Below are 119,201 nucleotides of genomic sequence, written 5' to 3' on the forward strand. Positions count from 1 at the left end.
TGAGGGGACCCGGAGCGCTCGGCAGAGATGGGATCAGGAAACCCTTCGTTAGCAGACTGGGGGCAGCTGCTGCCAGCTCAGCCAGGCCCTGGCCACCCCTTCCCCAGCAGACTCAGCCTGACCCCGTTCCCACATGGGACATGTCCTCCCACTGCCTGATTATTTACCTAATTATCAATAACTGGTAATTTCCCCAGCCAAAGTTATTTGCTGCCAGCACAGGCGGGTGGTGGCAGCTCCAGCTGCGGGGCCCCCAGCTCTGCAGGGCCAGGGGCCATGTCCCCCCCAGAGCAGCGTGCAAGGGGCCATGGGGAAGGGCTGAGCCATGCTGGGGCGGGGGGGGTCAGCGATGGGGTCCCAGGGCAGCTGCAACTGCCAGAGCTGCAGCAGGCACCAGGACCTCCATGATGGGCTGCAGGGCTGGGGGCTGCAGGGCTGGGGGGCTGCAGGGCCGGGGGCTGCAGGGCCAGCCCCACCCCATGCTGGCCGTGACAGCACCTTGCGGGCTCTGCTGTGCTCAAATTAAAACCACCTCTCGGAAAAGAACACGTTTAAATCTGACCTCAAGGCAAACCCTGGCAGCAGCCCGGGCACCGCAGCGAACCTCTGCTCCTTCTGCGAGAGGAACGGGGAGGTGGGTGGTGAATAGAGTCTTTTTATTGACTACTTCGGAGTAGAACAAACTAAATACATCTGTAACAGTTTGGGTTCCTTTATACAGTACATTAAATAAGTTATGCACAGGAATGAAGTAACAAATTTCTATTACAGACTTAAATGTCAGAAAAAAAAAAAAATAAAAACCTCAACCCAACACGTCTTTCCCGTCCGAATTTCACATTTATCATTCCATGTTTAAAAAAAACCAAACCAAAAAGAAGCAATTGCTCTAATCATGACTGTTAGTAGTTCATTCATTTACACCGGGGTTAATTTTAGTACACGGCCATCAAAGTTGCATGAGAATTATGGAAGACAAACCTATTTACAAGCAATTCCTTCCAGCCCTGCCCTTCTCCCCGCACCCGCCCTCGCAGCACCGCTGACCCCGGCACACGGCCCGGGCCGCAGTCAGGGCCGGCACCTCGGACCAGGCGTTATTGACCTGCGGCAGCTCCGAACTGGCACGTGTCCCGTCGGGGCAGGAAAGCCCTTACAGCCCCTGGGCGAGGAGTGGGGTGCAAGGGCAGCCTTTGCTGCTCCTCCCCGCTCGACACAGCCTCCTCCTCCTCCACGCCACAGACCTGGGCACAGCAAAAATTTTTAAGCTTTGCAGCAGTGGAGCCGCTTCCCAGGGCCTTGGCGATGGGCACAGCTGTAGTTTGGGGCTGACCCCACCTCCTCCATCTCTCCTGGGTGGCCCCTTCCCCGGGCCACTGCTGCGGGTCAGGGTGGCTCAAGTGCCACCCCAGCCCAGCAGCACGGCGTGTCCTGCTCGGCTCCCAGCAGCCCTGGCCGCGCAGAGGGCTCTGCCGCAGCCCCGAGCCCTGGCACAGCGCCGGGGGGACGCTCCCACCCACCCCTCAGAGCTGTCTTGAACACCAGGTGACATTGTGGCTTTTTTTGGAAAACAAAACCTTGCAGACGTGGGAATCACCCGCTCCATCCCACGCCAGCCGCTTCCCTAAGGGACAAAGCTGGTGCAGCACGTCGCTCGTTGGGCCCGGGCAGGCAGCAGCCAGCTCCACCCCTGCCCCTCACTGCCGATTCACTACATCCCTATTCTTTGCCTCCAATTGAAAAAGCGATCAAAAATAATTTGGGAATTACTCGCCCCATTGGGCTCCAGCCGAGCAATCGTACACACACAGTCACGGAAACGCGGCTTCGCTGAACAGACGGTTTTCTGGAGCCCGTTCGTGGGCAGCGTGGGGGGTCAGTGCGGCTCCCCCAGGGGCACGTGCCCATCCCTCCCTGGGCTGCGCCTCTGACCACCTCCACGAAGCATCTGAGATGAGCCCCACTGTGCCCTGGGTCAGTGACCATCGTGGCGTTTGCATGGCTGGCTCCCTCCTTCCACGCCAGGGCAGGGCCAAGGGCTCGCCCCAGGCTGCCCACGGCATCCCCGCCGGACCTGCGCCTTCAGGACGGTTTCCGAAGGCTGGACGAGGCGGTGGGGGCTGCGCTTCCCTGGAGCAGCACCACAGGAGCCCCCCGGGGCCGGGGGGTAAGAACCGACGCAGGACACCCAGTCCTGCCTATTTTAACAGTTTGACCGACGCATGTGGAGAGAACAGACTATAAACAACCCATCACCAATGCGTGAGGATCTCTAGGGTTAAAAACAGTGACTCCCAAACCAACTTCCATGCAGTGAAAAAACCCACACTTCCTGCATAGCAAAACAATGGTACCACGTGGAAAGGGCAACAACCGCCTGCAACGATCCAGATTTGCTCTGCGCTTTCCCCCAGCAAAGGTCCCACCCAGGGCAACGTGCAACTGTCTTGTCCCGTCACAGAATGGGATTAAAACCATCCCAAGTGCCCAGCCATACTTCCCTGGTACTGACGTTTGGTTCAGAGCAGACGAATCCTCTCCTCCCCCTCCGCATCCATCAGCTGCCAGCGTGCAGGCAGGAGAAGAGACGAGGGCTCGGCTTTTGCCGTTGCGCTCGAGGATGAGATGCTCCTGGCTGGGAAATGGGCTCCGTCTGTTCACAGCAACAACCGGCCACCGCGGCCGTCTGAGACACCGCTGCCTGCGGGCGAGGCGAAACCGGAGGTGTATTCTGGAAGCAGGGGAGCTGCAGGGGGAGGTGGCTCAGACACCTCAGGAGAGGAGCCTGCGCAGGTTTGACCCATGAGGACAGGGCTCAGCGTCTCCTGCGTGCGCCAGCAGCGCTCGCCCCCGAGTCCAGGTGCCCCCGAGCGAGTGCCCGGCCTCTCCCAGGTCCCAGATGATGCTCCGGTGCCCTCCTGCAGAGAGACGGGCACGGAGGCACCCGGGCAAGGCCGGCCCCAGTTCTTCATGAGCCACGAGAACGAGATGGCAGAGCCCGAAGGTCGGCGCTCGAGGAGGTGCTGCGGGTGTGTCCAACGTGTCAAGTGATGCAAGTTGTTGTGGGGGTTTTTTTTCAGCTTTAAAAAAAAAACCAGGGAAACGAATCAAATGGGCTGAACCAAAACTTCCCCTTTAGAGTCCATTCGTGTCGATTGCTGTCACGGATGCTGGGGTGGAGGAGCGGGAGGTGGTCGCCGAAGTCTTCTCGAGGGCTGGGCTGGGCACGCCGTCGAGGCTCTTGGCGGCTGCCGCTCGGCCCGTGGGCAGAGCCAGCGGCTTGCTCTGGCCGTGCAGGCCTTGGCCGCAGATCCGGTGGTGCCTCTCCCAGTCCTTGTGCTGGCAGAAGGAGCCGCAGTACCGGGCGATGTTGCAGCCGCTGCACGTCTCGCTGGCTTTGCGACCGCAGTTCCAGCAACTCTGCAAGACCAAAGACGCCACACGCTTGAGAACGGGTTTGGTTTCCAAGAGCTGCAGGATGGTGCTGACTCGGCAGCTCTGGAGAGGACTGTTCATCCCCCTCTGGCCCAGATTTAGTAATATTAAAACGAACGATCCATTAATTCCTGCTATTTCACGGCGCTTTGCCAAGGGTACTAACCCCTGCTCCTCTGCTCTGCCCAAACCCGCCTGCCAGACTGCACCAGTCACGTCCTCTCCCCTAGATCCACCCAAATGCAGAGAGGAAACAACAGGCGAGGACTAACAAACACGCTGCAGATGCTGCTATTCAGTCTTTTTATTTCCCATTTTAAGCAGCCCTATTTTGGTATCGCTCCCAGCCAAGTGCTCTCCGCGGGGATTACAGCGTGCTGCGCGGGCACCGTTCGCTCTGCACCCTGCCTGGCTGCACAAGAGGTCGGAGCAGGCTAATTTGGAAAAGAAAAAGCTCATTTGAAAGCTTCCCAGGCAGGTGGAAGCACTGCCAGAGCCCGAGCTTCAATCTGGAAGCAGAGCACAGCCCCTCCGGCCGCCGGGAGAGGTGTCAGCTGGTGGCTTTACGGCTGCCACCGCTTCCTTGGGAGCGGGGGGCAAGGGGCCAGCGCCGGGAGCTGCGGCTGCAGCTGCTCCGGGAGGGGAGAGGGCGGATTCGCTTTCCTGCAGCTGGACCCGGGTGTTAGCGGCTGCGTACTGGGGAGGGCAAGTTCAGCTGCGGAAAAGCAGCCCCTGCCAGTGCCCCCCTCTAATCCTGCCCCACCGGGCAGCCCTCTGCAGCCACAGGCAAAGAGCTGTCGGAGCTGGAAGGGGGGTGGTGGGAGATGCCGGCCTGTGTGGGACAGCCTGTGGTGAGGAAGGGCAGCGGGATTCCCCGCTCCCGGGGTCTGCACCGGAGCCACCAGCTCCTGGCGATGATTTAGGGGCTGGCAGCAAAGGGCCAAGGCGAGCTGGTCGGGAGCGAGCTGCTCCAGAGCCAGCGTGTCCCCGAGGCTCCTCGGTCTGCCAGGACCCGCGCCCAAAACAAACCCCTTACCGAAGCCTGCGGTAACTCTTGGAAAACTGGGTCACCCCTTTACAGCTGTTTACACTTCAAGCGGTGTTTTTAAACCGCATTTCAAGGTTACACCCGTGCCCGAGTACGTGACAGCTTTTCAGAGTGGCCTTGAGAGCAGGGCTCTGGGGCCTGCACGGGAGTGTGATGGTGGGGTGACGCTCAGTCACCCCCGGGGGCCTGCACGGCTCCTCGGGAGGGCCGGAGCAGGAGGACACCTATGGAGACAGGCTGAGAGAGCTGGGGCTGTTCAGCCTGGGGAAGAGAAGGCTCCGGGGAGACCTTCCAGCACCTTCCAGTACCTGAAGGGGCTACAGGAAAGCTGGAGAGGGGCTTTTTACAAGGGCATGGAGTGACAGGACGAGGGGGAACGGTTTTAAACTGAAAGAGGGGAGATTGACATTAGATATTAGGAAGAAATTCTTTCCTATGAGGGTGGTGAGACCCTGGCCCAGGTTGCCCAGAGAAGCTGTGGCTGCCCCCTCCCTGGCAATGTTCAAGGCCAGGTTGGATGGGGCTTGGAGCAACGTGGTCTGGTGGAAGGTGTCCCTGCCTGTGGCAGGGGGTTGGAACTAGATGGGCTTTAAGGTCCCTTCCAACCCAAACCAGTCTGTGATTCTACGACACTCCTCTGATATTCCCCTACAGAGCAGTCATTGCAGTTTCATTTCTTCCATGGCTTCCTGAGCAGTTCCACCCACTCCCATCATGTGTTTACTGACTGGTGCATTCAACCTTCAGTGATTTCACTGGGAAATATCAGAGTACAGACACACTGCTCTGTAATAACACCTCGTGTTTACATGGGTCCTACCGTGCGTGGGCACCCTGTCACCAGGGCTTTCCACGCCCCGGTCAGCGGGTGAATGGCATCGGACTTGCTGCCTGCACAGTCCCTGCGGACATCCCAACTCCACGTTCCCATCAGATTTTTGCTTGGCAGAAACAGAGGCAAAGCCTCTGCTCTTGCACTTGTGCAGAGAAAATAAAACAAGCAGCAAACCGCCCGTGGCTGGGCTGTGGTGGTGCAGGAATTAACCGTGCAGTTCTCCTTGCCCAGCCCAGCTCAGCTCTCCAAAGGTTAACGAAGTGACCTTCCAGTTAAGGAACAGTGAAGGGAATTAATGATTGAGGAGTAGAAAGAAATTCTCTACGAGACACCCATTGAACCGGTGTCACTGGCTATGACAAACTGAGTCATCTCTTCTTTCCAACGTGCAAATGTTCCATCAGGTGTTAACGAGGCTTTGTGACTTACTTAGGCTGATTCCCCTGCCAGCAAAAGCAGAAGGGTTTTTTTTCAGGGTATCAATTTATCCCTTCAGTTATTGATTGAAGAGAGATTTTTAGAAGGGAAAAGGGACAGGGGACCTGCAGGCTGCGAGTCACTGCCAGGCAGGACCTGGAGACTTTGTGAGTCTTTGGAAGTCCCTTCCCAGGATGTCCCCTGGCACCTCAGAATCACAGAACCGTTTTGGTTGGAAAGGACCTATAAGATGATCGAGTCCAGCCGTTCACCCAGCACTGCCAAGCCCACCACTAACCCATGTCCCTCAGCACCACATCTACTCATTTTTTAAACCCCTCCAGGGATGGTGACTCCACCACTGCCCTGGGCAGCCTGTTCCAATGCCTGATCACCCTTTCAGTGAACCTTACCTCCGTAGACTCCTCCTGTTCGTTTATCACCAAGAAAGCATCCTCGGTGGCCTGACGCTTGGCGTCCGCGATGGTCTGCTCCATCCGAGCCCTCTCGGAGGCGATCATCTCAAACGCCTTCTGCTCAGCCTCCGCCACTGCTTTCTGCACCTCCGACATGGCCTGGCGCTTCACCTCGTTCACGGCTTCTTCTGGAAGAAAAGAGCAGCTTCACCCACCTGCCTGAGGAGCGGGGCGAGCCTCTGAGAGGGGACAGAGACGTCGGGACGTGGCTGCGTGCTGCCTGCGGCTGGGACACCCACGGGCGGGGGGTTGAGGTGACACAGTCAGCACCAGCACCACGACCGCTCCTGGGAGCGGTGGGGCCGGGCTCAGCCCCACGGGATCCCCACAGTGGCATCGTACAGCAGGAGCAGAGCCCTGCGGAGAACCCAGGCCAGGGGCACTGGTGCCACCTGCAGCATCTGTTCACCTCAACCGCGCTGGCAGCGTCCCTCGCCGAGGTCACCACCAAACACTTACCAGCTTTTTTCCATATCTCTTCGGTGACGTAGCCCGTTCCCGACCTGCTGCCGAACTCCCGCAACGAGTCTGTTGGAATAAGGGACACAGGACAGGTTGGCAAAGCCTCGGCTCACCTGACTGCTGCACAAGTGCCCTGTGGTACCTGGGTACATCATGGGGCAGGGCAGAGTTCACCAGCTGAAACTCAAAGCAGAGGATTCCTACAGTTAAAGCCATTCATCAAACACTCAGATGATACATTATAACATTTAATTAGTGCCTTGCATAATTTATGACACTGTATAACCCATTTCCACCTCCTGGTACTCTATAACAACAGGCAATGCTTATAAACACACGCCATCACACATCTGCACTGCCCAGCGACTTTGAGCATCCATCTATATGACCCAAAGTTTACATTAGAGGCAGCACTTCCCACTCCTGGGGGCAATTCCAAGGCTTGAACTGATGGACAAACTGTCCTGCAAGACCTCTTACGGCGAGAGGAGTAGACGTTCCCCCACAGGCCTGCGAAGAGCCTACATGACAGCTGGGAACCTGAACACAGGCTGCAGCCACACAGGGAGGCTGGGCAGAAGCCTCGTCCTCTGTTCTAGCTGCATTCCCTTTTTTAGAAAGCTTCAGAGTAACTTTTGAAGGGTCAGAACAAAAATTGATTCGTGTCAAAGGCTGGTGGGGGAAAAAAGCGCTCCAGGAAGGCGGTGGGGTTATTTAAGCCTGCGGTGCACCCGGGGATGCTTCTTGATGTTCATCTGCACCTTCTCGCAACAGCAATGGAGCTTGAAAAATTCGCCCTAGGTCCCAGGAGGGGAGAAAGCATCAACAACATTCCCAATTTATATACCAAAAAAATGAAATCACCTTTAACAAGACGGGGCTGTAAGTGCATTAGTCGTGATGTGCCTAAACAGAGCAGGGCTAAGAGCTGGCTGTGCTCGCCAGGCCGTCCCGCGCGCCCAGCCGCCCCCACGCTGCTCCGCGGTTACGGCTGGGGCCGCGGGCGCTGGGCTCCTCGCAGGAGGATTCACCCTTTGTTTTGTACACAGACAAGCTGAATATATATCAAATTGAGATGTTTAGTTTGACATTTATTCTTGTTGTTAGACAACAACCATTTTTATTATCAAATGGTAAAGGTTTTTTTTTTTTCTCCAGCATTTGATTTGCAGCATATTTGTTTGGATGGAAATTAGAATTACACCCAAATGAATAACATCAGCATTTTAGACTTGTTTTTTGTATCGGGTCAAACCCCCGCGTACTGGAGGGGAAAAACCAGTCAGCTTTAATAAAGTTAAGTTGACTCACGATACAAAAATAGAATTAATAACTCAGGTAGTAGCTCTCACACTTACAGCAGTCTTTGGTATTTTTAGGATTAGCAGACCTTGACATTTAAAATCCTTTAGGCAAAACAGACTGGAAGGGGAAGAGGGGTGGAACCAACCACCTCTCCTGCCTTTTTACCCCCCGGGTTCTCAGCTGTGGATGAGCTTGGCTCGGTTTGGTCAGCAAATGCAGCTCGGTGACAAGGCAGACGCCCTTCTCCTGGCGCCAGCAGAAGCTGCTGGTGCCCGAAGGTGCCTTCAGAAGCAAATGCTGCTTCCAGGAGCTCACCCAGGAGCTTCCACGTGTCCGATGAGTCGTCTCTCTTCAAAGCTTTGAGAACAGTTATGCGCTGCTTAAATACTTAATTTATACTAGAATTTGAATATATTACCATCCCTTTGTGCCCAATATAGCTCTGTCATAATGAGACACCTACTCGAGGGCCTGGCCCGGGACGCGCAGGCCTCGCTTACCGCTGCCGATGGAGTCGGCGCTGCCGGGGCTGTGCTGCCGGGAGAGGAGCTCGCCGCCCGCCTTCCGCGGCTCCGCCGGCTCGCTGCAGCGCCGCTTCCAGTAGTTGAGCTCCTCCCGGTCGGCCTCCTGGCAGCGCCGCAGCACGGCCATCGAGCGCCGCGTCTTCTCCACCATCTCCATGATGCAGTTCAGCGCCTGCAGGGAGGAACGTGGCTTCAGTCTCGCTCATGAGGTCGCCTCCCGAATTTCTCATCGGAGGGACCACCCCAGGAAGGTGAAACATGAGGTCATCTCACAGGAACAGGCTCTCAGCACAGTAGTTTGGATGATGCAGTATCCAAACAGGCAGGGATGCAGCAGCAGGTGGGAAGGAGGTGGTGACACCTGCACCGTAAGGCTTTGGTCACCACAGGAGGTGGCTAAACACCTTCAGGCCACGCTCCTAAAGGTGGAGGGGGAAAAACCCCACCGCTTTCCTATGGGAATAGGGTGCCCATGCAAGGGTTGGCTGTGATCCTGGTGCCAGCTCTCCATAGCCACATCCCAACTCGCAAATATTCACCTATGAGGCCTCTACTCCACCCCTCACACCCTTCCCCTCAAAAAAACCCATCAGCTTTAGAGCACAAGCAAGCACAAGGCCTCTGCATTTATCATCAAAGCTGAATTTCAGTCCCATCCCTTTGGGGAAAACTCTGCAGCGAACTGCTTGGCTGGGCAGCCTTGCTCAGAGAGAAAAAGCCAACTGCAGCAAGCCTGCCACAAGGACCAGGTCCTGCGGCGGTGCGTAGCTGGGGCCCATAACAGGCTGGACCTCAGGGGAAAAAAGGCTTTGAAATAAATAATAATGGGTTTAGTTATTTCATAAGCTCCATACCCTTACTGCACATAGCACATCTGCATGCTTGTCGGTCCAGTGCTGGCCAGGGCCGTGGCAGAAAAGACCCATGTGGGGACAAGGTTGGGCTTGGTTGCTCAGCCAGCCAGGGCAGCACATGGCCATGCTCTGCAGGAGAAGCTCCCCAGCTCCAGACACTTTGTCCAGAGTGATTTTGGCTTCCACTGACCATGGGCAGAGAAAACCTGCCAGGAAAGTGCTACTGCTCCTGTCTGCCCTCCCCACCACCCACCTTCTTGTGGTGGCTTGGTCCTCCACCAGTCACTAGGAAAGCCTGGATATGGTATCAACAACAAGAAAATCACAAATTGGAGCCGGTGGAACACTGGGTTGCTGCGTCCCACAGAGCTTCCCAGCCCTCCTGCCGTTCCTTACGTGATCGAGATGCTTCCACTCGTCAGCCCACTCTCTCTCCGTCAAGCGGTGGTCCACCAGCTCGTCCTGGTACCCTCCATTCAAACCTGCAACAAACCACAGCCAGAAGAGGGATTAGATGGACCGAGTGCTTTCAGTGCTGGAGTGGGAAGGTGGCCCCAAAGTGATAATAGAGAGCTGTATTTCCAGTTACATATAGCTGGGATTTTAAAAGACATCTCAAGGAGGTGGCTCTACAGGGGCAATTCCAACAACCTTGTCTATGTCACTGTTTTGGAAGTGCTACAATCCACTCACGGGTCAGGACTGGACCTGCTCGGGGAGCTGGCTCCCTTAGTATAAACCCACAGGAGCTCAGGGGCTGTGAGTCAGGCTGCCCTGCTGGAACCGCAGCGTGCACCTCCCACACACCCCTGGGGAGAAACGGGGCGGGGGGCCGGGCTCTGCTCTCCTGCTTTAGTGATCTCAGAAAAGTTACTTTCTATTTCCCTGCCCTCCATTCTCGTCTGCTGGGTTGGCTACACTCAACTCACACACCAGGCCCTTCCTCCTCATCCTCAGTGGCTCCAGCCCTCACACATATACAGGGAAATCTCTCTCTCTGTTGGAGCGAGTCCAGAGGAGGCCACGGAGATGCTCAGAGGGCTGGAGCACCTCTGCTCTGGAGACAGGCTGAAAGAGCTGGAGCTGTTCAGCCTGGAGAAGAGAAGGCTCCGGGGACACCTTCTAGCACCTTCCAGTGCCTGAAGGGGCTACAGGAAAGCGGGAGAGGGGCTTTTGACAGGGGCACATAGTGATAGGACAAGGGGGATGGTTTTAAACTGAAAGAGGGGAGATTGACATTAGATATTAGGAAGAAATTCTTCCCTGTGAGGGTGGTGAGACTCTGGCCCAGGTTGCCCCCTGTAGCTGCCCCCTCCCTGGCAGTGTTCAAGGCCAGGCTGGATTGGGCTTGGAGCAACCTGGTCTGGTGGAAGGTGTCCCTACCTGTGGCAGGGGGGGTGGAACTAGATGGTCTTTAAGGTTCCTTCCAACCCAAACCAGTCTGTGGTTCTATGAAATACAAACTCTCAGTCCTCTCATTTTTAACCTCCCATGGTCAGCTGTTTTCTCCGAATTCCCTGCTGAGGACATGCCCAGCATTACACAGCTCTGGGTGCCAGTGGCCAAGCAGGGACCAACGCCGAAGCTCAACCACTGGACCTCACAGCTCCTACAACTAAAGCCCTCTGGGCTTTCTCACCAAGACCGCCGTGCCTGTCCCGAATCTCTCTGTGCTCCAACATCTTGCCGGGGTCCCTGTAGAGGTGGGAAGTCGCGATATCTTCCAAGGTGTAGTGCTGGAGGGGCGGTGGGGTGGGGTGGAACTGCCCCCCCGGGTTCATGAGGGCGATGGTCAGGGCAGGGCTGTGCCGGGGCGCGGGGCTGATGGTGCACACCCTCTTGGCCGGAGGCTCCGTCGGCAGCAGCTCCCTCTCGAAGCTGCTGTCTTCCCTTCTGCAACCACACCAGCAGAGAGAGGTATTCGTTAGCGCCGCATAAATGCACTCGGAAAGGGGAAGATGCAGATTTCGAAGCAGCAGAGTTTGGGCAGGGATGATTTTACTGGGGGGTAAAGGCAAGGAGCTAAACCAAACATGGCAACTTGTGAACTAATCCATGAAATGACCCTGTCACAGAAACAGCTCAAGATGCCCGAGTGTCGTGATTCATCTTTCTGAGCATGACCAATTAAAATTTCACACTTTTTATAAATTTGAAGCATGCTCCACATAATTACATAACAACCTTTAACTTGGAATAAAAAGTGGTGAAAATGAACCGCATCCTTCCCAGGCCTGACCGTGCCTCCGCTTGCTGCCCGGGGAGGTGGAGAAGCGCTCAGCTCTCCAGCTCAGGCTTTTCAGTGCTACCCAGCAAGTCCCTCTGGGACAGAACCTGCCTGGAAGAGGATCCCAACCTGAATTCGCAGTGCAGGAGGAGCAAACATCGGTCTTATTAACAGCCAGAATAGCTGTTGGGAGTGATAAGATGCTACGGTTTAGCCCTGGATGCTGCTTGAAGCTTTGACAGCAGCACAGTTAAACCAAAAGTCACGACTTCGAGAACCTGGCAGAGCGACGAAAGCTGTTTGTACCTGTCTGGACTGTGCCTCTTCCCATTGCCGTTCACCTCGATGAGCAGCTCGGAGGAGTCGGCGGGGGACGCGGTGTTGGTGTTCAGCAGGATGTGCTCGTGCTGCGCCAGGTACTGGGAGGGCGTCTGCTTGGCAGCGCGGGCGCAGTGCAGCAGCTCTCTCTGCAGCAGCGGGAGGTTGGCCTGGAAAACAAGCGCAGGTCTGGCTCACGCAGGCTGCGGGCAGCCGTTTCCAGAAGGTTGGCTCTACGTGTAACCCCTCAGAGCAGTAACACCGAGCGCCTGCGGCCCCCACTCAGGCTCCCCCAGCTCCTGGTGTCTGCACTGCCAGATTTATCCGTATTTTCTCGAGGGCTGAGGATGACCTGACATCGGTGCACGCGAAAACCAAGTGTCGCGGGAAGCGCTCTGTGCTTCCAGCACCTCACCACCCCGACACGCTCCGTGTGCCAGCGCTCCAAATATTCTAGAACTGAACGTTTGCAAACAAGGCTATAGGATCAGAAGGTGCTGAGCGGGGCTTGGTTTGTCTCCTTTACCCTAACACACAAGCAGACATATGTGGCACTCGCTCTAACGTTAGCATTCCACACGCCAGCCCCACATGGCCACCGCTACGGTCTGTGCAGTCTGTCTTGGCCGTCACCAGAGCTGCCGTGGTGCTTGGAGCGACAGCTTTCGCAGCAGTGACACGCTGCCAAGCGGCACAGACCGGTGCACGGCGCGTCGGCAAGCCCCACCAGCTCCCTGTCACCTTCAGAAAGGGGATGACAAACGGCCGGAGGGGGAAGTTCGTCGCCTCTTGCAGCTTGCAGTGAAATTCCTCGATTGTCACCGTTGAGTTCTGGGAAGAGAAATTAAGAAATGAAATGACAACTTGCTCTTATTTTTAGACACGTGGGAAACAGCTCCAAATGAACAGAACTGGAACGGAGACTGCATCTGCCACTACAGGCCCGACAGTGTTTGCATCGGATCCTGCCTAACGCAGCCAAAAAGACTCGGGCCAACAGAGCAGAAATGCTGCACTAGGCGAGGGGTGAACGCTGAGCACAGCCAGGCACTGCCTGGCCCAGCAGCCTCCCAGCTCTGGGGCTGGGAGGCAGGGACGGGCTCCAGGAGGCAGCAGGACGCAGCTGGCATCTCCTGCACCCTGGCCAAGGGGCCTAGGGCAGGCTGGGGGGAGCCAGACAGGGATTCCAGCTGCTCAGAGCTGCACGTCTTCCTCTCCTCCTTCCTTCCTTTCAGCTCATCTCACCTCAAAAGGACCTGGGGGTGTTGGTCGATGGCTGGCTGAAAATGAGCCAGGAGTGTGCCCAGGTGGCCAACAAGGCCAACAGCATCCTGGCTTGTATCAGCACTAGTGTGGCCAGCAGGACTAGGGCAGGGATCGTCCCCCTGTACTTGGCACTGGTGAGGCCGCACCTCAAATCCTGTGTTCAGTTTTGGGCCCCTCACTACAAGAAAGACGTTGAGGTGCTGGAGCGAGTCCAGAGAAGGGCAACGAAGGTGGTGAAGGGGCTGGAGCACAAGTGTGATGAGGAGCGGCTGAGGGACCTGGGGGGGTTTAGTGTGGAGAAGAGGAGGCTGAGGGGAGACCTGATCGCTCTCTACAACTGCCTGAAAGGAGGGTGTAGTGAGGGGGGTGTTGGTCTCTTCTCCCAGGTAACAAGTGATAGGATGAGAGAAAATAGCCTCAAGTTGCACCAGGGGAGGTTTAGATTGGAGATCAGGGAAAATTTCTTCACTGAAAGGGTTGTCAAGCATTGGAACAGGCTGCCCAGGGCAGTGGTGGAGTCCCCATCCCTGGAGGGATTTAAAAGCTGTGTAGATGTGGTGCTGAGGGACATGGTCTAGTGGTGGACTTGTCAGTGCTGGGTTACTGGTTGGACTTGATGATCTTAAAGGTCCTTTCCAACCAAAACGATTCTATGATTCTATGATCTAATCCATCCACCATCCACGAAGTCGCCACCCGCCCACTGCTCACCCCACTAGCACAGCCCTCCCCTGGCCCAACCTTGCATTCCCCCGTGGCCGTTTCGGCTGGGAGCTCCCCGGGACAAGCAGCACTTGATAACCTGCACATACAAAGTTCATCCCTGCAGCAATTACCGCAATCAGTGGTGAGAGCGACAGTCAGAGGAACCTGGACAGCTTATCCTTTCCCTTCCAAAAGGGTAAGCTAAGACACTACCCTACACCCATGGAAATCCATCCGCCTGCCTTTTGAAGGGTGTTTTCAGCTCTCAATGGCTGCAAAAGGGCACGAGGACACACAGGCGCTGTTTATGCATACAGGCACCACCACCAAGCCCAGCTCTCGCAAATCCAAGGGTGGGAGCGCAGAAGGGCAGAAGGTGCATACAAGTTATTTACCAAGCCCCTTTCCTGTAGCTGCACCTTCAAACAAAGACTCGACGCCTCTGGTAATGTGGGCAAATACGCATTCACACAAAGCAGCAGCACACCAGAAGCCCAGACCTCCTCTTTTACAACAGCAGCCTTCCCACCCTCTGCAGACCTTGGCAAGCGTCAGCCGTGCTGTGCTAGTGGGCTTGTTTAAGACATGCAGGAGCAGCCCATAAAGAGGAAAAAACCCTTTAAATACATCTCGTGTTCACTGCTGCGCATCATAAATGAAACCTCTGAAGCCCCATGGTATTGTCTGCACGCGTGAGAGCAGAGAAGCCCTAACAGCTTTCCAGAGCGAGTCCCTGCTGTCGCCAGGACCCAGTTCCCAACTGGCACCCCTGCTTTTTCCATCACCCCTGGCTGCCTCGCCGAGCAAAGCAGCATTGAGTTTGAGCACACCAAAGCCAGGACAGCACTACCGAAGCAGTGGCTGGAACTGGCATTTCTCTGCTTGGAAGCAGATCAGAGGTAAACTGATCCACGGTCAGGGTCACGAGCAAGAAAACACTTCCCCACTACAAACTACAGGCTCTGAATTGTGGGAGCAGCTTCATTTACAAGGAGATGGAGAAGCCCAGCACAGCCCGTGGCTTCCAGCGAGCCCATGGAACCAGACCTGTGGCCTTTATAGAAAAGCTTAGTCCAAATCCTTCCAGGCTTTCCTAAGTTCAGCTGCACCCAAGCTCACGCCAAAGCCACAAACAGCTTTTTGAAACCCACTGAAGACAAGAAAAAAAATATAAAGTCAGCAACTTTAGCAGAAAGCATAAACATGAGTCTTGCTCAGTCAACAGCTCTGCTTCTAACGACGCAACACAAAATACTGTGTAACGTGGGCAGGCGCTGGCTGCCGGGCCCCCCTCGCCAGAGCGGGCTGGCACACGCCAAGTGGCCCAGCGCGGCGTGCAGGGCTTACCACCAAGGCCAGGACGAGGGTCCGGACCTTCTCCCCGATCTCTGGCGAAATGTCGTTGCCAAACTGCTGCAGGGTGGTGAGGAAACGCTTCAGCTTGCTGAGCTGCCGGGCACCACACGTGGCTGGGAGCTGCTGGTTGGTCAGCGAGGAGGAGGAGGAGGAGGAAGGCCCGTTGCTAAACCGCTGGGGTGGGGATGGTGCCCCGTTCAGCGTCGGGGGGGAATGGTTTATTCCGTTGGGCACTGCAAATGGGAGACAGAAATGTTACTGAGCATTGGATGGGCACGTCCCCGCGGTCTGGTGGTTAAGAGGATCCATCTTCCACCCAAGAGCCCGCTGCTGGTGATTAACTGCTGCCAGCAAACAGAGCCAGGACAGGGGCTACGGCCAGAGCAGGGCCCATACGCCATGCCGGAGGGCACCCAGCCACGGAGCCAGTCACCAGCAACGTGCATGCCTTCTCCTCGACCTTCCCCTGAGCCCCTGGGGATGCTCCGCAGCCCCTGGCACACGGGAACCACCCACCCACAGGGGTTTTCCTTATGGGATGGCTCAGGGGTGATTTACACCACAATCAGTGACTTCCCTGGCATTTCTCTCCTCTGCCAGCCTCTGCCCAGCGAGCTCCATGTCCAGGGCCGTCACACACCGCAGGGTGAGGGCTCACACCCCCATCCGCATTCGAGGCAGCCCGGGAGGACACGGGGTCAGGCTGCGGCAGGGCGAGCTGTGCTGTACGCTCAGCCGGAGGAATTAACTGTGCTCTAGCTCGAAGTTTACAGCCCTCGGCACGAATTACCCATCGGCGTTTTCTGGTCTGCGTCAGGCCAAAAATTTACACCGGGTGATCCAACGATCCTTCCCAGCCCCGTCGTTTACAGTAACTCATCAGTGCTCATTACAGCCGGGTCCTGCAGCAGACACGGCAGCTCAGGTGCCTCCAGCTCGCCCCGAGGAGGGCTGCCAGCACCCTGCCCCGCAGCACCCACCCGCACCCCGTACCTCCCCGGGGACTGACAGGGAGTTTCACAAACACGGCTGGTTTTTTTCCAATCTGGTCCCTCCTGTAAGCGGTGAGTGTCGAAACAGACCGAAGGGCTGGAAGTTTGGGAACTTGGCAAGTGATTAGAATGAATTGTTGACATCCCCGCGCCACCGTTGTGCAATGTAAAGCCCTGTCTGAAGAGCAGCTGCGCGCTTGGGGCCCCAGCTCAGCATAAACCCAGAATTTTAGAGGTGAAAAGTACAGCAACGTAAATATAGTTTTAGCTGATCCACCGGGTTATCCTTAAAAGTCCAGCCCTGAATCCCTTATGGATGCAAGCGCTGAAGAGAAGGCCACAAGCTATAGAAACCATTTCAAATGACGGCGTTCGGAGGAGAAGCACTGAAGCCACCCGGCAGAGCCGCCCTTCGCACGCAGGGCAGGGGAAGGTGCGCGCGGTGATGGAGCAGCAACTTGCAAAAAAAAGATGCCAAAGTTTCTGCTGCAGCTTCGTGAGGATCATACCAAAGCCTCATGACCCCAGTGAGGGTTTTTCGGAGAAGGCAGGAGGTACTTGAACAGTTAAACCACTCTGGGGCACGCCAGGGTCGGAGGCTGGAAAGGCTCCACACACCTGGACCTGCTGTGGTGAGCATGGGAGTGAAGCCGAGAAGATTAACCAGAGTCAGTTACGATGCAAGGGAAAGATAAGGCTAAAGAGACCATCAAAGGTGGTTCCTGCTAAGCAAGGGGTGACAGGCTCTTTGGGGGCATAACAAAGATGTATCCTTTCGCAGACAGGGAGATGATGAAATGAAGGTGAAGGCCAGGATTGAGAGGATTATCCTGGGCTGCATCCCCAGCAGCGTGGCCAGCAGGGCGAGGGAGGGGACTCTGCCCCTCTGCTCCGCTCTCATGAGACCCCCCCCTGCAGTGCTGCGTCCAGCTCTGGGGCTCCCAACAGAAGAAGGACACGGAGCTGTTGGAGCGAGTCCAGAGGAGGCCACGAAGATGCTCAGAGGGCTGGAGCCCCTCTGCTATGGAGACAGGCTGAGAGAGGTGGGGCTGTTCAGCCTGGAGAAGAGAAGGCTCCGGGGAGACCTTCTAGCACCTTCCAGTCCCTGAAGGGGCTACAGGAAAGCTGGAGAGGGGCTTTTTACAAGGGCACATAGTGATAGGACAAGGGGGAACGGTTTTAAACTGAAAGAGGGGAGATTGAGATGAGATATGAGGAAGAAATTCTTTGCTGTGAGGGTGGTGAGACACTGGCCCAGGTTGCCCAGAGAAGCTGTGGCTGCCCCCTCCCTGGCAGTGTTCAAGGGCAGGTTGGATGGGGCTTGGAGCAACCTGGTCTGGTGGAAGGTGTCCCTGCCCGTGGCAGGGGGTTGGAACTAGATGGTCTTTAAGGTTCCTTCCAACCCAAACCAGTCTATGATTCTACGATGAAATGAAGGTGAAGGCCAGGATTGAGAGGATGGAGGAGCTCATGCCTTTTGGTATGGAGCAATGCAGCCTGAAAAACTCCTGTCCACATCGGCTTCCCCAAAGCAGCAAAGGAACAGAGACGTCCTGCAGAGATGGCACGTACCTGCAGGGTTAGCTACCAGCTATCCTGGGTCAGCTACTCAGCAAATGCAGAGCTATGTGAAATCCAAGGCTTCTGGCAATTACTCATAACAAGTATTTAATTCGCAACAAAAGTGTCTAAACAGGGGGGAAAGCCACCCAGAGCAGCTCCTCTCGAACAGCAGAGGACCGTGCAGCTCCGCACTCTCCAGTGGCTGTGACCGAGGCGCTTTACCCCCTTCTCTATTTCGCTTCCTCTTATCCTTTCAAATGAAAGACTGGGGAGAGCAACAGGCTCTATTTATACCCCGGGAGAAGTGGGGCTGTGCGACCCGCCCGGCGGCCAGGGACTGCGGGGGACCCTCGGGGGAGGCTGCCGAGGGTGGGAGCGGCAGACGTTGGTGGGCTCAGGGGATGCCACGGAAGCGGAGCGGGCTGGGTCGGGGCTGCCGTTAGGCGCAGCCCCCGTAACCGCTCTCTGGGTTTTCAGGCTCACCCTGCCTGACCCTCCTGCACCCGGCGCTACCGCAGGGCGCCGGCAGTTAATCTGATCCCGCGCGTCGCCGGGATCTGCTCCGCCACAGACCCCGGGGCCGGGCTGGCACCTCTATTTCCTGGTGAGGGGACAGCGCTGAAGCAAGTGGGGTGGCATACTGAGACTGGGGGATGACTGGTTTGGGGAGAGGAGGATGCTAAATTACTGGGAACACAAAAGTCATCGTCTGGGGATACTCTGTTAAATTCTGCCTTAGGTCCTCAACAGTCAAAGGCTTTCGCTGTTTCTCCAACCCTTTTGTTAGCAATCCACAGGCAGGCATACTTCTCCTTCAGCATACTCCTCCTCACCTGCCCAAGCCATGGGCTTTTACAGGGCAGGACACACACCCACTGACTCTGACCAAGACCCTTTGGTGCAACTGAGAAGTAAAAAAGCAAGAATGAACTTCACCACAGGTTGCATCTCTCATCTCTCCTGGAAAGAGGCAATTAAGTAAGTCATCTGCAATCAGCAGATTCAGGCTCCTTGGCCCTTAACAGCACGCCGAGCAACCTCATTGGAAAAATTAATTTCTGTCACTTTGCTAATGGTCTTTTTCTGCCTGAGCAAAAGGAGAGCCATTAAAAACCCCTCAGCGCATAAAGACGGGGACAACGTGTCTGGCGGGATAACCCGGCGGTTAGTGCTCTTGCCAGCATCATGCAATACATTAGTGTGTGTGTCCTGGGAGAGGCTGGATTGTAAATCTCCGAAATCCACTGCCAGTGTGAAACTGTGAGATATCCCAGACACCATCACAGACAGCAAAGCAATGCAGAACCAGTCAGGGAGATGCTCAGTGCCAGGGAAAAGAGGTGAGGACAGCCTGGAAAATACATATGTGCCACGTGCGGGGGTCAGATAACTCCATGCCCAACAAAGTAAAGCGGCTTTGCTCTGGAACTATGCTTTTTAAAAGACACTAAATGGCTTAAATGTTGTCTAAGGGAGAAAAAAAAACCCCACAAAACTCTTTCTAGGCTATAAGAAAAGGCTGTATGTCCATTCTGTCCATGGAGTCACCTCTGAGCAAAACCCTGCTAGAAGAAGTGGGTGTGAGGCTGCGCTATGGCTGGGCAGGACCAGGATCGACTGGGGCTTAATGGGAAAGATACAAAGAGAAGGTGGAGAAAAGAGAATCTGGATGGACAGCAAGGAATTTCCAAGGCTGGGAAATTAAAAAAAAAGGAAAAATTTCTAATCTCAGCTGTGGAAATGCTGTCTGCAAAGCGAGATACAGCAGAGCAGGAATTAACTCCTCCAAAAGATACGGTGAGAAGCCTGGCTCTTGGCTTGTTTGAAGCTGACCTGATAAAAGACTTCAATTTCTTAAGGAGTTTACGGCGGAAAGCAAGGCTGCACCTGCAAAGGGAAGGACTCAAGGCAGCACCGGGGGAGCAAGGTAGGAGCAGGCAGGGGTGTAGGGGGGATTACAGACCCTGTTACACGTCCTGCATACGTAGCAGGACAGCAGGAAAGCCCCAGTCCCCCCTTCCCAACAGCCGAGCCGCGTGGCTAATGCTTGCCATGCCGGCGGGCAGCCCTGGCCGATGGCCGAGACATCCCTGGTGACTTCTACAAGCAGAGCCTTTCCTCCCGGCTAAAGCTGGTCCCCGGGATGAGCAGCGTTACTGGGGTCTTACGTGCAGTCGGGGTGAAGGAGACCGGCCGGGGGCCACCGGGGTTCACGGGGGGCAGCGGCGGCATGTTGGGAGGAGAGGACCTGGACTGTATCTTCACTTCCACGGGCGATCCGGGCATCACTGGCACCCTCTTCTCACCAGCAACTGTACGAAGAGAAGGTGGTAAAGCTTAGTGACAGTCACGGACAAGCACCTCCCCGCCCAGCACACGAAGTACAGTTGCAAGGGTGAAGATGGGAGGCGAGGGGGGAAGTCACGCAAGGCTCCCACGCTGCAGCGGGTGTCCCGAGATGCTGCCAGGCAGGCTCAGGATGATACCTGTGTTCACCATCCCAGTCTCTCGACCACATCTTCTCACCCCTCCTGCCTCAAGATGCTTCCTCAAAGTATTCCTGCCTGTTTGCTTTGCTTTTCCCCCATGTAAGATCCCCCGCGATACTCCCCAGGCGTGCCCTCACTAGCACGGGGTGCTGAGGTGTCACCTCCAGCCCTGCTCCCCAACCAGCAAAACCACACTCCGAAGCAACCCCTTTGGCAAACAGCCCTCTGACCGGTTTTATACGTTTCCTTTTTTTAAAAACACAGCAAAAAACTCAAAATGAAACGATCCTGCACCTCCTCACACCGGGGTTGTCCTCGCTGCCCAGCGCAGCCTCACATGCACCCTGCGTCCACACTGCCTGGCCCCGAGATGGCCTCTCTGGAGGAATCACCACCTCTCTCAGAGCCATGAGACAGGTAACCTGGTTTTTGGGTGGGTGCTGGCCCGGCGTGCAGGGAGCTGTGCCAGCGAGCGACTGAAACGGTCACAGGGCTGTAAAGATGAGCTGACATCAGCTATTCACGCCCTCTCTCCTGCACGCAGTGTCTAACACAACCTCAGCTCATGCTGCAGCTTCTTCTTCAGCCTCTGAGGGTCCCTCCTGTGGACCCAGGCTCTGGTGGGACGTCCCAGCTCAGCTGAACCCTGGCCACACTCCTGGTCCCAGTGGCTAAAATCAGCCTCAAAAGGCATCCTTGGGGGGAAACGAGAGAAGAAGAGGGAATATGTGCTTATGCCAGCCTTGGGGGTTTGGGGGATTCTGGGGAGGGCTGGTTTTGGTTTTCCGTTTTTTTAAATCCAGACAGCTCAGCAGCCAAAGCCTGAGCATCTCCAAAGCACAGCTCCCATGGGAGCCACCACCACCCCAGGGGTTCTGCACATGGCTGCAGAGCTTGTGACCCTGGACAATGCGATGGTCACTGCTCCCTGCTCCTCAAGCTGCCGCTCGCCCCGTTCAATTAGCTCGCTAATGAGCTGGGACCGTGCTCCAGCATGGCCCTGCACAGGAACATCAACGGGTTCCCAGCGCGCCCATCTCCACCCAAAATACAGCACGTGCACAGGGACTCTGTGCCGCCCAGGACGGGTCCTGATGCCTCTTTTAGCCACTGAGGAAAGGTATTAAAGCTCATGCTCTGATCTCATCGAATTACAGTACAATCTGATTTTTAATCCACAGTTTTTACAAGTATCTACCAGCTGTAAGAAATTCAGCTTTCAAGTTCTGGCAAAGCCATTAAACGCTGGATTCCCGTAAAACGGAGAAGCACTGAATGGATGGCAAAGCTTTGCACTGACACACAACCACAAAACCTCTTACTTCGCAATTCCTGACAACAAAAACGCTGCTTTCGAGAGCTGAGAAGACACGAACTGGCATCTCAGCCCTTCGTGCCGCTGGCCTGGAACCTGCTCCGGGAGCACCAGCACCTGCGCTGCCACACGCACCAGGCACGAGCTGGCTCGTTTATTTTCCTTATGGCAAGTCATCGTTAACACCAGCAAGGTAACAAATGAAGTTCGTTATTCCTAGTGGGGTTATTTTTTGCTGTTTGCAGGGGGAGCAGAGTGAATACACGCTGAACATCCATGTTTTCCTGCCCTTTCAGTGCAGCTGGAACAACTGGGGTGGTGGGGCTGGAATCACTATAAAACCTGCGCCCACAATACTTCCATGGCAGCAACTTTGTGTCTTTATTTATTTAAGCCTGCTGTAAAAAAGGAAAATTTCTCAGCTTTCCTTCCTGAACAAAGAGGGGAGATACCGAAGTCATGGGAAACTTCTATGAATTTTAACGTATAATAACCATATTAATAGAATATTGCAAACTACTACTCACATACTTTTGGTCCAGCTTTCATACGATGTAACACTGATGTACAGACTCTCCCTGTCATATCCATGCACGAATATGATGTTCAATTGACGAACTATACATTGATGTAGGAAGAGGACATCATTCATGCATGTAGGTCCCTATTCCAGCAGGTGAGTTTATTGGCAAGAGCAGGAGGAGACAAACCCCTGCCTTTCCTCCCCCTTGAAATAAACGCAGAGAGCAGGTTTTGTGCATTAAGTTAGGGGTGTTCCTACCACAAAACTCTGAGTTCACTCACCCGGGCAGGGAAGGGAGATGTTGCTACATGACCCAATTTTTTTCAATCCAAACAGCACTAATTGTGCCTACCCAGCACTCGGTGCCAGCTGCCTGATGGCCGTCAGGGGACGGAAACCTGTTTGCTCAGAATATGGGAATAACTGCAAAACCGTGAGCTCGCACACAAGAACCACGACCTGTTTGCACATTGTGCAGGGACAGGAACACGAGGTGTGGCTCATGCTCCTCTCTGCAAGCTCCCTGCTCGCCTCTGCGCCTGCCCAGCTCCAGGCGCGTCACGGAGAGCATCGCATCGCTCCGCCTGCAGCAAGCCCTTTCCTATCACACACCCCAAATATCAACGTGTTGCCACCCGCCTGCCCCATTTGACCTTCTTCACCCCCTTCCTATGAAACCCTCTTCTCCAGGCGTACATGGACAGCCTGATATTGTCATGCTCTGGAGAGACACAGAGCGTGAAACTAATTCTTAAGGTTTTTCCTCTTTCCTCCTAAAATGCTCCTAGGGAATATAAAAAAAGCAGAATTAATTTGGTTAATTTACAAGTGGGGGGAAAAAAAAGTCACACGGAATGTACAACCCCCAAATAAAACCAGCTACTGCTGGGCTACTGCACGAGACACCAAACCAAAGCCCATGAGAAGCCACCACCACCTTCTTTACTGAGCTCCCTCCGACAGACAAGAAGCTAACAGGATCGTTAAATCTACAAGCTTCCTGTTAATGACCTGGGGCATCTATAAATGCAGATAAAAAACACCTTTCTAAAACTCCTCATTTTTAGTCTAAACACATCAATTTAATGAGAGTCATGTGAGCAAAGCAGACTGCCAACAAGGACTTGAGTCAGCCTCGAGTTGACCTGGGTCTAAAAATGAGCCTGTGAAATAGTCCCTGGAGAAACGCTGCCCTCCTCCTCTCTTTCTTCCACATTTCACTGTTCACAAATATTTACCTGCTCACCAATGGCAACATTTCAGCGCCGCCTCCAGATACACAGAGAGGACGCTGAGATGCTCCTCAAAACACCTGGAAGTCACTCCACCGTATCAGTCATCTGAAATCATGCCAGAGTCAAATGCCATAACAGATTTTGGGATGATGCTCCAGGAAGAATAACTTTTGTCAATGACTGAATACTCCAAGCGTCAGAGCAGGACACCTACCTCAACTGGAAACACTGGGTTGTTTTCCTTCAAAAACTCTCCTTCCAAACCCTACCTGGACTTAGAAACATTTACAAATGTTATGTCGTTATTTTTCAAGCGGTGCCTGCAGGACACAGATTGAACGTGTTTATGGCACAACACTTTTGCTGTCAAGCTGCCAAACATCAAGGCTTTGCAGCGACACGTGCTCAACTTCGCACCCAGGACCTGCAAAGGTTACCCAGGGAAAGAGGCAGCAGCGACGCAGCCACCCGGCCGGGTGGGAAAGCTGCCTTGAACGCGCTGGAGTTTCACATGGGAAGACGATTCACTCGGAGCAAAACGAAACCCAGTCACGGAGATGCTGTTTTAGTCTTGGCTGGATGCAAGAATTTCATCTTCTCCAAAAGCCGACGAAGCCTGAAGAGCAGATTTCACAGCGATTTCAGACGCTGCAGAGCTGCCGCCTGGGTAAGGACAGCTGCAGGCACGGATCAGGTCGTGCTGCGTGCCCTATATACGTGTGTCCCATTTAAGGAGCCCAGGTGTGCAAGAGACCAGCGAGCCCCAGCGCTTTGAATACACCTGAACCCCTTCATCCCTCTGCTCTCCAGCGACACGCCGAAAGGCCCCGGTTTTATCTGACTCGCCGCACTGTCGGTACATACCCTGTTTCTTTTGCTGCTCCAGTTCTCATCCTAGCGTAACAAATTAAAAAGGAGCATATGTTAAGATTAAGTGCAGCTGACGACTTTCCTTTCTGGAGAGGAGAAAGAGCTAAGTGAGATAACAGGACACCACACCAACCTGGTCTAGTGGAAGGTGTCCCTGCCCGTGGCAGGGGGGTTGGAACTAGCTGGTCTTTAAGGTCCCTTCCAACCCAAACCAGCCTGTGATTCTGTGATTCTAAGTAGGAGAAAACCTGGGGTTCTCAACTGGTCCTTGGAGAAGTCCCACCCCTGCGCTCCCGGGGGACAGAGGCTCCAGCTCTCCAACGCAGCAGCACATTTTAGAGGGGGCAGTTTCAACACCCACTCAATTTCATCATATTTGTTTTCTTTAAAGAACTCTTCCATCTATGGTGTTTAGTACAACGAGAGTGTTGCTGTGACAGGTAACCTCTGAAGAATGGCTAGCATTTACTCACGTTGTAAACTGTATAAAGGAGCTGCTTTATTCATCTCTTCGTGCCTGTGGGTTTGTGAAACGGGAAAAGGCACAAGAAAAAGAAATAGTGACAAATTAGGGCGTATCTGAAGCACACTGGAATTTAAATTAATCCTTAAATGTCTTTGGCAATTAGAGAATAAACTAAGCAATGGAAAAGAAAGAAAAACACCATGTGAAGAAAACTGGATGTTACCTTCCCCCAAAAAGCAAGATAAGGAACCAGGGAAGAGAGCCACGAATAACAGACATGAACGGTCTCCTCCCCATCCACTTCCCAAAGTTCAAAACATAGTACCAACAGACGGCAGAATAATACCAGGATGGGAGATGTTTATTTATTAACAGAAAGCAGACCATGAACCTGTCTCACATCCTTGCTGGGGCCACGACTCCTGGGTTGCATCTCCCACAGGCACAGCGGCGTTTTGAAGAGGTGATGGGCAGTTACGAAGCGCCCGAGGCTGTTGGTGCCCCGCTCTGCAGAGTGATGCTCAAGAGAAGGCCTTGATCCAGCTCTGACAGCGGAGCCGTGGGCTCGCCGAGAGCAAGGGAAGAGAGAAAGAGCCACGGCTATGGTGCAGAAAACATGGATGCTTCATACAGATTTACACCGTAGCATCTGCGTGGCCATAATTTAATACCATCCAGCAACCCCTACGAGGGAACACACGGAGTACGTGCAGGCTCTTGCACCCTGCTTTCAGCTCAAGACCTTTCCTCCTCCCTCATGGGAAATGGATTTAAGTGTGTGGCTGGGTGTTTGGAGGGCATGTACACCACGAACATTGATATCTTCAAGCCATTATTGACACAGTGTAGGATTTCCCTTGGTTCACTGTCACCAGAGTTAAGAAGGAAGGAGGAACCTGCCTGGCCTGGAAGTGACTTTGTAGATCTCCTTTATAAAGAAGCTGCACGGAGTCTGAACTGCTTCTCACCCACCTGTTTGCCAGACTCGAGCACTCCAGCTTAACATGCTTCAGCTTTTTGTAGAAGTCAAAACACAAAACTTGTTGGAAGAAATAAGAGAAAAGCACATTAAACATGAGACAGCACCGCATGACTGGCAGTTACACACAGGCAGGGGTTTGCTTTTCCCCTTTTGGAGTTTGCAGGATGGAGAGAGCAGCCTCAAAAACTAGACCTTGCCAACAAGGCTCTGACCACTAAGTGGTTAGATTGAAAGTCTATAAATCAACAAATTTTGGGTTTAGTTGATGTCTTTTGAACAAAAGACTGTACAAGGGCTTGCCTTGTGGTTCAGAGTCTGAGGAGTGAAAGCACGTAACGGTTTCATACGGAAAGAAGAGGTTTAATCAGAGCAGATGTTTCCGACTTTCATCTAGAACAGGCAGAATATGCTCATAACCTAAAAAGTTCCTCCTCACCTCAAAAATTAGGAGACCACAATTCATACTTTCCTCTTGAGAGCAAGGGACTGGAGAATTGTCCCAGTAAGAGCATCCAAGGTTAAGGCTGGCAGGAGAAATCCTTTGGTCTCCCAGGTGCCAGGTCTGAGCTCACTACGCAGGCTCGTCCTGGAGCCAACGGACAGACGGACACCTCCAAAGGCGATTCAGCCCATCCCAAAACATTCACCAAAGCAAGGGAGCTAAGCCACACTCCAGAGGCACCTCTCTTTCCACTGGCCCTACCACCTCAGATGACCACTCAGTCTAGAGGCACGAATTATACATCGCCTACAAGTCAGCAAGAAGAACCCTTGCTACAAACAGTCCTTTGAGCCAGAGGCTCGTTTCCCCACCGTTTACACGGTTAAGAGTCTCCAGCTTAAGACAAAGCAATGCAAAGCACGTCTAAACAGATAAAGAGACCATTTGAAAGAGGAAAGTAAAGGAAGGCCACATGTCAGTGCCCTCTCTGGTGGCTGGCAGGTCCCTGCCCATGGTCTAGGAGAGCTGTTTGAAGATAACAAGCTCAATCTATCGTCCTGGAGGCACAGCCAGAGAAATGGCCCAAACCCATCCAATTCCAGCCCAAACCCATCTACGACGGAAAGGACACGCTGCAGTTGGCTGGCGTCGCAGGGTTCCCTGTTGATAGTCTGAATGCAAACGAGAGGCAGCATCAGCGTAACCTGACCTGATAATGTAAATAGGGTGAAATGAAATATGGTTCGCCACCTCCCCAGCTTTGGCAAATGTTTATTTTGAATAACATGCTTATCTGCTCCAACTGCTCACCATCTGTTTTCAGTCTCCACCAAGCTAATATTTTTCACATTTAGGAACTGAGAAATGGGAAGAATTACATTTAAATTTTATTAACATCTTTCCTCCACTCTAAGGTTGCCTTTCCCTCCCCTTGACAGCTCTAAGCCATCTGTAGAGCACCTTTTCTGTTCTGCAAGGCACGCAGATTAGAGGTTATCTACATGCAAAGCAAGAGTATCATTACTCAGACTTCCAGAAAACACCATTTACTGCTACTCCACCGCAATCCCTCCATCACCTGCTCCCAGACAGCTTCCCCCAAGCTCAAACTGACATCACATCGTTGAGGAAAGAACCAATATTTTATCTTTTTTTAGCATCACTGCATCAAAAAGCAATGGAAGGGTAAGACTGAAGATAAGCATCGGAAACAAGGCAGTCGACAGAGCAGCCTTAGGAAAAAAAGGATGATTGGGTTAGTCCCAACTTGGTGGAGAGAGACGTTAAGAGGTTTTGCAGTCAAGATTGCATTTCTATACAAATATTGACATTTATTTGCATGTAGGGTGGCTTCCAGAGTTCTCCCTTTGCTCGAGTCAATAAATGATAATTTACAACCAGAACTGGGAGACAAGAGCGTGTCACCTAAACAGTTGAGAGGCAAACAGTGGTCAACTGAGGTCCTTCTCCATCCTGCTCCCTCCATGCCAACGCACGAATTGGCTAAGATGATACTATAGCATCTGTTGCAGTGGGTAACTTCTGTTACTGTACAGATACTTCCTCCACGAAATGCGACCAGCCTATGTTTAGCTTGGTTTTATAGCACATCTCGGCTCCTGAGCTGTAAGATCCTGTGGGAGTGGAGAGGACTCGGCACCTCGCAGGAGAGCCCCGCATCACACAGGAGGGAGCTGCTGAGCCTGGGATAAGCATTTTATAAATCAAAAATAAACGTGTGTATCTCCATTGCCATCTATTCCTCTCCCACACACAGCTGTTTCACTTTAAATCTCAATTCAATGTGAAACTCAGATAGAAGAACTTGAAAGAGCAAAGTATGTTATCGCTCGCAACCAGCCCAGAAAGCAGTTAATAAGGGAAATAAGATTAATAATTTATTCCTGAGGCAGACTGCAGATCTTTATCAGTCCTGCCCTTCAGTGATTTTTATAAAACCCTATTAATGTGCCTGACTCTACAAACTCATCGGTAGCACAGGTTGGACTTCACAGCAGGTCTCTTCTGCTGTGCTCCCACCCAAGGCCAGCTCTGCCCTTGCCTCAGCCCCATCAGCACAAACCCACCCGCACGGCATCGCTGCTTCCTTAGCTCTGGTTTCCTCTTGGTCCACAAACTCACCTCAGGGCCAGCGGTGCAAACCCATGGCTGCAGGATCCATCCCATAACCTATCGCATCCAACAGCCCCCAGTGCGGGGTATACGTCAGGGCCCTCAAATTCTGGTTCTCTTGCTTCTACAAGGACACAAACCACTTTGGTGTGGTACCCCCCACTCTCCTGTTCTCTTTGCCACGAAGGAGCGAGGGAGTAGCTACTAAAGACTGTGAAAGCTGCCCTAAAAACCATTTACACACGGCGCAGCAGCCACCTGGGAGCTGTTGCTGCTCTTACCAACATGCCATAGCAATTCCCTTCCCACGCAAATAAGTTTTGGGGGCCCAAGTTCATCTCTTGACGTCCCTGCCAACAGCTTTTGCTCATCGACTGTCTCAAACGGGAGCCCGCGATGCCCCGGGGTGGGGAACCCTCCAGTCCTTGCCAGCCCCCATCAGAGACAGCCACCCCGAAGGGAGGGATACATTCCTGGAATATATCCCAGCAGAACATATTCCTGGAAAACAAAGTCTACAGAGCAGCCAGCGCTTCAGTTTTAGGATGGGAAGCGCTTTGGGTACCGGGGGGAGTGCTCCTCCCTCCCCAAAACCACCCCTCTGGTTGCTCAGACCTCCCTGGCTGGGGTTATAACCTGGGACATGGGCAGGGCAGCTGTGTTCAAGCAAAGCCAGAGATGCTCACTAATTCATTTGATCAGTTACTGCTAAAGTATTTTGGTAATTTTTCATTAGTTCATTGTTCCATTTAAAGTTACAGAATCGACTTTTTTTTTTTTAAAAAAAAATCATCTGCTCTTATTACGATATTAAGAAATATTTACTCCTCTGCACTATTTAGTTATTAGGCTAAAGCACTCTGAATGAAAAATGAAAGCAGTTACAGATATCAAACAGACAATTATCACAATCATGGAAAAATTATTTCTTAAAAGTCTCAGTCTGCTGCACTGCTCTCCAAATCCTCCGACTCCGAGCGAAACGACGGTGGCGGGAGCAAACTTTCCAGATGGGAACATCTGTGTCTCATTTGCCGCAGGGAAGCAAACACCAGGAAGATTAACGGCTCCCGAGTCCGGTAGAGCCCAGACACAACATGTACAACAGGGATAATACCATTTAGAAAGGGACTCAGAGCTACAGCTCGGTATCAAAGATTTCTTTTTTTTTTTTTTAATGATTATTTTGTGGGGCTTCTACATACAGAGAAACGTTATCCCAGGGGAAAAAAAGAGCTTGAGTTGAAGTCATAGTAAATGCTGTGTACAGCAAACGCAAGAACTGAGTTAACCACGCTTACATGAATGACATACAGCACTTTTACCATCTCAGCTGCTTCTTAGAATCACAGACTGGTTTGGGCTGGAAGGGACCTTAAAGACCATCTAGTTCCAACCCCCTGCCATGGGCAGGGACACCTTCCACCAGACCAGGTTGCTCCAAGCCCCATCCAGCCTGGCCTTGAACACTGCCAGGGAGGGGGCAGCCACAGCTTCCCTGGGCAACTTCTCTGCCTTTTTCTTAGCCACAAAAAGGCATTTAAAAAGTTGGCTTTAAAGGTTTACCCCAAAAAGGGCTGAAATTGCTCCCTGCCCAGAGCAGCAAGGCCATGGACGGGGCGATCTGCTCCTCTGGGTTCCTGAGAGTAAACACCAAGTTTACTCCAGAGAGTAAAACGTGGCCCAACATACGAGAACCTCGCAGCTGAAGGACACACTAACCCAGCCTCCCCCGTCAACGCTAGCATCGAAAGTCCATTCCTCTTTTAGTATCCTTTACCCTCCGCCGCCGTTTAGGCCCACGCTTAGGAAGGCAGGCAGGCGTTTCCCCTCCAGCCACCCGTGCGCACGCGATGCTGCCCACATCGAAGCGTCCCACAGCAACGCTCCCTTCTGCCACGCTCCAGCAGCACAGCGAGCGTCCGAGCCGTGCAAGCCATCCTCTGCACGTCCAACGCCAAAGCCACCGGCTCCGCCACCGCTCCACACCCAGCATCGGCACATCACAGCCTTCCTCCCCATCTGCTACGTTCCTCAGCAGCACTTTTGGATTGTGGACGTTACAGCAAGTCAAACTCTTCTGATTTCTAATTAGCAGTTAGTTCTTGATGTCTATTCAATACCCACCGGTTTCAGGTGGCATAAGCCCTCCCCGGCAGAGCACCACCCTCTTGTACAGGGTAACAACTGCATTAAATGCAGCTAATTCTGCAAACAGAAGCCAAGTGTTGAAAAGAATAAACTTCAGAACAAATACAACTGCCTTTAAAACCTTATGCTTTCACAAGCACTGGTTTTAAACCAAAGTTGTGATAAACTCTGCTGAGGTATAAAGAAAATAATTTGTCACCAAAACTCCCATAGGTTAGAGAGAAGAACAACTGAGCACTGTAATTTTGGGAGTGGAAATCTTGATCTTCCGAGGTCCCTTCCAATCCCTAACACTCTGTGACTAGGCTAAATGCCGTAAATAAAGCTGCAACTTTTGTACCTATGAAATCTTGTGTGACCCAAAAGGGGGAAAACAGTGAAACAAGCTCTAACTTTTGAAAGCATTTTCCACCTTAAAAAAGGCTTTGGGACAGCCTTTAGGATATGATTTTATCTAGCACTCATAAATCCTTTTAAAACTTGCACTGCTGGCCATTTAACAAGCAGCTCCACCCTTCTCCCGCTCTCCAGATGAAACACATACATGCTAAGCTCCATTTTGTTACCTTCCTCTCCAACCCAAGCGGTGGTAGAGCCCAGGGAGTAGTGTTTAATTGGCATCCTCTTATTACTAATTAGCTTCGAGGGGCTCTCCACAGCTTGTAATGGTCCATAGAAATGCAGCCACTGATTTAAACGGCCTTGGGAGCAGCAGAGATGCTGGAGCAGACTCCTAGGAACGACCCCACTAGGAACCCAGCCCACCACCACAGCTCCCCACAGAGCAGCCAGCGCGGGGCCACCGCCGCTGCAGCCCTCGCTGGGCTTCTCCGGTCGCAGGTGTGGGTTTGGAGGAGCCTCAGGGAGGCTGTAGGGTTGTCTCACCCAGGTGAAGCGTTCCCGGAGGGTTCTGGCTGCTGTGCAGCTTCTCTGCAGCATGGCTGGTACAAAGAGCCTCTCGCACGGACGCTGCAATTAGAGGTGTCCGAGCAGACACAACATCAGCAGCGCTTGTTGCTTAAAATCCATCAGCAACACCTTGACAGAAGAGATTTAAGAATCACAGAATAATAGAATGGTTTGGGTTGGAAAGGACCTTAAAGACCATCTAGTTCCACCAACCCCCTGCCATGGGCAGGGACACTTTCCACCAGACCAGGTTGCTCCAAGCCCCATCCAACCTGACCTTGAACACTGCCAGGGAGGGGGCAGCCACAGCTGCTCTGGGCAACCTGGGCCAGTGTCTCACCACCCTCACAGAAAAGAATTTCTTCCTAATATCCAATCTCAATCTCCCCTCTTTCAGTTTAAAACCGTTCCCCCTTGTCCTGTCACTCCACGCCTTGTCAAAAGTCCCTCTCCAGCTTTCCTGTAGCCCCTTCAGGTACTGGAAGGTGCTAGAAGGTCTCCTTGGAGCCTTCTCTTCTCCAGGCTGAATAGCCCCACCTCTCTCAGCCTGTCTCCAGAGCAGAGGGGCTCCAGCCCTCTGAGCATCTCTGTGGCCTCCTCTGGACTCGCTCCAACAGCTCCGTGTCCTTCTTCTGTTGGGGGCCCCAGAGCTGGACGCAGCACTGCAGGGGGGGTCAAGCCACAAATTCATCTCACCACCGCTCAACAAACTCCATTTGAAAGCCTGGGACCCCACGCCTCCTCGGCTGCCCCACTTTAATCTTTAACAAACCTGTTCAGAAAAGGGGAATCTGCAGGAGGCACCTCAGCAGCAGCCGCGCTGCGGTTTTTCAGGGCCCTTCTGTTCCCCACCAGCCGGGCCGAAGAGCCGCCGGCGCCGCGCACGCAGCAAGGCCGCAGCCACGGCCCTGCAGCAGCGCTCCCGGGGACGCACAAGGCCTAGGCAGGTCCAGCATCCCCACGGCTTCCCCCAGGGGAGCCGCGTTTCCAACCCAAGCCCCTTCCCGGGGGATTTTTGCTGGGTCCTGCAGCTTCCATGCTGTGAGTCTGGTTTATTCCTGGAAGCTGGGGAATAAAAAAAAGTGATGGTCTATTCTAAGATACCAGGGTAGCGACCCTTCTTTCTCACCGCCTGGTGTTTTATATCGCAGCTCTTAGTTGCAGGAGGAAAAATAAAGTTGTGGAAGAGGAGGTAATTTTCTAGCCAATTCTGTAAGAAACGTAGCAGATGTCGAGAAAGATGCCGTTTCTGGGTCAGTGCAGTGAGCCCCTTTGCTTAAAGGCTTCCCACCGCAGCCCCTCTCTGCTCACCGCAGGATGAATCCTTGTCTGTTCGGGAGCAATCACTTAGGGAGTTTCCTTTGAGAAAAGCACCACATCGAGCCGGGGCCATTTCACTTCCCGGTGCATTTTGAACCCCTCGCTCCAAGCAGCCAAGTGATGGTGCGAAGCCCCACGCCATGGCGCCAGGGGAGCTCAGATCCCAACGCCGCGGCTCCGGGGGCTTCGAGTCCTGCCCACCGCTGCGCCTCTGCTCCCTGTTACCTGCTGGGAACCACTTTGGTCACACACAGCACCAGTTCCTACTGGGATGTGTACAGGTTGTTTCCTTTGTACAGAAGCTCCCACAGATCATTAAGAGGATCTTTCAGACCAATAGGTCTCAGGTAAAAAAAAAAAAATCTCTGTGCCCCAGACCTGAGGCTCCTGGCTGCAGATTGTCAGTTCAACACCCATGTGCTCTCCAGCACGCCGTGGGGAAACTCCCAAGTAGCTCATAACCATGAAGCTTTGGGGATCAAAAATGCAGGTTTTGATCCCCACGTGAACCAGGAGGTGCATCAAGAAACACCACGAGCAGCTCCGGCAGCGGACAGAGCTGGTGTGGGCTCTGCTGCCTGGGCAGCCCCAGCAGCACCCTGCGGGGCCACGAGAAGAGCACCCACACGTGATGAGCGATGGCATGGCCTGGGTTGGCAAAAAGCTGCTGACAGCAAGGTTTACTGGAGCTTTGTGTCATCAGAGAACCCAGAAATGCTTCAACCACAGCAGCAAGAGGAAAACACAAACCTCCTTCGGGAGAGACAGCTCCTGTCTCTACAGGATTGTCCTTTTACCTGAGCATCCCTGATTGCACCTTCAGAGCGATCCTGCCTCGCTGAGTACAACAAACATGGGCATCGTCCACGACTTGGACAAGTTCTCAGTCCCGCACTACTCAACCTGACCAGAGAGGCATGTAAACACACATCGCAGAAACATACAGTCCACGTAGGGCAGAGCCACCTCGGAAGTTCATATGACACAAGGTAAAAGGGGAACAGCCTGAAAATTATTAGAGGAGGAAATAGTCTCATTTAAAATAAGAGGATGGATTCAAAACCACCACAAATTCCCCTTAAAATCATCGAGTAATTGAAGATTCAAGAACTTTAAACCTGGTTACGAATGATGTACAGGAAGAAGTTTAAGTCAGACGCTTTAAAGCGTCAATTTAAGAATACATCCCTCTCTCAGTCCTCCACCTTCCAGTCCCTGCTGCTTGATGATTTGGTTTCCACCACTATAAATCAACCTAAAAAACCACCACTGACCTCCAAAAATACCCAATACTGAGCAAATCTGGATTTCTTATAGCATCATGAACACCACTGAGCATGTGGGGATCTGAAGATAACGAGAACTGGTCCAGCAGATCTGGTGTCTAAGGGGTGAGGATATCCAGTGAGAAGAAAATACTGTGTAATACAGGAACTGAGATAAAAAAGTCTATGCATACAAGACAGACCCAAAGTACCTGTGCCAGCAGCCCAAGCACCACTACCAACAACTGGTAAATAATGTCACTTAAAAAAAACAAAGCCATTTCTTTAAGAAGGGAGAAGATCTCAAGGCAGAACACCACATTTAACCCATAACAACGTATCAGACCAAAGAGAGGCACAAATAAGACCAAAGACTCCCAAAGCTATTACCAAAAGCCTAAATTAAACTAGAAAAACCAACTTATTTGTAAAGCACAGAACAGGTACAAGTCCTGGCCACCCAGAGAATGCAGCAGTCCAGAAGCTCATAGTCAGAAGGGCAAGTTTAAGTGAAACAATCGTTATTTTTCCAAAAATAAAACAAAATAAACCCAACCCAAAGCAAACCACCATCCAAGTTCTACCACAAACCCAAAATGAAGCAATCAAGGAAGGACACAGGAAAAACAATCCCCCTTGGATCCCTGAAGTCACACCCTTTGCCCTCTTTTCCAAATATAAAGCAGAGTCCAACAGGGAGTCTCCCTTCTCTGGATGGAGGCTGAAGAGCAGGAGCTCATCCACCACCAGCCAGCTCCAGGGCTGAAGTTCCACCAAACTTTATCCAAAACTGGGCAAGTTGTCCATGAAATCAAGCAAGAACTTGGAAAAGACTTGGGGAGTCTTTTTCATCCCCATTATTTACAACTTCCTACAAGTGCCAAAGTCCGAACTGAGGATCACAAATGTCCCTCACCCCACAGCCTGCTGTGGCTTTACTACTGCAGCCCTTGTACTGATGCTGGCAGTGCTGCACACACTAAGACCTGTCTTGCTAGCCATCAATGTACCTAAGGTAGCCAAGACTTGCTAACCACGCCAAAACTCAGGCTGGCTCTCTTTAGAGAGCATGTCTCATTCACTTGGGTGCTAAGTACATGAGCTGCTGCCCAGCTAATATTCACTCCCGATCAATGACACACGTTGGAGCCCTGCCAAGATGACAATTGTGCCTCTTAAGAACACTCCTCACGTCACTAAACAAATCGCTCTTCCCCTTCACCCCAAACCCGATCAGCATGTGGAAAGTTTTAGAATCACAGAATCGTTTTGGTTGGAAAGGACCTTTAAGATTATCGAGTCCAACCGTTAACCCAGCACTGACAAGTCCACCACTAACCCATGTCCCTCAGCATCACATCTAATCATCTTTTAAATCCCTCCAGGGATGGTGACTCCACCACTGCCCTGGGCAGCCTGTTCCAATGCCTGATCACCCTTTCGGTGAAGAAATGTTTCCTGATATCCAATCTAAACCTCCCCTGGCACAACTTGAGGCCATTTCCTCTTGTCCTATCACTTGTTACCTGGGAGAAGAGACGAACACCTGTCTTGCTACAACCTCCTTTCAGGTAGTTGTAGACTTTCCACCATCCCATGGAGATGGAAGCACAGAAGCAACACATTTAGGGATGGGTTTTAGAGGTATTTAGGAACCTGATGATGTAGGTGGGCACCCAAACACCTTTAGGAGCGAGGCCACTGGTGTGGTGCTGGAGCACCAAGAGCCAGCATCTCCTGCAGAGCTCAGGCATGGAGAGATGGGGGTGGACAGGAGAGCCATTAAAGCTCACTACTTCTTGGCCTCTTCAGGGAACGACCCCAGCAGAGATGGATGCACAGCAGTAACTGCCTCTGCTGTGCCTCCTTCCTCTCTCTCTCATGGGCAGAGGTGGAGATTTTCCATGGATACCCTCTGGAGATTCAGTGGTGCACAGGGACCAGAGTGAAGGTGTGGACTCAGCTGCTGATGCACTTGCTTTCAAAGCATCATGCTGTAACACAGCACAGAAAAGACTTTCCAACTCGTCATTCTTAGGGTTGTCCTGAACTAGTTACTAGTAACCTGCATAGCCTGCTCACCATCAACTGGAGCACAAGACAAAGACTACATTAACCAAGAAGCACAACCACCAAAATTGCAAGACCAGGAAATACAGAGCCCACCCTGACAACAAAAAAAACAGCAAACCCTCCAGTTTATTTTAAACTGCTATTTTTCTGCCACAGTCCCAGCAAAGCCGGTAACACAGAGCCTATAAATTTCCTCCACTGACGCAGCAGCGAGGCAGAGCCCCATCTGTGCTTGGGCACAGGTGAGACTTTTCCCTATCGTGTAAGTACAGGCTGCCTTTCAATTACACTCACCAGCCCATTAGGCAAATTACATTTGCATACGAGAGGATAACTAGAAAGTCAAGAAATAGGCCCTGAAGTAAAATACATTTTATAACCTACACATCCCTGGGAAGATGTGGACTGTTCAAGCCAGGGCTGTGTTCGATGTTTATGTTCTCCAGGTTTCTGCTCTTAGTGCTGGTGTATTTTTGAGGAGAGGGTCTCCACCACGCAGAACTGAAGCCAGACAAAGACATCTGCGTACTCTGCATCCCCATCTCGCTAAAAATACTCCCATTTCTGTGGGGCTTTGCATCATTTGCAGCTTCTGCCTCGCAGTATTCTTGATAGTAGATTAAAATATGATTGGCCCCAGAGAATTTAAATTGATCCCACCTGGGTTTCGATAAATATACCACTAAACTACAGAATTATTTCCGGCACCCTAAGAAGGTGCACTGGCACATGCTGCCCAGTGATATGGGATTACACTGGTGTCCTGTGTCACCGAGGACATTCATGTGGACTGAACAGTTCTGCTCAGGTGGTCCTGAAGAATTAATCTGCCTGCACGAACATTTTTTTTTCCTGGTGAGTGTATGCAAAACAGAGACAACCTAGCTCATCTCCCCGAGTCCAGATGGCACTTGCAAACCTTGTCTGTGTATCAAATGTTGTTTTTTAGATCAAGTGTCCCTGGTTGACAACACAGAACTTCACGATGCTATCTTTAGAGAGGCTTCTCTGCAAAGAAACACCCTTTGAGTATACGTTACCAGGAATATGCTAATATGGTTTTCAGCGGACGCAGACATATCTGGTTCTGGGAGCTCAGATACCCCAGAACAAGCTGAGCCTGGCTGAAGACGAAGGGTCACCCAGCTCCCTTTCAGAAAAGATGCGTCAACAAGTTATGATTGCAGAGCAAGGTTAACGTACACCACTGGAGAGATGCAGGATGAGCTCACGGCAAAGTCCACTCACACTCAAGAATTATGCTCACCAAAAAACCCCTACTACGTGAGTTAGAGTAGCTGAAAACAGACAGCAAAATACTAAACTTTTCATTCCTTCATTTTTCCTACAGGTTTAGAGATTCTTACCCTACTTTCCTGTTCATCTAATGCAAGGGTCTGATAATAAACCAAAGGTTTTCTTCCTCAAAGTCTTCATTTCCTCCTCCAGATTTCATGTAAAGATAAAAGCAGCACATTCAAAGTAACTACTTTCTTTTTTTTAACAGCCCATTAATAAAGAAAAAAACTCTACGAAACTTTCAGTTTCACACATTCCTGAGATAGTAACGTTACCCTCAAGAAAAAAAATTAATGGTATCTGTTAAAAATAACACCACCCCCAAAAAACCCACAACCCCAAGTTGTTTTCTATGCTCCTCAGCTCCAAGAACAAGAATCATTACCTGCGTGTGAAAAAGCATGAAAGACCCCTGACCTGTGCACACTCCCACTACGGAGCAAAATGGCATTCCCAAAGCCGGGAGAAGACAAAGGCGGCGGCAGAAACAGCAAAGGTCATGATCCAGCTCATCCCCAGGACCAGAAGGTGACACCAACAGCAGCGAGGTGGCTGAAACAACCCCTCGCGCCCGCTGCTGAAAAGAACGTTTCAGAACAGCGACATCAGGTAAAGCAGCAGCTTTTGAAAAAAAGAAAGTGATGCAGGAGGTAGCTCCTTCCATATCGCAGGCGCTCACAGTAAACACCATATGGCCTGTTAATTTAATTAGGGAGAAGAAACCCCCTAAGTTTGAGATTTGACTTTGAAGGGTTTAAAACAAGTATGAGGAAAAGCGCTCAAGCTCCTCTCGTAGGTTATTGTGCTAGCTCCATCCGTCCTTCTGCCCCCATGTAGCTGGTGGCTCTCCCCATGCTGCACAGCACCTCTAAGGGGCTGGGGTTTTGGGTTTTTTTTTTTTATAAGTCCACTACCAGATGTGCACAACCTACACCGTTGCACCTGCACGGCTGCTTCCCAGGAAGATCTGGGTGGTCCACGCCAGGCAGCCAAGCCAGGGAGGGTCTGTGTCAGGTACATGCAGTAAATAACCAAAGTACTTCAGCTAAACCCGTCTTCTCAGATACCAACCAGAATTTTTATTTTAAATCCTTCACACAAACTACATTGGCAAGTCCCACCTGTGAAGGCAGGCTGGACCTCAAGGTGGAAGTCAAGCTGCCAAATGCCAAAGAACCAATGCTGAGACACAAAGTCTCAGGACAAGTCCATTCCCCATCCATAAGTAAGTTTGAGTTTGTAATCTTGAGGTCAACCAACGAAGCCACAGCCGCCCCCAAAGACTTCTGGATCTGAGCAAAGACTCACTGCAGCATCTACTTCCAGATTAGTGAGAGGGACTCTCTGCCCAAAGGGGCTGTGTTATCTGAATAAAAAGTCATTCTCCCATTTTGAACACATCTTCCGTGTCTTACTCTGAGGAGAGAGGAGCACATCTAGGATCTTCTCTAGCTAGAGGTTTGCACACACATATCTGGACCACAATGGGAGACTGCAGCACCACTGTCACTCCGGAGCACCCTGCCAGGTCTTGGCATGAGCTGCCCAGGGCTGCCCAGCGCATCACCAGCAGCCAACAAGACTCCCATGGGAGTGGCTGCTGGGGCACCACCAAAAACGCAAAGATACAAAACCTACTATCTATGAAACAGCCGTAGAAGCCACAATGGCTGAGCCTTACAGGGCTTTGATGGGCTTTTGCCTTCAAGCAGCCTGCTCAGACCCAGGCAGTAGCATGCAACGCCTCGGCCATGGTGCTTTGAGGACCATCATCCTCCAGCAAGCTGCCCTGCCAGGAGCCACCAGCACAAACCTCGTCAGCTGCAACACTGTAGCACAACCAAACGCCAACCAACCAACCTCCAGGCTTGGACAGGGCTGTCAAGTCATTCGGATAGAAGCACAGAGGAAAGCTATGTGTGATGCCTCCACTGCAGAGGCAAGCTGCCACTCTCCTCCATTCCTGCCCAGCACTAAGTAGGTCAGGGCTGCGTGGGCTGGAGCCCTTGTCACGGGACATGACCCACTTGTACTCCTTGCTGGTGATGCTCCGTGCCTCTGCAGGAACAGGTTCATTTTCAAGTCCCAGGTAGGGCAGCAAGAGCTGCTCCCCCTCCCTCTCTCCTGTTCCTAACTGCAGCACATCTTGCCTCGAGGCAAACCCAGGCTGCTCCATGTCACTCTGCCAGCGGAAAACCCAGCGGAGATTTCACGAGTTTGGGGTTTCATGCAACCTGCTGTCCTGGGGGTGAATCATACCAGGAAAAAAAAAAAAAAAAAAAAAATCACAGTGTTCCTAGAATTCTGTAACGTCTGTTGGTGGGTAGTTTCTTTGGCTCCTCTCAACAGTTGACTACGCTCAAAAATTAACAACCAACTTGTTCAATTATTTTTTTCTTTTCTCTCCAGACTTAGGTTGTGATCTGCAAGTCTGTTTAATTGGTGTGCCGCAGCAACAGTCCAGAGACCAGAATTTCCCATTTTCTAGTTAAAAAACCCCCACATAACCAAACATCTAAAGCCCAGCAGACTTCTTCCTGCTAGCAAGAAAACCTCCTCTCGGGACACCGCAAAGATTTAATTTACTACCAATTGCCCTCTGGTTATTTTACATTTATGGGGTGGGGGACTGAAGAAAGGAAGAAAGCAGGGAGAGGGTGTAATTAGCTTTGCTCGTAAAATGTTCATCCCAGTTGTAACAGCGACTGGAGCCTATCGGGGGCTTAATAGATTTCAGGGTTTTGTTCTTTGCGAGTGCTGAAGTGTCTGTGTTGGGTGGGGGGAACAAAAAAAAGGGAAAAAATAGAAAAAAAAAAAATCAATAAGTGGATCCTACTTCTTGCCACAACCCCATATGGAAGTAATCAAGCACAAGGGTGGCAGCTGGGGCCAATAACAGTCACCTGCAGTTGAGGGACATGGGGGTTTCGGATGGGTTTTTAATGCTAATTTCCTGGAGGAACAATGCGGGAGCGGGCGCGGAGCGGCAGCCGAGGGCGGATGAATAGGGACCAGCCGGAACAATGGCTGCACCTGGTGCCGGAGCAGCGGCACCGAGCCGGCACGCGGCGACAGCGCCCGGCACATCTGTTCCCCGCACAATAACCCGCTCCCCGCGATGCTCCGCAGCATCCTAAGTAATACCGGGTCTTTAAACATTCACAGCTTGCCACGGAGCAACAGGTTTGTACTGTTTCGGGGCTGCAGCGTGCTCCTCCTCCTCCTCCCCTTGTTTGGGGTGAGCTCAGCGAGTTATCAATACTTTTGGGGTTTTCTTGGGGTTTTTTGGTGAAGGAGATGCCTCTGAAAGGGATGGCTACGCAGCACCCCACCGGCAGGCTGTGGTGTCCTGTTGCTGGAAGAACTGACTCTTGGCTTTGTAGTTTCCATTGGACCAGAAAGTAACTGAGCAGCAGATCTGCAACAGTCCTGGTTCTTCTAAGGGGTCTTCTGGCCACCTGCGACTGTCCTCCTGCAACAGCACGGAGTCGAAGGACAGGAGTCCTGCAGCCGGGAGCGCGCCAAGGAAATTCAATACACGTTATTCTAAAACCTTAAGCTTGGCTTATAAAAATGCCACTGTCCAGCCCAATAAAAGGCATCATAGTTACACTTTAAAATGCTTTGAAACCTCTGAAATCGCTATTGTCCTTTTGGACACAAGCCGCCGACACACAAAGCGGCGCGAAGGTCAAGGTCTTGCCTCAGAAAATTGCTCGCAGACCAGGAACTGAACACAAGCCTCTCCGTGCTGCACTTCAACTGCGGGATCATCGCTCACCAGCTCTTCCCAGCTTCTGCTCTTCCTCTAAACAAAGGTTTTTCCAGCCGTTCCCTGAACACTGCATGAATTAAGACTGTCTCCATCATAAAAATAAAAGTTGAACGGGCTCCCAGAGACCTGCAGTGATGCTGCCCCCAGGGACTGCTCCGGAGTGTCTGTCGAAACACATTTCATACCTAGCTTCTAACAAGCAATCAGATATGGAAATAATCACTGGATGCTGGGGTAAAGGCAAGCTTCCAATCCAGCCCAAGAACAAGTATAGATAAGCCAGCTCTTATCATGGGGAAAAAATGCAACGGGCAACAGATTACAACCATCTCCTGGTCAAAGAACTAGCCAGCGTTGCCTTAAATCTGCTACATGGGCCCAAGTCCTCAAATGACTTTATTCAGCTATCCAGCTATACTATAAACACCGCACATACACATCAAACAAATCTTGGGTTTTCTCCAAACCCGAGAAAAAACAGAGCTGGAAAAAACAAGAGGCCTCCTGGTTCGTCCATCCCAGCGCATAACCATGGGAGAGCGCTGCCTCCTGCAAGATGCTGCTGATGGTTACTGTGTTTATGGGTTGATTTGGGGACTGAATAGCTGGTTGCCTTGAAAACTCAGCTCCTGAAGTCAAACCACGCTCTTTCCCTCTTGCCTACTGTCCCCCAGTGATAATCTCTAAAAGCCAAAATCCACCGTGAGCGACGCGTGACAAAGCCCTGTACAGCAGCAGTTACATAATTCAGGACTCACGTTTGATCCGACGGACAAGGCAGCGTTAAGAAGTGAAACCCTGCTCTCTCGGGGATGCTGGTCCTGTAAGACTAAGGAATAAAAGAAAAACCAACCCCAAGAGCCTGACCCACAGTTCATGGGAGAAAAGCTCCCTTCGCTTTTGGCTTCAGCGGGTTCAAAGAAGCCTCTGCAAAAACCAGCAGATGCGACTTGCAAAAATAGCAGCATCTTGGAAGTAAGCAGGGGCCGTGGCTCCAGTCCCCGGGCAGAGCAGAACCTGACTTGGCAGCACTGTTTTGGCCTTTTCACTATTAAATGGAGTTTCTGCTCTTTTCCTCGGGGCATTCCCTGTGTCATAGATTTCTCTGATTAACGATTTATTCTCCTTGCCTTTAGCAATTCTGCTCCTTCCTCAGACCCTTCAAATCCTTCCCTTGGCTTCCCGCACTTTCCTGTTGGCAATATTTGCTCAAACTGCCTTTGCTTTACCCCTTTCACCTTGTTTCTTACACTGGGGTCTCTCAGTTTTGCATTACTTGCAGGTTTCTCTAACCGGTGGGTGTGCTGGGATAGGGGTACCTGGCTGGGGAGGACCCACAGTCATTTAGGTGAAGCCTACGTAGTCCCAAAAAAATCAGACTAAACATCTTCTCCATATTCACAGTGAAAATCATGTAACCCAGCAGACAATTCTGGAAAAAAAAAGCCTTCACTTAGCTGTGCTACCCCATTTCTATAAAATTGTTACGACTGGCCACCGAGTTTCAAGCCACCCTCTTCCCCAAAATACAACCACCTCTCTCACCTCAGCAATCAGCTCGTCAGACACCCCAAACCCTTTCCAAAAACAGAGGAACCGGAGAAGGAGAAAAAAGTTTCCCCGCAGGGCTTGAGCAAGACACCGGCAAATTAGTTGTTTAATGGCCAAATCATGCCGCCCTGACGCCGGCAAAACTTCCGTTTGCTTAATCAAAGCCCGACCCGCAACGAGACCGCAGGAGCAGATGCTCCACGCGCTGCACTGCGCTCACAAATTCGGGCAGGCTGCGGGAGAGCCGCAGCAGAAGAGCACGGCTCTCTGCTTTTGGGTATCGCCACGCTCTGTATGGCTTTGCTGGAGGTTTTTTTGGTTTTCATTCCTCCTTTGTGCCGGTGCGCTTTGAGAGGGTGAAGTCGCAGAGCATTAGGCTGCACACCCTCCTCTGCCTCCTCTCTGGGGACACAGGAGGTGTTTGGTGTGTCTGTAGAAGCAGACTTAAAATATATATTTTTTTAAAAGCCTCTATCCAAATGCTCGCATGCTGCAAGGGAAGGCAAACCTTAAGGTGGCACATGCAGCAGCCGAAGCGGACGGGCGCGGAGCCGCAGCCCACGCAGCAGCCCAGCACCCTGCCAGGGAGCCCGGCCAGGCTGCGCCGCGCTCTCCCCGGGGAAACCCTGTCATTTGGCACGCTTAAAACTAACCCGGACAAAGCAACAGCAAAGCGTCCCGAAGGGAATCATCCTGCACCAGACAACCTCGCAAATATTCCTCTCTCTTTTTTCCAGCTCGGTAGCAAGCGATCCTCAGCCACATTCATCTCCCTAAACTTTGAGTGCTGGTTTTGGTGCATCTCCCGCGGCTGGGCAGGATTTTGCCAGCACACAAAACCGACTGCGAGTACGGTCACGCAGGAGCCAAGTGCTGCAGGAGGGAGGGGAGAAAAAGCCGGTAATATTTTGCAGAACGCACACCCGAGGCAGCAGCTCAGCAAACGTGCAACAGAGGGATCTTTATAACAAGCTACTCCGGAGGGCTGGAGGAGCAATTTCAATTGCTGAACCTTCCCAAAAAACAGGGACGGGGAGGGGAAAGTGCAGGTTTAAATTACACATGCAGGATCAGGAGATTACAATGGAATAAAAGAAAATGCAGCAGTCTGCAGCCCGACAGAAAAAATACGTAGGGTAGGGAGGTCTGTTCCGGTATGACAAAATTGATCCGACAGATTTAGATGCTGGTAGCATCAGCTGCTGCTCAAGAAGCGCAAAGACAAAAAGGCAGCAGCCTCTGCCACAATGAAGAGCAGCACTGAAAACACAGAGAAAATTAAGGAAATTTGGGAGCTCATGGAAGAAATGTGCCTCTGCAGATTTACCCCCCACTCCCCTGGCTTCAATATCAGCATGCAGCGACGAGAGGAAGGCTAGGCACCGCGGAAAAAGAGTCTGCTAAAACACACAAAACCCTCCCTGCTTTTCCATTTCCCCTGAAAATGCTGAATCCCAGCCTTCTGCTTATGGCGGGGGGGGAATAAAAATAAGGAAAAAAAAATATAAACCATTCCATAGCAACACAGAGAGAGCTCTAACACAGCTCTCCTTCGAGAGTTTAGTATTTTCTCAGCTGCAGCATCCACGCACGCAGCCGGCTCCTCTGTGGAAGTTTTCCCCCAGCAGAGCCGCTGCAGGCGGCCGGAGGCAGGCTGGGTGGCGAAGCGCTGCGGTCCGCGCTGCTCCCACCCTCTCCCTCTCTACCTGTGCTCAAGGTTGAGGCTCTCCCCAGACCGCTGGCGAAACCCACGTCGCTCTCCAAACCTACTTGGCGGCACAGCGGCTAAGCATCCCCCCCAAACATCCCCCACCGCCCCCAATACGCTGCGTCCTGCCCAGTCCTGTTTAAAAACAGACCCATCTATTGCTTACCCTAAAGAGCAAGGTTGCAACGATCCAGCTGCTGTTGAATACACCTTGTTTCTTTGAAATATAAATAAAAGCCCTCTTCCTCCTCCTCCTCCGCTCGTGATCTTCGAGCGCAGCCGGAGCCCAGCCTGCCTTCTCCTTTCATTAGCTGGACATGTGTCAGGTCCCGCACATCTGCGATTTCTCACTGCCTGGAGCCGCCTGTCCGATTCCAGGGAAACACAGATGGATCCCAGATGGGAAGGTCCTGCCAAACAGACCAGCTTCTCCACCTTGCCAGAATCCCCAGCTCAGAGGCGCACACACACACACACCCCCCCGCCTCGGCTCGCCGCCTGCTCCCTGCCTGCGCCGCGCTGCTGCCAGGCTGCTCGCCAGCTGATGTCACCCAGCACGCACCTACCAGCGCCTCGCAGCCCGGCTCACATTAACTTGTTAAATACACGTAATTTGTTTATGGCCGGCAATAACAGCGAGACGGCGGCGGGGCGACGAGGGGAAGGGAAGGCTTCGCCGACGCAGGCGCTGCGGGTCGCTTCCACCGGAGCGACTCTCCCGACATCGGCTCTGCCTTATGCAGCGCCGGGTGTAGATCAGCCTCCCTCTCAGCCCTCAATTTTGAAATCTGGATAAGCTGTTGGGTAAACCAGCAAATTAATTTTTTGAAGGTTTCCCCACGCACATAAATCTTCGCTGTAAACTCCCCTCCAAGCCCCAGCGCCGGAGTCTGCAGCCCTGGAAAGCCGGCATGTGTTAGCAATTAGAAGCAACAACAAGATAACAAGATACTGATGTTGCAAGGGTACCAAACCAGGACTGGAAAATTCAAAGGAAGAGCAATTAAATGTGTAACATATTACTGGGATTGAAGAGGAAGTGTTAAAGGAAAATGTAAATCCTAAATGTTTTATACAGGGAGTAAACTCCACCAGGGATCTTGGAGCAGCAACGGAGGCTCGTAACAGAAACCCACCGGACACAACTACCTTTGACCATCTTTCCCCCCCTTAATACACCGACGTGGCAGCTCTGCCACCTACAAACCGCCTGGTAATTTTGAATAGTCGCTCCCCGACGTGCGGCACAAACAACAGACATTAACTAGAGGCCCCTGACTAATCCCATCAGCCCAGCACCATTCGCCGCAAGCCGGGTGCTGGGGAAACACGGACTGATACAGCAGCGCTCCTGGCCACGCAGGCAGGCAGCCCTGCTGCCCGCGGTACTGCCCCGGAGGAGAGGCAACCACCCCCCAGGTACTGCCCACACCACCCTCCTCCGTGCCATCCTCCTCCCAGCTCCCGTAAAACCACCCGAGGAGCAGAAGCGACCTTTGCATTTCGCTTGCAGACACGTTTTAAGATCTCGGGAGGGATTCACCGCTCCAGTCCATATTCCTCTGAGCTGAGCAGATTCAGGTCTCCATATAATCCTTTCCACATCTTTGCAGGCAACACCACTTCTCCCTCCAGAGAGGGCCAGAGACCCACGTACCTTGCCAGGACAGCAACTAAAAGCCTGCCATTGCCCAAGCCGAGGGATGCTGCTTTTTCCAAAGCCCAGAAATCACACAAGCTGAATTCTCCACAGTTGCTGTAAGCGTGACAGAATATTTACTCACTCACAGAGAGCAAAATGCTGCTTTTTATGACATTTCCCATGCTTTGGTAGGCTACTGCTAACTGCCCAGCCACGTCCATAAACCTTCTAGCAGTGCAGCCCCACGGCATCCCACCTAACCCTCCACCCTGGCTGCTCTGCCTCTTACTCCTAATTAGTTTAAGGTACCTCTGCTTCCCTTTGGGAGGGGAAAAGGCTCTAAAGGGGGAAAAAAAAGTGCTTTAAAGGAAGTATTAAAAAGCATTCTGCGAGCAGGCATGGCACACGTTCATGAAGACACGGGCCATGTTTTCCTCCCGTGGAGGATGGCCCCCCAGCACAGGCAGGGGGCTGGATGGTACCTGGGGGGAGGCATTTGGGCAGGAGACTTTCAGCTGTTGTAGGAGCCCCTGAAGCTGCTGCAGCCCTGGCTGGGCGAGCACATCGCTCCGAGTAAGGGCAGCCTGGCTGCAGGCAGAGGGGGCACAGATTCACAGCTACCCTCCCACCTCCAAACCTCAGCTAAGAGCAGCAATTTCACATGCTTCAGCTAAAAAAAAAGTGAATCATGACCAAGTATGAGCACACAGATACCTGGTGTACCCTGTAAAGTGATGCTCGGGCAGCAGAGCGGGTTGGGAACGGGCAAGTGCTGCAGGCAGATCCACCAGCACCTCCTGGCACGCACTTCTTTCTGCATCCCAGTCCCCACTGGCAGGGCTGCTGGCAAGGCACGTCAGTAAAACATTTAATTTCAGAAAGTTTAGCTCACTGGGGCTTCCGACACTTTTGATGGAGGTTGCGCAAAATACGAAAGCTCTCAATATTTCATAAGCCAAAATGGAAAAATCATCTCTAAATTACACAGACAATGAAAGGAGACAAAACCCAAGCAGCTCCACGAGCACCAGAATTACTAAAGTTATTTTCCTATGGACTCGTGTCTCATGATTTGCTCCCCGGCGCCTCGCACTGTGAGGTCCCCAACAGGAGCCCTGCCCGGCCGGGGTCACCCCGACAGCGGTGGCTCTCATGTGGATTCTCTGATGTCTTATAGGGAGGGAGCTCATGTTGCAGCTTTGCCCCCGGTAGAGATGGTACCAGGCAGATGGATGCAGCCCTCTGCTCAAGGCATGAAGCATCAGACATCACTGTTCCCTGCCCAGCCCTGTCCCAACATCTCCAAACCAGTCTGAAACCAGCCAGTGAACTCAAAAGCTGAGCTCAGTCTGAGCACAAGAGGGGAGGGGGATGCTGTATGACAAACAGAAGATGCTCAAGAGATGCAGCCTGGGAGCTGCCAGGTCTCTAGGTCACAGTCACCAGAGAAAGCCCTCTCACACGGTATACCTGGGGTTTGGGGGGTTTATTTGAAATAGGTAACTAGCACTAGCTGTTCCCTCACCTTCTTTTTTAATCATATTTTAACTTAAGGACCTCAACAGCTTGTAAATGTTTCACTTTACATAAACAAAAGCTGTCCCCAACTATGATGACCGGGTTGTAAGTACCATTTGTCATCCGATGGCCAAATAAATCTTTTCCCTATTTTTACAACCTAAAGTAGTTTGAAATGTCAAAAACTCAGGCCACTCCAGGGATTTTAAGTATAGTTACAATGACTTGACTTTATAAACCTTTATGAGTATGTACGTACTCTTTACCATGGTGTCCACAGGCCAACTTCTACCAAAAACCCAACATCCTCAGCTAAGACACCCCCGCTTCTGGCTACAGGGGCAGGACTATCCCAGAACTCACAGCTTGGCCTCGGAGTAAGGAAGCTGCACGTGTAGTTTTGGGCTCTCAAGGTATAAAAACTAAAGGTGAGGACACTTGAGCGCCCCGAGTAGAAGCCATTGCAAAGCCTCCTTTGAAAGGCTCATGGGTTGTATCTTAAACGCAACCCATCGCCAAGCTCACCCCAACAGCGACCCATCCCTCGGCTCGCTGCCGGCAGGGGCAGGTCCATGGAGCCGCCGGCAAACACGCCGCTGCCAGCCGGCCTCTCCAGCAGTGCCAACGCGGCAGCTCCCAGCACTGCCAAGCGAGCCAGGAGAAAGCATCTCGCACGCCAAAGCATCCCGCAGCCGTGCCCTGCTCAGCCACCGCCTCTGCGAACGGAGCAGGGGGAAGCAGAGGCAACGCACTAACAGAAGACACTGAGATGCATCACCTACCACCCTTGAGCAGAACCTCTATGTAACCAAGAGGTTACGTAGAGGTAACCTGCTCCCCAATTATGCATTAAAATAAGATTTTGTAACGCAGACATCGCCACTCCAGCGGAAGGAAGGAGGGCTGCAGGCAGCACCGGGCAGACGGCTTTCCCCGGCTCGCCGCGTTAATCTGCTTCTGCTTTCTTCTCATGGGAATGTTCCATGGAAAGAACGATGCAAACAAAGTTTGAACACTGGGAGCTATTGATACCTGCTGCTAAGTGTGGTTTCTGAGGAAAGCGAGGAAATCTGAAGAATTTTTCCAGTTTCCAGTGGAATTTTTATGCCTATCGCAGCCCCTTGCCACAGCAAGCACAAGAGACCTGAACTACTTCTGATTTCTCTTTCATTCCACCCATATTTCATGACGTGACGTGGCTTTATTTTTTTGCCTGCTACGTTCTTACCTCGGAAAGAAGCTTCACTCGTACTCACGGCAACCTTGGAAAGCCTTTGCCTTTTTAAGCTGACCACTTTCCACCGCACAGAAAAAACAAACCCAAACGCACCAAGGCAGCCAAAGCCATTTATCAGGCTAAGTGGAAACCGTAAATTCATGCTAACTGGAATCTGATGGAAACCAATTGGGATGCTCCTCCTCCTCCAGGCTCAGGTTTGGCAGGAAAGTCAAACATTTTATTGCCTTCTTTCTGCCTTACTTATGAGTCAGCGGAGCCAAGAGGGGACTGCTCCCTTTGAAGCGATGCTGATGGGGTTGCAGGGGAGGCTCGCTGACTTGAGTTCAAGCTCAGCAGACACAGGCATGCACCCACCCCAAAACGGAGATTAGACCTCTCCATTCCTAGTAAATTTATCACATTTAACAAACATCCTCTTTTCAATACCTCCATTATTTAAATTAGCACATGGGAGATTACGTTAACAAGCTTAATTTGTCAAGTAAATCTAATCATATTGCCTCCTTCAGGAGTGAAGGTGAGCAGCGTATGGCTCTTCTGCCATTTCCATACTGCCCAGAGAGGGGCAAAACCATATTAAAAGTTGGCCTTAACTGAGCTGGCAGAATTTATACCCAGAACAACTATGATCAGACATTGCGAAAAAACAGTGGGATTAAGAAAAAAAACAGAGAAATTAAGCACAACCTAAAGAAGTTATCGAAACTTTACTTCTGGCTACTGATTTAGAGCTGGAGGTGGGGGGGCACCTAAGCAAAATCTACCTTATTCCTGCTATATGACCACATATGTGAAGAAAACACACCCAGGAACTGATGTCCTATCCAAAAAATCCCCCCCAAACCAACACACCAATTCTTAAATTTAACACCCTTGCCCTGATTAGAAATCCAAGCCTCTGTAGCTGTCACGGGTATTTAAACCAAACACAGAAATAGGGAAAAAATGAGTAATCCTATTTGGAGAGAGTAATACCCAGCCTGCAGAAGATTAAGTCAAGTTCAACAGCTCCGCAGCTTGACAATATTTTCCAGATCAACAGCAGCTCCCTTCGATTACAAAGATTTGTTAAAATACATATGTCTTCTCCCCTCCAATTGTAATTTTGGTGACCCTCATCTTTCACTGCCCAGGTGGGGGCTGCAGCTGACTCCGGCACCACCCTGCTCCTCCAGAAAACCCAGTTACCTGCCTAGATCTGACATTTTCACCCGAGTCCATGGAAAGTCAGCCCCTTTAGCGCGTGTTTACGGTGCAGACAAGCTTTGGAAGCAGAAATCCTCCCTTCTGCAGGTGAGACGATATGCTTTGACAGCTGTGTCAGACACCCCACTCTGCAGGCTGGGCTCCTGGTGCTCTCCACCACCTCCCCTGTAGAAGATCCTTAACAATTAAGAAAGCACATGTTAAAGCTTATCAAAGCAGGACTTCTTATCAGAACTCGTGGTTTTGGCCTCATCCCAGAAAGGGCAGCATTTACCATCAAAAATATGAGCAATAAATGCATGTGATGGATCCCAAGCCCCTTCCCTACAGCACAGTCATCAGGTCCTAGCTCCCTTCCTGCACCTCCCTCCACCCGTGACTTCCCTCCCGCGGGCTGCGGCTTTTCCTCTGATAACGGCTTTTCCTGTAACGGATTTAGATGAGATATTAGGAAGAAATTCTTTGCTGTGAGGGTGGTGAGACCCTGGCCCAGGTTGCCCAGAGAAGCTGTGGCTGCCCCCTCCCTGGCAATGTTCAAGGCCAGGTTGGATGGGGCTTGGAGCAACCTGGTCTGGTGGAAGGTGTCCCTGCCCGTGGCAGGGGGTTGGAACGAGATGGTCTTTAAGGTCCCTTCCAACCCAAACCAGTCTGTGATTCTGTGATTCAGAGAAGGCGGCAACTCCTGTCTCATTGCCTAGTCATGTCCCGACATCAGACAGGCACCAAAGGAGGTTTATTTTCTCGGTAACAAGTTGTCATTAACCTGGCAACCTTGATTTAAAAAAAAAAATTATCTAAATTTCTCACCCAAACCACAGCCTGCCTTTAAGACACTTAAAAAAATAATCCTCCTTTGTTTTGTTCATTTTACCAAGTAAAAGCACCAGCTGAGGATTTTAAGCAGGGCTTTCCAGTAGCATCCCAGTTTGTTGGCTTTGCAGGTTTAGCACTGAACAGGGCTCTCTCTCTTTCCACCTCAAACAACAAAAAGTTATGTTTTAAACAGGGGGGTTTTAATTTTTATTTTTGGGGTTTTAGTTTTATTTTTTTAAACTTTTTTTTTTTTTTTTGCAAAGTCCATCCTTGCCAGCTCCCTCTCCTGCTGTCAGCTGGCCCTTTAGACCTAACAAATGGTGGATTTGGGGAAAGAAAAAAAAAACCCAAAAAAGAAACAACCCAGCGCAGCCCTTTGCGCCTGCCCCGGCATTCCAACTCTCCGCTCCCGGCTCCACCAAGTCTGATTTAGTAGCACTGCTGGGAGCTATTAGTTTACGAAAGACCCAGCACGCCCACCCAAGCGCAGCCGACTGCGAGAGGCTCCTCTTACACCGCTGCCATGTGCCTTCCATTCTGCCCGGAGAATCGGAAAGGTTGTGGTTTCGCTTAGGGCGAGAAGCCAAGGAGAAACCATCACGGTGGCGAGCGAGGAGAGCGCGGAGGTCAGGCTGAGGAGGGCTGGATTTCATCCACACCCCGGTGCTGCCGCATGAGAAAGTATTAATTAATAGGATGCTTATTAAGAGAGTTCAGCCTCCATCCAGATCTTCCTTTTATCCTGCCTGTTGCTCCTCGTTTCCATGTCCTGTAACCACTCCTCCTTCCTTTCTATATCCTTTTTCCCCTTTCTATATCCTTTTTCCCCTTTCTCCTATGATGCTTTTCATCTCTTTTTCTCCTTATTTCTGCTTCCTTTCTCCATACTCTGCTTCCACCACCTCCCAGCCCCTCGCCTGCCTCCATCCCTTCCCTGACAGCCAAAGCAGCCCTCAGCATCCCCAACAGACCATCCTGAAGATCAGCATGGTCATGCCCAACCATTACAAGCCCACGTCACCTGGTGAGCTCAACCTCTTTCGTGGGCATCTGCTACCTGCCTCTGCTACCCACCCAGAAATAAAGCATGCATCAGCCTCTGAAAGAGACTGTGTCCCACCAGATCTCCTCTTGGAGGCAGAAATAACAGCAAGATTAAGTGACATGGGTGGTAACATGCAAAGTCTTCTAATAGCTGCCAGAATTTGGCCAGCTCATTATCCAGAAATGCCTGTTTTGGATGTAGGATAGAGTTAACTCCCCAAAACTGAACATCAGCTCTGTGGTGGGAGAGGCAGGGAGAAACGAAAGGAGAAAACAAGCGATGAAGCATTATTTTAGAGTCATTAGGGTTTTGAGATCCTCCAACCCAATCTTTTAGGATTGTATCCGTGTTTGGGTGCCTACAGAAAAGGGGAAAAAATAAAGGGAAAGACTCATTTCCAGAGGTGCAGAGCAACCCACAGGTTCCCTCCCATGCCTCTGCGCTTCCACCGTCCCTGGGGTGCTTGGACGCAGCTCGAGGAGGACCAGGCGCAGTGAACGAGGACCTGAAATTTTATTACCTTCATCTTCTGTCGGAAGCAGAGCCTCTGTGCAGATTTACAGCTCGTGTCAACAGGAAGCTCATGCTTACAAGTTTCCAGGAAAAAAAAGCCAGCATTCCTGTCCCACGCGATAGCTCGGTGGGGACGCTGCCTCACGTGGGAGTTCTCAGATTGGTATGCTGAACAGGAACGAGTTTTAGCCATGTAAAACATCCCGACAAAAAGATAAAGCTATGAAAAAAACTGAAGGCCAGAAGGAAAACAATAATTCAGCAATTTGGTGGAAAATACACAGCAAGACAGCATAGCCATGTCTGGAAAAATACTTTTTTAGCATCTGGGATTCACAGTTCAAAGAAACAGAAGAATTTTAAGAGGATGGAAAACTATATTCAGGCACTAACATGAATTTTTTCTCCTCCGGTCCAAATTCCTTGTCATTCCCATTACACTGCTCCTCCAAGGGTCAGCAGCCAAGCTCAGCCCACAGTCACACCGGGGTGGCCCCTTCCCTCCCCACAAGCACATGCACGGGACCATAATGGTGTCTGGTGGTGCTGCTGGATCCACCAGGATCTACCAGGATCCATAAGGATCCATCCCTCTCCCCGCCAAGCTCAACCCCAGATCAAGCCCCCTCCTCTCCACATCCACCAGCGACCAGAGAGGTTTGAGTGAGGGTGAAACCACAGCCCATAACCAGAAAGTGTGGACAGTGGCAGCTCGCTTTAACCCCGAAGCAGGGCCATGCCCTGAAACCTGGACTTCAAATCTTCCCCTTCCATATCGTTATTTAAAAAACCCAAAACCAAACAAAAAACCCAACCCGCTTTCAAAAATGACACAAAGCAAGGAGACATCACAACAGCCAAAGGTCAAGCAGCCAGAACTCTACCAGGATGCCAAAACAACATATTCAAACCAGCAAATATTTATTTAGGCCATGTTGTACAGTTTAGTAAATACAATTACAGAGCGCCTAGGGTGGTTTCTGAGCTCCTGAGCATGTACTGGTCCCAGAGAAAGTTTCTGTCTTGACAAATGGACATTTTCCAACAAGAACGATTCAATCAGAAGATTCTTCTGGAAAAAGTCACTCAACGAAAACACAACAGGTACAGAAAATCAAGTCTCAAAAAAATACAGCTAGCTTCTCCCAAGAGAAACAGCTGAAGAAAACTAGGCTGACAAAGCACACAACCCACCCACCCTTAAAAACTGTCAGGATTTAACACGCCAAAGCTAAAGAGGAGGCCCACAACTGCTGAAGGCATCAGCTCCCTCCAACACCACCATGTCTGCACCCAACACAGCCATAGCTGCCCACAGCACTGATTTAGGGTGACCCACCTCACCCAGAGGTGCACATCTCCACTCACCACCTGAGCTCTTTCCACATCAACCCAGCAGCACTAACAACAAAATTCCCAACGGAGTCAGAGAGATGGGGAGGAGAGAGTCATGTAAAGGTCCCAAAACTCATTTTTCCATCCTAAGTGCTTAGAAGGAAACACACCATTACCAAGGAGCTGCCTGCCTTGGATCCAAGTATTTTACATCCAGGTGACACCATCCCTACACGAAGGGACAGGAGCCATCAGATCCCTTATCATTTCTATGCAGGAGAAAGGGGAACCCACTCGTGCTTTGTGCTCCTCCTGGCAAGCTCCCTGCGGCAGCCAAGCAAGCAGAGCGAGCACCCAGCACCCCCTGCCTCTGCCTCTCCCACTAACCTGGGAGGGAATGCGCTGACAAACACCTGAGATGGTACAAAGAGGAGATTTTTCAATAGACTGAAAGGAGCATTGGGTGAGAGCATCACATCAAAGAAGTCAGAGGTCTTCCACCCCACCCATCGGACGTACGTGTTCAGACAACTGGCAAGAGCTGGAAGTAGTGAAATGTCTGACTGTTGAAGTCAATTAACACACAGATAAGGGAAAGAGGAAGAGGGCAAAAATTACCCTCAATCCAAAACTCAGATTTACTAAACTTGAACTTCAACAGCTGTCAAAATCTTGATTTTCTACACCATGAGTTATAAAAAAAAAAAAAAAAAAGATTTTAGGGGAAAGAACAAGAAACACCTTAATTTAAAAAACAATAATAAAAACCTGGAGTAGGAGATGAAAGAGAGACGTCCATCAGCAAAGCTCCTCTGAACTGAGGCTGGATTTGATGGCACAGGCAGTTAAAAGGCAGCATTCTGGAAACAGCTGATTTGATTTGGCTGTGTTACTACTGAGAAAAGAAAAAGAACCCCAGACCGAGCATACATCTACTTCCTCTTCATGTCATTAATCCTACCCAGAGCCCTCACTGAGGTGAAGCCACGTTTATCACCGGCGACTCCGTTTCTCTGCCCAGGTGAAATAGCACGTTGTGGGGCTGCTCTTAACTTTTCCCAGCTGTGTTTTGCTGACAAGTCCTGAACGTCTCCACCTGCTTCTGCAGCCGGAGCAGCTGCAGTTACAGGCAGACACCTGGCCTGCCGCTGCCCTGCCCCGCGGTGCAGGGGGAGATGACTTGACGCAGCTCCTGCCCTACTTAAAGCCCTGTCGGTATTTGCATTATAAATGCTGAGTTTGTGGTTAATAACCTGGCTGCTTGGAGCCCAAGTAACCTGAATTTACATACATAACCTCATTTACATACAGCTAATGGACCATGGCCAGCTTTCCACTGCAAAAAAAAAAAACCATGTAAGGTGTAGAAGAGATGCACCACCGGTGCTACTCAAGGCTGTAGACTACCATTGAACGCCCCAACAATCGGACACTTACAACCAGTTGCACACCTTGCACAACAACTTTGGGTTGCACCAACCCAAGCAGGGCTGCTGGTGGGACTCAGCCCAGCCCCAGGTGGCCCGCAGCAGCTTCTCCAGCATGGCTGCAGCTCAGCCCAGCCACCACGACGTGTTCCTGGCAGCGAGGCTCGTGGGATGCTCTGCTCAGCGCAGGGGAAGGCAGACCACGCGTGCTGTTAGCTGCTCATAGAATCACTGGATCCCAGCCTGTCGCGGGTTGGAAGAGACCTCTGGAGATCACCCAGTCCAACCCCCTGCCAAAGCAGGGTCACCCAGAGCACGTTGCACAGGGTCGTGTCCAGGCGGGTTTGAATATCTCCAGAGAAGGAGACTCCCCACCCTCCCTGGGCAGCCTGTGCCAGGGCTCTGGCACCCTCACAGTAAAGGAGTTTTTCCTCATTTTCAGATGGAACTTGCCGTGTTTCAGTTTGTGCCCGTTGCCCCTTGTCCTGTCACTGGGCACCACTGAGAAGAGTCTGGCCCCATCCCCTTGACACCCCCCCTGAGGTATCTGTAAGCATTGATAAGATCCCCCCTCAGTCTGCTCTTCTCCAGCTGAACAGCCCCAGCTCCCTCAGCCTCTCCTCGTAGCAGAGATGCTCCAGCCCTCTGACCATCTCCGTACCCCTCCACTGGACTCTCTCCAGTAGTTCCTTGTCCAGAACTGGACACAGTTACTCCAGGTGTCGCCTCACCAGGGCAGTGTAGAGGGGGAGGAGAACCTCCCTCGACCTGTTGGCCACACACTTCCTCATGCACCCCAGGACACCATTGGCCTTCCTGGCCCCAAGGGCACATTGTTGGCTCATGGGGAAGTTGTTGTCCCCCAGAGCTCCCAGGTCCTTCTCCGCAGAGCTGCTTTCCAGCAGGTCAGCCCCCAGCCTGTACTGGTGCATGGGGTTATTCCTCCCCAGGTGCAGGACCCTACACTTGCCTTTGTTGAACTTCATGAGGCCCCTCTCCGTCCAGCTCTCCAGACTGTCCAGGTCTCGCTGAATGGCAGCACGGCCTGCTGGGGTATCGGCCACTCCTCCCAGTTTTGTGTCATCAGCAAACTTGCTGAGGGTACACTCTGTCCCTCATGTTTGACCTGACGCTCCAAGCTATAGTGTGAGCACTTTGAATTTTACTTCTCTGCAGATCTAGAGAAACAGATGACAAATACATGTCCTCTAGGGAACGTCATTACGAGCAGAGCAAGAGAAGGACTAAAACCGTTTTCTGAGGGATTTTTACAGCAGTCATTTCAAATAACACCTCTCTTCAAGTTAATACTGCAGTCTGAGCAGGCTCCTAGTCCAAGAGTTCATTCTTCTTCTTGGAGACTTCTTACGACTAAACGGCAGTGTAATACATCTACCTGACTAGCAGTGCTGCTTCAGCATTTCTTTTCACCATTTTCCTGCAAGTCCTTGTTCAGTGATGACAATATTTACATTAGGAACACATCTTGCAAAGACAAACCGACAGGAATTAGTTCAAGAAAGCTTGCAGGATCAACTTGTATTGACTATAGGAGATCCTTTTGCAAATTAAAAGGTTTCCCTGCCTCCTTGGTTTGGCGTATGGAAAAGCTCCAAATTCACCCTGTAAGGTTCGCACCAACGACAGAGGCTGTTTAACGCCAGGAGGAGTCTCAGAGACGGGACGTTCGAACGATAAGAAGTAGGGCTGGAGGTGCAGCCCGCTAAAATTCTTCCATGTGTTCAAGAGTCAAGTCCAATCAAGCCGACATTTGTAAAAGCTCCTCTTGCATCCCGTTTCCAAAGACCTGCATCCCCATGTCTCCTGGGTACTCAGCCTCCCACTTGCCTTGGGTGTTTCACAGCACATCTCTGCAGGCAGAAGTTTACTATGAAAACGGAGTAGGGCTGTCTTCTTGACCCATGCAGAACAGCTAATCCCAGAGGGATAATCCTGCTTTAATGAGGAAACAATAGGACCTTTGATAAAGCATATAAATTTTATAGAAGCCCTACTAAAACATTCCTTAGTCTCTGGGACTGGACGACAGAGCTCTCAAATTAATTTTGTATGCACCCGTCTCAAGCCACGTAACATAACAGGAGCCAGGGAGCGCAGACTGCTCGCTCTTCTTTGCAAGACACCATAAAATCTGTAACAGCGCTGGAGACAAATTTCCCATGCCAACTGACATCTGCATGCTACCCCTTCAACAAAATACCTCATCCTCTGCCTGCCGGAGGAGCCAGAGGACACCACAGTCTCCAACTCATGGCACACCTCCTGGCACCTCCATGGCACACCGAAAATGGGACCAACCATGGTATAGCCAACCTGACCCCCAAGAAAGTGGACCAAAACCACGAGCTGATTTCATACAGACCAACAAACAGCTGTGAGATGGCAGGAACTTCGTCAAAGCCAACCTGGGCTGCAGCTGAGCTGGTGACCTCCAAGCTGAACCTCCAAGCCTCTGCAAAACCAAGCAGCAGTGCCAGGTTTTGCATTTAAAAAAATATTAGATTTGAAAACAGTTCCTCCTTACAACTCAGGTGTAGAAATCCACTTTATGCTCATTGGACAAAAAGCCTCAGACACTTGTTTTCTGACCTCGTAAGACCTTGCTCCAGCACCAGAGAAGAACCCAAAGAATTGACATTTCAACACTTTCTTTTACCCCCAAGTATAAACACGCAACTGCTGAGAAAAAACAGTGATGCTCGGACCTGACACAACCAGTTGTGTTGAGGGATAATTCCTGCACTTTATCGGTGACTGGAATTACCAGAGCTTTGCCAACAGCTTAATGAGATGGAAACTCACGCTCCCACTGCCAGAATTTGTTTGTCAGGGTATAAACTATTTGGATGCCCCAAATATTTTGCTTCTGTGTTATAAAACAGGTGTGAAGAGGTGCGTGTCCATCCACGGAGCCGCCGCTCGGAGAAGCACAGCCATTTGGACAGTACTGTTGGTGACGGATTTACACTCCTGGCGTGCTGTGTGGACGCAGGCAGATCTGTCCGTTGGCTCATCCTCACCCTGGTTGCTCCTGCTGATCTACAGACTCACCCCATGTTGGAGAAGCATCATCAGAAGAGAGAGGGCTACTGCACATGGCCACCTACACATGCTACCACTTCTTATCCCACCTGGGTTTTTTTGCTTTTCTTTGGGGCTGTCTGGAGAACTGGCATCGCCCTGGCCTTCAGACTGGGAGGACCAGCAATGGCTGTAGAAATCTTGCACAAAGGAATGCAAAAACCAACTTGCTGCAAAATTCTACTGAGGGAGGCTTTGTGGAGGGCAGAGCGGGGTGGTTGGTGCGTTTGGGGAGGCACCGAGGTCTCACTGCAGCCCAGCAGCACAGCACAGGGAGGTGCCCCGCCGGTGGCTGTTCCGAACTGGGCTCACTCACAGGTCACTGCGCATAGGAAATGTTCCTGAAATAACACTGAGCTTTCACCAAATGGGGATCTCAGAGCCCGGAGGGTGGATGGGTCTCGTCTGCACAAAGTCCACCTGAAGCAGGACCAGCTCCATGCAGTGCTGCCAGGTTTATAGGGCTTCCTGGGCCACCTTAGAGCACCGTCAGGACAGTAAAAGTGCAGTGCTGGTGGGAGCTGAGGCAATCCTTACCGACACATGTAAAAGGGAAAGCAGAGATCCTGTGCCAACCCAACTATCTTGCATGGTATCTGTGAGACCGAAGGCAAGAATTTCTGCACGGACTGGATCCTGGTCTCTGATGTCCGTACACCATCACAAAAGTCATCAGCACTGATGGAGGATCAAGGAGATGTGGTAAACAAGGTTCAGGAGTAGTGACTGACTCTACAAATGTTATTTTTGCAAGCATATTTTACCACAAAAATATAAGAAATTTCATCCCATTAACTTTATATCAAACTTAGCTTTCTTAATTAGAGGTACAGGGCTCGAGGGAAACTGCTGTAATTATTAAGTAGGAAATAAACTGATGAACACAGTAGCCGCAGTGCCTGAAGACTTACCATTTAAATAAAACTGGTAGCAGGCAAATCAAGAAATACCTAAAAATTACCTGCCCAACAGTTTCTGTGCTCTGATAGTTGTTTATCCATTCACACGCATAAAGAGGTTTTATTTTTCCTCTTGCTAAAATCAATACTACACAGGGGGAAAAAAAAAAAGGTTTGTTCAATGAGACAAGTATATTCAAGAAGAACAAGGACAGACAAATGCCTGTGAACATTTCTGGAGTACCACAGTGCAAAACCAGCGCCAGGCCAAGCAGGTGCTGTTAGATATGGACGGCAGGGATGGCAATGCTAAGATCAACGCGGGCACAGGTCGTCTCTGCCGCTCTCTTTGCAAGGTCCTCATCCATAAGCTTTCCAAAAGAGACAGGACAGTCTTTTCCAAAAGAACAGTCTGCTGCTGTCCAAGATTCTTCCTAAGAAGATTCCATCAAATTAACTTCTAGGTTCTCAGGGGGCAGACCACACTTTCACAGAAAAGATCATCCCCTGGGGGGAAAAAAAGCCCCAACCAGTGTATTCTGAAATGGGGAGACTCAGGTGGACTAAGGGCAGTAATCTGGAGCCAGGTATTTTGCAGGAGAGAAGTAAATGGATGCAGGCGATCCACCAAAAATCCAATTTTGTGTGACGCTGATTTGCAATCCCCCATATCCCGCAGTCAGATTTACAAGCTCTATGAACGTGCCACTGCCTGTGTCTCTAAATTCTCACCTCTCCTGTCTGTGTACAACCTCATAGGTGAGGGGTGGCTTGGCTGGAGACATGGATGCACAGATGACAGCAGAGACCAGGTTATGGATCTGTTCCTGCCTCTGTGCTTCTCCATCCCACAGCCCTGAACCATTTCAACTCTGCAAAGGTCCTGGGGATGCTCTCCAAGATCTGCTAAACTAGTCTGCTTCATGGTTGCCACAAATTTGCCGTATTTTTTTTCTGGAAAGCATCCTCAGGATTGGTGCCTCTTCTCTCAATCTCTAAGCAGGTCTCCTGGCAAAAAAAAATCAGTCCTGGGAAGCAGATGGCTTCGCGATGAGGGTATCAAGTTTAATACAAATTCCATCTATGAAGAGGGAGGAGAAGGGAGTGGGGAACGCACAGAAAGCTGGAAACCTGGTGCATCAGGTTGTACACGCACCCAACTGTGGCACAAGCACGGATACACACTCACGTATGTGCCCAGGCTCGAACAGGAGGCAGGTGTTTAGGCTGACACAAGTGATCTCAAGCTAGGCTTGAAGGTTTTCCAGGGCATCCCGACCTGCGATGGTTTAGGCGTGGGAATGCATCCCTGAAAGAACGTTCCTGAAGATGACAGAGTTTCTCAGCGCAACATAAAGTACCGCGTGTATCGTTACTCACCATGGGAAGGTGATCGTCAGCATCTGTAGTGCGAAGAGGGAAGCAAACAGCAGAAGGAAAGCAAAGTGCTAGAAAGAATTTCTGGCTAGAATTTCTGCTTTAAATCTTCGCGTGAACGCGGGCTGTGTGCCGCAGAATGCCACGCTCGCACCGCGAAAGCAAAATGGGCACAAGGCTTCCATCCAACTCAGATTTAATGGCAGGGAAGATAGATCCGCTCTCTGAGAAAAATCCCAATTGTTGATTTCTATTTTGTCTGGCGATGGAGCGCAGTATTCCTCCGTCCTTCCTGCCAAAAGTGGTGGAAGTAGGATGTACTTTAAAGTAATTACAGCAGCTCAGCCCAGAAATGGCTGCATTTCAAACTAGGCAGGAGATACAAAAGTGGGGAGTGGCTCCCTGATGAATGTTTAACCTGCCTTCAGACCTCGGGATGAGAAACAAACCATCCAGAACAAACCATCGCTGTTCGCTTCTGATACCTGTCCAGTTTGTCTCCCTACCTCTCTCCTGCTAGCACCTCCACGCCACGGCTGGCAAATCCAGGGCAGCACGGCCCCGGCACAGCGGCCACAGGCAGGAGCTGCCTTCCTACGAAGATGCTCAGCTTGATCCAGGCTTTTTTCTTGTTGAACCGATGTCTCTCTGACTCCTCAGAAAAAGTGGCCAACATTTGGCCGTGCCAACCCTGTGCCCCTCTAAATACACAGCCTGGGTTCTGCAGTACGCTTGGAAGTGTTCAGTATTCTGATTATCGGTAGAACAGCCACAATTATCCAAATAAAACTATTACTATATTGGGCCTTAGATCATAAATAGAACTTAATGGATTTTATTACATCCCAGGAAGCAAGAGCTACAGAAGGAAAAGTATTGTGAAGAGTGCATTGCTACTACCTATCAATTTCTCCTAAATACTCAGCACTTAAGAAATATCCAAAGAAACACACTGCTCCCACAGCATAGCTATTTCCAATTCCCCTCTGAGCTCTTCCCTTTTAGCCAACTCGTACAGTACGTTTTAGCAGCTGAAAATTAAAGGGTCACAATATTGAGCCTTCAGGTATCCAGTTCACAATGGAAATGGCAGCTGACACACAACGAGCACCGTTGAGCACGGTGGTAATAATTCTGTTGCCTCGGAGCTAGAAGCAGCTCCCTAACATGAAGTTTGTTATTTAACTCAGCAAGAAATGAACGAAAATGCCACAGCCATGGATTTATTCCTTACACAGCCTCTTGCAAATCATACTCCAAAACCAGAGCCACGCTAGCAGTAAGAGTCTTTAACTCAGGCTGCAGCATCCTCTTTAATCCAAATAACTCCCTCTCAAGTGCCAGTGAACGCAGTGATGGTGATGGCCTAAGTGAGGGCTGCTTCTCCTTCAAGCCCATGCAAGCTCTTCTGGTGGAGCCCGACTTCCAGAAAACTTCATGGGAGCCAAATGCAACTAGATGCCTGGGATCCATCAGCAAGCAACGACAAATCCGGGATGTCTGACAGCCACCAGCCCAGGCAACCTCATGGAGAAGGGCAGGAACAAGCAGGGCTTCTGCAGGGCCATGGGAAGCCAGCCAGATATCATGGAATCACAGACTGGTTTGGGTTGGAAGGGACCTTAAAGTCCATCTAGTTCCAACCCTCCTGCCACAGGCAGGGACACCTTCCACCAGACCAGGTTGCTCCAAGCCCCATCCAACCTGGCCTTGAACACTGCCAGGGAGGGGGCAGCCACAGCTTCTCTGGGCAACCTGGGCCAGGGTCTCACCACCCTCACAGCAAAGAATTTCTTCCTAATATTTCACCTCAATCTCCCCTCTTTCAGTTTAAAACTGTTCCCCCTCATCCTATCACTCCATGCCCTTGTAAAAAGTCCCTCTCCAGCTTTCCTGTAGCCCCTCCAGGTACTGGAAGGGGGCCTACTTAGATCATAAATAGAACCTAACGGATATGTGCCTGCTTCCCATTTGCCCCTCCTCACATCGTCCAGGAAGAGCCATCTTGCCACCCCGGGGACTCCCCCCCTGGCCCTGCTCCGCAGTGACAGCCCAGGCCTGCTGTTCTCTCCCAAACAGATGCATTCATTCTCTTGAGAGCCTCCCACGTCTTATCTAGCTGGCAGTTTCCAAACGTCGATCGCCAAGTCCAGCTAAAACCACTTTAAGCTCTTTTAGGCAACTCTTCCTGAAAGCGTTTTCGGCTGGGGAGCGAGGAAGGCAGGAGGGCAGGGTCTCCCCCCTCGCCATCCTGCTGGGACGGGGATGGAAAGCACCTCCCGCACCCCGCTCCGGTGCCGCTGTAAACAGGACCTGGCACAGGAATGGATGTACAGTTTACAGAGATCTCTTGCTTCAAGCAAATTTGCCTCTCAACACATGGCCAAACTCTCACGCAATAAATTAACTATTTGGCAGCCATTGAACTAGTGCTGGAGCCAAACCAATTAGGGTTTAATGTGATCCCAATTTCCTATTTCTGAGATGGGGGTCGGGGAGGGGGGGGAGAGAAGGGGGAAGAGGAGGGAGAGAGAGCGAAGTAAATCCCCTCCTGGTTTATAAATCCTTGCCAATCATCCCAGATAAACCTGTCACCCACAGCTCTAAATCTGTATTTGCACTCGCGTGCTCCAAGGGACGCTCTGGGAAAAGGCGCATTGGATGCAGCCAGCCTGACTCCCAACATGTGTTTTCCATACTTGGGAAATTCAATCATTTAAAAAATATTTACCAAGCTTTGTCTTTAATTAGAAAAACATGACGACGGATAAGGCAAGTTATTGTTTCTAAGCTAGAAATGTCAGAGATCCTAATGATGTCAGCAGATAAACCCCATTACCGACCCACGGACACGCTGCCAGGGCGGCAAATGTTTCGAAGGTTTTTTTCAATCCCCCCTCCAAGTTCAGCCCTTTACAGTCACAATTCATCAGTGGCTTCTCGGCCCCCACCAAACCTAATCAGGGAGGAGGAGGAGGGAAGGCTCCTGCCTGCAGATCTGCTAGACGGGGTGTTTTAATGCAAAAGAGCTTGCACATCGGGGAGGAACATGGGAGCCATCTGACTTCTTTGTGTTCTAACATCCTGCCTACAGAACCTCCCCTGCACATGCCATTACCTGCCATCACCTAAGATAAGCAAATTAATCTCATCCCCACCTGGAAATGCCACAGGCTGAGATATCCCCATCCTTTAAATAAAGTGTTATGTTAAGTTTCTGCTTACCCAAGACCTACCAAAATGTTTGCTCCTGAGAATACAGCCATAAAATATTGTATCCCACAATACTCACATCAGAAAAGAAAGCTGACCGTGCTGAGTGTCTGCCTGCCCAGGACCACGTGCGACCACACGGATGTACCCCCCACTGCAGCCCCCTTCCATCTCCGTTTGTTCAAGCACCTCCAGCCAGACGCAAAGACACTCCGCAGGCAGGACAGCACAACAACGTAGAATTATAAAGCAAATATGTGTTGGCTAACAGACACACAGGAGTTGTTAGGCTAAGCACTTGTGCGCTCACCACTCCTGATAAGGCGTATGAAGAGCCTTTGCCGGCCCAGCAGGCATCAGGGAGGGTCCCTGGATCGGCTCCCCAGTGCTGCCCAGCTGCTGTCTGCCACCAGCCCAGTCCCACCAGTGCCAGTGGCTGCTTGACCCACCCATCCTCTCCAGTCCCTGGCCAGACCAGCCTACTGCCATGTACACCAACCACATACAGCCTCCCTGTTCTCTTTCCTTTAGGATTTTATACCTCCTGCTCCTCCTCCTGTTGCCTCCTGTCAGGTATGGCGTGATAAAATGCACACGAAAGCCAGGTGGGAGAGTCCCAGGTGATCTGTTTGGAGGAACTTGCTGCTACAGCAACTATGTGCACTATTAGGAAATGACAGACCAACTCCCAAGAGATCATGAGGATGAAAAAATATGGATGTATTTAGTTCAGGGAGAAGCTGGTATTGATGCTAACAAACTGGGGTGTCTATTGAGTCCACTCAGAGAAAAGCAGCAGTGATTCTGCAAGCATTCCCTAAGTATTCACCCGATTATTTTATGACATCCACAGGAAAAAAAAAAGCTAATGCTACACTTTGCAATCAAAACCATACTTCTAATGAGAGAATTCTGTAATATTTCAAAAAGCTTCAAAGTGTCATCTATGGACCCAAAGTCAAGACTACAGCATGCCATTTATCTTCTGAAAATATCCTTGCAACCCAAGGTTGAGGGCTATTATCAACTACCATCTTAAATATCAACGTAAATCCACACTGCAGAAAATCTCTGCCTGAATAGTCTGACCCTTTAAATTATACAAAGACTGCAAAGCACATCTTCAAGGAAAACATATGTGCAGGTTTTGACCTCAAAGTCCAATTGCCAGGTAAGTTACTACCTGTAGAAATTAGTGCTTCTGCCTCCAGAAGAACATGAAATGGAGTGAAGAATGATTTAGCTGGGCTCTAAGGTCAGGGTTGATGAACCTGGAGCGCACAAATACAGCCAAAATGATGGCCAGTGACACCCACGCAGGTGAATCAAACATGGGTGTGCACCAACGTGGGGTGCAGCAGGGAGGGATGGGAAGGTGAAGGGGACACAGGAGAAGTTTTCTGCCCCAGACACTGGCTGGACAACAAGTGCCTTCAGGAAGGTGGGTCTCAGTCTAGAAGAGTTCCAGGTAAGTTGCCTGTCTGGGTGGAAGCACCGCCTCCCTCCGGGGCTTTCTACATCAGAGGGAGAGAGACAGATTCACTTCTCACCTTCCTGAGCTTTGCAGCCAACTCCTTCTTCTGAAGTCAAAGAGTTTACCTCTGATTCTTGCCAGCAAAAGGGAAACCCGAGCAGTCCTTCTCCCCTCTCCAGTGGTTTACGGCAACATCTCGAGGTAGCTGCAAAGCCTTGGCTGCAAATCGTGCTCAGCTCACTATTCCACTCCAGTCCTGCTTTTAAGAGAGTCAACTCCATGAACTCTACCTGAAGTACAGGCTCTTTTCTATCCTCAGAGAAGCTGCGAACCAAAACCCCTTTTCTTTTCCCTGCCTGCTTTAAAAAATCAGTTTATTTCACTCTCCCAAACAAGGGAAGAGTAACACCGTAAGCCTTTTATTCTACAGCAAATGAAAATCAAGACTAAGTCCCAGAAAGATCCATTTTATTTTCTGCCCATTGGAAATATCCCTGTAAGAAAGGCATGTTCATGAGTCAGTATGTGCCTTAACCTAATACGGAACATCCCAAAGTTTCAAAGCAGTCCCACATTTCTTCTTTCTTTCCAAATCATTAGTTACACACTGAGCACTGAACCACTTCTCTGTAATACATACCCAAAGAAATCAAGCAACCTCCTGACATTGCCAGCAACTGTATTTATAATACAGCAGAAATCACTGGGCTGATACCCAAGGCAACGTATGTAATTTGTGCTTATAAAAATTATGAGCCTACAGCTGATCAGTCACTTTGTTGAGCCCAAGGATAAAATCCAACAGTGTTCTTGGGCTGACGCTAGGCCCAGGAGCTAAGTGATGTCTCGTGCCAGCGTTCAGCCTGTTCAATCACTGGCACTAACAGGGCATTGTTACCTGCTTTTTCTCTGAAGCTGCGAAGGCCATAACACATATTTATGTGCTTATCCTTATAAAACAGCTGTATGGCTCACCAGGGTTGTCATTAGCACTTCACCAATGGATGCTGAGCCACAGGCCTATGCAGGCTGCGTAAGAAAAAATGCTTTAGCTGCCGCTGAGTCATCCCAGGTGCTTGTCACCCTCTCTTGCCAGGGGCTACGGCCCTGCTGTACCTGCTGGCATAAGGCCAGTGCAATCGCTTCCTGGCCTGGTTCTGTCAACGAGGCCCAGATGAAAAGCCCTGCTCTCAGACATGGTTTAATACCGCAAAACTGAGCATCTACATATACATCTATACATTCCTCCCACGATCCAGAAAAGCATTCAAACAACTTGCCCAAGGTTGCAGAAAGTGCCACAGCTGAGACGGGAGCTGGTTTCACGTATTCACCCTGAAGGCTTTAGGCACAAGATCGCTGTCTCCCTTAGCATCAACTATTTTTAAGCAGGATTTCAAAGGCGTGTCTCTCCTCCCAGTACTCAGGCTGAGAGAAACAGGGAATCTGACCAGTCTCTGCATACACAGTCAGGATACACCATGAGCAGACACACTGGGTGGGATTTGTTTCATCTCACTCCTTGTTGCCAAAGCCTGAGCCAGTTATCCTGCACTCCCCTTGCAGTCAATGAAAAAGCCCAGGCACCTCCAGCGCGTAATTTGTGACATCCAGACAGAGGTGTCCAAGACTGGTGAGATGAATCACCCTTGGAAGAGCCTGTTCCTCCGCTGAGACTGCAAAGGGAGTTTGGAGAAAGATCAGGCACAGAGGGCTGACTTTTGGACAGCGCGGTTAAAGCACCTGATCTCACCAGAGCTCCTTCTGTGGGGCCTTTTCTTCCAGGCAGACAAAACGAAGAGCCCTCCCTGGCAGCGCGTTTAGGAGCCCATCAGTCAGGTACCAGGGTTCTGCAAACCCACGTGGACGTTAACACACATGGCTTGCTCACCGCTGTGCCCTCCTCCCACCGCAGCCACCTGGGCCGCCGGCTGTTTCAGGTCCGCATGCTTTGACAGACTAATATTTGTAACTGCCTTAAGGGATAACAACCTCCCTCCGAACATCTCCACGCATTTTGCACTAAGCAGCACGATAAAGTATTCACTCACTCTCTGCAATTTCTGTCACTTGGCAATTCCTCCTCTGTATCAGGAATGCAGCTTTCAGGGTGGTTTCCACATTAGCGTCAGCGTCTATCTTTACATTGCTTCCCTATGAGCAATCACACTTCATTTCAAAATTCCCTCATTTCCTCTGAGCTTTGGGATGCACTTTTAACTGCTTTTCTCCCTTCACTGAACTATGACTTATCAACGCAGTCTCCTCGAGGCTGTGATCCAGCCCGTGTGTGAAGGGCCCATCCGGGCTGTCAGCCTGGACAGCCCTTACCCAGGGACACTGGGGCTCCGTCCAGCATCTTGCTCCTCAGCCCGGGACGGCTCACAGTCCATTCCCGACTGGATAAACAATTGCTGTGCGCAAAAGCACAGATGGGAAAAATGATCAGGAGGTTAACACGGTGAGAGGCACAGGCTAACCATCTACAACCATCTACCCTGCTCCTTGGCAGCAGCAATGTGCTCCCTCCTCTCCTGCCGACCTGCCCTGGGTCACAACCCCATCCAGCCTGGACATTAAAAATAAACCCGGGGAGGGGGGGGGCTGCTGCTTTGGCAGGTCGGGGTCCCCAAGGCCGCTCCTGCCCACACTTTGAGGGCGACGAACCTGATAAACACGCACGCCGATAAATGTACACCAACCAAACCCCTAAATCACACATTTTTATACACAAACGCGTGCAGCGGGAAGAGCCGAGCAGGGCGCAGCGCTGCTCCCTGCACCCCCCGGCCGCGCAGGGCAGGCCCGGGGCGGGCTGAGCCCGGCAGCGGGGCCGGCACCGCCACTGCCGCCCGCTCCCCGCCCCCGGCCGCGCCGCCCCCCGCCGCCCGCGGCCCGGCCAAGGCCGAGGCGTTCCCGCCGCCGCCGCCTCCCGGCCCCGCTAGGCCCTTCGCCCCCGGCCGAGCGGCGCCGAGCGGGTCGGCGCCTCTCTCCCCCCCCCCGCCCCGCTCCCCACGCCGCGGCTCTTACACTGGCAGCCGCCCGGGATCCCCACCATCGCCCGGCTCCTCGGCGCCTCCTCCCGCTCCCCGCCGCGGCCCCACCGGCCCGGCCCGGCCCTTCGCCGTGACGCTGCCGGGGGCGCGGCCTACCCGGCCCGCCCCGACAAGGCCGCGGGGGGCCCGGCCTGCTGCCCGTTAGCGGAGCGGGAAGCCGCTGTGTAGTGAGAGGCGACGCTTTAGATATGAATTTAATTATTATTTGTAGCCTAATTGCGGTTTATGGCCTCCCCAAAACCATCTCACCATCTCCCCGCTAACACGGAGGTGTTGCAATACCTGAGGCCATGGGGACTTTGTCTGCAGCCCAGCCCCGTGGCCTCAGGTTTTGTAACCAAAGTGTCTGAGATGCCTCCTGGCACTTCCCACAGCCCCACTGCAGCCCCATGCCTCGAGGAGATGGTTTCAATTAGGTGACCAGGTTGGCCTGGAGGGACATCAGGTCCTGGAGATGATGTTTCAAGATTTGAAGGACAAATGGGATGAAGAATCGTGGAGTGGTTTGGGTTGGAAGGGAACCTTTGGAGATCATCTGGTTCAACTGCAGGGATATTTTGCACTAGTTGAGGTTGCTCAAAGCCTCAGCCAACCTTCATGCCCCAGTGATGGGGCATCTACAACTTCTCTGAGCAACTGGTGTTTCGCCACCCTCATCGTGAAAACTTTCTTCCTTATATCCAATCTAAACTGACCCTCTTTCAGTTTAAAACCTCTGCCCCTTGTTCTGTCATTACAAGCCTTGGTAAAAAGTCTCTCTCCATCTTTCTTATAAGAAAAGGCTTTTCTTACAAGCCTTTATCTATTGAAAGGCTGCAATAAGGAAGAACGGCCTCGTCCCAAGGACCAGCTAATTCCATGGTCCTTCTTCTGTGGAAAGGAGGGGGCCTGAAAAGCCTTGCTACAAGCTCTCATAATTAGGTGTGACTTTGTTTGCCAGGAAGCTTTGTGTGTCAGGAGATCTCCCATGGGCCTGCCTGATCTTGCAGCACTTCTGTCTTTCCACAAATGCCCCAAGGAGCTTGGCCACAGGAAAACGCATTTAGATCTACATGGAAAACTCTCCAGAAGTTAAGTCAAATGCCCATGTCAGAGCTGAGATGTGAGTGTTTTGACTCAACTCCAAAGCTTGAGTGTCATTTACCTCTGGTAGGTACCTCAAAGTGCAGAAATGCCAGAGTTTGTGGTCATGAGAGCTTTGCCGAGAGCCTGAAAGTCCTGCTGCAGCCTTGTGCTGACATCCGATCGGCATCTGAAAACTCAGCACAACCCTGCTCCCACCCTGGAGGGATTTCCCATGACAGGTGTTCTCTAGGGAAACTGCAACTAGGCCAGCTGGGTCAGGGATTTCCCAAAAGACTTGAAAGTAGCTGTAGGAGGAAGATCATGTGTCTGCAAATTGGGTTATAGCCGGGATTTCTGTTCCCAGCAATAAAATATATATGTGGTCCTGGAAGCAGGGCCAGGACCAGTCTCCTGTTTTAGGTACATGTCCTCACCACCAGTTAGCAAGTCATGCTGGTACCAGTGTCGCTCTTGATGCCCTACTGTCTCTTGGCTCAGCCTTGGCAGAGCTTATCACTGGTGAAGGAGAGCTCTTGGGATGGAGCAGGAGATCCAAACCGGCAGCCCGGGGGCAGTATCCATCCCCTCAAGTCACTGCCTGTATAATCAAGGCAGTAAGAGCTGTGAGCCCTACTCGGCTCTTGGGGAAGAAGGGCACACAGGACAGAGCTGCTGTTTCCCAGTGGGACCATGCTCCCAACAAACTGGCTTTGAACTCCTCCAGTTCTGGGCTGGTGGTTGCTGGCCAGCAGCCTGTTGAAAGCCCAGCTATGGGTGAGCTGCAGCACACCGCAGCTTGGCCGTGGTTAGCTCTAGATACTCAGGGAGCCACAGGCTCGTTTGGAGTTTGCTGGCCAGGAACAGGCATCTCTTGGGCCCAGATGTCCCATGATGGAGCAGATGCAAATTTGCGCTAAAATGACAGGAGCAGCCATCTAGTCCCATTGTCCTCATTTTAGCTTTGTGGCTTTGCCTCCTCCCCTTGAGAGGCACCAGCGCTTCCCTGGACCAGTCTGTCTGCCAGACCCTGCATCCCCCGCCCAGCTCTTATCTCCTGCCACGCTGGCTGCAGCTTGGCGCTGGCCAATGTTTACCATCACTTAATTTCAGTGTCATCTACAGCCTCGCTGCGGCCAAATTTACACTGGTGAAGCAGAAAGGGCTGTTGTGTGGGGTGCTGATAAGGACTTCTTTTTAATTTAGCTGGTCTCCAAAGCCTGTGAAGCCCTGAGGAAAGCAGCAGGCTGGGCTCCATCCTTGGGGCAGCACTCAGAGGCTTCACCAACATGACGGGAGCAGGTCCTCAAGCCACCTGGCCGTGCTCCCCGGCTGCTGCCTGCATCTCCCCAAGGCTCACCCATGCTGCAGCCCTCCACGTGCCTGAGCACAGAGGAGATGGGAACTGCTGCGCTGACAGCGTGGAGCCATTGCTGCCCCACTCCATGTCCCATCCGTCCCAGGCACCATGAGCTTGGAGGGACATGCCTTGGTGTGAAGTGTCACTGCTCGGGATAGGGAGGAGGCGAGAAGGGCTGGGACCGCAAAGCAGAGTGCTCAGATGTGCTGGGGAAAGCTTCCATGGAGGAGCTAATGTATTTTCATCTTCCTTTCTGTTTGACAGCTTTGGTGTTGCCCAAAGTAAAACCATGGCAGGCACAGAGCAGCTCCATTACATGGTGGGCACAGAGCAGCTCCATCACATGCATTGCTGCTTTGTTTCTAAAGATGAAACAGCTGCAGAGGGAAACTCCAAAGAGGAGACAATTGTGTGAAATAACACTCATAGTACCTGCGGAGTACCAGGATGGGATACGTACAGGGCCTGATCTTGCAGACCTCAATGCTGATGAAAGACATAGGAGCTCAGGACAGCAGCTTTGAGGATGTTTCCATAGTTATATGTGACTTCCCCACAGAAACAAGCTCATGTTTTACATGTGGCCATCCTGCCGCTCCTCCAGCAAGTGTCTTCTACAGAGATGGAGAGGTGTGAGCAGGGAATGGGCTCTCCGTGCTCTTTCTCAGGAGATCTGAGATAAGTGGTGCCAGGGCTGTGGGCAAGACCTGGGGCATGGTCCTGTAGAGGGAATGAGCTCTGGATCCATCTTGTCCTGATGGACCTGAGGGGGGACAATCTGCAAGCAGGGGCACCACACTGCTCTGGGACACACCTGGCCGTTGCTGCCCTGCGGGGAGCAGCCCTTCCCTGCCTCCAGCCCCCCAGATTTTGAGCCGTACAGTGAGCTGAGCATGACTCGTGCTCTCTGGAGCTGGGCTACAGGTTAGGAAACACCAACAGCCATCAAACGAAGGGCTCAGTTGCAATTTTTGCTCGGTTGCTACATTGGCACACAGAGCAGGGCTTATTTGCTCGAAGAGAAAAAAAACCCACCCAGCCTTTATGAGTGTAGATTTATGTTCTGTGTCCAACCGAGCACCACCTGTTCGCGTAGCTGGTGTTTCTATATGTCCTTGAAATAGGCTCGTTATTAGAGAAGAAGCTCTATGGGCACATGGACTTTATTTGGAACCCTTTTCTTTTTATCGTTGAAATGTGATGTATTCGGGACAAGAAAAAAAAAAGGCTTCTCAGCCCAGTGCAGTATGCGGGCACACGCATCCTACAGAGGCAGATACACATGTCTATATATACATATATCACACCCGACTGAGCATCTCCAGTTTTGCAAACAGCATTTTTAGGACTACAAATATACAGCCACCATACACGGTCTATATCTATGGCCAGTAAAGCACAAAACCCCTTAAAATACTCATACAGGTACTCCACAAGTCGAGAAATGCTCCCATCATCTTTAACACATTTAATTGTGTATCACACAACCAGTCAAGCCATGGACTGTGTTTTTCCATGGTGTACTTCTCTGTTTGGTGCATGGGGGAAGGGTGCTTGTCCTATGAGCAGGTACTTGCCGTCTGCTCTGGTTATTTGCTGACATCCCACACCACGGCTCGTGCTCTGAAGACGGGTTTTTCCATTTCTGTTTGCTGTCCTGCCACATCCTCACCCGCACCCGAGCACCGATGTAATGCACCCTTCTGGGTTTGATCCTCTTTCACTCGCTGTGCTCCTTCCAGCTTCTACTCCAGCTCCTGCGAAGGTCCTGCCAAAGGAAACCTCCTTCGTTGCATGGCCTTGAGTCCCCCTCTGGATAAAGCCTGTCCACCAACATGACAGAGGTGGCTGCAGGTGGTGATATTGGTTAGGACAAACCTCGGTAAAGATTAACCTAACCCATTCTTTCATGATGTTGTAAAACAAAGGATCCTGTCTCCCAAGGTGAATGATGGTCTACTCAGTTAATGGCCTGTGAAGAACTACTCAGTGCTGACAAATTTAAGTGAAACAAGGTGAAAGGTAATTCTGGCAGGGGGGAGACCACCGACTCACGGACCACCGACTCATGAAACCCACCGACCTAAAAGAAAAAGGAAATAAAATAGCTAAAAATTTTAATGCAAGTGCATAGTCATTAGCATGAGACATGAGGAAATTTGAACCAATCAAATAATAGAATAACAATTAATATCTATCAGATGATTAAATACGTTAATATTTTGTGTATAAATAACTGTCAGTTCGTACCAACGGTGTGGGTTTGTGTGAGCCCCCACCTCAAGGGAGGCCCTGTAGAGCAGGGTGTGGAGCGAGGTGGGTCACCAGCAGGTTTGAGGTGCTCAGGTCTCTCTCCTGGGCTCTGTCCCTGCGGCTGGCGAGGTAGCTGAGAGCAGCTGAAGGTTGTTCTCCTCTCTGCAGACCCGCATTAAAAGGAGGGAGTGGGATGCTGAGCTGGAGGTCTCCCAGATGGGAGGAGCTCTCAGCTGATGACCATGGTCCTGGGCTGGAGCAAGCTCTCTTGGGCAAAGATATATGCCCATTCTTGCTCCCCACAGCTCAGCTCCTCCAGCCTTGTCCTGCCTCTTCCTCACCCCTTTGCTGTCCCTTCCAGGTCCCACACCAGCTCAGTCCTCCCATCCCCTCTACAGGGGAGGCAAATCTAGTGGCAAGGATTAATGGGTCTGATCAAAGAACAGCGAACATAAGAGCAAGAGGGAACATTATTTGGAAATCTCTCATCTTTCAGGCGTGTGTAGGTCTAAAAATGCTGAAGAAAGAGTAATTACTGTCATAAAAAGGAGTGGGAAATGAGATAAAGGGTTTCTCTCATGGGGCAGGTCATGGCAGAGTAACCTGCCTGCTTCCTTTGCTGGGAACTGCTCTTCAACAACAAGGCGAAATGGAAAGTTTCATTAACACAGGCGAGAACAGCAGGGCAGATGGTGCCAGAAGGGAGGTCTGGAGCTTGGTGGAGTTTCCCAAGGTCAGTCCTGGTGTCCAGTCAGTGTTTCTTCTGGCACGATGCGAGTGCACGAAGGCAGGTCGGAGAGGCAGGTGTGCCCGGTGGGAGAAGGATGGGATGTCATGGAGCAAGAACAGCTGGAGGAGAGGAGGGGTGGGATGAGACCTGTTCACCAGGTGGGAGGCAGAGCACACAGTAGCTATCAAGCCCAAACAGGCAGTAATTCTGTGATAAAATCTGGGGATATTATTTATCACACAGGTCCCTTTCTTCAAACATCAACGTTTGAAGCTGAGAGCATCCAGTCCAGCTTAGAAACCATAATCCTGTCCCTGAAACCATCTCAGATCTTCCTCGTTTGTATATTCAAGCTGACGGGTGCTTGCTGCAGCCATGAAGATGGTGATACTGTCTTGAATATCGTATCGCCAGGGACCACAGACCTGCTCCCCATACGCAGTGAGAGAGCTCAGTGCCAGGCAGGATCAGGCCAAGGGGATGCAAAGCTAGTGAGGCAAAGGCCAGTTGTTGGACACTGCCCTGGCTCCGATGCACAGCAGGAGCTGAGGAAAGCCCAGCCCCTGCATTCGTTTGGACTTGTCAGTGAACGATGCTTCCCAGGTTGTCTTGCTTTTGGCTTCTGCCGTGCTCTGGGGACAGGGACACCACCCAGCCTTGGGGACACTGGAGCTGCAGTGTGCATCGGTGCCGTTCGGGGACCTGCAGGTGCCAAACTGCTCAAACTTTTACTGTTTCAGTCTCGAACCACCCCCTTTTCTCGCTTCAGAGCAGCACTCAGCTACGCCCGTGCCTAGCCATGCAGGCTGCCTGCCATCTGGCACAAGCAGGACCAAGCAGAGTTAAATAAACGTTAAATACACACTAATACCATGTGACAACTAGCAAAAGGCAAAGACTTCAAGCTCGAAGAGTCTGGTTATGTAAACAGCATCCTGAAATTAATATTTACCTTTTAAAACAAACAGATATTTGGGGTGTTTCATAGTCTTTCTGCCTAGCAGATGCCAAGAACAACAGCTTGGTACTGCAGGGAATTGGCTTGACAGCTCAGGGGACAGTAAATACCCCACCAGTCTCCAGACTGTGAGGTCAGAGCTGGTCCCTCTCTTTTCAAGCAGATAAATTCACACAAGCACCAGATTAATCTTTGCTCGGGGGCTGCGACCTCTAATGAGGAGCAGGAGCCGCCCCGACGTCGCAGCCGGGGAGCGGGGGTTTGAGCGGCAGATGGGCTGGAGGATGAAGGGTTTGGGGATGCTCGGAGCGGACCCTTGTCCAGAGGGGCTCTGGGGAGGCAGAAGGGCTGCCCTGGGGTGGGAAACACTGCTTGGGCAGCAGCATCACCTCCAGCCTGGCCACTGTGCCCCGTTTGCAGCCGTCCCGCACCCATGGGATAAATCCCATAATTTCTCTTTTTCTGAGGGGTGATTGTTTCACAAATCGCACCTGAAGCCCCTGTCAGAGCACAGGCTTGGGGACGGGGGCTCGTCGCACTCTCCTGGTTTCTGCCGCTCCTCCATGAAGAGCTCTGGGGCTGTCCCCATCCTCCCGTGTGTGCCCAGCCCTTTCCCATGGTTTGCTACGGTGTTTTTATCATTTTTTTTAGCATTTTCCAGCAACAGGACATGCGTGTCTGACACAGACACAAAGCCAAAGCCAGCTGCCGCCCTGGAGGTGTTTGGGATCTCAGTGAACAGGGGATGAGTGGAGGCAGGGGTAGGAGCCCCATTTCAGTTTTAATAGGATATTTTTTGCAGATTTCTGAAGCAGAAAGACCTTTAGGTGCATCTTGCAGCTCGCCACTTCTGCCGTCACCCACTGTTTGACTTTATTTTACCCCTCTGCTCCTAACGCACCTCCTCGGCTTCATCCCTGGCACTGTGCTTTCATCCTCTTCCTCACACTTGCAGCCACCACGTGCCCGTCCCGCTGCTCAGCCTGCTCCTACCTTGGGTTTTCAACTCCCCCAGCAGATTCTCGGTGTATTTTTCAACCTCCCTTTGAAGAGGAGATAAGGGGCATGGGAAGCCGGTGGGGCTGGGGATGCGTCAGGGCTTGAAGAGGAGCCGGGCATCCCGACTCCGGCCCTCCAGGACACACCGATCCCACGAGCATCGCGCCCCGTGCGAGGGGCCGCGGGGCTGCCACCTGCTCCCCGCCCGCCACGCAGCTGCTGCCTTGGGAGGACAAACTGACACCCGCTCGCGGAGGCCGTTACCTGCCGGGCACGGCAAAGTAAACCCATTAATGCCGGCGGTGCGTGGGTGGGAGCCGGGGCGGGCCGGCGCCGGGAGGATGTGGGTAGGCTCTATTACCCCTGTAAAATAAAAACCAACAACGCCGCCGGCACGGCTGCGAGTGGGGCCCCTTGGCGGGCAATGGGGGGTGATGGGGACTGATTAAACAGATGACACCCCAAAGGTGGTGTCAAGCCAAGCTCAGCGCACCAAACCGCATGAGCTATAGGATGCCCAGGCGCCAGCGAAGGGCTGCACCCAGCTTGGGGTGCTCAGCATTTCCAGAGCGCCTGTGCTGGAAAAAATAGCGTATTTGAGTACAGATTCATGTTGAACACCTCATTCTTTTGAAATCTAAACCTCTTTGCATTTAAACCGCTGACAACGTATGTCAGGGTTTGCAGTTATGGTGATTTGAAACGTGATAGCGAGCGGTAAGCAACGCATCGGCGGTGCCAAAGTCGAACAGGGAACCTGTGGCTTCTTGCAGGGGACTGGGGCTGGGTGGTGATGCGATGAACAGGCTTTGACAGCAGTCGCCTGTCAGGAAGGGCCGTCGGGCTATTTTCCGACTTCGCTTCCTTCAGTTAGTTCAGGTCAGCCAAAGTTGAGCTGGAGAAAGTGGGAGAGTTTTCCATAAATCATAGAATCACAGACTGGTTTGGGTTGGAAGGGACCTTAAAGATCATCTAGTTCCAACCCCCCTGCCACAGGCAGGGACACCTTCCACTAGACCAGGTTGCTCCAAGCCCCATCCAGCCTGGCCTTGAACACTGCCAGGGAGGGGGCAGCCACAGCTTCTCTGGGCAACCTGGGCCAGGGTCTCACCACCCTCACAGCAAAGAATTTCTTGCTCATATCTCATCTCAATCTCCCTCTTTCAGTTTAAAACCATTCCCCCTCATCCTGTCACTCCATGCCCTTGTAAAAAGCCCCTCTCCCACTTTCCTGTAGCCCCTTCAGGTGCTGGAAGGTGCTAGAAGGTCTCCCTGGAGCCTTCTCTTCTCCAGGCTGAACAGCCCCAGCTCTCTCAGCCTGTCTCCATAGCAGAGGGGCTCCAGCCCTCTGAGCATCTTTGTGGCCTCCTCTGGACTTGCTCCAACAGCTCGAGTGACAAATTCAGGCTAAAGCTGGGAGGATGCGATCGGGTCACCCGGAGGTCTGCAGGGATGTGGGGACGGGGACGTGACAGCTGGGTCTGGGGGATGCTGACAGCCCTCCTGCTCCCTGGGCCAGGTCCAGCTCCAGACAGGGTGTCCAAAATGCGCTCATGTCTCGTGTCTGCACCACATCTCAGCGTCCCGACTAATCAAACCCATTCGTTATGATGTTTGGTGTATGGTAATCGAATGTTAATTTTCCCTAAATAGTGGTCGATATAAATAAGACAAATCCTGAATCTCTGCTACTAAAATGAATGGGTTACTTACATTTTATATGAAAGCCTAGGAACTGAGGCTCTGAACAAGCAGACTCAAATAATCCCCTCCAAAATGGAAAAAAAGCAATACTGGAGTTTTGAGGAAGAGCCATGCCCCGGTATAAATGGACACGTTTTCAGAACTGGGAGCAGGAGTCGGTCTTTCTTCAGGGAAATAACCACAGAGCTCGGTTAGGGGAGATGGTTTAGAGCAAGTTTTCCTGCCAGCTGATTTCGATCACGGACTTTAATGATTCATTTGATCATTCTGCCCTGCCTGTTTCCAGCTTGACACTGGGTTTTGTCTGAGGATTTGTATGCCCTGGTGTTTCTAAGAAATATTTATATAATATATAAGAATAATATAGAAGAAATATTTATATAAGAATATATATAACATATAAATATATATAATATATATAATATTTATATGAGAAATATATAAGAGATGAAAGAAATATTTAATTACATTATATACAGCAAGGTAGGAGCGTTTCACGGCCATGGAGACTCTCTGCAGAGGGGCTCAGAGGGGCACGTCGGCCCGTGGATGCTCTGCCCGGTGCTTGGCACATGCCATGGCCCCAGCTCCAGCCCTGGCCCCCTTCACGCAGAGCTTGCTTTCCTAGAAAGCTCTCCCTGCTGCCAGCTGCCTGGTCCTGAAGCACCCGCCGCTCCCCAGCCCCGACACCAGAGCTGCCATCAGCCTGAAGCCACGCAGGGAGAAAACCCAGCGGCGCCAGGACTCCTTCCATCCCCGCGCCAGGGCTGCTGAGGCCAAAACAAGACCTGCCGGAGCCACCAGCTGTGTTTGGGTTCGTGGGCGAGTGTGAAACCACACGTGGGTGCGCTCCTCCTGCCCTGGGTGTGCTCCTCCTACCCTGCCACGTCACCTCGCTCTGCCCGGCCGCCGCTGCCAGCTCTTGGTGGGTCCCCCCAGCAAAGGGGCTTTCGGGTGCTTAATCCAGGTTGGTTATGGCTTTGTTTTTCAATAAGTTTTGGGGAAAAAAAAGTCCAGGACCGCTAGGGAATTAAAAACAGGCGTAACATCTAAGCCTTGAATGCAGCCTTTTGTCCCAGCCATCTCCTGCCCTGGTTCCCCCGGGCTGGGGCTCGTGCCCTCGGCTGCCAGGCAATGTGGCACAGGGTGGCTTCTGCGGGAGCAGAGGGGGAATTTCAGCTGGGCAATGCCCTGTGTTAATTAGGGTGGAATTTCATTTTGGAAAAGATGAGGGAACAAGTGTGTGACGTTGTTTGTTCCAAACTCAGGCTTCATTTTATGTGATAAGCCATAGAGCTGGAGATGAGCAGAAATTGAAAGAATTAATTCCACTGTTACCAACCTTGAAAAATAAAATCCATTAAATGGCAAATTCTGAAATGTCATGATTTTTCCAGCTGTTCAGCACAAAACCCAATCTGGAAGCGTCAGCATCCGAGCCCCCATCAGCCCTGCAAGCCCGGGTGGCTCCTGAGGCTTTGCTGGATCCCCGTTTGCTTTGGCTCCTTCGAGAGGCACCCGGCTGCACGTCACGTTTTCTGCATGAGGACATCAGCCTCGCTGGCATCTCAGAGCGGCGGCTGCGGCTCTGCCTGAAGCACCAGGAGGGCGAGGGGGGTTTTTTGGCTGTTTTGCTCATGGCTGGTCCGCCCGCCCCGGTTGCTGATGCGGTACCTGCCGCGGGATCGCGTCTCTCCAGGCTGGAGCCAGCCCAACGGGCAGCACAGGGTGCCCTGGGAGCAGCCAGCCCAAACGAGGGGCAGTGGGTAGCGCAGAGCCCGTATCAGCAATGATTTCCTGACAAACAGTGCGGCTCATTGTCTGTTCTCATTTATAAACTGCTCCACACCAGCCATCTGATATCCATTATTACAATTACAAACAACCCACAGTAACTCTCCAGCTGGTCAGCTCCATCCTCACAGCACTGCAGCCATTCAAGGATGCCATATGGTACCAGAGTTTCCAAAGCAGCATTGTCAATCAGCCTTATTAATTTCTGAGTTCATTTCTTTTCCTTTTAGGGATATATTTTTTTTCTTTCTTTCTATATAAGACAGAGACACTTCTCTGGCCTTAATTTGGAATATGCAGCTTGATGGAATAATTGAAACATCTACATCTACGAGGCAGCTGGCAGGGAAAGGAAGATCCTGAGCTCCGTGAGCAGCCCCCCGAGTAATGGTGCTCGTGCAAGACCTCCAAGTGTCTCTTACCATATATACCACAGTGCGTGCCACGAGAATATTAAAAACCCATTAGATCCGGAGTGCCGGACATGGCTGGCTTTTTTCCTGCAGATGGAGGGTTGCTAATGGCCATTTCCCTTCGATCTCTGAGTCTCCTTTGAGCTATATTTATTTTTCCCCAACATTTTGGAGCCTCTGGGTGGTATTGTTGGAGACGGTTGCAGATGCTGAGATGCCGCCAGCTCTGCCCGTGCCTGTCCCGCGGCGAGCGGGCGCCCGGGTGTGTCCCCAGGTGCTGCCTGATGCAGTCTGCGCTGCACCTCTACAGGCTGGGGGAAGAGTGGCTGAAAAGCTGCCTGGTGGAAAAGGACCTGGGGGTGTTGGTTGATGGCTGGCTGGATATGAGCCAGCAGTGTGTCCAGGTGGCCAAGAAGGCCAACAGCATCCTGGCTTGTATCAGCACTAGTGTGGCCAGCAGGACTAGGGCAGGGATCCTCCCCCTGTGCTCGGCACTGGTGAGGCCACACCTCGAATCCTGTGTTCAGTTCTGGGCCCCTCACTGCAAGAAAGACCTTGAGGTGCTGGAGCGAGTCCAGAGAAGGGCAACGAAGCTGGTGTAGGGTCTGGAGCACAAGTGTGATGAGGAGCGGCTGAGGGACCTGGGGGTGTTTAGTGTGGAGAAAAGGAGGCTGAGGGGAGACCTGATCACTCTCTATAACTGCCTGAAAGGAGGGTGTAGCAAGGTGGGTGTTGGTCTCTTCTCCCAGGTAACAAGTGACAGGATGAGAAGAAATGGCGTCAAGTTGTGCCAGGGGAGGTTCAGGTTAGAAAGTAGGAAAAATTTCTTCACAGAAGGGGTTATTAGGCATTGGAATGGGCTGCCCAGGGCAGTGGTGGAGTCACCATCCCTGGAGATGTTTAAGAAAAGACTGGACATGGCATTTAGTGCCATGGTCTAGTTGACACAGTGGTGATAGGTCAAAGGTTGGACTCGATGATCCCAGGGGTCTCTTCCAACCTGGTCGATTCTGTGATTCCGTGGTTCTGTGACGCAGCCACTTCCAGCCCTGCAAACACATCAGGTTGTAGTGACCAGGCATTGCATCTTCTGCATTCACAGCAGCTGGCTGCCAGGACCGGTGGGGTTTATTTTTTGCTTTCCTTTTGTATTTTAAAGCAAAACCAGCAATCACCAAGGGACGGTTTCTTTTTTTGGCTTGAGGGGGCTGCATTTTGTGGCTCTCAAGTGCTCAGCCCCAGGTAAAGCTCAGCACGAAGCTCCCGCAGGAGTTTCCTTCGCCGGGGGTGGGATAGAGGTGATGGAGGGTGCGGACAAGGGGATCTTTCAGGATGAGCCACCAACAGCGTGGCACCCTCAAAGCATCCCCATGAAAACGTCTCAACATGCTTTCACGTTTGATCTCTCCCCGGTTGACCATGTGGTGTTTACATCCCAAAGCAAAAGCTGCCCGTCAGGCTACGGGTGCCTCCAGAAGCACCCCCAAAGGCGCTGGGCTGCGGGTACCTGTGCCTGGAGGGCTGGGAGAGCTCCTCAGTGCCTGGTTTCACTCTCAGCTGCAGTACGTGGCCAGAGAAATAGGCAGCAGGCTGAGCAGAGAGAGGAACATCCAGGAGCTCTGTGCGCCGTGGCGGGGGAGAGCGGCACGTTTCGGGGGCTGCGCATTATGCAGATCGCATGGGATTATGTAAAACCTCTTTGTTCATCCTCCCTGCCAAGGGCAAAGAGCTCTGTGGGGCCCGGACATTTGAGGGGGCGGAATCTGCAGCCGCACAGATGGTGACACAGGGGCTCGAGTCACCGGAGGAGGACCTGCCCTGCCTGCCTGTCCCGCAGTCCCTACGGTCATTTCCCACATTGGTTTTAGCTCTTTGGAGGCAGGTCCCAGCCTTGGGGAGCCCAGCGAGGACCCAGCACCAAGCCACAGCCTAGACCAGCTCTGCCAGGGGCTTTGCTCACCCCAGGGCCGCGGCCAATGTCCACCTCCGGAGGGAAGCACTGGGAATACATCAGCCATCTCAAGCAGCATCTCTTCGATGAGGGCTGTTTGCTAGTGTGCAATATTCACCATGGCAGAAGCCTACACCCATGAGAAGTGCAGTTGATGGTGCTCCTACCTACGCTTGCTCCTCGGCATGGGCTGGGAGCCCCTTTCGCACAGTTATTCCTTACTAACATCATTTTTGTCTTATCCCATGGACATGCTTTGAAGGGTACATTGAACTGGGAGGACCGTTTGATTTATCTATGGTAATAAAAGACCATCTTTTGTTGTTGTTTCACACTTGTTTGGCTCCCAGCACCGAGCCCTGGTCCCCACCTGGGACTCGGCAGCCGTGGTTTGGTGCCCAGCTCGCACACCCGTGGGGATGCTGCAGGGCACGGGTGCTCTCCCAGTGGGTGGGGTGGCTTGTGTCCCCACGGATGAGTTCCCCTGGTCCCCACGTGTGACCTGAGCTCACCTGACGTAGCTCATCGTGGCAGTGCTGCGATGTTGGGGCAGCAGCCTGAAGCCCTCCCGGTACCTGTGGGCCACGTGGGCTGGGCTGATGTCCCTGCTGAATTTTCATCTGGCTTTCCCCTACCCCTCTGGCCCTCTCCAGAGTGCAGATGAAGAAGGTTTCACAGCCCTGGTTGGCTTGGACACCCAGCTGCAGCTCACTCTCCTGCCCCTTTGCTGCTGCTCTGAGTTTAGCTCTGGTATTTTCCCTGCTTCGTGCCGCATTCGCATCAGGACTGTGTAATGCCCTGTCCTTCGAGTCCCTGCTCCCCTCCCCTGGGTGTCCAGGGCTTTCCAGGAGGGTTGGGGTTGGGTACTCTCCCCAGCAGCCACAGGCAGGACCCCTCCCCTCTCCCCATCCCACCCACCATCCAGCACTGTCCCCCCGTGCTGCCCACAGCCCCCAGCAAAGCTCTTCCACTCACAGCCTCTCCCCGCAGGGTGCACAGACCTCCCTTTACCCGCTGGTTACACCTTTTTCTTTGAGGTTCTGAATTTGTGACATTTTTCTTCATTTTCCCATGTCCTTCCCCCTGTGGCTCTCAGCGAACCACCCCACACCTCCCGCAGGAGGCTGCTCGCTTGCTCTGCCTCTCTCTTGCTGTGGCCACGGGGCCGTCCGAGCCCCCCCGGAGCTGCCCCTGCGCCTCCCTCCTCCCGTGTTTTGCGGGGCCTGGCGTCGCACAGCTCTATTGTTTCCCCACGTTCTCGATGACACTTGTTCAAAGGAGCCCTCACAGCCGCGACATTTCTTGTGCGTTGGGAACGCATCGAGAGGGTCTCCGGGATCCCACGTGGGTCCTTCCAGCCCACCGCTGCGGGGCCAGATGCTGCAGGGCCACGTGGTGCCCACTGACTGTCCCACGGCAGAAAGCTGCTGCTCTGGCATTTGTTTGCCTTTTTCCCCCGGCCCTGATGCAATTTTGCAGTTATCCCATCCCGCCCTGAAGAGCATCCAGTTGCTAAACCCGTCCTCTTTCATGTCTCTGCCCAGCGCTGACACTCTGGGATCTGCACCATCGCTGTTGCTTTTGCTTGAGGGTTGTCGGGGTGTTTTTTCCCCATGTATTTTTTTCTGTGGGATTTTGCTGTTTTCTCAGCATTCTTCAGTTATGATTTCACATACCTCCCGGAGCTGCCTCACTGCTGACACCATCTTCTCTGCGTTTCGGAGGGGAAGCCAAGCCAACATGTTCTTATTCCTTCCTCTGCCTACACGGTTCCTTCTCCTCAGCCCTTCCTGACATGGTTCCCCGTGTGCCGTCACTTCCTCGCCACCAGCACGGCTCACACCTTGCTTCATGCAACACGTGGCCATTGTGCTCTGGGTGAGTCCTGGCATCACCCGCGGCCGCCTCTGCCGACGCTGCCAGGGCTCGGAGCGCAGGCTGGGCAGGGGAAGCCTCCGCAGCTGCAATTCGTGCTAAGACTGACAAAGGAGAGAATATTTCCCTTTTTTTCCCCAAGTTCTTGAGGGTGTTGGAGGAAAAAAAAGTCTGCTCTGCCAGCTGCTGTGCCCCGGGGCTGCTGCCTGGAAGTGTGGGCGCCAGGGATGGGGAGCGAAGTGCACAAGTACCCACGCAACCCCCGCCAGCCCCATGGCACGATGCCAGGGTCAGCGGTTGCTCCGGAGCCTGGCCCGCACCAGCTTTCCAGGAAACTTTGAAGAAGGGGAAAAAAAAAAAACACCCGACCTTGTTTTTTCATTTGCAGCTGGAGCGAGGCCAGATTTTGCAGCAGGACATTTTTTTTGGTGAAAATGGAGCTGTTGTTTCTGGCCAGCACCTGGTGAATGGCTCTTGTCTGGCCACCACAGTGTGATGACAGAGTCAGGGCAGGGAGGGGACAGCCAAGGGGCACCAGCCCGCTGCCCGGCGGGTTTTGGGGCCGAGCCCGCTCCCCACTGAGTCCCCAGCAAGGTGCCACTGGAGGGGCCAGGCTGTCTCTCCTGCGGGCTGTGATCTCTACTTGGCTTTGAAAACTCTCCAGCGCTTTGTTCTCCCCCTGCCACGATCCGGTCACAGCAAATGCAGTCTTGGAGCATCCTGCCAAGCCCGCGAGCTTTGGGGAGGCTGCCGCGAAGCATTAGCGGCAGATAAGGCCTCCTCGGGGATGGATGTCTGGATGGTGGAGTCTCACCTCTTCTTGTCCCTGGCCTGGGGACCGCGCTGACCGGGCGGAGGAGCCTGGGGAGCCTCCGCCAGCCGGGGGATGCCAGCCTCTGCCTCGGCTCCTTTTCCCAACGGGCTCCAGGGCCTGACCCTGCTCCTCACATCCCATCGCTGCTGGTCCCCTGCCAGCCAGGCACCCTGGGGTGCCCCCGCATCTCCCAGCTCCCTGGGCAGGTCAGTGCCCCAGGCAAGGGGCAGGGGCGCGTGGCTTGGTGGCAGCGGGGCTGGGATGGAGCCTGCGTGCTGGGGTGCTGGTCCTGAGCCCCAGCACCACAGGAGCCAAGGCTGGACTCACCCACCTGCAGCCACGAGCGCAGGAACTTTTCAAGCCTGTGGAGACAAATTCTACCCTCTGCCTTGTCCTGCCTGGTCCGTGTCCAGGCACCACTCCTGACACCCACCTCCTGCACCCTCCGAGGGGCAGCCGGCCCCGTCTGCCCACCCACATCCCGGCTGGGTACTGTGAGCCCTGGCTCTCCCCTTGGCTGCCCCTGCTCCCCCGGCCCCACAGCTCCCTGACTCTGCATTTCTGTACACAGCACCTTTGGTTTATATGCATTTATGTTGTGCAGGATTCGCACGCCGTGTTTCCACCGGGCAGCAGGGACATCCAGCAGTTATATCGTGCAGCATCGACATGAAGCATTTCCATGCAATATTTCCACGTAACATTTATACACAGCATTTCCACGCGGTGTTCATGCCACGGTGTTAGGAGGGGAGCAGCGAGGACATTTCCAGTCCCACCATGCATGTTAGGGGTGCAGCAGGACGGTGCCGGCTGGGCGAGCACTGTGCTGAGCCCGGGTGCAGGCTGTCCCCAGCCCGATGGCCCCGTGGGGACCCGGGGCTCTTGGTGACAGTTGTTGGGGGGTGGGAGTGGGGCAGGGCGCAGCAGGGGAGGTTAATGCCGTTGTAAGCCAGGGCAGGGGGTCTCCAACAGACGAGGCCTCGCCGGCCAGATGGGGAGACTCGTCTGCCGCGTGCCAGGGCCACAAAGGAGGGTCCCCTGGTAGCAGCTGGTCCCGAGGAAGAGGTTAAGGAGACACGTGTCGGGGCAAAGCCTGAGGGTGGCAGACGTGGCCCCGGCCTTTGTCGGGGGTCACCTCCCATCTGACGGGGAGCAGGTGGGGCGGGAGCCCCCCGCGCCGGGGCCGGAGGGGCGGTGGGATGGAGGGGCGGTGGGATGGAGGGGCGGTGGGGCAACTCCATCCCGGCCCCGCCAGGCAGCGGCCGGCTGTGGGGCATGGTCAGTGCCATGCTGCCTTTGTTGCTTTTCCAGATAATGAATCTTCTTTCCTCCCCCCCCACTTTTCCTTCTTTTCCCCAAAAAGAATGAGAACAGCTCCATGGCAGGAGCCCTGGATGCCCCAGCCCAGAGCAGGGGACAAGGCAGGGGACAAGGAGAGGGTCAGCGTCTCGAGAGCAGGGGCAGGATCCGGCCGAGCATCCTCCTTGTCTGACTCGCAGGAGCCCGACGGGGCCTGGGGCGGGGGTCCATCCTGCCTGCTCACTGCTGGTCCCCTCGGGCAAACTCCAGGCAATAATTCATCCCTGGGGCTGGACGGGCAGAGCTGCGGCCCCGCGGGCACTGCTGGCTCAGGACCCGCTGTGGGTGGTGCACAGTGAGTGCCAGGATGCGGCCGGGGGTCGGAGCTCACCCCCGGCACAGCCCTGCGCCCCTCACCCGGCTCAGGCCCCCTCTGCTCCCCCTCACCAGCGGCGTGGGGCTAATTTCAATTATCTTCTCTAGGCCATATGAATTCTATTAATATCAAAGTAATGAGGTAATTACTGTGTTTCTGAGGAACGGCTGGGGAATTGCTCGGGGTAGGATTTAGCCAGCTGAGAGGGTAAATTAAAACCTCTCTTTTGGGAAGGAGCAAAGGGCTGTACCGGAGGTGAGTGGGGGCCAGGCCGGGGCAGTGGGCGATGTTCAGGGTGTCCTTCCCCGGGGGGCCACTGCTGCCATCCCTGGGTCCCCTCTCGTGCTTGGGGCCTCCCGCGGAGATGCCCTGGGCTGGATGGGGAGCTCGCAGCAGGGGCGATGCCCCCCGTCCCCTTGCTGCTGCCCCTCCAGCCCCTGCACAAGCCCCCTCAGGGCTCGTGTTTGGAGCATTGTCCCTGGAATGCAGATGGATCCCCCTGCTCAGCCTCCCCGAGCTGTGTGGGTTCGAGCCTCTCCACTGATGCTTGTTTTTGGGACCCCTTAAAAGCGTCCCTGGGGTGGGCAGTGTATGTCCCGCAGCCGGCAGCAGCCCGGGGCTTGGGGCTGTGGTGGGTCCCCTTGAGGCACGTGGGGTCCAGCAGCCCCAGGAAGGATGGAGGATGCTCACAGACCCTGCCTGGCCCCTGAACCCGGGGAGCTGGGGCTTTTCCAGCTCCAATACCCTTCCCTGACCATCAAAAAGACCCGGGAAATCTCCCAGCACCAATCCACTGGGCAGCCCTGAGCTCGCTTGAGGGACCTGGGCCAGGGACCTGGAAAGACCAGTGGGAAGGGGGAAATAGCAGGGGCCATGTATATGTGTATACGTCCTCTATAAAACAAGCTCCAGCTACTTGCCAGGCTGAAAAAAGAGCTTTGCACAGGGCAGTGGATGGGGCCTGTAGAAATGATGCCCACAAACGAGGGGAAGGGGCCCCTCCTGCATCCCCCGGGCTGCGGGGTGCTTGGGGGATGCCAGCAGAGCCTGGCCCCAGCTGCAGCGGGGTCCCAGCTGGGAACTGGGGATGGTGCTGGGCACGGGGAGGGCAGGAGGCTGAGCCAGGGGAGCGTGTGTGCAGCTGGGGGGTAAAAATAGCTCTTGTTGCAGAGCAGGAGTGTCATGGACGCCTGCCAAGCGGGGAGGGAGCATGGGGTACCTCCCAGGTCCTTGTGAAAGGAGTTTGGGAAGGAAGGACAGGGTGGATTTTGGGGCCATGGTGCTGAGCAGAAGCCAGGGCATGCCAGCGGACCCTGCTCAACACCACCCCACAAAAAACCAGGCTGGGGCCAGCCCAGAGCCCAGGCTAAGTGAGAAGAGGTGAGAACCCCTCTCCAGTACCCCCTTAGCCCACATAAGGAGGGAATTTTTTTATGATGAGGGTGGTGAGACACAGGACCAGGTTGCTCAGGGAAGCTGCAGATGCCCCATTGTTGGGACATCAAGGCCAGGCTGGATGGGGCTTGGAGCAACCTGGTCTAGTGGAAGTTGTCCCTGCCCATGGCAGGAGGTGGGACTGGATGGTCTTTGAAGGTCCCTTCCAACCCAAACCAGTCAGTGAGTCTGTGATTACCAACAGGCTGAGCAGGCAGTGGCGGCCGAGGGGAAGCGTGTCCCCTGTCCCCCGTGGGTGCCAGCCTGGGGCTCTGGGACACAAAGCCATGCCTGGTGAGATGAGCCAGAGGCAGCAACGTCCCCCGTTTCTCTTGTTGGTGCCAGCAGTTTTGCAGCAGCCGCTGCCCTACTCGTTCCTCCGGGCTCGGAGGGCCTCAGGGCAGGTGCTACAACTTGTGAGCTGAGCGTGGGGGTTCTCAGCTGGCTGCGAAGCACCGCCTGTGCTCCTCGGGGTCCCGGGAGGGCTTTGTCCCCCAGCAAGCAGCACCCAGACAGATGGGTGGGTTTGGGCAGAAGGTGTCCCAGCGCCCAGGGCTGGGGGGACTCCGGCCACCCCCCTGCCCACGGCAGGCCGCGGCTGGCTGCAGGGCGGCTCTTTGCTGGCATCTGCTGTCAGCTGGGGATCCTGCAGTCATAGACCGGTTTGGGTTGGAAGGGACCTTAAAGACCATCTAGTTCCAACCCCCCTGCCACGGGCAGGGACACCTTCCCCTAGACCAGGTTGCTCCAAGCCCCATCCAGCCTGGCCTTGAACACTGCCAGGGAGGGGGCAGCCACAGCTTCTCTGGGCAACCTGGGCCAGATGAACTCAAAAACCTGATGCTGAAGGTGGCTTTCCAGGCAGACCTGGGGGGGAAACATCCCTCTGGGCTCATCAAAAGCCTTTTCCAGGGACACGAGGCTCTTCCCATCCCTCCTGCTCCTCTGCGCTGTGCTCGGGACAGGAGGCTGTTCCTGCAGCATCCTCTGAGCCAGGGAATGAAATAACATCCATCACGGTCTCCTGCTCCAGACAGCCTCAGTGTTGTCATGTTGACGGGCCATCAGAGAGGAGCAGCAGCAGCGGAACGAAGTGACATTTATTGAAACTCTATTTGTTGAGTTAAAAAAGCCCAGGGGAGCTGTGAGTGCCAGGACGCTGCCAGGTCCCTGTGCTGGGGGAGCTGGCATGTCCCACAGTCATCCCTGGGCGATAGAGGAGCCGGGAGGGGACGAGGCTTTCAGTCCGTGGCTTGGCTGGGGCACGTTGGCATTTGCACGGGCACAGAGGCACCGGGAGGGGTGTGCAGGGGTCCCTGTCCCCAGGGCCGCATCCAGAAGCCCTCTCCATGTGTGGGACTGCGTTTGCCAGGGAGGAGGGTTTTGCTTGCAGGTGTGTTTGTCCATCTGTCAGTCACCCCCTGAACTCACACTCCCCCCAGGATTTTACCAAACCCCCTGGAAACACATGGGATGCAACTAAAGCCGGGCTGGAGCAGCTGGGGTGCGGGGAAGGGTTTGATATTGCTAAATAAAGCACCTGGAAGTCCAACGTCCCAGCCGGCAGCATTGCCTGGGCATGTGCTGCCCGGAGGGAAGACGCTGCCCGTGACCATGGGAGAGGCCTTGTCACCAGCATTGGCCAGCAGACAGCACCTCCGAGCCCCCGTGCATCGCCCATGCAGCTGGGAAACATGGCAGCGATGCCCCCAGAGCTGCTTGCAGGCCTGGTTTGAGCTAGGACCTGCCTGCCCTCACTCCGTGCCTCAGTTTTCCCACAAGCTCTGGCTCTGGTGCCACAGGGACATACAGAATGGTGGGTGGTATCTCCAGTGGTGTAGCCCACCAGCTCTGCAGTCCAAGAGGCGCCTCTTCCCCTGTGTCTGGTAGGGAAGAAACAGCATTTTCATGTGCAAGCTGCAAATTCACCAAAACATGGGGTGTTTGCCCCGTTCCCTACGGAAGAAGCCAGTGAGGTGAATCAGCCCAATCAAAACCACAAATGTGTCAGTAGATTTTACATCTGCAGTTCATGTGCTGATTTTATGATTCATTGGTGTCCGCTAAGGTATCCTGGGGGCTGATTGAAGTCCCTGCCCCTGGTGCCGCTTGGTCTTAGAGGATCTGAGAGCCAGAAGCTGCAGCAGACAGTGGATATCGGGCTTTAACGTGCGACAGCTTCACCTTTCCCAAAGCTATTTTAGCTCCCGGGTGCTGCTTTTTCCCATCCGATCTCTTGTTCTTTGATAGAAATGATCCTACCCTGATAACACAAGATCTGCCACGTGGTAGCAAAAGTATTTTCAGACCATGAGAACCCAGATGATTGTGGCTCGATCTGGTAAGAGAAGAGCCTGGACTGAGATGAAGGAAACTTTGTAGGGACTAATTATGTCCCAAAGCAAACAGAAAGTGCTCTCAAGTTAAAGGACTCGGAGATTCCTGTGATTTTAAAGTCAGACAATGCCATTTCGCTGCACCTCCTGCACGACAAAGGATGAATCCATCTGTTAAATACATATTGAATATCTAAATCTGTTAATATCTGTATTAAAATCTATCTATATGAGTATCTGTCTATATGAATATCTGTCTATATAATAAAACCTTTTTTTATTTCCCTTCAATCCCTTGCTATGGTTTTCACGGGGCTCAGTCCTGCAGGGCAGGGCTGGTGCTGTGCTCCGTCCCTGAATTTCCAGGGGACATTGAGCAGAGCAGCACTTCTCAGGTGGTGAGGGCTAAGGACTCTCAGAGCACCCCGAGCACCACCAGCAGCCTGAGATGCCACCTGGATCCCCGCGGTTCGGCAGTGTTGTCCCAGGGACTGAACGTGAGCCCTTAAGTCTTTTATTTTGCTTCAGAAGGGATTAATTTAATTAACACAAGTAACAAAACATCTCACGGCACTCTATAAATAGACCGGTGGGCTCTGACACAGCTCCTGGCTATGCCAAGAAATGAGTCTAATAATAGCTGTGTAACGATGAAGTTCAGGAGAGCTTATGGAGAGAAAATGCCAGGACGGGCTCAGCCCTGCGATGGAAACCAGCTGGAGAGGCACCGTCTGAACAGGTCGCTGAGAAAGCGCCGCTGGAGGGATCGGCTTGGCGTGGGGGGCACAGGGTCCATCGCCGCCCGCGCCACCATGTCCTCCTCCTGGGCACTGTTTGGAGGTCCCCAGCCCTGGTCTTTCCAGCTAAAAAGCCGGCCACTGTATGAGGGTCAACAAGGCTCAGTGTTGGGTCCTGCATCTGGGGCACAACAACCCCATGCACCGCTACAGGCTGGGGGGAGAGTGGCTGGAAAAGGACCTGGGGGTGTTGGTCAATGGCTGGCTGAACATGAGCCAGCAGTGTGTCCAGGTGGCCAAGAAGGCCAACAGCATCCTGGCTTGTATCAGCACTAGTGTGGCCAGTAGGACTAGGGCAGGGATCATCCCCCTGGACTCGGCACTGGTGAGGCCGCACCTCGAATCCTGTGTTCAGTTCCGGGCCCCTCACTACAGGAAAGACCTTGAGGTGCTGGAGCGAGTCCAGAGAAGGGCAACGAAGCTGGTGAAGGGTCTGGAGCACAAATGTGATGAGGAGCGGCTGAGGGACCTGGGGGTGTTTAGTGTGGAGAAAAGGAGGCTGAGGGGAGACCTGATCACTCTCTACAACTGCGTGAAAGGAGCGTGTTGCGAGGTGGGTGTTGGTCTCTTCTCCCAGGTAACAAGTGACAGGACGAGAGGAAACGGCCTCAAGTTGCACCAGGGGAGGTTTAGATTGGAGATCAGGAAAAATTTCTTCACTGAAAGGGCTGTCAAGCCTTGGAACAGGCTGCCCAGGGCAGTGGTGGAGTCACCATCCCTGGGGGGATTTAAAAGCTGAGTAGATGTGGTGCTGAGGGCCATGGTTTAGTGGTGGCCTTGGCAGTGCTGGGTTAATGGTTGGACTCGATGATCTTTAAGGTCCTTTCCAACCAAAACGATTCTGTGATTTCCCCTGGGACCGGGGTCAGGGCCCTGGCAGCACCCCCGGCCCTGCACCGCAGCCTCCCGCGCTCCCCAGACCCTTCTCCTCCCACCGCTCCTGCTGCCAGGGAGAAATTCCCAGCTGGGCTTTTGTTACCGACGCACGCGTGTTTCTGTGGGATGTTTCTATTTCTGTGAATAGCAGTTTTTCAAGCAACTCCCCCCCCGCCCCCGCCTGCTCCCCTCAGCAGGAGCCCTGACCAAGGCCGCTGGCATGCCTGGAAGCTGCCACTCACTCCTGTGTGCCAGCCGTGGACAGAGCCTTCGTCCTCCTCCCTCCCGTCCCGCAATCCATCCCACGGCACCACGCCATGGGGATTACACTCACAGTATCTCGCAGAGGGTCAAATCGAGCTGGGATCACCCCGTGTGCTGGGCTCCCAGCACTCACCGTGTGCCCTGGGACATGAAGGGGCTCCTAAGAAATGAAGGAGCCTGAGCAAAAGCAGGCTTGAGAGCCTGGCCGGGGGAGCCAAGCCTGTGGGAGAGTCCCAAAAGCAGCAGGACCTCTGTTTGGGGGCACCAGGACCCCCAAGAGCACCCTGGAGTGCCCAGCCTCCCCGGGCCACAGCTCTCACCTGACCCAGCTGTGCAGAGGAGCCAGCAAAGGATTTTTGTCGTTGATTAAAGCCTGGAGCCGAGCCCCCAGTGCTGCACCAGTCTGCTGAGCCCCGTTGCTCCCCTCCTGATGTACCCCCTGCTCAAGCAGAGCCTCCCAGTTTGGGACCAGGGTCTTAAGGGCGCTTTGGGCTCCTGATTTGCATTAGAAAAAAAACATCATCTGCAAAACTCGCCTTGGATCTCCATCCCACGTAAGTAATTGATGCAATTGCCAAAGGAATATTGATGGGTGAGGAAGGGGAGAGCAGGTGGTCCCGCAGCCATCCAGAAGCCGTGGCCGTGGGATGAGCTTTCCATCGGCCTCGCCGTGCCGGCAGGGTCAGGCTGCTACAGCGAGCAGTGTCATCCTGCAAAGGCGAGGAGTCACTTAAACCTCACCCCGGATTTTTTTAGCAAAAAGAACATCAGGAATATGTGACTCGTCTGTTTTGTAAAGAAATAACCTTCAGGGTTTCTTCTGCTGCAACCTCAAGAAATTCCACAGCTGCTGCTGCTGCGTGGGAGGGAGCCCAGGGAGCATTTTTCTCCTCTGAGCGTGGCTGATGCTCGGGGCTGGCTGCGGCCCCCAGCCAGGGAAGGGCTGTGCTGAGCAGCACATGCCCCAGCTGCCCTGTCCTAAGCGGCCAGAGCCCCTCGCTCCGTCCCCTTCCCAGCCTGCAGTAAATATTCTCGAATTCTTCTAAATCCTTGTGTTTTGCAGAGGCTCAGGGACCTCAGCAGCCCCATCCCGGAGGCCCCTGGAGCTGCCTGAAGCCCTAGGAGTACAAGGCCACACGGGATGTGCCAAGAGGTATTTGATACTCCTAGAGGTATTTTCTACTCCTAATTGCTGCCTCTTGGCTGCAGAAAAAAATGCAGGTCTGCCAAAGGAAACAAAACATCGTTCCTGTTTCCAAGATCCAGGACAAGCAAGGGAAAAGCGGCACAGACTCCTGTGAACGCCTGCAAACCCCATCGCCCTCTGTTTCACACCCGCTGGGGCTGTTGGGAGGTGCCTGCCCTGGGCTCACTGCAAAGAAACTGGCTACCGAGAAACTCCTTGGTCCAGGGCTGGATGCCGACAGCCCCTGCCCTGCCCCGTGGGCCCGCTGGCAAGGCACCGCGCGGCCTCCAGAGCCCCTGTAAAGAAGCCAAGTGTTTTGGGAACTTGGTGTATGGTATAGAAACCCCCGTAACACAGCACCCAGCCCGAGGTGCCTCGCAGGGTCTGGCTGGGCGGTCCCCCTGGGTAGACATGCCGGAGTGGGGTGCTCCCCGGGCTCCCCGAGCATCCTGCCCTGCAGATGTATGGCCCAGGCCTTCAGCCCGGTGCTCTTGCTGAGATCCTGCTGCTGCTGGGCACCCCATCGTGGGCATGGGCTGCAGGCGAGGGGGCTGTGACTGGGGGGGGGCTGCGACTGTGGGGGGCTGCGGCTCTTGGGGGACACCTGAAGGGCTGAGCCAGCTGCCTCCTGCCCAGCTCCTGCTGCTTCTCCTGCGACACATCCCAGCACGGGGACCCCCAGCACATCCAGGGCCAGACCCAGGCCAAGCAACGGAGCACTGGGGTCCCGGGTCCTGCCTCATGACCCATCCCGGGACGGAATGGGGAGCACCGGGGAGCATGGGGTCCTTCCAGTGCCCCGTCCCAGGACGGAATGGGGAGCATCGGGGAGCACCAGGGAGCACCGGGTCCTCCCAGTGCCCCATCCCGGGCCAGAACGGGGAGCACCGGGTCCTCCCAGTGCCCTGTCCCAGGACGCAGGGAGGAGCACTGGGGTCCCGGGTCCCTCCCCGTGCCCCGTCCCGGGCCGCAGCGCGGATCCCCCGGCCGGCCGCCCGGCGGCGGAGCGGTGCGCGGTGCGCGGAGCGGGGCGGGGCGGTGCGCGGAGAAGGGCGGTGCGGAGGGCGCGGGGCGGTGCGCGGGGCGCGGAGCGGGCCGGCGGGGCCGGCGCGGCAGGCGCGGAAGATGGCGGCGGGCAGGCGCGCCCCGCGCACCGGGCTGCTGGAGCTGCGCGGCCCCGGCGGGCAGTGGCTCCGCGTCCTGCTCAGCCTGGCCGAGGACGTGCTGGGGGTGAGCCCGGCCGAGGGCCCCGGCCCCGGCGGCGGCCCCGGCGAGGCCCCGGCGGCGCAGCTGAACGGCGCCGAGCCGGGCTCCGCCGTGCCCGAGGCGCTCGCCAACGTCCGGCGCACGGTGCGGGTCGTCAAGCAGGACGTGGGGGGGCTCGGCATCAGCATCAAAGGTGAGCACCGGGGCGGGGGGGGGGTCCCGGGGCCGGGGGGAGGCACCGGCACCGGGACCTGTTGCTGCCGCCGTGCCAGCAGCTCGCTCCCACGCTTGGAACGAGCCCCGCGGGGGGAGCGGAGCTGGGGCAGGGGCTGGGCTCGGGGCCGGGGTCTGCACAGCCCGGACCCAGCCTTGGGGGACGCGTGGCGGTGACGGGACCCGAGACATCCCCCGCGCAGGGAAGTGGCAGCGCTTTGGGGTGACCCTGCTCACCGTGCCCGGCCGGAGCGGGGCTCCCCGGCGCTGGGGGGCTGCAGGGGGCTCCTGCTGCCCCTTTGCTGTCCCGTGGGGCAGGTGGGACACGCAGGGTACCCCGTTACACAAAAGCTGCCCTTTTGCAGCCAAAGGGAGGGCTCTGCCCCTGTGTCCTTGTCGCCTCTGTGCCCCTGCGCTGAGACGTGCCCCTTTTAAACTGTCCGAAAAAAGAAGGAAGCGATTGGCAACCCCTTGGAGAGGTGCCGAGAGCTGGGGTGTTAAACCAACACGCTCAGGCGTGGAGATGTCGGCTCCTGCAGAGCTGAGCAGCGGGGAGCCTCCGTGTTATAATCCCTGTTTTCCCTCCCAAGCTGTCCCGTTCCTCAGTGACTTGCCTGAACTTCAGGCTGGAAACTCTTGGGGCAGGGATGACGTTTCTGCCCGCCTTTGCTTTTCACGTGGCTCCGAGCGTGTTGGAAACTCCATGAAAGGAGGGTGAAATGGGCAGCAAACAGGCAGGCGAAGGGCCGTCGCCGTGCGTGGGCGAGAGGGTTGGTAACTCCGTGTGCGGGCAGCGGGCTCGGAAGCCCCGGAGCGGCTCTCGCCTCCTGACGTGGCTTCTCCCAGCTCGGAGGGGACGCAGCCGCAGCCTCCAGCTCCCTCTGCAAGTGGGGAGGTTTTGCCATGGGTGCTGGGACTGGATGGAAACAGTGCCGCTGGCTGTGCCTGCGGGGTGCCCGACTGCCAGCCCTTTTTTGGGAAGCATAAAGCCCCCTTCGGAATAACCCCTCAGCTGCCAAGTTATTGCTAGGTCCGTGGCTCTCCTAGGAGAGGAGAAACGTCACTTGGTTCAGTTAAAACTGTATTTTTTGCAGTGACGTATGTGGAAACCAAGTAGTCGCCATCCAAACTGGGAGCTAGAAGCTGTTATGGGTGCCAGTGCCGCTGCTGGGCGAAGGCATCGCTCCTCCTCACCCGGGCTGCTGACGCTTCCCCGGTAACATGTGTTTCACCCAGGGATGCTTCACCGCAGCCCGGGGTGGGGGTGAGGTGCCTTGAGTTGGGACATGGCGAGGGGACGGGCGCCGGGCTGGCCGAGGCTCCTGGCCCTGGGAGCCTGGGCGAGGAGCCGCTGCTGGTAAGGACGGGCTGGGCAGCTCGGAGCAGCCCCCGCGGGGGCCTCTGACAGCTGATAACCGGAGCCCTTGGCAGGCGTCTGAGCGAGGAAATGCCTGTGGCACTGGCTGGGAACAGTCCCGGGACGGGTGGTGACAACAGGCTGGGCTCAACATCTCCCTCCGGGATGAGAAGTGATCTCATGGAGGCTCCTCGGGACAGGCCGTCCTGGGGCGTAGGGCACGTCCTGGGGCATGGGGCACGTCCTGGGGTGTGGGGCACGTCGGGGGCTGCCGAGCCCCTGCCCGGGCTGGGGCTCGGTGGTGGCTGCTCACTCCTGCTCGCTCCCTGGCACGCAGGCAGCAGCGCTGCTTGGATCTCCCCGTGGGTTCAAAAGTTAACGTGCAAATTGATCTCCTTGAGCCGCTGAGGGGTTTGAATAGGATCCTTTTAGGCTGGAGAACGGGGAGCAGCAGGTAAATAGGGCGGAGAGGAGCAAACAGCCGGATTGGTTCACTTCTCCCTGGCTCTTTTGCCTCTCCAAAAACATTCAGCTGCCTTATCTATTTAGATCGTGAAGTCCTCAGAGCAGGGATGGGTGCTCAGCACACACGATTAATAATGGGAATGAAGATATGCTTTCCTGCCAAAATGGATGGGGAGATGGCCAGGGTACGTGTTTGCTCTGTGAGAAAATCTGCGTCCGTTCAGAGTGGTTTTGGAGCAATCGTTCCTTTCCAACCAAAACAACTCTATGATCTTCATCTGCTGTAAAGCCTCGTGGTATTTTGGCTCCCGTTACAAGCGTGCCATGGGCATCCGAGGCAATGGGGCAGCGGGATGTCCCGGCACGGTGTGGCTGAGTGCCGGGAGAAGGGCTCAGTCTTGCTGGGGCCAGTGGGTACCTGAGCATCCCCCTCCCCACCCACTCCTCCATGTGCTCCAACAGCCACAACCGCTTCGTTTCTCTTCTGTTTCAAGGTGGCCGAGAGAATAAAATGCCCATCTTGATCTCCAAGATATTTAAGGGGCTGGCAGCGGATCAGACTGAGGCGCTGTACGTGGGGGACGCCATCCTCTCCGTCAACGGGACCGACCTGTCCGAGGCGACGCACGACGAGGCGGTGCAGGCATTGAAGAAGACGGGCAAGGAGGTGGTCTTGGAAGGTAGGAGATGAGGATGTGAGAGGGGACGAGGGTCCTCCTGCTTCTGGGGGGCCGATCCCCATTTTTCCTGGCGATGTGCTGGGAGCATAGAGGTGGCACATCATCTGCATATGCATTTGCATACTCTTTCAGATGGGAAACAACATGAGCAGGCTGGTTTATCAGCTCATCTGGAGAGCTGGAGGTAACTGCTGGCATCTCCCTCCAGAGCAGGAGAACCATGTGCTCAATGCCCAGCGGCTCCGTCCCTCCGCTGCAGGACCGCGGGCAGGCAGGGTGGGAGGCGTGGGGTGGGTTTATGGGGTTTGCGACTCTTCTATCGTACGGTGTCACCCTGGGGTCGGTGGTTCCTGGGGCCATGGAGAACTTTCTGCTTTTCCTGTGATTGTCATTTAAACCCACATCTTCGGCCGGAGCGGGGCTGTGCGGCTCTGCAGGCTCACACCAGCTGGGTGGGGGTACGCCAACATCCCACTCCTGGCTGGGCACCTTTTGGTTTGCAGGGGCGGATTTGAGGCAGGCGGGAGGAGCAGACTGCGGGGTGCAGGCAGGGAGTGCAGCTGCAGGAGCTGGGGGGTGTCCGGCAGCTGAACCCCCCCCGATCTGGCAGCTGAGGCTACAAACATCCCAGGGGTCGCAGCCCTCGCTGTCCCGGAGGATGGAATGGGCTCCCTCTTGGCACAGGGCAGCTGGTCCTGGTGTCTCCCAGCTCTGCGGGGGCTGGCAGGCTGCGGGAGCCCCCGAACCCCGCCTGGGGAGCGGGTGAGGGCTGGGACCGTGGGAGCAGGGACCCAGCTTTTCTCCTGTTACACTTCACATCATGCCTGTTCGTGCTTGGCCGGGCAGGGGTGAGCCCCCAGGGTGTGTCCCCCAGGATGGGACCCTTCCCCTCCCCTCACCGCTGACCAGCCCCTTGGGCCACCCCACCTAACCAGGAGGGTCTCAGCACCAGAGACCCTTCCTGATGCAGTTGTAGTGCTGCAGATCCCAAAGGGAAGTTTTATTTGGGAGCAGCGCTCTTGGGCTCTGCCGGGACAAAGAAGAGCTCTGTGGCTCCTGCTGCCAGCGACTGCCATGGCTCTCGCCTTCCTGCGCCTTCCCCGGGTTGTCTCAGCTCCAGATTTTCATTTTTAGCTTCGCTCAGCCCTTTCTGCTGTGGGTTCCTCCTCTCCTGGGAGCCGCAGGACCACGGTTCAGCCGGAGGAATGTGCTGCTCTGCACAGCTGCTGGGAGCAGATAGGGTTGGTGGTGGGGTTGGTTGTTTTTTTTTTTTCTCTTTTGACCAAAGAGAAATACAAGAGCCTCTTTCTCTGGGAGTCTGCAAAATTCCTCCCCGTTGCTGCTGTTCTCAGACCACCCTCTCTCTGTTATTTTCTTTTCATCCTTTACTTTGGCGTGGGTTTCCTTTCTGCTAGAGGTCCTGCGGGAGGTGGAGATGAGCTGCCCTTTCTGTAGAGAACAACTTCTTCACTGAAGCGAATGTCTTCTGGCAGCTGTGATGGTCCTCAGGCTCTGAGCAGCTGGGCTTTGCCCTCGGCAGCGCCATGTGTGCTCTCATGGTTTAAACATGGTGACAAACCAAAGCAGAAACGGAGGCTTTGGACCTGCCCTAGGATGATGCAGAGAGGCAGTGAGGGTCCATGTCCTCCTACCTCCTCCACACCTCACTGCCCTGAAGCTTTGCTTTCCCCGGGGAGTTTTCTGGGGATGTTTCTCCTCCTGTGGAGACATGGAGAGTTGTCCCATGATCTCCTTGGGATCCCTCAGCCCATGGGTCACCGCTGGCCGTGCAGCACAGGTGAATATTTAGGAAAGAGCTGGGACATGGCATTTGACACTGAGGGCTGGGACAGGGGCAGGAGGGACAGTGGTGGCACCTCCACCCTGCAGCATCCCATGGCATCTTCCTCTGTGGGGTAGAAGGTTTGAGTCGAGGCAGCTGGGACCAGCAGCTTCTGCCTTCTTCATGCTTGGAGCTGGGGGCAGGGGACAGTCCCTGGGTGGGATGCGGGACAGGGTGGCTGTGACAGCCCCTGCGTTGAGCCTTGAAGCACGTCACAGCGTTGGCTTGAAGTTTACAGGTTGTTTCAGAGCGTCTCTTTGGGATGTGTGTTTGCTGACTCCCCTGATTTCACGTGTTAATTTTGCGTCGTTAGTCCTGAGGCAGAGAGGGCCCAGCTGGAGATGGGCTTAGCATCTCTTAGGGCCAGCGCTGGATCTCCAGGACCTCTCTGGAAGCCTTCCTGATGTGATGGCCACCTTTATGGTTGGACTTTTTTGACTTACAACACCGTATGGATGCTGCTGGCAGGCTCTCAGGGGGGAACCAGTGAGACCCATCCTACCCTTGAGTGGCAGCGCGGGCTTAAACCTCTCCGCCGTGAATCTCCGGGCTGAAGCAGAGTGTGCCAGCACCCGGCGGGTGGCCTGAGCAGCAGACGGGTGCTCTCGAGCCTGCTGCTGGGTGTCCCTGGGGCTGGGGCTGCTTTCCTGGCTGGAGGAAGGTTTGTGGCTCCTTGGCAAAGCCCTCCGGGGTCAGGAGCTTGGCTTCAGGCGGTGCTGAGCCACGAGCACGTGCGTGGGGCAGGTGCTGGTGATGCAGGATTGAGGGCGCAGCGATGCTTGGTTTGGGCTTGTTCCCCATCCTGGGGAGGGATGGGCTGGTGGAGGGGGACGATCTGTTAGCCAAGAAGTAAAACCGAGGGATTTTGATGGTTTTGCCCCTTTTCTGGAGTACCGAGGAGAAAAAAAAACAACTGTAACAGAGACAGGAGAGCAGGGCAGACTTGGGCCTTTGGTTAACTGCGTCCCCGATGCAGCTTGCTGCAGGCTCGGGGTGCACGCGGTGCTCCGGTGATGCCACAGGCAGCTGCTCACATGTGGCCTCCCCAAGAGACTTCTACTGTTCCCTTAAAACCTAAAATAAAGTGTCATTCGGTGCAAAACCCCGAGTGGATAGAGGTCCTGTTTGTCCGCTCTGCTCCGTGCTGGAGAAGCTGAGCGGGCCAGGCTGTCTCCCCGGGGCAGCAGAGAGCCGGCGTGGAGGCAGAGGGGCTTTGGGGACTGCGCGGGTTTGCCCAGCAGGCACGGGGAGGGCCCTGTGGCTGCTGGGGGTGCAGTGTGTGTGCCCAGTGGTTTGGGGAGGGTGCTGGCTGAGGAGAAGAGGGCGCCAGCCTGGGAGCCCCAGCGCCGCAAGGTGTTCGTTGAAAAACCCACCAAAACACCGGTACAAGAATTACAGTTCTCAGTAGCAGAGATGATGCGTAATATGGTCCGAGGCGTTTGCTTTAATGAGATGGGTGTAATTAATGAATCCGTTAAATGTGACACCAAGAGGTGTGGTGCGGTTGACACGCTGGAGGAAAGGGATGCCATCCAGAGGGACCTGGGCAGGCTGGAGAGCTGGGCCTGTGCGAACTGCATGAAGTTCAACAAGGCCAAGTGCAAGGTCCTGCACGTGGGTCGGGGCAATCCCAAGCACAAATACAGGCTGGGCAGAGAAAGGATTGAGAGCAGCCCTGAGGAGAAGGACTTGGGGGTGGTGGTTGACGAGAAGCTCAACATGAGCTGGCAACGTGCGCTTGCAGCCCAGAAAGCCACCCGTGTCCTGGGCTGCATCCCCAACAGCGTGGCCAGCAGGGCGAGGGAGGGGATTCTGCCCCTCTGCTCCGCTCTCGGGAGACCCCCCCTGCAGTGCTGCGTCCAGCTCTGGGCCCCCAACAGAAGAAGGGCATGGAGCTGTTGGAGCGAGTCCAGAGGAGGCCAGAAGATGCTCAGAGGGCTGGAGCCCCTCTGCTCTGGAGACAGGCTGAGAGAGTTGGGGCTGTTCAGCCTGGAGAAGAGAAGGCTCCAGGGAGACCTTCTAGCACCTTCCAGTGCCTGAAAGGGCTACAGGAAAGCTGGAGAGGGGCTTTTGACAAGGGCATGGAGTGATAGGATGAGAGGGAACGGTTTTAAACTGAAAGAGGGGAGATTTAGATTAGATATTAGGCAGAAATTCTTTGCTGTGAGGGTGGTGAGACCCTGGCCCAGGTTGCCCAGAGAAGCTGTGGCTGCCCCCTCCCTGGCAGTGTTCAAGGCCAGGTTGGATGGGGCTTGGAGCAACCTGGTCTGGTGGAAGGTGTCCCTGCCCGTGGCAGGGGGTTGGAACTAGACAGTCTTTAAGGTCCCTTCCAACCCAAACCATTCCATGACTCTACAAATGCCAGGGGATCCTGCTGCTGTGAAGGGACTGGCAGAAGTGTAATCAATCCACTATAAAGCCGAGGCTGGGAAAACTCCAGGGCTTCGTTTTTGCTTTGCAGGGACGGGCAGAGGTGCCGTGGCTGCCGCTGCAGAGCGTGCTGGGGATGGCACTGTCATGCCGTGTCCCCCGGCCGTGCTGTGCGTCTCTGCAGCCTGCTGCTGTTGGAGGAGACAGCAGTTCCCATGGGACGATGGCCCGGCCCTGGGTGTGCAGCTCCCTCGGGACCACTGCAGCCCCCATCGCGTCCCGGCTCCCTGTGCTGTCCCGGGATCCCCCCGTGCTGCGGGAACCCGTCCGTCTGTGCTTCCTCACCAGCCTTAAATCCTCCTTAAAGCCGTGTGCCGGAGAGGCACGCGCACTGGCCATGGCCAGATTCTCCGTGCCCTGTCCTGGGCCGGGCACTGCTCCTCTCCCCCTCTGCTCTGTGGGGACGTGACCCCACCATCGCACGGTGACATCCTCCGCGTGCCCGGGGAGCCGTGGGCTGCCGTGGGGACACTGCTCCGGTTTCAGCGGCTGAACGATATCTTTCTGAGCTCCAGTTAGTTCCCAGGCACTGGGATAATGGCCAGTCCCCGCTGCCAAGGTTGATGAGTCGGGGTAAAATCCAGCCCGCCTCGAATGCCTGTGGGACCGCGGTGGTTATTTATAGCGGGATGTGCAGGGCACGAGGCTGGTGGCCCCGGCCACCGCGCAGGGTAACCTGACCCAGTGCCGCAGCGGCCTCGCGGCCGTTTATAGCTGCGTCCTGCCGGGGCTGGGCAGAGCGGGGCACCCCGTGAGGCTCTGCCGCCCCACCGGGCCCCCCCACTGCTCCTGTGGGAGCTCAGGGTTCAGAGGTTGGGGGGAGCTCACTGGGATGGGAACGAAGGGCACGTGGGTGGTGTGGGTGGGTGGAGGATGGGGATGGTGGGCTCTGCGTGCAGACTCTCTCCTGAGAGGAAAAGGGTTTTTTTTTCTGGCACAAAATGAGGCTGCTGCAGCTTTGCTGAAGCGATGGAGCTGGTCCACCGACCAGACACCTACAAGAGTTGGCTGCAAAGCCAGGCTCGTGTCCTCCTCCTGCCACCCACGCTGCTGACTCGGACCTGGAGTGAAACCAGCGGTGACGGCTGGGGATGTGGCAGCAGGAACGTCTGTCCCGTGATCCTTTCCCCAAGGGCCACCAAAGGGAAGCCCTTCCCCAGAGCCACCAGCTGGTCCCACGCTGTCCCAGGGCAGGACTGCAGAATCACAGGCTGGTTGGGGTTGGAAGGGACCTCTGGAGATCATCCAGTCCAACCCCTGCCAAAGCAGGGTCACCCAGAGCACAGGGTCATGTCCAGGCGGGTTTGAATATCTCCAGAGAAGGAGACTCCCCCCCTCCCTGGGCAGCCTGTGCCAGGGCTCTGGCACCCTCAGAGCAAAGAAGTTTTTCCTCATATTCAGGTGGAACTTCCCATGTTTCAGTTTGTGCCCGTTGCCCCTTGTCCTGTCACTGGGCACCACTGAGAAGAGTCTGGCCTCATCCCCTTGACACCCGCCCCTAAGGTATTTGTGTTGATAAGATCCCCCCTCAGTCTGTCCTTCTCCAGCTGAACAGCCCCAGCTCCCTCAGCCTCTCCTCATAGCAGAGATGCTCCAGCCCTCTGACCATCTCCGTACCCCTCCGCTGGACTCTCTCCAGTAGTTCCTGGTCTTTCTTGAACTGGGGGCCCAGAACTGGACCCAGTTACTCCAGCTGTGGCCTCACCAGGGCAGTGTAGAGGGGGAGGAGAACTTCCCTCGACCTGCTGCCCACACTCTTCCTCATGCAGCCCAGGTACCATTGGCCTTCCTGGCCCCAAGGGCACATTGTTGGCTCATGGGGAACTTGTCCCCCAGCACTCCCAGGTCCTTCTCTACAGAGCTGCTTTCCAGCAGGTCAGCCCCCAGCCTGTACTGGTGCATGGGGTTATTCCTCCCCAGGTGCAGGACCCTACACTTGCCTTTGTACCAGAACTGGTCCCACTGGGCTGCGCCGTGCGGGGCATCCTCCCTTTCTCAGTCAAAGCTTTTTGGTTGGTGCTGCTGAGCTAGTGTTCAGGCTGTAGCTACGGGGCCCCATCAATTTGCGGTGACTTTGTCTCCCCCTTCCCCTAAACCTCGGGAGCTGGCTGCCGTCCCAGCGTGGTTCTGAGGGCTCTGGCTCCCGAGCCAGCCTCGCTGGGGACGGAGAGCTGGTTTCTTGTCCTGGATGGTAACTCCTGGGGCAGGGCTATGCGAGCTGCGAGCACGCGGCGTGAGGCTTCTCCTGGGGCCAAGCCATGGGATTTGAAAGCTGCTGTTCCCAGCTGGCGGGGGGACCGGCTGTACCAGCACAGTCTGGACTGTGTAATTTTGGCCTGGGACTCCTGCCCATTCCCCACCCCCTGCCTCTGTGTGCCACCCTGGAGACCCCATCAGCCTTGGATCTGTGACTGGTCTGGGTTAGAGGAAAGAAAAAAGGGGCAAAAGGCCATTTTTACCCCTCCTGGGTGGCTCCCTGGGCTGGGATGGTCAGGCAGAGGCACTGCGAGGGTCCTAGGTGCCATGTCACCTTCTGGTACAACCTCGCCCACCAGTGCCATCCCCTCCCCACACCCACAGGGGTGCTGGGCAGAGGACCCGCTGCAGCACCCATGGGTGATGGCTCCAGGGAAGTAGCAGAGGTACCAGCTCCGGTTCAGGGAGGGTGCAAGGGGTTTCAGGGGTGCAGATGGGTGCTGGTGGGCAGGGTGAGGCCGCCATGGCCCGTGCCATGCTCTCAGCCGGGTGCTGCCTCTCTTCCAGTGAAGTACATGAAGGAGATCTCCCCCTACTTCAAGAACTCCTCCTCGGGGGCAACGGTCAGCTGGGACCCCTCTCCCTCCGCCCTGCAGAAGCGGTCGTCCCCTCTCCTACCCCCTCGGGAGCTCCGGGAGGGCAGGACTGTGCCTCTGAAGATGTGCTACGTGTCCCGCAAGTGCCTCCCTGCCGACCCGGAGCACAGGTCAGGGCATGGTGGCTGGGGGTGGCAATGCCACCAGGGGTGGTGGCAGGGCCCCAGGGTGGTGGCAGTGTCCAGGTGTGGTGGCAGGGGGTCAGGGCAGAGCCCCAGGGTGGTGGCAGTGTCCAGGGGTGGTGGCAGGGGGTCAGGGCAGAGCCCCAGGGTGGTGGCAGTGTCTGGGGGTGGTGGCAGGGATGGGGGTCAGGGCAGAGCCCCAGGGTGGTGGCAGAGCCTCAGGGTGGTGGCAGGGTGCTGAGGGCCGGCGGGGACCCAGCGAGGCCGTGTCCCTGCAGGTACCTGGAGGTGTGCTCGGCCGACGGGCGCGTTGCCCTCTTCCTGCGGGCGAAGGACGAGGCCACGGCGCAGTCGTGGCTCAGTGCCATCCAGGCCAACGCGGGCGCGCTGGTGCCGCGGGTGAAGGAGGAGCTGCGGGCGCAGCTGGCGGGCGCCAGCTTGGTGGCCGGACGGGACGTCAAGCACGTGGGCTGGCTGACCGAGCAGGTACTCCCACACCCGCTGCTGCCCCTCACCACCGCGCTGCCGGTGGCCCTGACCCCCTCCCCTTGCAGCTCCCCAGCGCTGGCACCAGGAACCTCTTGGCCGTCCTCACCGAGAAGGAGCTGCTGCTGTACGGCAGCCTGCCGCAGAGCCGCGACGCCGTGGGCAAGCCCACGCACAGCTACCCCCTCATCGCCACCAGGTAGGGGACACCGGCCCGGCGCCCTCCTATGCTGCGCGGGGGATGGGGTGGTGGCAGGGGCTGGGGGTGGTGGCAGGGGGTCAGGGCAGAGCCCCAGGGGTGGTGGCAGAGCCCCGGGGTGGTGGCAGAGCCTCAGGGTGGTGGCAGGGGCTGGGGCTCGGGGCAGAGCCCCAGGGGTGGTGGTGGAGCCCCAGGGTGGTGGCAGTGGCTGGGGGTGGTGGCAGAGGTGGAGGTCAGGGCAGAGTCCCTGGGTGGTGGCAGTGTCCAGGGGTGGTGGCAAGGACTGGGGGTCAGGGTAGAGCCCCAGGGGTGGTGGCAGAGCCCCGGGGTGGTGGCAGAGCCTCAGGGTGGTGGCAGGGACTGGGGCTCGGGGCAGAGCCCCAGGAGTGGTGGTGGAGCCCCAGGGTGGTGGCAGTGGCTGAGGGTGGTGGCAGGGGGTCAGGGCAGAGCTCCAGGGGTGGTGGCAGAGTCCCTGGGTGGTCGCAGGGACTTTTGGGATGATGGTAGAGTCCCGGGGTGGCGGCAGGACACGGGTTGGTGGCGGTGTCCAGGGGCGGTGTCAGGGTGTCAGGACAGGGGGTGCCCCCGGCGGCGCTGCGCGCGGGAGGCGCTGGCGGTGCGCGGGCGCATCCGCGGGGCTGCAGCGCCCCCTGCTGGCCCCGCTGCGCAGCCACCGCCGCCGAGCGGGGCGCGGTGCGGGCCTGAGCGCGGTGCTGAGCGCGGTGCGGTGCCGCAGGCTGGTGCACTCGGGGCCGGCCAAGGGCTCGGCGCTGTTCGAGCCGGAGCTGTCGTTCGCGCTGCGCGCCGGGACCCGCCTGGGCGTGCAGACCCACCTCTTCAGCCTGGAGAGCCCCCGCGACCTGGCGCTCTGGACCCGGCTGCTGGTGGACGGCACCCACGGCGCCGCCGAGCTGGTCCAGGAGGTGTCGGCAGGTCAGCGGGGAGCTGGGGGGGCCCGGGGCGGAGGGCGGGCGGCCGCCGTCTCACCTCTGTCCCTGTCCCCGTCCCCAGCCTGCACGTGGAAGGGGCAGGATTGCACCCTGTCCATCCACATCGACAAGGGCTTCACCATCTCCACCACCGAGCCCGGGCTCAGCAAGACCATCCTGCTCCAGCAGCCCTTCGAGAAACTGCAGATGTCCTCCGACGACGGCGCCAAGATGCTCTACCTGGACTTTGGTGGCCCAGAGGGAGAGATTGTGAGTTGGCTTTACCCTCGCCGCCCTCCACCCACCTTCCCACCAGCCCCGGGGGGAGAGGGGGAGCAGAGCACCCACCCTGCACACAGCACCCATCCTGCCCGACATGCGGGGGTGCAGCATGGCTCACCCACCCACCCCTGGCCGCACGCAGCCCCTGCAGTGCACAGCCCATCCCAGGGCCCCAGTAAGGCTGCGGTGGGGTTTGGGGGGGCTCTGGGTGGTCCCTGCCCTCCCCACTGCAAGCAGAGAGCTGGCTGCTCCAGGACCAGCCCTCCCCATTGCAAACATCCCTCCGTTCCTTTCTTGCAGCAATTGGACCTTCACTCCTGTCCCAAAACCATCGTCTTCATCATCCACTCCTTCCTCTCGGCCAAGGTGACCCGGCTGGGGCTGCTGGCATGAAGAGGGAGCAGCCCCAGCCCCCGGCCGATCTATGCACCTCCCTCCAGGCCAAACCCAGCCCCAAGCCATCCCGAGGAGACCGGAGCCCTGCGGGGTAACGCCACCCCCGCCATGGAAAAGCACCATCCAGCTGGGAAAAACAACTCCCAGGGTGTTTGGGGGCAGCGGTGGGGTGAAACCCCTCTTGGATGGCAGCACCGGGACTTCTCCGGTCCCTTCTTCCCCTCCGTCCTCCCACTCTGACGCTCAGCGGCGGCTGGAGAAGCCCAGTCGGAGCCCGCAGTCGTCACCCCAGTGCCTTGTGAGATGATATTTTTCTGTACAAAGAACCCGTTTGTATCGATGTTTTATATTTATATCGCCCAGTTAAACATGCTGATGCGGCAGCTCTCGCCAGCCTGGCTTGGACCACCCCCCTGGAGAGTCCCCAGGTCCTGCAGCACAAGGACATGTGTCTGTCCCTCAGAGGGACAACCGGAGGGCTGGAGACCGAAGCCAGCTCTGTGGCGCTTGCGAGATGGGAACTGCAGATCAGCTCTATTTGCCAAATTTTTCCATCTTGTACCAAACGATAGGAACCACTTTGTCGGAGTTGGACGGTTCGTTTTATTTTGCTAACTCCTGGGTCACTTTATTTCTTTATTTAGAGGGGAGGGTTCTCAGGTGGCTGCTGGGAAACAACTTCTTTTATGAACCAAAAGATTCTGCGTGAAAATGCCTTTTTGGGGGGGGTTGAATAAACGTTGCAGATCACAACCAGCAGGAGCCAAGATCTGTCTCCTGGTTTTGCTTGGAGAAGTAGAAAATCCGTACGTGGGTGATACCTGGGCTGTGCCTCGGGGTGTTTTCTACCAGGGCAAGGAAGGGTTTTGCTTGGAGGCTGTGGGATGTTGGTCTGGGGGTGCTGGGGACACAGGGGTGGGGGTTCAGATGGGGACAAAAAGTCTTGTAAGGTGCCTGGTGCTGCGCTGGGTGCGGCAGAGAGGGACGTGCTGATGCCTGTGGTGGCTTTGGTGATACCAGGTGGGTTTGAATAACCTTTGCTTCGTGCTTTGGGATGCTCAGCGGAGGGTGGGCATCGATTCCAAACTCAAAAGTTGTATGTTTTGCTTTTTGTATTTTTCTTTTTCCAGGAAAAATAGCCGCCTGGCTGGGCAGCAGCAGTGGCTTTGAGTGTTGTCACCTTCACGTGCCACCCTTGGCCCTTGGGGGGTCTCCGAGAGCTTGGCGAGAGCTCTCAGCCACCCCATGGTCCCCCGTCTCCTCAGGGAACGTGCTGCGTGGTGCCGGGAGCCGTTGGGGTGGTTTAACGAGAGATGTGATTTCCCACTGTGTTTCTACCGGGCTGCGAGCTGTGGTAGCCCAGCGCCCCGGGCAGTGGCCAAGCTCTCGGCACAGTGTCTGCACCCGCACAGGCACACCGGGATGGGAAAGGGCCGCGTTCGCATCGCTGCACAGTGGCAGATTCGGGGTTAACCTTCTTCTTGTGTCCTGGCCCTGTATGTGGGGGAGCCCGGAGTCTCCCAGCCAGGGAGAAGGCTAATGCTGGGGCTGCAGGCTGAATAATAGCGACTAATTATAAATAGTGTGGCCAGCAGGACTAGGGCAGGGATCGTCCTCCTGTGCTCGGCACTGGTGAGGCCGCACCTCGAATCCTGGGTGCAGTTCTGGGCCCCTCACGACAAGAAAGACCTTGAGGTGCTGGAGCGAGTCCAGAGAAGGGCAACGAAGCTGGTGAAGGGTCTGGAGCACCAGTCTGATGAGGAGCAGCTGAGGGACCTGGGGGTGTTTAGTCTGGAGAAAAGGAGCCTCAAGTTGCACCAGGGGAGGTTTAGATTGGAGATCAGGGAAAATTTCTTCACCGAAAGGGTTGTCAAGCAGTGGAACAGGCTGCCCAGGGCAGTGGTGGAGTCACCATCCCTGGAGGGATTTAAAAGCTGTGTAGATGTGGTGCGGAGGGACATGGGTTAGTGGTGGGCTTGGCAGTGCTGGGTTAATGGTTGGACTTGATGATCTTAAAGGTCCTTTCCAACCAAAACGATTCTATGATTCTGTAATTAGCAGCAAAATAATGTAATTTTTAATGATAAATGATATATCCTGTATGGTGTCGTCCCCAGCCCGGTACTGGTGCGAGCGGTGGGTGCATCGGCAGCACTGCGGGCCGGGCGATCCCTTCGGAGCCTTGTTTGAGGGAGGGAGTCCCCGTGTCCCCAGAGCGGCTGCGGGTGTGAAATGCTGCTCCTTGGGTGCTTATATGGCAGAGGTGGCACTTGTAGGCCAGGAGGCTGCAGCTTCTGCTCCGGTTAGAGCGAACCTCAACGCACCACTGGAAATTAATAAAAATGCCAAGTAACAAAGGCAGCGAGGTGCGTGCGGACTGAGCAGCGAAAAAACAGAGGAACAGCTTATTTGGTGTAAAGAAATAGTTCTTATGGGGCGTGTAAGTACTTATGGGGTGTGTAAAGCTCAGCTCTTTGTGGGACAGGGCGCTGGAGAGGAGGGGGTTCGAGGAGCCCACGCGGGTACAGCCCCTTCCTCCCCGCGCGGAGCCTCGTGGCTGGCAGCAGGGATGTTTTATGATGAAGAAGCCCCCACTTTTTATTGCACATTAACTGTCAGATTTCCAGGAGACCTTGCAAAATGGATTTGCAAAAGAAAAAGAAAAAAAAAAACCCATGTTACTAACTGTTAAATCAATACAAGTAATTTGGAAGCAGATGGTGTATTTTTTGATGATCAAAAGCATGTCTGCACAAAGAAACACATCATTACTGCAATTTACCTTCCTCTTCCTGCCCTATAGCCATTACTCTTTGGGGTTCATTCCAATAAAAGAGGGAATCACTCCCAATCCAGAGCAGATTTCCTATTAATCTTATAGACCACAGCCTGCGCAGCTCAGGCAGACCGTCCTGCTCCGTGCCTGGGCTCCGGTCAGAGATGGACACTGCTTTTCCTTGATTTATTTGCATTTGATGTTGGTGATGAGGTGGGGATTCTCCCTCCCCCCCCAACATGTATTTTATGGTGGTTTCTCAGCTGCTTCACCCTTCTGTCACCATCCTCTGCTCAACAGGACCCTTTCCCCCGATGATGCTCTTGCAAAGGGGCCTGTGAATGAGGTGATGGCCTCTTACTTCTCCGAGTGATGTGGGACTTTGTGACAGAAACCACTCAGGAACACAGAATAGAAACTGCCTGCCCCAGAGAAGCCCGTGGCAGCAGGAGATCTCACCCTAAGTTGATTCTGCCCCTCTGCTCCTCTCTCGTGAGACCCCCCCTGCAGTGCTGCGTCCAGCTCTGGGGCCCCCAACATCAGAAGGACACGGAGCTGTTGGAGCGAGTCCAGAGGAGGCCACGGAGATGCTCAGAGGGCTGGAGCCCCTCTGCTCTGGAGACAGGCTGAGAGAGTTGGGGCTGTTCAGCCTGGAGAAGAGAAGGCTCTGGGGAGACCTTCTAGCACCTTCCAGTACCTGAAGGGGCTACAGAAAAGCGGGAGAGGGGCTTTTTACAAGGACAAGTAGTGACAGGACGAGGGGGAACGGTTTTAAACTGAAAGAGAGGAGATTGAGATGAGATATGAGGAAGAAATTCTTTGCTGTGAGGGTGGTGAGACCCTGGCCCAGGTTGCCCAGAGCAGCTGTGGGTGCCCCCTCCCTGGCAGTGTTCAAGGCCAGGCTGGATGGGGCTTGGAGCAACCTGGTCTGGTGGAAGGTGTCCCTGCCCGTGGCAGGGGGTTGGAACTAGACGGTCTTTAAGGTCCCTTCCGACCTAAACCAGTCCGTGATTCTATGATTCTAAGTCCAGCAGCATCTTTGATTCCCGGGACGATGCCATGAAGGTGGCATGAGCATCCCAGGGACAGCGGCTATTTTCCAGGCTGGTGCTGAAGGATCAAGTCAGCACTCATCAGAGATGCCAAATTTTTTTGGAAAAAAGCATTGTAATTATTTTCTAAAACTCCTTGTTTTCCTAAAATTCCCAGTTCTCATTAATGTAAATTCTCATTGATGTAAATGTCCTGAACCACTCAGACATCCAGAACCGGCACTGAATTTCTGTGCCCGGAGAAGGTTTCGGGGTTGGCAGTGGGGACCAGTTCCCAGTGCAGGATGGCATCTGTATGGAGTGATGAGTGCTCCTGCTCGAGACCACACCATGCTATTCCCTGGGGAGCAATAACAGCTCAGTGGGGTTTTATTCTTTCAGGCACTTTTATGGCAGAAGGACTAATATTTTTGAAAGCGGCTTTAAAATAAATATAATGAACTCGGCTTATGGAACTGGAACGATGGTAATGGGCACAGATAAAGAGCAGATTTCCTCAGCTGGGTCACTTGGAGGCAACTGTAGTTTTATTTGGGAAAGGGGATTTTAAAGGTGCTGCAAGTGTCGGGGAAATGGATGGCAAATGGGAAAGGAGAAGGGGAAAAAAAAAAAGCCTGATTTTGCTCTGTGGAGCTCCTGGGGTGCTGGTTGCCAGAGGGGACCAAAGTGTGGGGGGAAATGGAGGTGGAGAGACGTTGGCACCCAAAATGCTTCGATGCCGGCCCGAGCCATGAACAGAGCGAAGGGGGGGATGGTGGCAGGGGGGCAGCAGCCCGGCTCTCGTGCCACCCCTTGCCCTTTGGGAGCAAGTCCATCCAGGGCACGTCGAGGCGAGCTCTCTGCTTCCTCCGTGGGGAAACCCGGCGCTGGCAGCATCCTCGGCAGCGATGTCATGAGCAGGAATTTTCCCTTAGAAATGGCTTTTCCAGGTCACGAGACCTGGAAAACAGCCATGAATGAAGGAGCTGGAGAGGGAAGAGAGAGAGAGGTGCCACGGGAAGAGTGATTAGGTTGTCCCCAGGTGTTTGCTCACCCGCGGCAGAACACTGGTTCCCTCCCGATAGCGCTTGTACTTCCCATTAGTCGGCTCTGACCTTTTAGTGCCGTAATCAAACAAGACAACCCAACGCTGAAATCTGAGCGTTTAGCGCTGACATTTACAATTGGTTCTCGAGTTAGAGCGCCCGAATGAAAATTTCCTGGCAGACAGCATGCTGCAGGGAACGGGAATCAAATAATTCATTTGCCGAACGCGCGGCGCGCCGGCCCCCTTCGCCGTCTGCCCGCGCGCGCATCGCATCGCTTGCTATTTGTACTGGAGCTTGTCATTAAAAAGTCAATATTCATCTGGAGTGAGCGTGGCACGCCAGTGCCGGCGATCCCACAGACGCCTCCTCTTCGGGGTGCGGGGGAACTGGATTTGGCATTTGATTAGTGTAAACAGGAGTGATCTCACCCCGGTGGGAGCCCTGGGGAAGCTACACGAAATGGTGAGGATCCGAGGCAGTGAGGAGGATGGTTTCTCTCATTCAGCCTCGGTGGTAGCATTCTCTCATTCAGCCCTCGGTGCAGCCCTCAGTGCAGCCCTCGCTGGGGTCCGCAGCCCCACGCGTGCCCCGCGGTGGCTGCTCGGCTGTGCCGTCCCCGTGCGTGTCCCTGGGCAGGGATGGGCTTTTCCAGCCCCGTCTCTGGGGGAGCTGAGCCCTGAGTGTTTGCCTGGTGAGGATATAGGGCTGGTGGGGTGTCGGGGTGTGCTGAGAGCCAAACCAGCCCTGGGAGCCCCCAGGTCCTGCACCCATCCTGCCGTGGCTCCCCTGGCTTGTCCTCACACAGCGATGGCTGCCTCTTCTCCTCCCATGCGATAACTTCCCACTTGAGCCACTTAATTAAGTTAAAGCCATTAAAAAAAAAATGTCTGGACAAGGTTTCCCACGCTGCTGCTCATGACTTCCAGTGTTCATCTTGGCTCCTGCAAACACCAGCAGAAGCAGATGGGCTGCAAACAGGGCAGCACAGCTCACCCTCCACCCTGCCCAGGAGCATCCCTGTCCCAGAAATAGGCTTAAATGGTCTGAAATACTCTGCCCTGCCTGGCTGAGTCATGACCCTTCTCTGCCTTTGCTAATACAACATTTGAAGAAATTAATATATTTGTTTAAATTACAGAAAACAGACCATGAGATGTCCAAAACACTTCTTATTGCCTTATTTTCTCAGCGTTGCTCCACATGCTGCTTTTCTGAGGTACTGACGTCGTTCTGCTGCGCGGGGGCATCCCGTTAGGATTTTGTGTGACAACTGGGATCGGCGTTCGTGTCTGCAACCACTTTGCATCAAACAGCATTTCCCAAAGCAGCGAGGGTGCTACCTGCATGGAAGTCCCCAGAAAGCCGCAGGGGCTTCACTAACTGCAGCTGGCCCCGGCGCTGGGATGCTGGCGTGGGGCACCCAGACACCTGGTCCTGGGTGCCCCCCCCGACCTGCCCAGACCTCAGCTCCGCTCCCCGGTAATTAATATTTTGCCTTGTGCCCGCTGAGCTGCCGCTGTTCCTCCTCCTTTCATCCTTTATGGAAAATCCTTGTCCCCTCCTCGCCGCCCCGGTGCTGTGCTGCGTGCCAGGGTGCTCGGTCCCCTTCCGTGTGACATCTCCATGGTGACAGCGCGCGATGCGGAATTGCACGAGAAATGAGGCACAGGGAGCCCTGTCCTCCCCTCTGTGTTAGAGGGAAATCAAACTGCGGTGGGATGCTTTTTAATGCGTGACGTTCTCAAGGATGCTCTCCCCTGAAGTGCTGTGGGGCAGCGGACGGCGGAGGTTTTCAGCCCCATCCTCGGGTGGGAACTGCCTGTCTGTTGGGGGGACAGAGCTGGGCAGTGTGGGCAGGGAGAGGCCGTGCCCAGGTGGGACCCCATAGCTCAGCCAGAGCTTTTCCTCCCCCTCCTTGGGCACTGCTGGGGATCCCTTCGCCTCTCCGCGCCTCCGTTTCCAGCAGCGCTGGTGTCTCCGCAAGGCTTGGGGGGGTACAAACACCTTTCCCACCACATCCCCATTTCTCCATGGGGTTGAGCCCTATTTGCCTTTCCCAGCTGAGGCTTCCCTGCCATCACACGCTCTCTGGGAGCTCCACGTCCCTTCCCAGGGCCCTCCCGTGTGCTGCAGCCGCAGGGGAAGGGGCTCTGAGGAGCCTTTCCCTCCCCGCTGGCATCACCCGAAGGGGTCCTAGGTCCCGGCCACCGCAGCAGCGGCTCCTCCAGCAGCCTCCTGAACCCGCCGGGGTGAAACGCAGCCACGCACACCCACATTTTCATCTCCCGCCATCTCTTTGCTGCACCTGGGGGCTGCAGACGGTGATGCATGAGGGGCTGCCCAGCCTGGGCACACGGGGGTCCCTTGCACGGCTGCGGGCTGTGCATCGTGCAGGGCGAAGGGCTTCACCGGTGCTTGGGGAAACCACCGAAACCATCTCCCACCCAGGTATAACCTTTGAACCCACTAAGTACCAGTATCTGCTCAATGTAAGTTTGTGTAAACTGTTAAATCCACTTGGTAACTCACTTTTCAGTTTCCTTTTAAAATTTCAGCAGCAAACCTCTTGCCTTATTGCAGGCGAATCTCAGACCTTTCCTGTAGCATTTGCTCTTCTGGGGGTTTCCGTGTGGTGTTAGTCTGCTTTGACTAATTTCTACTATTTTAAATTTTAAAAAAAAGTAACAAAAAAGCCGAGAGTACGAGGAGAGAGAAGCAAATGGGTCTCACACAGCATCTCTGGTCCTGATGAGACAGAGGGAAATGAGCCCCCAGGTGACATCTTGATCCTTCTTGCCACAAAACGAGGAGGCAGCCGGTATGGATGCTGTCACTGCAAGCACCAGGGAGAGATTTGGCAGAAGGCCAGGGAAAGCTGGATCTTTTCACCCCAGCTCTGCCACTCATCTGCTTTGGGTGCTGGTATGGGCTGGGTCCGTGCCTCGGTTTCCCTTTCTGTAAAATGGGCACATTCCCGCTCCCTCCCGCTGCGCATTGACAGCCAGGAGCAGCAAAGGCGGAGCACGATCCTGCACCACTAATTACTGCGAGGGATGAAGCGCTTTGGAAACGGTCCTGTTGTGACTTTGTGTGTGTGTGATACCTTCGTAAATGTAAACGTCACAGCACTCGCCTGCACTGCAATGCTGGAGCAAAACGCTGAATTGATTGATCAATCAATGGATCTATCTATGTATCTATCTACCTATATATCTATATCTCCATTTAATATATCCATTTAATTTCTCTGTGTGTTCTCCAATAGATTAGGTTTCAAGAGGCTGGAGGACGGCCGAATTGACAACCAGAAGATACAGGTTTGTTTTACAGCAACAGTATGAAAACCACATCAAATTGGACTCGGTTTTATAACGCTCATTCAGGAGTCCTGAGGCCAGAAATGGGATTTAATGTGTAATGTGGCGAGGCACAGATGAGGCCTTTGCAGAGTTTCTGTGTTTTTTGTTATACTATATATTGTCAATGCTACACGGTAGATTTTTTTCCCCTCCAAAATTCCCTTCTGAAAGCAGAAGGTTATTTCTGAAGGCTTTACTGTACTGGTGACATATCCATATGCAATATAAATGACCTGTTGTTTCGGAAGATGATAATGGGAATAAATACCAAATTAAAACCAAAAAATTCAAACCCTGTAGATGAGGAAAAACCAGCCGAATTTCCCACACCCAGAAAGCTCCTGCTCTAGCAAAGGGCATGTATCCATGGCAACAGGAGCCCTCACTGTCACGATAATAAAAAAATATATTATTCTAGGAGAGCTCTTAAAAGGGAAATATACATTTCGCTGAGGTGGATGATGAAATATTGGGCAGCAGAGAGAAGAATGAGCCAGAGGAGCCTGGAAAGTGATGCCGCAGGTAGGGAGGGGGCTGCAGCCCCGGCGGGAGGATGGGGAAGCGTCCCATGGCCGTGTCCAGGACTTGGCTGCCTCCATCCCCTCCGCGCTCCCGTGAGCACGGCTCAGAGACCACCACCCTGGCGTGTATACCCGGAGCGATGCAAATCTGGTGGCAAAGGCTGGAAAGGACGGGGCTGTGCTGGTGTAGGGTGGCGTGGGGTGAGCCCTGGGGGAGCCCCGCTGAGGTTTGGGGGCAGCAGCCAAAGCCCTGGTTTCAGTAGGCGTCGAGCATCCTCGTGGCATTACAGCCCGCCGTGTGCTCCCGGCTGCAGGGGACACATGCCAGCCAGCTGCGAGCCGTGGAGTCGCAGCAGCTTTTTGGGAAGGCTTTGGAGTTTTTCTCGCAAAGAGAAAGTTGTGTAAAATCAGCATATTGGCTAAACTTTTCCTGGGTTTGAACTTTGTAAAGAGGTTAAAAATTGGTGCTGTCAAGTCAGTATTTCACTAGTGGTAAAAAAAAAGATCTGTTGAGGTTTGCAAAACGCACTGAAAAAAAGGAGGGAGGAAAAAAACGCCGGATTTTGCCCCACAGGATACCCAGGATCTCCTACCCAGCAAGAAGCAGGGGGTGAGGAGCTCAGTGGGAAAGTCCAGCCATCCAAACCGCAGCGGGCACCGCTCCGCACCCTGCCCGGGGTGGGCTGCAGCGCTGGGATCCCCTGTGCAAACCGCGCTGCTCCGGGTGCGGAGTGCTCGGGTGGACCTCCATGTCCCCTGTGCCCGTGGCCCTGGCACTCCCAAGCAAGGGACGTCTCCTGGCTTGTGTTCTGGTGGCTGCGGGACCATCCAGAATCACAGAATCCCAGACTGGTTGGGGTTGGAAGGGACCTCTGGAGATCATCCAGTCCAACCCCCTGCCCAAGCAGGGTCACCCAGAGCACGTTGCACAGGGTCGTGTCCAGGCGGGTTTGAATATCTCCAGAGAAGGAGACTCCCCCCTCCCTGGGCAGCCTGTGCCAGGGCTCTGGCACCCTCAGAGCAAAGAAGTTTTTCCACATTTTCAGATGAAAATTCTCATGTTTCAGTTTGTGCCCGTTGCCCCTTGTCCTGTCACGGCACCACTGAGAAGAGTCTGGCCCCATCCCCTTGACCACCGCCCCTAAGGTATTTGTGAGCATTGATAAGATCCCCCCTCAGTCTGCTCTTCTCCAGCTGAACAGCCCCAGCTCCCTCAGCCTCTCCTCGTAGCAGAGATGCTCCAGCCCTCTGACCATCTCTGTACCCCTCCACTGGACTCTCTCCAGTAGTTCCTTGTCCAGAACTGGACCCAGTTACTCCAGGTGTGGCCTCACCAGGGCAGTGTAGAGGGGGAGGAGAACCTCCCTCGACCTGCTGCCCACACTCTTCCTCATGCACCCCAGGACACCATTGGCCTTCCTGGCCCCAAGGGCACATTGTTGGCTCATGGGGAGCTTGTTGTCCACCGGCACTCCCAGGTCCTTCCCCGCAGAGCTGCTTTCCAGCAGGTCACTCCCAGCCTGTACTGGTGCATGGGGTTATTCCTCCCCATGTGCAGGACCCTACACTTGCCTTTGTGGAACTTCATGAGGTTCCTCTCCACCCAACTCTCCAGCCTGTCCAGGTCTTGCTGAATGGCAGCACAGCCTGCTGGGGTATCGGCCACTTGCTGAGGGTACAGTCTGTCCCTTCATCCATATCATTGATGAATAAGTTAAACAGGACTGGACCCAGGACTGACCCTGGGGAAGTCTGTGCCATCCCTGCTGTAACTGCTGCCAGGCTGTGCCATCCCTGCTGTAACCTCTCTGCCTGCCGGGATGCCAGCAAAAACTAACCTTGCTTTAACTGGTCTTTCTCCCTCCTCCTCCTTTACGCTGCCTGTGGTGAACCGTGAAGTCCCTTTCTGTGCTCCCACCCACCCAGGGCGTGTTGGCAGCACTTGTCCCAGGAAATCTGTCCTGGCAAAGCACTCGGAAATGTTCCTGGATCCTCCTGGATGTGGAGGGAAGAGAGACGGCATCCCCGTGTGCTGCAGTGCCCTGTGCCCCTGGCAGTGCTCCTGTTCCAGGGGCTTTCATAAAAGCATAGACCTGGGGCTCGTGTAATCTGCTGCCCAGAGGAAACCCTACATGGGTGTCCCTGCAGCAGGGAGAAGTCGTCTCTACAGGGATCTTGGAGGAAGGGGGGGCTCTTGAGACGCCACAGATAAATGCAGGACTTGCACTACGTCTCAGCTCCACTATCCCACAGCACGTCCTCGTCCCAACGACGTTATCTGAGCTCAGGGGAGTGAGAGGTCAGTGGGGTAATTCCCACAACCTTCCCATCTTGGGGGGAGCAGGAGCAGTGCAAGATGCCCACGAAGCTCCTGGCAACGCCGCTCTGGCCAGCAGCAAGCGCAGCATCCCCCGTGCTGGGGGGCTTTGCTGGGCTGGGCTCGTGTTTTCACCCAACTGCCAAATCCCAGCCCCATAATCCCACAAACCTGGGCTCGAGCCCCCACCTCCTTATCCCACAGCTGAGCGGGGGATTTGCTCTGAGCCATGCCGAGCCTGCGTTTCAGCATCCCCAGCCTTCCCTTTTCCCTCACGCGGTGGCACTGATCTCCGCGTTATTTCACCTAAAAGCATGAATCGAGGTTGTCGGCTCAGGGACAGTGTCAATGCCCAGCACAACCCATCAGAGCTATAAATTCCTCGCTGCTCCAATAGAGAGCGAGTCTGAAATCACCTCGGAAGCCACCAGCAAGGGGACGGCGTGCAGCTCTCTAACTGGCATGACCCCAGGGCACTGGCATTGGGCTCTTTCAGGAGTCCCAAAATACCGGTGGCTTTTTTCCTTCCATTAGACCTATGGGCAGAGGGTGCAAAATAAATGCAGTTTGTAAAAGATCCCTGAAACTTGTCTGGAGCGGAAAGGTGGGAGCTGGATGCTGGGGGCTGGTGGGAGCGGGAGGATGCAGTGGGGGCTTGGTGGGTCCCCTGCCACCCCCCCCACTGCAGGGATCCCCCGAGCAGAGCTGGTGGGTCCGGCTGTGGGTCACCCCTGGGTGCTGGAGCTGGCAGGTCCAGCTGTGGGTCACCCCTGGGTGCTGGAGCCGGCGGGTCTGGCTGTGGGTCACCCCTGGGTGCTGGAGCCGGCGGGTCTGGCTGTGGGTCACCCCTGGGTGCTGGAGCTGGCAGGTCCAGCTGTGGGTCACCCCTGGGTGCTGGAGCCGGCGGGTCTGGCTGTGGGTCACCCCTGGGTGCTGGAGCCGGCGGGTCTGGCTGTGGGTCACCCCTGGGTGCTGGAGCCGGCAGGTCCAGCTGTGGGTCACCCCTGGGTGCTGGAGCCGGCGGGTCTGGCTGTGGGTCACCCCTGGGTGCTGGAGCTGGCGGGGCTGGCACAAATCCGGACTCGATCCGGGCAGGCGCAGGAATGGGGAAAACAGGGAGAGGAGGGCATCGGGGTCCCTCCAAGCGCTGACCCATGCCGAGGGCTCACCCATGCCCTGGCCTGGGGCAATGCCAGTTGCAGGGGTGATTTCTGGGTTAAAAGTGGACAATTTTGGCTTCACTTTATCCCTTGCCAGCAGCTGCTTTTCCCCAGGCGCTGCAGGGGGAGCTCGCGCCGTACGGCAGCGCACCCCAAATCCCTCCTCGCCCCTATGGGGTCTGTCCTCCTCGGCGGAGGAAATTCGCTTGCAAATGAGTCCAAGTTTCATATCCCGCAAAGTAACTGAGGAGAAATCGAGGGTCGTGACACCTGCCTCCTCCTGGGACAGCCCGTCTGTGCAGTGAATAGCAGCTGATGGCTGACAAAGGGCATTTACTTGGGTGCTGGGCTCACAGTCGCACGTGCAGATACACCCCCACATACACACACACACACAGAGCTGCCTTCGAGGCCAACGCGCTCTGCCCGTGCAGCCGGAGCAAGCCCCTTCCCCAAGGATGCTCCTGCACCCTCTGAGCTAGAAGAGCAGATGCCCCCAGAGCTTTAGCTTGGCTGGAGCACTGCTCCATCCTGAAATAAGTCAGAATGAGCAGCAACGGGCACAAACTGAAACATGGGAAGTTCCACCTGAAAATGTGGAAAAACTCCTTTGCTGTGAGGGTGCCAGAGCCCTGGCACAGGCTGCCCAGGGAGGGTGGGGAGTCTCCTTCTCTGGAGATATTAAAACCCGCCTGGACATGACCCTGTGCAACGTGCTCTGGGTGACCCTGCTTTGGCAGGGGTTGGACTGGATGATCTCCAGAGGGCCCTTCCAACCCCAGCCAGGCTGGGATTCTGTGAAAAGGGGAAGGTCTCCAGGATGCTGCAGTTGGGTTGGGGCCAACAGGAGATTACGTGCAGCCCCAGGCACCCCCAGATCTTTGTGCACAGTTGA

General features: G+C 54.1%; 2 protein-coding genes across 3 annotated transcripts; one reads left to right on the forward strand and one right to left on the reverse strand.

The window, feature by feature from the left end:
• Positions 1 to 639: 639 nt before the first annotated feature.
• CBFA2T2 (CBFA2/RUNX1 partner transcriptional co-repressor 2) lies at positions 640 to 68,206 on the reverse strand. Of its 2 annotated transcripts, none has more exons than XM_068419684.1 (11): positions 68,124 to 68,206; positions 19,952 to 20,095; positions 15,220 to 15,461; positions 12,643 to 12,732; positions 11,890 to 12,071; positions 10,996 to 11,249; positions 9,753 to 9,838; positions 8,479 to 8,674; positions 6,671 to 6,739; positions 6,149 to 6,336; positions 640 to 3,420 (listed from the first exon to the last, which is right to left on the reverse strand). In XM_068419684.1, exons 1-11 carry the CDS (start codon positions 68,149 to 68,151, stop codon positions 3,136 to 3,138), a joined length of 1,764 nt encoding a protein of 587 aa, XP_068275785.1. In that variant the 5' UTR covers positions 68,152 to 68,206; the 3' UTR covers positions 640 to 3,135. The 2 variants fall into 2 exon arrangements, with proteins under 2 accessions (XP_068275785.1, XP_068275784.1); XM_068419683.1 differs by having other exon boundaries at positions 6,149 to 6,339.
• Positions 68,207 to 93,738: 25,532 nt separating this feature from the next.
• On the forward strand, positions 93,739 to 106,860 carry SNTA1 (syntrophin alpha 1). The gene is made up of 8 exons (XM_068419623.1): positions 93,739 to 94,032; positions 96,369 to 96,554; positions 103,591 to 103,789; positions 104,080 to 104,287; positions 104,356 to 104,486; positions 105,223 to 105,419; positions 105,498 to 105,685; positions 105,998 to 106,860. The coding sequence occupies exons 1-8, from the start codon at positions 93,759 to 93,761 to the stop codon at positions 106,088 to 106,090; spliced, it is 1,476 nt and encodes a 491-aa protein (XP_068275724.1). The 5' UTR covers positions 93,739 to 93,758; the 3' UTR covers positions 106,091 to 106,860.
• Positions 106,861 to 119,201: the final 12,341 nt, after the last annotated feature.

This window comes from Nyctibius grandis, chromosome 28 (genome assembly GCF_013368605.1).
Source record: "Nyctibius grandis isolate bNycGra1 chromosome 28, bNycGra1.pri, whole genome shotgun sequence".
NCBI lineage: Eukaryota > Metazoa > Chordata > Aves > Nyctibiiformes > Nyctibiidae > Nyctibius > Nyctibius grandis.

What these genes read in the sequence shown, in the direction of transcription:
- CBFA2T2 (XM_068419683.1), bottom strand. Translation starts at nt 68,151, where the DNA reads ATGGTGGGGATCCCGGGCGGCTGCCAGT. An exon ending in CTCCTTCACCCCGACTGCAC is followed by an intron (nt 15,462 to 19,951) that starts GTAAGACCCCAG and finishes TCCCATTTGCAG; the next exon opens with TGCCCAACGGAATAAACCAT. An exon ending in AGAGATATGGAAAAAAGCTG is followed by an intron (nt 6,340 to 6,670) that starts GTAAGTGTTTGG and finishes CTTTTCTTCCAG; the next exon opens with AAGAAGCCGTGAACGAGGTG.
- SNTA1 (XM_068419623.1), top strand. Translation starts at nt 93,759, where the DNA reads ATGGCGGCGGGCAGGCGCGCCCCGCGCACCGGGCTGCTGGAGCTGCGC. An exon ending in CAAGGAGGTGGTCTTGGAAG is followed by an intron (nt 96,555 to 103,590) that starts GTAGGAGATGAG and finishes CCTCTCTTCCAG; the next exon opens with TGAAGTACATGAAGGAGATC. An exon ending in TACCCCCTCATCGCCACCAG is followed by an intron (nt 104,487 to 105,222) that starts GTAGGGGACACC and finishes GCGGTGCCGCAG; the next exon opens with GCTGGTGCACTCGGGGCCGG.